Source organism: Corvus moneduloides, chromosome 6 (assembly GCF_009650955.1).
Source record: "Corvus moneduloides isolate bCorMon1 chromosome 6, bCorMon1.pri, whole genome shotgun sequence".
NCBI lineage: Eukaryota > Metazoa > Chordata > Aves > Passeriformes > Corvidae > Corvus > Corvus moneduloides.
The window spans coordinates 27606683-27741376 of record NC_045481.1 but is presented as its reverse complement, the minus strand read 5'-3'; the positions used below and the strand labels follow the sequence as shown (position 1 = coordinate 27741376).

The window sequence follows — 134694 nt, the reverse complement described above, 5'->3', positions numbered from 1 at the left end:
CATTTGTCCCCACACAAAGTATGAAGTATTTCTGCTAGTACTCAAAAAGGCAGCAGTGACATAGCTCTGCATGTCAAGCAGTTTCAAGCACTACTGAATTTTCATTTTCTAGTGGATTTTGAAACTAAGTGTTCTGTATCCCCAATCATAATGTTGTATTCTTACTTTGCCACACTAATATTTTGCGTTTCTAGAGTGCTTGTATCAGATGATCTAAATGTAGCATGAAGGTCCATTTGGACTTTATTTCTGTTTTCCTCATATCCAGACTTACTATGACTTACAATTATGATGTAGAGTAGGAAGCAAAGTATATCTTTTGTTTGGCCAAAGTGCATAAAAACTGTGACAATTAAGTTAACAGTACCCAGTCCACAGCTATGAAAGGAATCAGAGAACTGGCACACCACCCAACAGGTAGCACTGCTCTGAACAAGCTGGAATAGGCTGACACACCAGCGGCGGCATCCAGCTGATAACACGTGCCTTGACAAGCCAGAACAGAGGCTGATCCTTGACAGGAGAAAACAATCCTTTGGACCGGGCAGATCCTGACCCACAGATCTGTGATATGCTGTGCAGCTTGGGAAAGTTTAAAGCTTTCCTTGGAGGAAAGCTCTTGAGCCTAGCGATCTCAGTCTCAGAGGGAAGAATCACCAAAACTCTCAGAGCCACTGATGTCACATCAGGCTTGCATCATCGTATACTTAAGGACTGATTAATAAATGGATTCGTGTCTGGGGTTTAGTAGAGAATAGAAAAATATGCCTTTTATCTGAGGATAAGTGAATGTCTGAAGATTCGTGGTTTTGCCTGGTTTGTGGGTCTCTCTGAGTACTCCCATCATGCTGGTCCCAAATTCACAAATAATAACAGCAGCAACACGTACATGCACTGCTGTCTTACAGCAACCTCACCAAAAAAAGACCTAATATCCCTATTTTAGATATGAGAAAATGGGATATAGGGACGTAGTAGCTGACTTTTTCCCAAAACCACCAAAGCCGGTAGCCCATCCTTGATCTCCTCAGAGCAGACTGAGTGGTTCAGCAGAGACAACCGATGCAAGCTTTGCAAGAGATCAAGGCCAACAAGAGTAGAGGCTTCTACAGTGCCAATGAGGATCTACGCTGCCAGTCCAGACCCCAGATCCATCTGGCCCTCTCAGAAATCCTAGTTTGTCCTAAGGATCATAAAAACCACAGAAACTAGTAATTTTCAGTATCGTGCAAATAAATTGTTTCATCTCTTACTTTGTACCTCTCACCAATGCATGCGAAGTAAACTGTTGACCTATCATGCTCTAAAATTCTGTGAAAGATTTCTAATTTCTGTGGTGGAATCTGTCTACATTGTAAGTCAAGACTTTCTTAGTAAAATATCATAAACTTCCAAGTACCACTTTTTTCCAGGCCACAGAGTAACATGATGGCAGAATGTTCTGTAAACCTATATGTATCTGTGTACATATGTCTTTTCTGCCAAGCCTTGTAGCTGTTGGACAAAATTCTGGCAGTTTGGCAGACATGAGGCTCTAGGATTAGTTACAAGAGGACATTTGCATATAAATCTGTCTCTATTTATGAAGAGAAATGTCACTGGATTTTACTTTTGAAAATGAACCATGAAAATCTTCATATAAGTTGAGAAAATTGAACCTCTTTCTCTTAAGTTTAAAGTCTCTATACAGTTTGAGTTATGTCTCTAGGTATATAGACTATTTCCTTATTTTTAATGACTTCGCATCGTTGTTCAGATTGTTTCTATGGACAGGAGGACAGCCATGTGTGTGAACAGTGTGCAGTTTGAACTAGACCCATTCTGTTCCCCTTCTTCCTTTGCCCCTGATGGATTTTCACTGCTTACTGATCCAGCTGGCTTGCTATGGGCTGCAAGTCAGCTTGCATGTAGTGGGTAGTTTGGATTTGGCTACAAGCATCTAGATACACTTATAGTCATCTATTTTTACACTTAGTCACCACTTTACAGGCAGGAAACTGGAGCAAGAGAGGTACATGCAACTAATGAAGATGGGCCACAAGTTTTAGCAAAGTAAGGTGAAATGTAATGTTGACATTTGGAGTATAATTACTCATGGTGATACTATACCTGTGCTGCATTAAAGTCAGTTTTCCTTATGTGAACAGAAAGTCCACAACTCTGCTGAATCACCCCTACACTACATGCTCTCGGACATCAGGAGTGTAATTTTTTATAAAAAACCCGATATGTTTTAAACTTATATTCAGTATCATCTCCTACCATTGCAGGAAATTGCCTCAGAACTCAATATTTCTGATTTCTAGCATTCCATTGGTGAAGTTTTATTAATTTTAGAAGCTAAATTCAAAGCTTCTTCCAAGTAATGCTCAATATCAGAAAATATCTCAGATGGGCTTAGCATCTTCTGCTGGTTTGGATGAACAGAGCAGTGTTAAATGTGGTTTTAGAAGCAGTATTTTATAACTGATTATTGGCTTCTTTCTGTTCATTTTTGTGAGTGTCTGTTGACAGATTATTTTTGCAGGGATTACTGGCACTGTCACGGCCTCATTAAAATGGCAACACCATAGATCTCTTGCTTCAACAGTATTTTTAAGACAGTTAACTTTCCACTGTTGGCCCGCTATCCTCCCTTAAAAAACATAAAATCCTTCTATTAACATATACTTAAAAGCCTATGGAAATGCAGCTTCCTGTAACTATGTTCCCTCCATGAAGTAGCATTTGCACTAAGACAAGTAGCAAGCTGTCCCACTGCTGAAGCTGTATCTATCCTAGCACCAATAATGACAAAACAGCAAAATGAACCCCATTTTCACTGGATTCTGTAGTTATTTTTCCAGGTATAATAAAACACATCAACTACACCTTTAAATATTTATCAGCAATTTTTTGTTTGAATTTGCCTTTAGTATAGCCTTAATTTTTAATGTTCTCATTAAATATTGCTGAAGTGCAATGGAAGCACCACAGAAATTATTTTAATACCCACTCAGATGCCCACTCAGTTTTGTAGCATAAGGATCAGTTCTCTATCATCATCTCAACTTCTCTGCACACAACAGACTTTACAGACCAGTCTCTGTGTGCATGGGGAATTCGCATCTGACAACTCATTTTACAAATTGCTCTTCTTATTCCTGGGCCAAATCCCATAAAGTTTGTTAACTCCCATGGCACTTGATGGGAGAGACAGGTGGTCAGAGGACTGGAAACTCATCCCTGTGTAGGCTGACACCTATTAAACACAAAACCCACTGGTTTTAATCCGCAGGATCAGTTTCTGACTGCTCTATACATATCGTCAGGATACGGCTGTTGCAGACCTGAAAGAGCAGACAGGATCAACCTGATGCCAATAAAGGGATACAATGGAATTTGTCTTTCCATGGAGAAGAGGCTGCTGTGCAAAAAAGATGAAACAAGTCAATATGGAGGAGACAGCTGATGCAGCCACAAGGAGGCAATTTTATCTCCTTGGATGCAAGTTCTGGGTGTGCCTGTGAATGACCAGCCTCCTCCACCACAGCAGATAAAGGGCAGAGGGTAGAGGAAGGGGTTTGATGATTCCAAATTATTCAGAAGGGTCTTCTGAATTGAAGATCATGAATTAATACAGTTGAGGTTCAGAAGAGAAAGTGTAACCAGATCTTGTAACCATAATACTATGAGACTGGGAAGAGTTGGAAATTATGGCAGTTCTTAATTTATAACAAGATTGATTCAAGCAGTATTTTCATTCTAATAACAAATTCTAATTCTAAATAATTGAGAAGGGAAGAATTAAAAGACTACATCTTTTTTACTGCTCATAATGACATGAAATGCATCTTCCTCTGCTGTTTTTCCTTTGGGCCCAAATATTTTGATTTGTGCAGCAGCTTCTAAGTGTGCCCTGCTGGTCAGGTTGGAGAGCAGTCATTGCTCACCAAGGGCCCACTGGGTGAACTCATGTTTCTTGGTCTTGCACATCTTCACAAGCCTTCTATTCCCAGCCAAGTGGACTATCTATAAATATTCCCAAATTTAATATTATAAAAATAAACTGTCCTGTGGCACTTAAGCAACATGCAAGCCAAAAGACACAGTTTAAGTGAAAAAACTATAAGAGAATATACCAGATCCAGTTAATTTAATAGTGACCAAGTGAATATGCCCAAAAGCTCTATTTTTAAAATTTGAAATTTAAAAATTTTATATTAAAAACTATTTTTAAAAATAATTTTATAAATTATTTTTATCTAGTCAATTTTATGATTCAGAAACAGGAAAAAAATTTTGACATAGAAAACCCATCCAGCTATTTCAAATATCTTGAAAACATCCAAAACCATTTTGACCACATATCCTTTAGATATGTACCCAAATCAGAAGTGAATTTTGTGTTGGTTTATGGAATATTAAATATTGGTGTTGGAATATTCTCAGTTGCTAATTTTTGACTTCAGATATCTAATTTTATGTGCAGATATGCAATTGACAAAACAATCCAATACACAAACACAGAAAGGAATGGTCCATGTAAGACAGTTGTAGAACTATTAATAATTATTAATTAACTAGTTGTAGAACTATTAATACAGCAAAGGATTCTCAGAGAGTACAAGCAACCAATAAACAACCTTGCAGTTCTAGGGACTTGAGATGAGAAGACCACCTCCTTCATGCCCCCAGTTAACCCTATTGTTTTCAGCAAGAGCAGGATCACACCCATAGCTCCAAAGGTGTTAATGGCAGCAGAGCCCATCCTGCCACAGGAAGTTGGCATCTGCTTCTCCTCCCACCTCCGGCTGCGTGGTCCTGCTCTTCCGCTGCAGCTTCCCCTCTCCAGCTATGCCACAGCAACTGCTTGCAGGAGCACAGGGTAAAATGGATTGCTGAAAATAACCCTTTAGCAGAGTTATTTTTAACCTGGATCCCTTCAGATTTTGTCAGGGTGGCATCACGAGGCATTGTGCGCATGGGCAGTTGTAGAAGTGCAGGATAATGAGTGGCCGAGAGCATGGCCGGGGGTGGAAGATAGAGAGGACCCTTTAATCTGGCTTTCCACCTGAAGGCAGCAAACTGTGAAACTACATCCAGGGTTAACAATTGCATATACAATATACACTGCAGAAAAAATACTGGTCTTTGTGTCATAGACATGAGAGAACAATGACTTTCCAAAATGCTCAAAAATCATCAGAATATTTTTCCTTTCTTTTTCTGTCCCCAAAGCTAAATATACACACAGAGATGTCTTGCAGTATTAAATAACCATTTCCTCACTTTTTTTTTATCCTCTCAGTGTAATTAATTAACTGCCTCTTCTAAAGGACTCCATCAAATCTGAGTCCAGGGATGTCAGAGACATTCACAAGCAAAATCTCTGCTAATAAACTGCATGGCCACGATTCACAGCAGAAGCACTTAATTCCAGTGATAGTGACACAGCACCTTCTAGACCACTTTTCTAATTATGATGTCACAGAGAGGAAGTAGTAGTACCTTTCTGATAAAAGTAAAAATTTGTGCACACTGATAAAAATATGACATTTTCAATCAGGAATGAAGAGGGACGCTGCACTGAAAAAATGGAAGCATAGAGGTGTACTTGAGATTTGTCAGTGCTTTCTTGTCCACGGAGACCAAGAAGGTGGTCATGTACTTACATATAAGCACTGAGAAAACACTAGAAGGAAGAAGATAAATCTTTTTCCTAAGAAGTTCTCTCTCCTTTGTTTGTTGTTTGATGAGTCCTACCCTTCGTTCTCAGTAGCAACTCTCTTGTCCAGGTTTCTGGGAACCAGCTGCTAGGAGGAATTTTTTTAATAAGGAGGACATTTCCTAGCTCAGAGAGCAGCAGCAAATGAAAAACTCACTCCCTGGACTCAGCACTTTCATGTGTTCTTTAATAGTCATTTGGCTCCTAGTTGCCTATTGGAAGGACTGGCTGCATAAACAAACTGTCTTTCAGTTGATTCAATTGGTGCTTCTGTACCCAAACAGGACACCAATATTAGCTATTTTAGTCTTTACTTTAGGTTATTTTTTATAGTTTCACAACTCTTGCACTCTGAGACTGATCTGGGATTGATATTGCAGCCAAAGAGGATTTGGGGTTTTATTTAATCCTGTTTCTTTGCCATGTAGCTAAAAAGGCATTTCCTTTGTTATCAATATTATACTCCAGTTAAGTCAATAAATATTCACCATGTCTGCTTACTTCTTGTAACTCCTGGTTGGACAAAAGCCTCAAAACGTTTGAGGAAAGTACAATAAAATTAGTGCTTCAAATGGTAAGCAGGGAAAAAGAACAAGAAATACAGCTATCCAGTCAGATCTCTTTTTCCTGTCTTTTATCACCTTCTGTATCCCACCTGTCATCTTTTTTCAACACCTCATTCCCTGTCTCTTCCTTTTTCTGGGCTTTTCTCACTTGGTATCACCCTCATTTTCAACAGTTTGTTGCTTCTTTTTCTGAACTCCAGCTGACATCTTGTTGCCACAGCAATATCAGATAAATAAAAAATCACTTCTGCAACCAACTGCTGTTCCAGCAGAAGATTGTAGCAATACAACTCATTTACAATGCTCATACTTGTAAATTTGCCCCTAAAATTTTCAGTGCTAACATTTTCACTGCATGCTATTTTCTGTTATCCTTAACATGCTAAACCCTTCTGCTAACCCATCATGTTTACCCTTGCAGTTTCAGACTTTATAAATACGTCTATATATGATATGTAGATACATATATTTATATAAATACAAATATCAGGTTTTTAACACCCCCCAAAAGAGCCCATCCATGTATATACACTGACATGTACAGACTACTCCCTCCAGTCCGCTGTTACCCTGCGACACCTGTAGATTCATCTCTAATTTTCCTGACTGCTCCTCTACCCACTAATATCCAATCTACCCCTAGCATATGAAAACTATCATCTGGCTGCTGCTACACCACCACCCTGATTTCGTCTTTCAATGCAAAATCAGGTCTCACATTCAACAGCCTTTTCCATAACTTTCATCAGCACTGGTATGTCTCCCTTCAGGCAGTTGTAGAGAAGGATAAGGTCACCCCTGCAGCTCCTTTTCTCCAGGCTAAACACTCCCAGTTCCCTCAGCTGCTCCTTGTATAACTTGTGCTCCAGACCCTTCACCAACTTCGTTGCCCTTCTCTTAACAAGCTCCAGCACCTCAACATCTTGCTTGTAATGAAGGACCCAGAGCAGAGGATTTGAGGTGTGACCTCACCAGTGTCCACTACAGGGGGGCAATCACTGCCCTGGTCCTGCTGGCCACACTATTGCTGGTACAGGCTGGGATGCCATTGACCTTCTTGGCCACTTGGGCACATGCTGGCTCATGTTCAGCAGCTGTTGGCCAGCACTCCTAGATCCTTTTCCATCAGGCAGCTTTCCAGCCGCTCTGGCCCCAGCCTGTATTGCTGCCTGGGGTTGCTGTGACCCAAGGGCAGGACCTGGCACTGGGCCTTGTTGGACCTCATATTATTCGTACTATACATCCCTCTGTCAGACATCAGTCACACTAGGGAGGGGTCCCCACATTAAAAGAAAAGTAGGCTCTATTTTTTCCCTCTGTTTTCAGTGAAGCACATCTGAATGAAATTACTCTTGTCTTTTGTAGTATCTGCAGAGAAAGTCAAAGGCAATTAACTTCCAAATTATCAGATGAGCTTGGAGTCCAAAATAAGGGGGTAACGAATATTTCCCAGAGAGTAATACCCAACATTCCCATTACAATTTCTACTTGTCAACAGCATGCATGTTCATCCCATTTAACACGGCTGGACGTCATTAGGGCATCATCTTGTATTTGAAGTATGTGACAAAACTTATACTATGAAATACACTCTATACATTCTATTTTATTCAAAATTTTATTCAAAAACCTGAAGAAGTGTGTCTTATGCGTTTCCCAATGAGAAAATTAATATATCTAATTCAGTACTATGTATTGTCCCCATGAAATTATACAGTTTGAATTTTGAATTTTTACTGATGGTTGAATCGCAAAATTAAAAATTTTTATGTCATTAAACTTTAATGTCATTAAACTTGTAGATATTTTCAAATAAACTAATAGATTTGCATTATAAAAATGCATAAAATGTGTATCTAATAATTGCTCACAATGAAAAGACAGCATTATCTCCAACAACAAAGGACAGAATGGGGAAACTCAGGAAGAGAGAGAGGAGCTGCAGCACAATATATTTTTTGTAGCTGGGGTTGTGAGGGGAGGTGGTTTGTTTGGGTTTTTCTGCATTTGGTCTTTTTTCTCCTGGAAGTAAAGGAAAAAACCAAAACAGTTACATGTGGCTTTGCATATGCCAGATGTGACAATGAGTTCAAATCCCTTTCTGGGGAAAGAATTGCTTCATGGAGTGTTTGATTTTGAAAGAGCAAGGATTCATTGTCTCTAAATTTTGCTGGATACCAATAAATGCTGGCATTAGTGTGACATTTCCCTTTGAAAGTTAGAGTACAGAATTAATCCTAATAAACAGTGCAAATCTGCAGCCCTCGCTAAGACAGAACAGTGCTCACTGTCACAGACTTCAGAATGACTCATGTGAACACGACTATGGGCTGCATCCCCTGGGTCTTTTACCAGCCACAGTTTCATTTGCTACCTAGCAGATGGAATTGGGTTTTTCTCGTATTTGGATTATCCTTCAAGCACCTAATGCATTATTAAAATCTTCTGATGAAGTACAACATTCATAGTGGTAACTTGCACATATTTAATCAGTTCAGCTTAGCATTCGTGTGTAGCATTTGCTAAATGATTAAACATTTCTTCAGACACATATTGCAAAGTAACATCATAAATTTAGACATTTATTTCTTCCATTCTATCAACAGCTTCACTTACAAAACTTCTTTAAAAATTAATATATTTCTCTACAATGTGGCATAATAGGTTATTTTTTACATCGCTTGGATTGGACATATTTGTAAAACACCATTTTCTCTCCAGCTCTATGGTAAATTAAAATCTACAGATAAAACTGTCTAAACATATTTGCAATGACTCTCAGGCACATGAAAGAAATGTTCATGTGTGATCTATTTGTTGGTGGTCTTCTTCAAACTGTTTTCCCTGGATTTTTCATACACACGCATTTCATAGATGCATTTATATTGGCCTCAAGTCCTGCACATGTATCAGCCAACTTGTATTTGGTCTACATTGGCCTTATCCCAGGTCTTGCGGGCCTTAGTGAGGCACAGAAATGTTTATAAAACTGAAGAATGGACCTCCTACTAGTGTTCTTTTAAGAAATTGTCTGTATTTGGATCAGAAACATTAAAAAGTGTATTTAAGCATTCCTGTAGCATAATTTCATTCTTAATTTTAATGCAACTAATTAATGTTAATTAAATGTCTGCAGTACAAGCAAACAAATAAATTGAGAATTTAATCTTCCCCTGTAAATATTAAAAATAGGTATACTACCAAAAAATAAAAACAATCTTTCCCAGCAAGAAGCACTTGCAATAAATCAACTTCTGAGGGTTGCAGAAGCCCTTTTTGTGACAGTGTGTGACATAAACAAAAAATCTGAACATGGAGTACCATTCTTGGGAAGGAATTTAACAAAGCTGTAATGTGGTCACCTCATTAGAGAGAGATCAAATGCTGCTAATAAAAGCAGATATCTTGGAGAGACAAATCCATGGGAAGAAAAAAAGTGAGACTGCCTTATCTGCCTCTGGCAAGAAGTACCAAAAAGGACTTGGCGTTGAGGACACTTGAGTCCCACGAGTGTTAACTATGGATTAACCTATTTGTACTGACCATTAATTTAGCTTCCAAATAAGGATCCAGCATTACTCAAAGGCCCCCAGACCCACTTTCCAGTGGAGAAGCAGAGTTTGGTTTCTCCAGCACAGGTGTAGAGACAGCCCTCCTGGCAGACTGAGCACACTGAGAGAGTCCCAGCTCTCCCGGCAGCCTGAGCTGTCCGGCAGGACAGGGCTGTAGGTGTCCAGGGAGGGACCACCCTCTGCAGGCTGTACAGGTACCCCAGCAAATGTCCACCCACTGCATGGGGCTGGAGATGGCTTGGAAAGGCAAAGTGAAGGGGCACCTTAAGTCTAAGTGACTGCCCCTTTCTGTTTATTGTTTTATCCCTATGCCTTTCATATTTTGTTGATTTTTCTTGTCTTCCCCCTTTATCTTCACGTCTGTGAGACCCTTAATATATAAATACAGTTTGTGGTAGTTTTTACTTTCCTGTTAATTACTTCTCCAGTTTTGAAAAACGAAATTTTCCTTAATGATTTAAATTTTCCATCTTTACAGATACTGACTACTTCACACACAGTGAGTTTGAAAATTCAGCATGTCTGTTTTATTTTGTGCATTAAAACCACCTACTCTATCAAGTGATATATGTAAATATTTCTTACAGAATTGTTTCATAGACACAAGCAAATGCATAAAACTGAAAAAAACCCTGAAGAACTATATTTTTTATGAATAGTGAATTATTCAGAAAACGGAACTGCAGAGAGACGTTCTGCAAAATAAGATTAAATGTGGTGAAAAAAGATCTGATTTTTTTATCTTTAACTAGTTGCAATATTAGAATATTCTAATACATCAAAATCAGATGTGTCATTTCAGAAAAGCGGGGGTTTTACAATGTTTTAAAAATAAAACTGCTCACGTTTTCAATCAAAATTCCATTATTTTAAATTGAAACCCTGATATGAAAAAAAAACCCCAATAATTATTTTGTGATTAAATTGAAATAAAATGCTTTAATTTTTGGTTCAGATATAAATTTTAAAATCCAATTTTTACTCTTCTAACAACAAACAAATTGTGTCACAATTGTTACTACAAAAAGAAATTACTTACATCACAGTAGCAAAAGTCATGTTATGTACAAATAAATATGCAATTCAGAGACAGTGAATAGTGATGATACTTGAGGTAACAAATTAAGAACTTCAAATCCTATGCCACACTCCCATTTTAAGAATTAACCAATCCCCCTGCCAAGCTGGACAATACAAGAACACACTTCCTCTCTTTTGATATCATGATCTGAGTAAGATTTTAAGAGCCAGCACAGACAGCGGTGTCAAAAGAAAGGAAATAAATATCAGTAAAACTAGAAGGAATTAAAACAAAAATCTGAGAACAAAGCGTACGAGTTTATGGCCTTTAAATCCTTTACTGGGTGTGAGTCTCAGAGACATCAAAGTAAACATTGTCATCCTGAACAGTTCCAGCAATTCTATCATAACCCAACTTACTCTTAATATTTTTCCAAGCAGTTCTGAACTGAGGGGCTCAGATAGATCCTAGTCCTACAAAACTACACTAGCTATATGTGAATAAAATATCTTGAATTTCTATTGTGAAGGGTTACAGCAATGCCTGTTTTTAAAAATTCTCTCCATGGGAAAAAAAAAGGAATGGCCACTAATTTCTGTACCGCTTCTTTATTTCAAAATATTTTATATCTCTTTCAAACTGGCAATAGTTGACAGGGGAAAAAAATAGTTTTGCACCAAAGTGAAAATCTGTATTCATCATTCAGCATGACTTTTCAAAATAAAAGAAGCATTGTTTTTTTCTATCTTTTAGTCTCTGCTGTTCTTGAGGGGAAAATATTTCCTCTCTTTGAATTCATGATCTGAATAAGTTTTTAAGACCCATTTAACAAGACAGAATACAGTGTTAAAAGACAGGAATAAAAAATCAATAAAACCCGAAGGAATTAATCCAGAAACCTCTGGTAGCTCCAAACTACCATTCACTTGAACAAGTTTTAAAGAAATTAATTATTCACTCCAACACTGTGCTGAATAGTCTTTGCACAATGAATCATCTCTCTGAATTGACTGGAACTGGCAGAGCTAAAGGCCAATATACTGTTTGCTTTCTCTTCTCAAACTTGTGCTCTTTCAAAAGAAACTAGGCTTTTCTCTTCCCATACCAATGCTTACACTGAAATGGCTTGAAGAACAGCCTCACAAAAGGACAAACATACATGCTCATAGAGCTTAAAAAATAAAAAGCCTTCAGCACATCCTTAGAGGACCTTAAAACCATCTACCCTGAGTATTAGGCATTCCTCTGAAAAGTAAGGTTTCACCACCAAAGGTATTTCACCGCCAGAGGCAGGCTGTGGCTGTGATACTCAGCCAGCCAAAATTAAGACTGCTACACTTCAAGGAAGCCATCACTCTGCACATCCCTGTGTGGGTGGCATCTTTGCTCTCTTACCCATGGCTGCCCTCTAATTATATGCCCAAGCAGAGATGAATGATGAACCTGGCTAAGGATGTGTTTCAGAATACTTCTAGTTTTAAAGCATCATTTTTGTTGCAAAGGAAATGCACAGGGTGAAGTCTTCTTTTTGCCTTATTCAAGAAGAGTTAAACAATATTACCAAGCACCCCTTCACCCTTACACAAAACCAGCCACTGGACAAACACAGGCATCCTCAGCCACCATCCTCTGATGCCACAAACTGTCTACAGCTCCTTACTTCCGCAGGAAGGAAAAGGTTGACACTGGCCATTGCCTTCAGAGGAAGAAAAATGCAAGCCATTTGCTCTCACCCTTTCCATATCTTGGATGCGGATACTTTAGAAGTTGTGTTTTCAGAAGTACATAACTTGGAGTTAGAGGTAAATTCGTGTTGTGGTAAATAATTCCCATTTAAAGAAAATATATTCAAATTACTACTGAAGGGGTGAAAAAAAAGAACAATGAAGGACTAAGAGAGAGAAAAATACCTACAGCTCCATCTGTTGCTGGAGATGGGTAGTAATTCAACCACAAAAATGTCAAAAGCCAAGTCTATGATTTCTGGCTAAAGGAGCTGAGTTCTGGAGAATAAATCAAGCTCCAAGTGTAAAAACTAGTGATTTAACAACAACTGTCAGATTTTTCTTTTAATCATCAAAATAGAAACTCTAAAAATATTTTAAAACCCGCATAAATGCTTACAATACATGCCAAAGTGAAATCTGAACTGCAGTTTCATCCCTCTAAGTGACAGATGATAGTGCCCTTGATTTTTAAAAAGAGACATTTAATCTCTAGAGACTATAAGCAGCCCTGGATCAACAATTATTCTCCTACAAACCTATATTGCATTGAACACAACAGAAACACAATTATTTCTGAAATCTGAGTGTTATCAGAATCTCAGTATTAAATAAAGATACAATGGTATCTTAATAGATGTCATAAATCTGTTTACTTTGCTGTCATTAGAATTCTGAAAAAAATATTTTAAACAGGTGATTATAATAATGCAGAGGTATAGGCATCATAATATCTGTTCTTTCTAGAAACTGAAAAGTGGCTCTTTTCAACCGTCTGTGTAGATGATTAAATCATGCTCAGCAAAACCATGGGTTTTCTCATTCAGTTAATGAAATACATCTAGGTTTCACTTCCATTAGTTCATGATACTCAAAAGTCCAATGAAATAAAAGAGTTACAAATGGGTTTGCATAATCCTGATTTCGGGCAATCCACCAGTGACATTATTTCTGCTTGTCAAAATGGCCAAGTGCTGGCTAGTTTTGGCAATATGTACTTTTCTGGACTAGCAGTAAAAGCACGTTACAGAGGGTCTTTACGTGTTATGCACATTTACAAATATTTCTCAATTATCTCTTTTTCCTGGATGTTTCACAGCAATCAAGAGAGAAGGTACCAATTCAAATTCCAACCCACAGATACTGCTTGTCCCAGTCTACTCCAATTATTAAGGGGTTAAAGTAGGTAAGCTGAGTTCACCGTATCTTCACTTTACAAGGTTAGACAGAAAATGTCTTTTTCGTTTATGATGATTTGCAAACACTGTGTGCAAATGTAAGCGTGCATGAAGGAAAGACGAAGAATTCGTCATTTTAAGAATGGCTACAGTGTGTGTGTGTGTGTGTGTGTGTGGTGCCCTGGATTACCCTCAAAATGTGCAGATGACTGTTACCGAAGGAAGTGGAAGGAACAGCATGTTCACCAACTACAGAGCCAGGAATAACAGAAGCCACACATTCAACAACAGCCATATGACTACAGGCAGGCTCTGATCAGGCACTTCCATTCAGGATTAACATAATGTTTATATGAAGCAGAAAAATGCACCTTGCTTACAGAAAGAGACCTATTTCTCCAAGAAATGTGTGCCCGTGGAACAGGAAGCAGCCTGTTTGACTGAACAGGTGGATGAACCCTCAGACTACAGGTGCTGGCTACAGAAACAGGAACTGAAATTATGTTTCCAGAAAGCACACACCTTGGCTTTCACCACAGAGATCAGTGTCCCCAGTTCTCAGTGTACAAAAGAGATTTTCTGACTGGCAGTTTACTCCTGTACATGATGGCATTGCTGCATCAAGTAAAACAGAAGAGTGAATGGGCAGCAAATGAAAGCAGGGCAACATCCTTGTATTTATTAATTATTTAAGCGTCCTCAATGTTTTAACACAAAAAAATTTCAAAATGTTAATAAAAATACACCTCCAGGCTAAAAAAGCTCTTCATAATATCCCAAGCTAAGTATCCAAGGATGAATCCAGAGCCATTAACTACTTTTGAAATAATCATCACAATTTTACTTGTGTTTTTAAAATTCATATGTGAAGTAAATCTAATCTGTTTACCCTTACCTATGTTATTTTGTCCCCAGGCTTCATTTTTATCCTCATGGCAATGAAACGTGTAAGATAATTATTTGAATTAATACAGTAATGGAACCCACAGAATCAAACATAGTTAAAATTTTATCTTGAAAAAGAAAATTTTTTCAGACATCATGGTAAGGACCAACCTTCGTATTACTCTGGAGAGTACACAACAGGACAGGACAGAGGTGAGATCACTACTGATCATGGGTGAGAGATGGGCGGTCTTCTCCCTTTTCATGGGGAAAGCCCTGATAGGAGAGGAGGCAGATTCACACCTAGTCCCTCCTAACAGAGCTCTGCAGTTACTGTATAAAAAAAAATGCTAATTTAAAAGGTATAAACTGCAGGTAGATGAGGGTTTGCTGCCCATCAGGAACTTTTTGCTAGCAGTCATGCTTGAATTCTTGAAAGGGGAGGCCTGCATGCAGCCACCTGTCCTCCTCAGTGCTCAGGCTGCCAGGCCGGTGTGTTGGAGGGTGGTTCCACACTGCTCCTGGCCATGGTAAAGAGCCCACCCCAGAAGAGCCATCCTGGAGAGGACTCCAGGCTGTGCAATGCCAGGCACGGTGTCTTCTGTCTCTGTAGCCCCTGCTGAGGTGTCCCCATGGGCCTTGGCCACCTGCCATGGCCTGGTGCCTGTCCGTGCATATGAGCACTCTCTGCCTCCAAAAGAAGGAGGCAACGTTAGATTCCTGGAGGGAGTAACCCCTGTGCTGGGAGCCCAGAGGGTGCCAGGGAACAAAGGCTGCCAAGGAGCATTTCAGCAGTGGGACAGGAAGAGTGGCAGAGCTCCAATGCTCCAGCCTCCACCCATGTGCTGCTTAATGCTAAATATCTGTATGCATGCACTTATATTTACATAAACTAGTGCTTCCCCTGCCACCCAGCACAGAGGGTATCAAAAAATCCCGTGTTACAGTCTTTGCTTTAAGTGCTTCTTCCACAGTCATTTGCTTCCTTCTTCTGGCTTGAATGTTTATATTTATTCAATGTGTTTTTCCTAAGTGGATATGATTCTGTTTGTTTTACTATCAAGACAGTTATTTGGGAACAAAACAAAACTAATGTTTCATAAAGGAGCCTAACTAAGGTGATGGTGTGAATTAACAAATTGAGCCCCATAATGTAAGGAAAAGGGCTCTGTCCACAGGCAGTGTAACATCTGCATGTACCCCTTTGAAGTCCCTTCAAATCACCAGTCTATAAGGCATCAAACAGCCTTGCTACAGATGGATGCCCAGCAGCAGGCACGTGTGTGCTCCATCAGCCTGGCATCAGTTTGCCTGTCTCATACCAGCATTCCTGACAATTCCTTAATGCCCTTCCCAGGACAGCATGGTTTCAAACCAAAAAATTCAAGCACAGCTCAGAACCTCTTGAACATAAAATTGAATGTGACACGCACAAGTCAATGCCAAACAGTTTGGAGGATAATTCAAGCAGCTTTTGAGAAGAAGGTGTCAAGCAAAGCACTGTAGGTCTGAAAGGAATGCAGGGACAAGCCAGAAACACAATCCCCCAGAAAACAAAGGGAATTAGAGGAAAGAAAATGTAGAAAGGAGGTAACGGAGGGCTGCAATGAGGATGAGAGAATGTATTTTCCCAGCGAGTGAACTGCAAGGCACAGGAAGGGTCCTTCCTACCCAAGTGGAATATAGGGCTTAAAATTTAATTAGTGCTTTCTTCTGTACTTTTTGATCTTTGCACAAAGCCTTTCTTCACACAAAGGACAGAGAGGTTTCTGTGGGGCTGTGTGGCAGGGCAGCCAATCTCCCTCGGTTCAGGCATTTCCCGTATTTCCCGGCATAAATGGGATGTCTCTCCCTGTTCTTCCTGCCTGTCCCTCGACCTCCGGAGGAAGGTATTCCCGGGACATTTCACTGTGGCAAACACCCCAGCGAATCAGAGGGAGGAGGGGAAAGCAGAGGTTAAATGATTTGCTAAGAAGCTGTTTGTTAAAAACAATGCATACAGCTTGCTCAACATTTATTGTGCCTACCAAAGCAGAGTGAGAAGATATAAGACTATTGATAAAGAGAAGGAATCTTGACCAAAGATCCTGTTTTCGAACCTAAAACTAACTTAAACCAGCCTTGAAGTTTGGACTTGGGCCAGGGACATAAAGAGCATGTGGGGGAAAGCAAAGCGAAAAGTTCAGAATGAGGAAGACTCTACTTCATCTGAGAAGGACTCTTACTTCATCCCGGAGACCCCTGCCCATGACCACCAGATGACACTGCGCAAGCGCAACGTGGATGTAAATGATTTGGGGTTCATTGCAATACGAGGCGAGGCTAGGCGGGGCTAGGCAATGAATATGTATAGGCGTACTGGGAAACTTAATGAATATGGAACTTGTAACCCGATATATACCAAGCTGAATGCAGCTGTCGGCACCCATGACTTCGGAGGAATTATCCCCCGTGCATCCCAGCGCTGGAATAAACATACCTACTTTACTACTTATTCCAGTAGTGGAGTCTTTTCCGTATATCATCAGCCCGTGTGACAAAACTTTCTGTGGAGCAATTTGCTCTCTCCACCGGAAAAGTTGAAACATTAGCCCAGGACCAGCCAACACTGTCTCCCCCACCCCGGCCGGGCTTGAGCTTCGCTTTTGTGCCGCCTCCGTGAGCCCGGCTGGAGCGGGGCTGGCGGCGGAGCCGGCGGCGGGAGCTGCGGGGCGGGAGCTGCGGGGCGGGAGCTGCGGGGCGGGCGCGGGCGCCGGGAAGGGAGCGGGGATTGCCCCGTTGGCTTGCAGGGAGGCGGGACGCCAGAGCTGCCAGCCCCACGGCTGCCATAGCCCCCTGCGCGCCCTTTGCCTGCCCAGACTTTTTCGTTAAAAATAAAAATTGAGCAAATGTCGCTTCTCTCTTAAATACCTCAGCTCTAAGGAAATGGGATCGAGAGTTGTCACAAAAATTGTGCCGAGTAGACTGCACCTGCGGGGGACCCCGCACGGGAGGAAAGCTCAGGGACGCACCTTTTGGCGGCCATTGTCACGGAGCGAAAGGTGACGGACCCACTCGAGGGCACCTCTTGCTGAGGAGACATCTTGCTGACGAGCAGGAATTTCTTTACAAGATCTCGGGATCCTGAAAAGCTGAAAGAAATGTCAGCAGAAGTTCCTGACATCTGCATCATTCGCCTTGCATAATTTTGTATTTGAGATGCTCCCGTAGGAGAAGACCATATCATGAGGGGAGCACCGCCACCTTTATCCTGTGTGGGAAGCATAAAAATGTGCTTCTGGGATGATCAAAGCTGTGGGGGAAAGGGGTATCGTGTTCTCACCAGTTCTGTGCTTTGCTTGAATTAAACTCCGGAAAAAGCAATCAGTTACGAATAACTTACACGGTCATGTTTCCTATCTTGCTTTTACGGGCGACATATTCCTGAACGGATCGCAGAGTTCTCAAATATATTTCTTTTCAATCATATGAAGAGATATTTCACAAAGGGCATTTTTATGCCACCTTAAAAAAAAAAACAAACCAAAACAAAACAAAACAAAACCAGCAACAACAAACCCACACAACTAAAGCGAGTTGCCCTGAGCAGCTGTCTCCTAAAGCCGGTCTCTCTCAGGGCTGGCTGCAACACCCGCCCGCACTTAATTTTCTGCCCCGGCAAATCCTAATTCCTATGAAGTCTGAAAGCTTATTTATATTTAAAAGTTCATTTCGGGAACAGCTGTCTCAGCAGAAGTCAAACAGCGTAAGCGTCATAGAACGCGATTTTAAGGCATTCGTTAAAATACACGCACCTCTGCCCACGATTCCCAAATGACCTGTCCAGTGCACATCAGCGCCAGCCGGTCCTTCACAGCACACGTGCGTGTGTGCATTGAGTTGCGGAAACGGATTAGGCTGTGAAGTGGAGGGTTTGGTTTGGTTAATTGGGTTTGGTTTTCGTTTGGTTGGTTGGTTTTTAGGGGGGTGGTCGTTTTGGTTTTGCTGCATTTTTTTCTTTAATTTAATTTAAGCAAAGTTTTACTTAAATGAAAGGTAGGCACCTGTATTATTTGCGCTAACATTTTAGACCAGACAGAAACGATACCCGAAACGTCGGTTCGGGTATTTCCATCTCTTCGAATGATTCAGTTAGGCTTAAATCCCCCGCTTCTCCCCGCTGCAGCGCCCAGCGGGACCAGGTAAGGCTCCCGCACGGCGGCGGCTGCGGCCGGCGGGCCCGGGGCGGGCGGGGGGAGCTTGGCAGCCCCTCGCGGCGCCTCGCAGCGCTCATGACAGCTTTGTCCCTCCGCTCAGCTTAGAGGAAGGGGTAGATGTTGCGGGGAAGTAGCTAACACCTCGCTCGCATTTCCCAAGGTATCTGGAGTAAAGACACCTGACATGAACCGTGGCGGGGGGGGATATCGAGGGATGCGCGGGCAGGGCCGGGAAGGCAAACCGCAAAGGTGCTTCGCCGGGTACGGGAACGTCCTCGCACCTCCACTGCCCGTCCGGAACGGGCGAGTTAGCGGGCAGGGAGGAGAACTGCTGCACCCGAATGCTCAGGGAAGAGTTGGGCCGCCGGTGCCGGCGGAAGAAGCCGGCGGGGGGCGCGGCGGGGGAGGGACGGCAGCACCTGCCGGGCCAGCGGCGGGGCTGCCCAGCCCCGTGCCCGCGCCCTCCTTCGCTCCCGCCCGCCCCAGTGCTCATGCGCCCGCCGGAGGTTTAAAGCGGGAGCGGCGGCTGCCGGCGGCCGTACCGCTCGGCGGAGGTGCGGGCAGCGCGCAGGGACGGTGCAGTGACCCGGCCGGCACGCCGCTCTCCGCCGCTCTCCTGCGCTCAGCTCTGCGCTGCCCCGCGGTGCGGCCGCGCCCCGCCGCCATGTGGCTCTCGGCCCTGCTCCTCGGTGGGTACCGCGGGGAGCGGCGGGGGCCGGCGGGGCGGGCGCGGAGCAGCGCCCCGACCCGCTCCCTCTCTGTTCGCAGGTGCCTTCCTGCTCTCCGGCCCGGTGCGCGGCAGCGACGGCTCGGGTGAGTTGGCCGCTGTCCCCCCGTCGCACCCCGTAGCGGTTTCCCCCTCGGAGCGTCTCTGCCCGGCCTGTCCCCCCCCGCCGGGAGGTGGCGGCGCCCGGGGGGCGCTTGGCCGCGGATACCGGCTCGGCCCTTCCCGGCGCGCCCGGCTGCGGCTGCCTGTCGCCGGGATGCGCGGGGAGCGCCCGCCGAGCCCCGCCGGGGAGGGTTGCGCGAAGCCGGCCGGTGGGAAGCTGCAGAGGGGCACGGAGGATGTCTGGGAACGCTTCCAGCCGGGGGTGAAAACTCCTTCCTGGCGCAGGCTGAAGCAGCGCCGTGGTAACAAGTGCCCCCATCGAGGGGTGTGCCGGTGGCAGCAGCAGTGAGTGGGGTTGTGTTTGTGTGTTATAAAGGCACTCACTCGTACAGTGCTTGGCAATTTGAGGATCTCTGGCATATTTTAGACCATTAAAAACATTTTAAACCTGCCCTGCCATTGTTTTGACCTGGAAACTAAAAGAACACACTTAGGATACCTAGCAGCGTATGGCAGGGGCTGCCTGTTGGACTGCATCCTTGCTGCTGGAGAGCAGGCTCTCCTGGAACCAGAATAAATCCATGGGAAGGAGTTGGAGAAATATTGTTACAGGAGGACGCAAGCCGTTTGTCTGCCCCTTTCAGTGGAACCTTTCTCCAAGGGAGGATAGGAGCCTCTAGAAGAACATGCTTCCAGATGCAGGCCTGGCCTGCAGAAGGTGAGTGACCCCAAGCTTTTCTGAATGGTTGTTAACGATTTCACAGTTATTAGGAAGCAGAATTTGCTGCTCACTTTGTGTTGAATCAAAGATTTGGAAAATTCTTTTGTGCAAAACTGATAAAAGCTATCTGTGACAGGAGTGCTATGGTTAAAAAAGGAAAAAATGCACAGAAATAGAAAAGCTACTCTAACGTCAGTTCTTTTCCCTTTTTTATTTTACAGGTGCATTATAGATGAAGTGATGGCAGTCTGGCAGGAAACAAATGAAAAGTTTTCTGGGATACTTCCTTCAGGGCTGGAGAAGCCGCTGTAACCTGAAGGTATCTGGAACCAGCTCAAATAGCATTAATGTGAACAGTTTCTGTAAGATATTGCCTCTTACCTTTAGTCTGAACCTAAATTCAGCAGCATTTGGTTATTGAACTAGAAACTTGCAGGAGCATTTATAAAAACGCCTAAGTTCTGTTGTTGAAAAGTAATCAAAGAACATTAGTTTCCTCAAAAATCTACTGTATTTAGGCTCGTAATGTTTGGGAAGATCTCAGAGGATCTTAAAACTTTCTTTATACTCCCACTGGAATGGACACAAGTGCTGCCAAGCTCAACAGTTCTGGTTGCCAGACACGAGGGTGTGCAGGCGGGTGAACGCTGCCATGTGATGGCAAGTGGCCTTAAGTTGATGAGAAAAGGGCAGGTCTCAGACTGAAATGAACGACATAGCCCTGACCAGATTTCTTTAAATCCCGTTGCCCTTGTCCAGATTGGGATATGTACTAAAGATTTACATGAATTAGTATGCAATCTGTGAACATGTTTTCCAAAATATGAATAAGTGTAGGTTTACTAGTATGTCTTTTTTGGGATGCTCCTTGCATGAGATAGAAAAAGCAGGCTTGTTTGAAGCCTCAAGATAAAAAAGGACCTAAAATGTTTCTATTTTGAAAAAAAAATAAATACTAATAGGAAGCATAATAGGGATATACTTCTCTATGTTACAACCCATAAAGTTACCTTTCTTTAAAAAAATTAATTTAAAAAAAAATTTTTAAATTCTTTAAAACAAAATAGGAACCCCTATTTTTTTTTTTTGCCATGATGTACATAGGATTTTTTTTCCTTTGTATAAACAAACTGTTTTCCCAAAGCAACATATGGAAACTTCAAGATTAGAAAATATCAGATTTTGCATACGGATTTTATTTCCCTAGAATAACTTAAAGCAGTGGCTTCTGCTAAAAATTAAGTGTGAACTTTTATAGATTGATATAAGAGGCAACTGTTCACAGCAAGATCAGAGTACATGGGAAGAGGTACCAAAAAGATGGAAATTGATGGAATGATTGAAAACATGGTTGTTTTAAGAGAGAAGTGAGTCTTTGCTTTTCTTTTTTTTTTTTAGGTCAACAATGATGGAAGACATTCATCCCTACCCTTTAAATATGGCTTAAATGAGGAAGAATTACAGTTTCTTTTCTTTGTACTTTGTTTTGTAGGATACTCTGATGTAGTGTGTTTCTGTGAAGCTTGAAGGGTGTGTGTGTCTTGACAGGACAGGATGATAGTCATTTTATTGTGGTTCTAAAGGCCTGATTTAATGTAACAAAACTCATGCCTTCGACAGAGTCCAGAATGGGTAGGAGTCTAGAACTGAATCCTTCCCTGTAAATTGTAAGCTTATATTTATTTCTTCCAAAAATACTTGGATTTAGAATATTGCATCACATAAGTATTGAAAGAAATGCCTCCAGTGCTACTGTTCTTGCATTCTTCAATTACAGTGATTAAAACATACGGGTTTTATCCCAGTTACTTTATACATAGATATAGCTCTTCGGCACTTTTTGCCATGTTGAAGTATCATGGATAGACTAACAAAAACAAGCACTTCTTCAATTTCAATAGTAACATCATATGTAAAATTTGTGAGAATGATGAGAATGTAAGCTGTCAAAGAACAATTGTATATATTCTAGTATTCAGACCTCATTAATACATTTTCATGTTTGCAATGAAATGGTTGAAGTTTTATGGGTTGGATGGCCAATGATGCGTTAACAAATAGGGAAGAACAAAAAACACTGCAGAGCTGATATTGTAAGCCTTAATTTTGGTAGTCAGCAAAAAAACTGGCTTTCGTTTTGATACTTCACCAAATATTTCTGATGTTAGTCTCTATTTTAGAGTTATGGCTTAGAGAAAACTGTGTCTACCTACATAGAAAACTAAAATGAAATTGTTGCTTTTAATTAACAGCATCATTTACTTCAAAGTGTGTGTTTCTACCTCAGTGCTGATCCAGCTGAGGTATAAACTGCTAAATCCCCTAGCTTCAGCATGTCAGCTCTTCAGTTCACACAACAGCAATGTGCACACTTCACTTGGAAGCCTGCCTCTCGTGTAGGAAAGGATCATGACAGTCTTTAGGCTGCCAGTACAGAAAAATCTTGCAGCTGGGCTACAATGGATTTCTGTGTTTTCATTGCCAGGGAAAACACAGATTATTTTTCCCCCCATCTTCTGTGCTATGCAAAAGCCTGCCACATGATGGTAATTAGTAGGTACTTGGTGATGGGGGAAATACAGATCTCCAAGCGATACAGGGTTTGTTAACTAGACATGTCTAATTACTGTCTTTGTATGCGCAGCCGGCCAAGGAATTCAGTCAAGTACATTACATTAGAAATGACAGGAATTAAAACTTCCTGTGGTGTCTTGCAGTCTTAGAGGCTTGAAAAATGTTGCAGGGTGAGAGGAACAAGCAGTGCTGTGAGAGCAGGGATTACCAGTGGTGCTTATTGCAGTGACTCCTCCAAGGATTTCCAGTCTTCCAGCTGCTGTTTGATTTTGATGGTCTTGCTAGGTGTCATTTGTTGGATACTACTTGATCAGGGTCCAGTAATTAGCAAACACACTTGTAGAACTTCCATGAAAAGATTAGGGGACTCAAACAGCAAAGCAAATCGACTTCTTTTAGCACACCAATAATAAAACACTTTTGACAATGAAAATAGGGAGCTTCTAGGTATAAGCATTGGTAATTCTGCTTGATTTCTCTTTTGTTTTTAAGGCAATTAAATAAGACTAAGCATGGAGAGGATGTGAGTAGGTAAGACTAAGTCCTAAAAGAAACTTCTTTATTTCTCAGAATACTTGAGAATTAGATTAAATCACTTTACAGTGTCTTGCTAGGTAGATAACTTCTATTATCTTGAAAAGGGAAAAATAAAGAAATGCTTACTGCTTTCTTTTGTTCTTACTCAGGACTATATAGATAGACTTAGCATATGCAAGTCCCATATTTGTGCTAACAAATAGCAACGAAGATTTTTCAGGAAGATGTGATTAGGTAATTTAACAGTATTGGCATAGCATTAATGACTGTTGTATGTAATTAAAACTACATGCATAGTTGATGAATGTGCGTGTTCAATTTATGCAGTCAGAACGAACAGACATGCTTTCCTCTGCATCTCTGTCTGCAACTGTTCTGCTTTCCAGCTCTAAAGGCAGTGAGATTAGCTGGAGGTATCATCTTTTCCATCCCCTGATGAAGAACAGCATATGCTCCCAGTGCTTTCATTTATAAGCAGCATATGTTGGAGTCAGGAAACACCCCAGGGTAAGAATTAAAAGAGTGGGCGGAAAAGCAGGAGAGAGACAGATCACTCACTGCTCCCTGAAACATACAGTCCTTGGCATATAATGCTGTGATGTGTGCACTGATACCTTGGCTAGCCTCTGCCAGCTTTCATCTTAATACTGTGCAAAGGTAGTGTTCTAAGTGCATTTAGAAAAAGTTCTTGCACCTTCTAGGTGTAAGGGTAAGATGTGCCTTCAGAAATTCAGAATAAAGAGCCAGGCATGGGTTGGATTTAGGCTGCTGAATTGATAATGATCTCAGCGAAATCTCTAATTTGCTGTGCAACAGACCAGCTGATTGTCCTATCTCATGTAGCAGAAGGATGGTGGTTACCATGCAAGATAAAGACCTCTGTGTTTTCAAAAGAAAAAACATCAGTTTGCCAAGCAAAATTGTGTATTGATGTTAATCTGAGTCTGCATACCTTCGTTGCACACAGGCAAGCACAATGAAAGCTTAATGATGATAACTTGAGGAGCAACTTTTGAAAAAAGGCAGAATTCTATGTAAAAAATGCATGTGCCTCAGTTGAATAAATAACTTTTGTACCACTGTGTGAATCTGACAGTCCTCTGCACAATGATAGTGATGTAAACTTCACTGTAATGAATTGATACCAATGTTTGAGATGTTACTGTGTTACTGGAGCAAGGAGATGGGTATTCCCCTTTTTTTTTTTTTTTTTTTTTTTTTTTTTTAATTACACTGGGCTCAGTAGGATTTATTGCAGAGGCTAAGGGAAATGCTGCTGCCAACCTGCTTCATGAATGCCACTGGAGAGAAGTTTCAAAATTTCCCAAGTGACTCATAGATATCTTATGGCTGGAGATTACTGTGGGGATGTCAGAGTGATTTAATTTCTTCCTTGGAAAGTGCCACCTGCATCTGTGGTCCATCAGCCCTCAAAGGTCCTCCCCTTTCCCTTCTGCCTCTGCAGTAAACTTACAGATGTGAATTGCTTTTCCTTGTGTAATGTTCCTTGGATATTATTTTAATGTTGTGTGTTCATGTTTTGGGGGGTTTTTTTACCTTTTCACCTTTTTCTGCAACTTTTTCCCCATAAGTAATTTTGAAGTATGTGTTTCCTTGTCATAACTGTACATTTGTAAGCTCCAAAGACATCTTTGTAGTCATTGTACCTAATTTCAAATTCAGATATTGCTTTAAACTTAGAAACTGTATAGACTTAAAAAAAAAAAAAAAAAAATAACAAACCCTTAAGATTTTCAGGTCAAAAGTTCTTCTTTTCTCTTTAGCTTCTACTGCTATCACATGCTTTACAAGAGGACTTGACCTTAGAAAGGGGACAGAAGATGTCCTTTGCCCAGCAAACTGTCCTCTGTGGCAATTTTATGTCTTTGGGGATGGAGTTTATGCCTCTCTTTCAAGTGTCTGTGGAGCTGCCATACACAGGTAAGTCAGATGATTGTTAATCCATGTGCTAAGCAAGTTTATATAGTCTTTGCCACACTTACAAATCTTAGCCTTTTGATGCCATTGTAGTAAAAATCTGTCTGGACTTTGTATCCTATTAACTCAATAGGAATGTCATTGGGAGAAAACAAGGAAAAAAGAATGCAGCTCTGTGCAGCTCACAAGTTATCTGAGTTGTGTTTAAGTGTTCCTGAAAACCACTTTAACTTTCTCTGAAATGGCCCAGCATTGTCCACAGATGAACTTTCACTGTAAAATCACTTGTGTCACTAGTGGATATGGAAGGGTACAGTATAAATAGCAACTAATTGAAGAATAGAAGCAGATTCTCTTTCTGACTTTCTTATAAGCCTGAGTCAAGCAAACTGTTTAAAAGAAATGGAGGAGTGGTTTCCATTTTTTTTTAACATCAAGCAACAGAAGAAAGCTTTCAGAATATATTGATGTGATGCTGCAGCTATCAGAGTATTTTTTATGTTAAAATACCCACAGCTATAAAATTAAAATTTTACAGAAATATAAATGGCTAGAAGATAAGTGAGGAAAATAAAACTTTCTTGAGTTAGTATTCATTGCTTGACACTTTAAATGCCATAAAAGACCATGCTAAGTAAGCATTTTAAATAATATTTAGGGGGCTGTCATTACTGGCTACAATCTTATTTAAAGTGTCAACTAAAATTCTATAAATTTTAACAAGACTTCCACAATTTGTTAAACTCCTCAGTAAACTAAAATGAACTTTTTAAAAAAAAAAATTGACTTAAGGAGGAGTTTTGAGTAGAAACTGTGGAATTTCTCAAATGCTGTAAAAGAATCTCAGGGCTAAGGTACTGCCGGAGGAATTAGAAGGAGCTTGGGAGGTATTATGGGGTCTGTTTCTATTTGTTTTTAAAGCTGAAGATTTCGTCTCATATTTACATGTGTCCATGTGTATTTTATTGTTCGACAGACTTCCTTCTGATGCTTCTGTAAAAAGAATTAAAGTCTCCACTTAGTCTCCATTTAGTGTGTTTTAAGTGTCTTCACAAGTGTTTAAAAAAAACCTACACTCTGGTTCTTCACTCTTCCTAGTTAAGGTATATAAAAAAAGTTTCTGAAAGAATGCCTAGATCAAGTGCAGGTATTTCATGCTTTGAATTTGCTTTTTTTATTGTTTTTTCTTTTTTGGTCTGAGGAATACTGAGATTTCTTTCCATTGTCATTTTTTTTTCCTGAGGCAATGTTTCTATTTAGTGATGTAGCCATGTATTTTAACATTGCATTTATTTTAACATTCCATTTCTTGCCAAAGATATCTTTAAAGAGGAAAAAGCTTTTGCTGTCAAGACCTTTTTCTAAAGAGATTAAAAACTTGAACATTTTGAAAAGACACAGAAGTTCCTAACCAGTTCAACTAGGCAGAGTTCTTGAACCTCCCGTGCCAGGGCTGTCTGTGACTGACTGTTAGGAAAGTCCCACCATGAAAGCTGCTGGGGTTTAGTTCTGTCACAGCTGGGAAATACTTCTACAAAAGAAAGAGGTGCAAGAAGTGGCAGATGCATATTTCTTTCCATTATTTGCATAGTCTTCCCCTAGATGGTAAAGCACAAGCTCTATTTTCTTATATATCACTTAGCTCTTCAGTGAAGTCTGTACCTTATAAACTACTTGTACTATTGTTCTCCAGCCCAGAAGCGTGAGACTATAGAAAAATCCATACTTTTCCATTGTAAGAGTAATATAAATTGTACTACTTGTGAAATATGCAGCCCTTTTTGTAAAACCTGCATTTAACAATCCCTCTCCACAGACATTGTGAGAATAATGAGGGCTCTGTTAGCAACAAAGGGATTAAAATATACTCACCTTTCTAATCTGTGTCTTCCAGAATGGATGTAAGTTAATCTTGTTCAAGTCTTCTGAGTATGGTAGACTGTAGTAAGGTATTTGAAAAGTAGACTAAAGGTGAAAAATTATCTGTTTAGGAGAACTGCTTTTTTGAAGACTGCCTTTAAACTGGGGGCTATTAGCACTGTTGGCCTCTCATATTCAAACAGAATTTGCTACATGAGATCATTTTGGTGGCTTTGCTGCAACTGTTAACAGCCATAACTAGTGTTGGCAAAAAAGGATTGATGTATGGAGGAGGGGCAATAGCTGTCTAGTTCTCATATACTTGCAGGTCAGGCTGCAAAATCCAACAAAAACATAGCAAATACTTGCTCCTTCTTGCTCTGTGTTGCAATGTCTAAACTCCATATTGGCGTGAAAGAAACTTCAAGAAGATATTCCCAGCAGGTGATTGGAGTTTGCCATTATTGTGACATAAGTAGATTTGTGCTTTGAAAATTTTGTACATTTCTTCCAAATAACCACACTAACCACTAGTTTCAAACTAGGTGTACCCTCCATTTCACTGCCTGGTGAGTGCAGATAACTCTGTGTGTACCTTTGGCACTGTTGGGTACTGGCCCTGTGTCACCTGCCATGGCTGTTGCTGTTATCTCACAGAAAGCACAGTCAGACACCTATCCAGAATTTCAGGAAACATCAGTCATGGGAGCAGGGCTTGTTTAGTTTTTTTTAAACTGAAAATGGTTGTGTGAGCATGGGTTTTCCCCCCTTCCACATACACTTCAGTCTGCGTGCTGGGTCTATATGGAGGCTGGATTCCTTAATTTTTTATAAATCAAATAATACTTAGTCCTATGAGTAGTTCCATTACTGTGAGGCAGTAGTGCAGGAAAATACTATGTAATACATGAAAATAATTTAGCAGAATTCAGCTACAAATAATTCTGTGTACTACAGATGAATAAGCTTTCTGCCTGTTTTAGCTTGTTATATTTGGCTTTTTCTTTCATTTTATGTGTAATTACTCTTAGGAAACAAAATATTTATTTAATATCATGCTTTTTCTGGGCAGAAGAATAAAATATTTATTTGTTGAGGGAAGAATGGAGAACCTCCTACCAGGCTGACACTATGTAGGCATGAAGAACTGAGTTAAATCTACCACTAAGTGATTGATTGGATTAATAATCAGAAGGTAAAATGAAGGACTAGGTTCTCAGCTTGTGCAGTTCTGTTCTAGTGCCAATTCCACTAAATGGAGACCTAGCCCAATGTGGTAGTATTTAGATGTTAAATAGGCATGCAGATTTTTTCATAACCTTCCTCACTCGTCACAGGGTGAAACCATTCCTCATTAAGCATTGGGGTCCCAGAACTCAAGTCTAACAAAAGCATATCATGGTATTACCAAGCTGGCCACAAAGTGCCCATAAACACAAAAGGCACCTGAGCTGCCCTAATGTTTACTAGAAGGATATTGACAAAAACGTTGTCTGGCCAAAGGGATTTCTGAGGAATTTTCTGAGGATTTCTGAGCTGTAGATCCCTGGGAAATTTTGGTATCGTGCCTCCTTCTGCTGCTGAACTTCTTTCCTGCCAAAAGCAGTAGGGGTGCAGAGAAGACAGAAAGAAAGGAAGAACACAGGTTAGGGGTCCAGAGGATACTGGCATGAAATCCTGAGCAGCTCCATATCGGTGATTGATGGCAATCAGGCAGCAGCAGAAGTCCAGTTTGGAGATGAGGAGGATACTTCTTAGAGTGATGGAGAAAGGCTGACTATTTGGACAGGGTTTGCAGATGGTGATAGTAGGAAGGAAAGATGGGAATTCAGGTAATTCAGCTTTCTTGTCTAAAGTCCCCGAGTGTAAACTGACTGCAGTTACATCTGTAAGGCTCATCTCCCATGGCCAGAAGACTTACTTTGTGGTCTAGGCATCAGTTTTGATGTGTAGACTCCTTGAAAAATTAGTTCAAAATTCAGCAACACCCTGTACCTTTCTCCAAGAGTGCAAATAAACTGTTCTTGCACACTGAGGAAGTGCACGGGGATCTTAAAAAGTTTCCGTTTAATCTTGTGATTTATCTCAATTCAGTTCAGTCTTTTAAGTATATTTTAGCTGAAATTCCTGTATTTTATAAGACCTTTCTGCTACCCTTGGCTGGTATACTTTCTTTCATGAGCTGTTGTGCAGTGAGGTACTGGATTACTGCCTCGTGTATCTGCTTTTCTGTTTGTGTCCCTTTTTGAGAGAAAAATACAATTTAGATATAAATTTCAGGTTGTTATTAACAAGCTAGACAAGAGAATGGACTGACAGCTTTTGCATAAAGTCCTTGTCAAGGAGCACTGGCAGCAGCATCTAGCATAATAAGTAGGGAGATGAAAGCTGTTCCTGGAAAATCTGCTGAGTTCCAGTTTAATCAAAACAGCCCTGGCATGCAAGTCAGTCACACAGGAGCAAAGCACAGCAGCGAAAATCAGAGCAGATTGCAGTGACATAAGTCATTCTGAGGAATGCACAGGCACTTCTTCACTCTTTAAAAACCATTGCAGACCCACACAGGATGAATCTTGCTTTAAAAGTAAATCATAAATGATTGCAGAAAGGAATTTGCCAATCTGGTTCAGAAAACAAAGGTAAACTGGCAATGTATGGTTTGTTCCACATCAGCATCTATAAGCATGCACTCTGAGTAGACTTGCGTGAGGAAATATCCCAGGTAAAACTGATGAGATTGTAAAAGATGGCCTTGAACTGTTAACTCACCTACAGAACAAAAGGGCAAGAAAGAAGGAATAACTTCCACGAGGCTGCAGGTCATGTTACATTCACATCTAATATCAGCCCCCACTTGCACTAAAAATAGCAGAGCTGTTGTATGGATAGCGGTGTTCAAATACAGAATCAAATGTTTTCAACAAATAGATAAAGAGTAAATAAGTCTACTCCAGCTTTGCTGTAAAGCTTCCAAATTCAGTGGAGACTAGGTAGATGATTACTTTTCCTCTAAAATTATTAATTAAATTTAATTAATTATTATTGTTGCAATTAAAATGTCAAGACCAATAGACAAAATGGAACTAATATAGACAACACTGATCACAGTGTGCCTAAAATAAGCTGAAATAATTTTTTCCAGGCTTACTTCTTAGGCTGAGCTTTTAATCTGAATGTTTTCTTGAGCTCAAATCAGCCAGCCCTCAAAGTTGTGAGTCCACAACCAAGAAAGTGGGAAAAGATACTGAGCTCTTCTTAGGAGCTAACTTGGGCATGGATCAGGTTTGCTGATGTAGCCCAAAGTAGCTTCACTAAAATTACAAGTACAAACTTAAAATAGAAATTGTTCCAATTAAACACATTCTATTTGACACATTTCCTTATCCATTAAGACTGAGACATTAGTGAAGGCTTGAATGCCTGAGACAACCAGGTACTGGAGAAGAAATTTATATTCTAAGTAGACTAAAATATTCTAAGTGCATTTATGTGTCATTTTTCTCAAAGATAATTTTGACTTACTGGATTTTCCTGTCATTTAAAACTAACCAGTTAATGGCTCAGGTCAGATTTTTCTCTCACTGTTTTTTTAAAGAACTATAAAGTGCTGTTTGTATTTGCCAACTTTATAATCTGATTTTAAAGTCATTCAGGGTAACCTTACTAAAACTCCTTTGTTTATATACTCCATAAAGTATTCCTATATGAGAATATATCCGTATATTTTGAAACTGTTACCATGATTTTCCAAGCTGCAAGAATTAAACGTATATAATCACAGTTCACTTTAGAAATGCAAATTACATCCATGAAGAATGAATGTCTTTTAACAGCAATCCACATAGAATTTTATGTGGAAGTTGCCTTTGCCACAGATATCCAGATCTCATATTATCAGAAACATATGCAAAGTTTTCTGTACTGTGATCTTGATTATTCTACTTCCACAATGTTTTAAATCAGATTAGGCCAGGACATCTTTTCACACAGGAAGCTAAACAGAATCAAAAAGTAAACACAAAGGCACACATTGCTGTGTTTAAATAGTCTTGAAATGATTGCTTGTCTCCCACAGAACTGTACTCGTCTATGTACTACAAAGCATCAAGATTTTGCTCCCTCTTAGAGAAGTCCAACTTTGACTTTTGGTCTCTAAAAATAATAACTGTTCCTTCAGTAACACATAAAGAGAGATCTGACAGTTCTGATACTTCTTATTGTCACTTAGGAATTGCATACAGCCTGAAGCATCACTGTTCTGCATTAGCCTAAACACTGCCAGCATTTTAGGCTTTTCTGACTTTTTTTTTTTTTTTTAAAATAAATCTGTGTGATGCTCTGTGGAATAATTTCTTCTAAAGTCTTTTCAGCAGCTTACAGATTGTTCTAGCCTGAACACAGCTGCCTGCCTATATTGCATCTTTTTGAGAAGGCTGATGACAAAAATTCTAGTGATGGTATACCTGTATTGCATTTTCTTGTGGCTAAAATATCTGATTTATACCAACTCTTTTTGAATCTTAGAGGAGTGATTACCAATGCAGGAGGAGCTGTAAGGGTACAGACTCTTCCAGGACAGGAAAACTACCCTGCTGTAAATGCCAATGGGATCCAGTCTCAGGTGCTCTCTAGATGGGCTTCATCTTTCTCAGTGACTGGTAGGTAGATCACACAGTTTTGCAAACTGTATTTCAAGCACTGACAGAACTGTAGGACACTTCCTCAGTGCTTCTATATGTATAAAGTAATTGTTATCTGATGTGTAGCAACAGAAGTTTTCACTTCTAATTCATTATTTTAATTTCATTTTTCCTCAATTATCTAAAGAAAAACTATTCTAGCTAGAGTAGCTAGTCTGTAACAGAAGCTGATACATAAAAATGGATCAGTTATTTAGAATATAATGACATGATAGCAGGCAGTTGACAGTTCCATGACAGTTTAAGCTGATTGAAGTCAATGCTTTGATCCTGCCATTTCAGTCCAGTCCTCCTGCCACTTCCAGCCACTTAGTTTTATCCCTTCTCTCCCTCTACCTGCATTTGTGCAGGCAACAGCACTTTGTCAGGCCCTTCAAATACCTTGTGCTGCATTCCATGCAGAGAGAACACTGACCCTCCAAAAATAGCAATAGCGTCAACTTGTCTGATGTGGTCATTAAGCTAAGATGCAATGTGGTGGTTTTGTCCAGAAGTTTTTGTCCCCATCATTGAGGTAATTGTTAATTATTAGTTGCCTAATTGCAACCAGTTGGCATGCCTTGCCACTTGGGTGAGGTTAAACCGCCCTCATGAAATCATATGCAGAAGCATATTGGTTGTATATGTTGTTGCAGCTTCAAAAATATTGAAGCGTGTGTGTTTGCTGGTATAGAAAGTTTGTGAACTTTCTGATGTGTTCTTACTGTTTACACAGCTAAAAGTTAGCCTACTATCTCTAAGATACTGGTGTTCCTTGTGTAGTGCCCATTGCAAGTTGCTAGCTAAGAACTTGGAATTACAGGTGCTTTTGGTGAGCATGAAGGTGAAATCCAGTTCTCCAGATCAAGCCCTCACTTTATCTGCAGCTCAAAACCTCTCATCAGATAAATATGGTGTAATTACTCATCAGCTGCTGTTGTTTCAAATGTAGAAATTAATTACCTGTAAAACAAGGACTGCAATATTGGATTGCACCAAAGGTTTGTCTAGGCTCGTATCCTACTCCCAGAGTAGCTAATGGCAGGTGACAAAGAAAGGTTATTGGAAATACAGTAATTCTTTTAGCACTTGTAACTTCATCTAAATACTCTAAAATCCAGTGCAAGTATTCTTATTTTAGCAGGCACCAAGAACACAGCACTTGAATCTGTTGGACGATCGGTGTCAACAGCACGTCCTTCTACAGGTACGCGATCTCCGCAGCAAGGGAAGCTATGATGCGCTGCAGTGTGTGAGTCCCTGGCTAAAAGAACATGTTCCATATGATTCATTTATTTTTGAAGAAGAAAACATATGCAGTAGCTGGTTTTGGAGTGTAACTTTCACCAGAAAAAAAGAGGAATCATGTGTGATCTTGGAGATTGATTCTGATCTCACTAATGTTCATGCAAATTAAAATAAACTTGAATGATTTTGGGAAAGTAATATAGATAAGACAAAGGAAGGTAAGGGTTCATGAGCTCATGAGATATTAATTCTTTTTAAGTGATGGAGAAGACAGAGTTTATGCATTCCTTCTTATGGAACTACTGAATAGCTGGGTGCTGTCAGGACATGAATAGCAGAAATTTAGTTGTTATGTGAATTTCACCACAGGAAATGCTGCATTAGACCCTTTTTATGAAGGTTAGTGCTCTATAAATACTGGACTTGGATGTTGTTCCTGAACAGACCACTTGGTTTACAGTTTAAGTCATGGTTTGCTTCCAAACTATTAAAATTGCCTTGTACAGCAGTGTTGCTAACTGAGAAACAGTAGGGAAGGTGAGGTACAGAAATCCACCTGGCTTTGTACGACTCAGTAATCAGTCAGACAGGTGTAGAAAGTAAGGTTAAGCTGTTCTGTTTGAAAAAAGACCATTCTCCAAGGAGCAAAGCAGTAGTAGCAAAAGTTTAATTATTAAACTGATTGACAGTTCCTACTGCAGATAGATTGCACTGTAATTTTTGGAGTCAGAGCTTTTTCTTGTCTTGAGCCATTCATTGTCTTGTTCTTAAGTGATCCATGCTGTTTTCTTCACTGAAGGTAAAAGACCTAAGAAGACTCTTGATAAAAAGGCTGGAAACAAAGGTAAGAACACTCAGATTTAACTTATGCAAAGCAGAATCCTAACATTTATTTGGTGTTAATAAGTCTAATTATTTTGAATGTTCACAGACTGTAAAGCTGATATTGCATTTCTCATTGATGGAAGCTACAACATCGGCCAACGTAGGTTTAACTTGCAGAAAAACTTTGTTGGAAAAGTAGCTGTAATGCTGGGAATTGGAACAGAAGGGCCTCATGTTGGAGTTGTACAGGCCAGGTAAGGACAGATCTACACAAAATACAATGGAGTAATTGATAAGAGAAATCAATTAATATATCACTTTTCATTTTGCAGAACAATATCATTCAATTATGGCTGATGAATAGCAAGGGAAAGCAAACCCTTCAGCTGTAGCACTGTTTGCTCTGTGCTATACTGAGACGTGCATGTGAGAGGACACAGCAAATGTGAACATCTTTTGTCTCTGATATTTGATATTTAGATAGAGAGCAGCTGGACTTTTCACAGCCCCTCTGCTGCCGACAGCTTTGCATCTCATCTTAGTAGAACAGCAGGAAACACTCTGTGAGGGAGAGATGCCAGTTTCTAAAAATTGTAGAGAGAGAATAGTCCCTAATGGCTATGTACATGTACAAAACAAAAACCTCCTCTTACCAACTGATAAAATATTACAGGTGATATTTTTCAAATTGGAACTGGTCACTTCTTTTTGCTTTCTACTGTAAATTAAAAGTGAAATCTGGACACAGCATACTTGAAGTCTTTAATTTCTTAGTCAGTAGCTAACATACCTTGAACTTCTCAAATCAAAAGCTCAAACTGCATTTTGCAGGAATTTTTAATAAGGAAGGTATTTCTCATACAAATAGTACAAAACCTGCCAATCTTTAACTACACAGATACATTTAGTTTAACATTTGTCATGTTCATTTTTTTTCCTTTATGTATTTTCAACCTAATGTTTTCAGCTGTTTGATAAACATGAGAGTCAGGCTGTCTTTAATTTACCCATTCAGATAGATAATTCCTCTTGCTAAGGATTGTGAGACTTACTAAGTGAGGAGCAAACTTCTATTTTAATATTAAAATCCAGAGAAGAATATGTATTATCAAGAGCAAAATTATTCCAAGTGTGTTTTAGCTTGCTAATGCCAATGTGAAAAGTGAACCTTATTACTTTGTTTCATTTTTCCACAGTGAACATCCAAAAATTGAATTCTATCTGAAAAACTTTACTGCTGCAAAAGAAGTTTTGTTTGCCATAAAGGAGTTAGGGTTCAGAGGAGGCAATTCTAATACAGGTGAGTTCATACTCCCCCTTAAATTAAAATTACTTCTTTATGTATTTTTTAATATGGGGGGGGGGGGGGGGTGGGGGGTGGTGCGTAAATGTTGAAGTTCTTATAATTTACATAGGTAAGAAAGTGTTTTAGATGTCACACTTACCTTAACCAGGTTCAGTGTTTTTCCACAAGAACATTGCCACATCTCAGATTTAATTTCTAGAAGGTAGGGGTGCTTATTACACATTTTGTTAGAGTACAAGTATTTATCCTTGTATAAATGCTTCCTGTATTTCAACAGTAATTGACTTTTCACTAGTAATAGAATGGTATCTTGAGACAAATTCATAAAAGGATTAGTGTTTCTTTCTTGTTGTGTGGCTAATCAAAGCGTTAGATGAGGAGTAAGTAGTAAGTGCTTGTGAAAAGATATTTACCTGTCATGGTTTAGCCCCAGCCAGCAACCAAGCCCCATACAGCTGCTGGCTCACTTTCCCCTAGTGGGATGGGGGGAGAATTGGGAAAAGGAGAATGAGAAAATTTGTAGATTGAGATAAAGACAATTTATTAGGGAAAGCAGAAGCTTCTCAGACAAGCAAACAAAACAAGGAATTTATTCACCACGTCCCATGGGTAGGTAGGTGTTCAGCCACCCCCAGGAAAGCAGGGCTCCAGCTCACATAACAGTTCATGCCATCACTCCAAGTGTCCCCTCACCCTCATTCTTCTTCCCACAGCTTTATATGCTGACCATGACACCCTATGGTGTGGAATATGCCTGTGGTCAGTTGGGGTCAGCTGTCCTGGCTGTGTCCCTCTGTGCACCCCCAGTCTTCTCACTGGCAGGGTGACACAAGAAGCAGAAAAGACCTTGGCACTGTGCAAGAGCTGCTCAGCAGTAACAAAAGCTTCCCTCTATTATCAATGCATTTTTCCACACAAATCCAAAACACAGTCCCATACTAGCTACTCTGAAGAAAATTAATTATCATAGACAAAACCAGCCAAACCAAGCATCTAGTGATGTTGCATTTCACAAGCTAAATTTAGGTAGCTCCTGAGCTTTCTTCCTTTCAATCCATTTGGTAGGTACTAATATATCTGCTTCCTAGTAGAATACTAGACCCATGAACAAAAATAAAATTACCAGGGAATTCTACCTCAGCTTTATCTGTGGGGTTTTTTTGGTGGGGAGGGGTGTTGTTTGGGGTGGTTGGTTTTTAACTTAGAGGTTGCCCAAGCTTCATTATTATCAAATTTCCTGGGGCACCAATTCAATGCTACACTGGCTTAGTCCTGTAGTCATAACATAAATCCTGCACAAGTTCAGATGGGAGACTGATCCCAGCATGTACCATCATTGTATGCATTATTTCTTCATATTCTTTTTCTGTTCAAAACAAGGGAAAGCTTTGAAGCACACAGCTCAGAAATTCTTCTCTGTGGAAAATGGAGCACGGAAAGGAATTCCCAAGATCATTGTAGTGTTTCTGGATGGCTGGCCCTCAGATGATCTAGAAGAAGCCGGCATAGTAGCCAGAGAATTTGGAGTCAACGTGTTCATTGTGTCTGTAGCAAAACCCACAACAGAGGAGCTGGGAATGGTACAAGACATTGGTTTTGTTGACAAAGTAAGAAAGAATGTCATTATTTGGTTTTCAGTCATGAATATCATTCTGGAGAATTTACAGTAAAATTCTAATGAACTAATATATGTATATACAATAACTCATATAGATGTAGAGATATAAAAATATTCTCTCAAACCAGCTGATTAAATTATCCCTGCTCATAAGTGATTTAAAAGACTAGCAGAAGGAAGGTTAAAGAAACACTGGAGATTTTTCCCTGCTAAAGGGGCCACACAAAGGTACCATTGTCCTTCCAGTTCAGAAGCTTGGCCAAGTTGTAGCTCCTGGAATTTGTAATTGCATGAAGACTCAGTGCAGGAAATTCCCCTATCTCTGGTATGGTTGAATGTGCCAAAGCAATGAAATGCTGATACAATGTATTTTCTCTCCCCAAAGGGCAGACAGGGCGGAGCTTATTTCTTACCTGCTCTGTGGATAATTATTTACTTACTTTCACTACAAAGAGGACAGAAAATATGGAAAAACATATCCTAGCAAGTTTGTGTACAAGACTTTGATCTTGCATGCAGTTTTGGATCTTGTTCCTTTAGAGCAGGAATTCAAACACTGATCACCTACCCTCACATGAGCTTTGCTGAGTCTTTACTTACTCTGCAGTGAGAAAACCACTCATTTTCCACAGGGAGGTTGTAGATGTCTAAATTCAGCAGAAATGGCAGGAACAGAATGAAGCTCTGCTCCTTCTAGGGATAAGATACCTAGCTGCTGATCCTTACGCACTTCCAGAAGCACCATAGAGTGGTTGGGGTTGGAAAGGATCTTAAATATCATCTGGGCAGGGATGCTGCCCAATAGACCAGGTAGCTCAGGCTTGACCTTGAATGCTCTTGGGGATGGGGCATCCACAACTACTCTGAGTAAACTGTTTCAGTGCCTCACAATCCTCACAGTAAAGGATTTTCTCCTAATATCTAATCTAGATCTCTCCTCTTTTACTTTAAAACTCTTCCCCCTTGTACTATCACTGTCTGTCCCTGTAGAGGCACAGAAAAACATGACCTTAAGTGGTTGAGGCCTGTCCTCCCCTTCTGCATTTTGATGTTAGCCAGATTACTTATCACATCTTGGAGAGCTGATTTTAAATTTAACCCCTTTCTCAGTTGCCTTGTACTTTACGTGTATCTGATGGAAGCTAGGGGAAAAGAAATTTTACTTATATTTCTACCCAAATCTGTCTGTGTTTATGACATATTATAGATTAAAAAAACAAAGGTCTTATCAAGTTCAAAGGGAAAACACAGAGGCTAATTTTCAGTGTATAGGCAAAAATACAGAACTTTGGCTATTTAGTTCATGACAGTTCACGTACACAAAACACAATTGCAATTTTCAGTTGTTGCACTTCTTGTGAATAAAGCTAAATTATTTGAAAACTTTCAGAGCCTGGGGAGCAGGTTTGGCTTTATTACTGGATAAAATAAGCTATATTACAGCTTTCACTGACTTCAAGTGCAGATGTTTCAATTTCTTTAAAGACAAGTACCCTGAGCTCCCACCATGAGGCTTCATTTCTAACCTGCCTTTGGAAGAAAAATCATAGGTGTCTGAGTATTATCCATTCAACTGCTCTGACAAGATGCACCCATTTGTTTTTGTTTTCAAACAGGCTGTCTGTCGAAACAATGGTTTCTTCTCTTACCAAATGCCCACCTGGTTTGGTACTACCAAATATGTAAAACCTCTTGTCCAAAAACTGTGTTCACACGAGCAGATGTTGTGTAGCAAGACTTGCTACAACTCCGTCAACATTGGTTTCCTGATAGACGGTTCCAGCAGCGTTGGAGAGAGCAACTTCCGCCTCATACTTGAATTTGTGAGCAACGTGGCAAAGGCTTTCGAGATCTCTGACATCGGCTCCAAGGTGGCAGCCGTGCAGTTCACCTACGACCAGAGAACCGAGTTCAGCTTCACAGACCACGTCACTAAAGAAAAGGTCCTCTCGGCCATCCGCAACATCCGCTACATGAGCGGCGGCACTGCTACTGGCGATGCCATTTCTTTCACAACCAGGAATGTGTTTGGGCCAGTGAAAGATGGACCTAACAAGAATTTCCTCATTGTTCTGACTGATGGTCAATCTTATGATGATGTTAGAGGACCTGCTGCAGCTGCACAAAAAGCAGGTAAATTACATATTTTGAAAAGCAGTGGAAGTCGATCCGTCCTATTTCTGCTGCACTGCAAACGTTAAGATTTTAAAGTCTGCAAAGTATCATACTTGCTTTGAATTCAGAAAAATGTAAGCCCCTAGGAACTGTTTCCCATTAGGATGAAAAAACCCCAGCAACCAGTATTACAGAGCCAGGTATGACTAGACTCACTTATAGCAGCTTAAGGATGAACCAACACAGTCTCATTTCCCTAAACAGTAAAGTATGCTCCATCATCATCTAGGAAGGGAATAAGCAGTTCTGGCCAAAAAGCCCATTGGGCTGATAATGCTTGAAGTATAAGTATATAAGGCACTACGTATACACAAAGGAACCAAACTTACTTTCAAAATCATTTTACACAGTGTTACTTGTGTTTTAAGACTGACATTGTAACTGCTACCATCCTCTGTGTCACTACAAGAACAATTCAGACATTAGCTCTTATGATACCTCATATTTCCTTCAGGATTTTTCCTGAGACAAATCTAATTGCTGGTATTTAGTGGCAAAATCTAATTATCTTTGACTGACTGTGGGTGTTGAAACATGCTTTTCAAATCACCATTAATCCATTAATGTCAAAATGGATGGTTTTCTTGTATCCAGGCAAAATGGTCTCTTTTTTATTTCCTTTTTGTAGGAATAACAGTCTTCTCTGTTGGTGTTGCCTGGGCACCTCTGGATGATCTGAAAGACATGGCTTCTGAACCAAGAGAATCTCATACTTTCTTCACCAGGGAGTTCACAGGATTGGAGCAGATGGTTCCTGATATAATTAGAGGCATCTGTAAAGATTTTTTGGACTCTAAACAATAAAGCAAAAAAATCTGCTGTTCACTATTACTATTTGAAACTAAAAATCATGAAATTGAAATGGTCCCTCTAAAGTACAGATGTTTTATTCTTATATATGCTATCATAATACAGAGAAAGAAGAAGGGCTACTTTTTGTTTCTGTAATCAAAGATTCTTTTGAGCTTGTTAGAGGTTGTACTTGGTACTGAAGTGCAGAATTTGGCCAACAGTTAATATTTTCAACAAGCATAGAGCATCCCAAAGTTAAAAGCTTTGCATATTGTGCACTTAAGAATAGCAGATACTCAGAGGAAATAATACAGCTCTGACATTTTTTCTGCCACTTGCTAGATACCTTCTTATGAGTTAAAAATAATATAACTTCAAATACAAGGTACTATGTTCTATAAGCTTTCTGTAGTTTACAATTCTGTATCTTTTCAAAGAGTTCTGCTGCTAACATGAAGTACTTTCAGCGCTCCTGTTGTGCAACATCCACTATTGCCAGGCAGCTTAAGAAAAGTTATGACAGATTGTAGCTGAAAGAGTCTATTTTTACTAGTTGGTGTTTTGCTATTGTGAAGGATATTGCCATCTGGTTGGCAAAATTTACATCAAAAGTCATTTAACTTCTACCCACAGATTTCTGTGGATCTATTTGGTTGGTTCTTTTGGCACAGACTTTGAAATGTATTTAAGGCACAGTAGTTCTTTGAGGATATGGATCCTAACATATTAGCTACTACTACTGCTTTCTGCACTACTGAAGTCAACAGTGATATTCCAAATATAACTGACAACCGGATATTTCCTGTCTGCTGCCTTGTACTGTCTTGATTTGACAAAGTTGTTATTGGCCAGACAGTTGGAGACAGGAATCTTGGGCCAAGAGATTAAATTAGACCACACACTGGGAACTGAAACATTCAAATTCAAGTCCAGAGGTATCTCAAACCTTGAAGCCTAACTGATCTATATCAGATTACATGGTTAGAAAAGAAGAGACTAGGCAGACACATTAAGTGGGATTTAGTAGTTCACAGAATAACAACTTCATAATGGTAGTAAAAACATCTTTATAGATGTGTGAGGTTTTCTGAAGATGAAACAATCATTTTCTTGAAAAAGGCTTTTATTTGATTTACATACCTAGTAATGTTGATATATTTATATGCACACACGTGGTTAAAATGACATGATATTCACCAAGTTATTCCAGAGTCCTGGTGTGAATAACATACTCCAAATATTCTTTAGAAAATAAAGGGGGTTTTCAAGTAAAATGAATAGTAGAAAACAAAATGGCATTTTCCGTATCAATCTGGGGTTTCCCTTTTTTCCTCTCCCACACTATTGATTGTAAAATTTCTAGTAGTTATGCAGTGGCACAGAAGGGATTGTATTCACTGGGCTTTTGCTGTGCACTTTTTAATAACTTATAACTGGCTATATATTACTCTAAACATAAATGGCAAAGATGCCTTGTATTTTTCTAGTAATTGTTATTCTTAATTTTGTGTTTTATCTATAGATAAGAGTATTAAGCTTTTGCTGTATAAATTCATATGCTGTATCAAATTTGTGCAAAAATTTAGTTTGTAAACTTTTTATAGAAATACATATTGCAAGAAAACTGGGACTGCTGCTATATGTTTTAATAGCTCATAATATAGTATTTTTATGATGAACCTCATGTAGTATAGCTTGAGTAAGTTGTATGTGATGCTTCCTAACTGTATTATCTTAAATCCCAAATCATCCACAAATAATAAGGGTATTATTTTTACAAATACTTTAATTTGAATGAGTGAATATCAAAGTTTTAGTCATTGTTCATATTAGGTATGATGCTAGTTAAATCTTCTGAGTATAAATTGTGTGCTGGCTGATAGAATCAGATTTTGGCTCCTACTTTGTTTTTAGTATTGCAAAGAAATAGGCAGCTTTAACTCATGTCATTCATTCATCAAATTCATTCATTCATCAGACAAAAAGCAGGCTTGCATCCCCAGGACACTGAAAGTTGCAGAGCTAAGTGTCCACATATTTCCATTTCACAGGAATGGTGATGCCATGTTACCTGCCACCCTTCATACATTCCTATTACACTCAGGGAGTACAGAAAACACTTATTTAAAGACACAATGTTTATGTGCCAGCAAGCATTTGTGAGCACAGTTTCAATCTGGGAAAAACATCGGTGGGATAAGGATAGAAGGATTGAGACCTGGTGAGACAGAGAGGCAGGGTGGAAAGGATGTGGACTGTGCTGTAAGTAGAAGGGATATTTGGAGGAGGAACAGCATGGTGAAGGGTAGCAGACATGGTGTGAAGCTCTGGTTTGTTTAACACGGTAAGTAAAGCCACAGACAAGGATTCTTACGCTGCTGGACCAAGCAATACAAAGAACGTGAAGAGAGCTGCAGCTACCATCGGTTGTGCAAACTACAGTGGGAAACACTGGTGCAGATTTAGGGCGGTCAGTCAAAAATATGGTCTGCAGGGGATCAATTCTGTTCTCTTGTGGGAGTGATGAAAACCATTGTAAAGGGGGTGGACTACGTGATTTTTTAAAAGGTCCCTTCCAACTGAAACCACTTTGTGATTTTCAATGTCCCATTTCCCTGAACAGTACTCAGACTCAGGGGGGCCTCAGATTTGCAATCCCAGTCCTGATGACATATCACATCAACACACACAAAAAAAAAAAAAAAAAAAAAGATTTCTTCATTTAGAAAAGAGTAGAAAACTCTGAGGTTAGGGATTTAGGTACTTAGCTGTAACTCCCATTCAGCTGTTTTGAATTTTACATGAAATAGTAGTTAACACAGTTCAAAACTCATCCTTCCCACTTAGAGCAACCTAAATTTACAAAGTTTTATTAATTTGCTGTCCTAAATAAATTGAAATCCCTTTTTGTACCATGATAACTCCCAGGAAGAGCTACAACCCACAGTCATGCTTTGGTTAGGACATAAGCCTGACCACTGGAAGCATTCCCTGCCACAAGATCTTTCCTGGGTAAATTCTCCACTCACAGGCTATTTTGTAACAGAAAGGGGCATGACTTCCTTTGTCAGTGTCAGTGGGAGTATGTCTTTCTCAGTCTTAGAAGGAAACTCAGGCCAGTGTCTCTGATTCTGATTACAAATATTCTGCACCTCCAATTTTGCACCTTGCACAAATCTTAGGCATTTAGGTCCTCTCTTTACCATGAATCACTTTGTATATACATCTCATGGTAGCATGGCTATTTCTAGCTCAGATAAGTGTAGTATATATGAAAAGCAGATATACAGTCTAGGCCTGAAGGTCAGTAAACTGCAGAGAAATCTTGATACAGCCAGACCTGCAACCTGGTAGCAAAAGTCTTCTAGATTATATCCTCAAGCAGAATGCAAAACAGGTCTCAGAAGTTGACCAACCTTTATTATCACTGTGAAACTATTAACACTGAATCAGCAAGGAACGAGAAAGACCCAAAAGAAAGACCATCCTGAAATTCCTAAGAGAAAACAGTCACTTTAAATGTACTTTGCTTTTAATATCAATGACAATAAAGAGCTATGCAGAAACGAGCCAAAATCATTTGCATCAAAAGCCAACAATTAGAATTCTCTACAACTTATAAAGCAATTTTGAAGTGGGAAGGAAAAAAGAAAGAAGAACAGGGTTGGGGTTTTGGCACATTAGGATAGTCTCATCAGAACAGTAGATCCTCCCATAAATATTTTAATTACTTCCGTTTGCATTTCATATTAATGTTGTCATGTAAGCTTTCCCTCCTATGAGGCATGGCCCCATAAATTATGGATATTTTCACCTTCCCTGTTCTGAAGAAGAAAAATGGAGACAACTTCTTATGTCTTGCTTTTAAGTCTTTTTTCTTATGGGACAACTCTCAACCTAGCTCCACCAATTTTGTCCGCACTTTCCCTCCTTTCATTAGGCTGAAGGATGTCAGCTCCAGAAAGCATCAAAGCCACAAAGATGACAGAAAATTTCTCTGTTCCATGCAAGTGTCACACAAGGCCTGAGCACACCATCAAGGACAATCAACTTTATTCTTAAACAAACTGCCTGGAAACTGAGGACTTAAATCCCCAGTCTAATAAAATTAATGCTTTTGGTTTGGTCCTGGGACAGTAAATGTAAGTGGTACTCTTGAGAAGTGGAAGCAGAACTTGGCCGAATATCTTGTGATCACCTATCATCCAAATAGAGACACCAAACACAAGGAAACTTCCAGTGAACAGTTTAGAACTGAAGTATGAGCAACTTTTCAGTTATATATGTCTACCAACTGGAGCACACATTCTTTTCCCCTCATTGACCTCAAGAATTTTGCCTCTAGCTCCAGCTGAAGAAAGAATAGGTCCTGAAAATTTGCTGTCTATGACTAAATCCCAGGTCTTAATCTCTGAAGCAAATGACCACTTTAAATTTAATCTCATTAGGATCAAAATTTCCTTTCCTTTCAAACAATCAAGTCTGGTTAGGGAAGTGTCCTTGATCATAAGCCGCTTTCATGAAATGAAGGGTATTTATTGTTTTATTACTCTGTAATTTGTTTACATTAATCTGCATCTATGTACGAACAAATACTGTGTCCTATTTGTCTCTGCATCCACACCCAGAGCAGTTGCCTGTAAACAGCAGCAGGGTCAGCTGATCCCTAGCCAGCCCAGGATGATGAAGGGAAGGAGCCTGCTCTGGCTGTTTGTTTGCTGCAGCCAGAAGGAGCAGGTAGCATCGCTCCCTGCTGCCAAGAAGCCGAGGCTCACGCTGAGGGCACTCTCCTGGGAGCCCAGCGCTGTCAGCTTGAATAGACCCTCAGCCTTGGGGTAGAACTGAACCTACAGCTGAACTTCATACTGGACCAGTTCCTAAGACACCAGCATGGGAATCCTGCACTGCTGTTTTTGTTAGCAAATGTTAACTAAACTTTTCCAACCTTTGCTGAAGTCAGATACGGCCTTTACTACTTAACGGCAATTGGAGTATGGCAGAACATAAGCAAAGGGATATAAAACTGTTTTTCTACCCTGGTGGATGTGATCAGATTACAAGTATGATAAACCATTATCTGCCAAAGAATACAAGCTAGAGACAACAAGAAGTCAAAAGATTGAGAAAAAGACTGGCAAGATTTAGGAAAATACTTTAAATTAGATGGGAAAATCACAAAAATTACTAACTTAGCACTACTTTCAAATTTTTGGTAAGTTCCAAGTCAAACAAACGATATAATTAAAATAGTCATTTTTTCAAATGAAAAGCAAACTCACAGTTATGTAGTTTCTGACATTCTCTTGACACCCTTGGGTACTTTAAGAATATACTACTTGCTCAGAAAAGGCAGATGGGAAAACAGCTTTCTCTCATCTAAACATTCTAAATTAGGTGAGGTACACAAATTTTTTGAACTAATTCTGGTGAGGACTAGGAGCCAGTTTAGAAAAAAAAACAGACCTGTCTGGCACAGCATGTTGGTAGCAAATATATCAACAAGGAATTTACTCCCCAATAGTCAGATTTGCTCAAATCTAAACAGAGACTAGACTGACACCAACAATTAGGAGAAAGTGACCATAATCAGTTGCTTCTGTTAAGCCCAAGTATCTGCCAAAAAAAGGTATCTGACAGAATACAATGCATGTGCACCATGGAAACTGCTGGGTGTTAAATCAGTCAAACTGGGGAAAATATTTCCAGCCTCTAAGAAATTCTGTACAGCATCTGTCAGGTAAATCTTAACAGAAAACCATGTTTACTAAGATTAGCAGAGTCACCTGGGTTATCTCAAGCAAGGGAGTCATATCAGTAATTCAGGAAACCAACACACAGCTCCTGTTTTTGCAAACATCTACCCTAGAAATGAGGATGCAAGACTTGCTGTCATTAAGGTGCAATAGTATTTCTAAGTAACACCACAAAACTCCAGCAGAGGGAATCCAGGGAAAACCTCTGGCTACCAGACAGTCCACCAAAAGCACCAGGCATGTAAGACAGAGCCATGATTCAGACTCCAGCAGCACCAGTGCACGCAGAGCAGCTGCAGGCCGTTCCAAGAGCTTCTGCTTCTGAGCTCCTGCCCCCAGCTGCCCACTGCCCTTCACCCAGAAGCCTGATACTTCCTAACAGCTGAGCTGCAGCAGCCTGCTCTGCACACCCAGCACCCTCCTCCCTGCCTGCTGCACACAGGTTATTTCCCCAACAGAGCTATAGGGTCTGATTGTTTTTCTCCCAGCCATTGCTGAGATTTCCCAGAAGGAAGATACTACTTCTGCATGAAGCAAGAGCTCTTTATTCCCACTGCATTGTAAGTTTCACAAGAGCTTAGATGCAAGATGCCCCTAATCAAATAAGCAGCTCTTTCTCTAGAAAAAAAAGCCCCATATATTAATTAAGATACAATAAAAAAACCAGATATCCACCCATTTCAAGGTTCAAAAGACCAACTGGAAAGACACCTGAAATAATAGAAAAAAAGGTGCTTAAAAAAGCCAACAAGGCCAGTCACCACAAAGTCACCCAAGAATATCATCACCTTAGGCAGCCCTCCTTTCACTAAGGAAAACCACCTCCTCATGGCCAGCTGCTGTGCTCGAGCAAAAGCCCAGCAGCCATCAGGCATGGTCTGAGAAGTGCCCAGATGAAACCAGTCACTCCAGGTTCACCAGGATCAATGACAGCTTCCCAACAGCCATACGGCAAGCCATGGTGAGGTGGAGACAAGTCTCAGGAAACACCTCAAGGATACGTGACCAACAATGGTCAACACGAACAGCTCTCCTTCTCCACCAACACCACGATGTCTGAAGGCATGGAGGGTAAAACCCCTCCTGCTCTGCGTCCTCACAGCTTGTTGTGGGACTCCTGCAGCCTTGCTCTGTTCCAGGCCAGAAGTGGCCATTACAGCCCAGCCAGCCCCAGCAGCTCCCTCCACCCACGGGGGGTGGGCCAAAAGACTGCACAGAGCTTATGAAGTCATCCTCTCAACTCGAGTTCAAATGGACGTTCTGTAGATCACACAGAGATTCACAACCTAACATTTATACAAGCCACTCTTTACTCCCCTCGGAGCCTCTGAAGCTTTCAAAAAAAGCTGAAAGATAAAAGCAGATGGAAGAAGGAAGCTGGCAAGTCAGCTGGCACTAATGAATGCTTAAGACTGAACAGAGTTATGAATCTTTCAAATATTATAACAAATGTTCAACTCCAAAATGCTCCTCTTGTGAAAATTGCTTTTCAAAAATGATCACACAGCCTATTCCATTTGTCAGAAAGGAAGCTGAGGATAGAGCCGCAAATCATTGTCTTATGGTGGTGTTCTTCCTTCAGGTTAAGGGGTCTCCAATACATCCAAGTCAAAGATATCCCAAAAGCAAATACTCCGTGATCACCAAGTGAAATACTTAACTCTAACTGACGCAGAACTGAGCATTTCATCTATAGAGGTTATAAAACTCAAACCTATCTTTTGTAATAGCAATAAACAATTCTACAAGCCACGTTAACAATTAAACTACCATTATCTTCATTTTTATTTGAAAGACCCTATCTTTTCATAGAATTAATGCCATTTGTAAAGAATGGGTCAATATGAATACTTTATGACTTTGCTAAGACAAATACAGCTCCCCGTAATACTCCATTTTGAAGAGGCAGCCTTTAATCCACACAACTAGTACAAGATCACTTGTATTAAAATCCTACCTGTAGTCTTAGTTTTATAAATATATATATAAATTCACAGCACAATTCTTTAGTTTAGGAAGATTTTAATTCGAATCAATTTTAAATAAGAGTATGAAAAGCTTTCCAGCACTGGTAAGATTTAAGTAACACAACCCTACAGGTATTCTCCATGTAACTGAAGACAACTGTTACAATATTCACAGATTAAGCTATTAAATGGGTAAACTGCTATTTGTTAGCAGTCAATAGCTAACAACCAGCAACAGCTTAGCCTAAGAGAATGTAAAGCAAATTTAAAAAAAGGCAAAACATAATGTGATGTAAAGCAAATCAAAGCAAAATTTTTGCTACTACCAAGTTAAAACACCCCAGCACTGCTCCCAGACACACTCAGGGCACTAGGAGGGCTGAGGGTTGGCCAATGCCTGGCTTCCCCAGTGACTTTGCTCCAGGAAAACCAGACCGAGTCAGCTGGAACACGACATGACCTTTCAGGAGGAAGAGCTAAAAGGGAGAACTAAAAATAAAGCATGTTTTACATTATCAACTTGAAGTTTGTTTCTATATTAAAAATTAGAAAACAAACCAATACATTTTTATGACATTTTAAAGTCCGTGTAGCTTGAACTATTTCTTAAAAAAAAATCTGTTAATAATTCAATCTGCCTATAACTCAAGGGTGTACATTCTCAAAGTATCAACAGAGCAAGTATGAAAATGGAATTTAAAACATTCCTTGCTCATCTCAGAAGTAGCATTTCAAAACAATTCTGAAGCCGCCTTTTTTTTTTTTAAGAAGTTCTTAAAGGCAGAACATAAATATATGCATGTGTATATAATACACACACACACTGTAGTGATAAGCTGAGTGGTGTGGTTGACACAACTGAAGGATGGGATGCAATCCAGGGGGACCTGGACAAGCTCCAGGAGCAGGTCCATGGGAATCTCCTGAGTTTTAACAAGACCGAGTGCTGGTGCTGCAGCTGGGTCAGGACAATCCCACGTATCAGCACAGGCTGGGGATGAACAGATGGAGACCAGCCCTGCCCAGAAGGACTTGGGGGTGCTGCTGGGTGAGAGGCTGGACATGACCCAGCCATGAGCACTGGCAGCCCAGAGAGCCAAGTGTGTCCTGGGCTGCATCCAGAGCAGCGTGGGCAGCAGGGAGAGGGAGGGGATTCTGCCTCTCTGCTCTGCTCTGGTGAGACCCCACCTGCATTGCTGCATCCAGCTCTGAGGTCTCAGCACAGGAAGGACATGGACCTGCTGCAGTGAGCCCAGAAGAGAGACCACCAAGATGATCAGAGAGATGGAGCACCTCTCCTGTGGGGAAAGGCTCAGAGTGTCAGGGCTGGCCAACCTGGAGAAGAGAAGGCTTTGGGCTGACCTAATTATGGCCTTCCAGTAGCTGAAGGGAGCCTGTAAGAAAGCTGGAGAGGGGCTTTTTACACAATCATGTGGTGACAGAACAAGGGGAAATGGCTTCAAACTGAAAGAGAACAGGTTAAATTCAATACCAGGAAAAAATTCTGTACTGTGAGGGTGGTGAGTGACTGGCACACAGGTTGCCCAGAGAAGCTGCGGATGCCCCACCCCTGGAAGTGCTGAAGGTCAGGTTGGATGCGGCAATAACCTATTTAGTGGAAGCTGCCCCTGTCCATGGTGGGGGTACAGGCTTGGAATTAGGTGATCTTTAATGTCCCTTCCATCCCAGGCCTTTCTATGAGTCTATGAAACCAAACAAACAAAAATGCAAGCAGTCAGCACTGTGTGACCAAGGGGCTTTCCACTGATGTGAGATGGGAAGCGCTAGAGCAGAGTGCTATCAGTTTTTAAAGTAAATTAAAGCACATAACAATAAGAGCATGCCTGGACAAAGTGTGCTATCAGTTTCAAAATAAATTAGCATACAATATGCAAAATGGCCTCTGATACCAATTTTCTCCGGGCAAATAAATTGTCCTTAGTATTTCTAAATTGGGGAGGGTTCTTAACCAAGGCTTGTTACACTCTTTTTCATGTGTATTTACTATTTATGTGGACTGCATACCACTATTTATGCTATAGTGGACTACAGTCACCACTGACCTGCTTAAAACAGCAGATCCAACAACAAAAAGCAAGATGGAGACTAAGTCTGTTAACATCAATCACACCCTAAATGCTAAATGTATTATTAAACACATTCAGGTATCTTTCCATTCAGGTTCTGAGCACTGGTCCTTTGGGTCTCACAAAAGAGAAGTAAGTAAGTCCTTTCAAAAGTTGAGGTGTTTTTCTAAAAACCATTTCATTCAGCACTATCATTTTCCCCATCACCAGTACTATAGCTCTTCTGTTCTAAAAAACTCAAAACCAACAAATAAAGGTTTTAGCATGTTATACCCCACAGAAAATAAACTAAGACTCTATTAGAAATTTTTGGTAATATTCAATAAATGATTCCTCACAATAGCATTTGATCCACTATGCATTAGTGAACTAAGATGACCATTAATATTTCAATTAAGGAAAATAAGCAAATATTTTTGGTTTTATCATTTCAATTTTAATACAATTTAAAAAAAAAGGTAAATGTTATGCACGGTAATGTTTATTAAACAATCACATTTTATTTAAGCATTAAAATGCAGCAGTCTGGAAAAGCTGCCAGAAACAATGTTTGGCTTCAGAAAAGGCGATTATGAAATTACTTCCAATAAAATTCAAATACTCTCTTGTCTGTTGATTAGATGAATGCTTTAGACTGGAAAGAACAAAAAGTGCAAATCAGCTGAATGTTACTTTCAAAAGTAAAGTCTTAGTGTCCTACAAGCAATTACTGAAAGGCCTCACCTCAATCTTCATGATAAAGGACAAAATCCTCCAATTCCTACACAATTATAATTTACTGTAACATTTCAAGCAATGCAACATTATTACTAAAACAAAATTAATTCCAAAATATAACTGCAGTATTCTGCCTACCATGAGCACCTCTTTCCTTTTTTTTTTTTTTTTTTTTTAATTCTAATTTGCTTGACATGAGATGGCATGAAATACAATCTTACTGGAAAACTGGAAACTTACATGGAACAATGCAGTTAAACCACTTATAGGAACATGTTCTAGCTTTAGTTAACTTATACCTAAACATACTACTTTACATGAAAGTATTCATATTGTGGTATTCTGTTTCTGCTGATACACTTTGAGCAAAGTGACTCGTCACAGAATAGGTAAATGTTGACCTTCAGTTTAGTTTTTTGTGCGTCTTTATGGGAGGACTTGGGAAGAAATGGACAAAGGTAAGATAGATGGGCATATTTTAGGCATTTAGAAATTTTACTTCTTTTTAAATTCAACATAACAATTCAGTGGCAGTTTGAAATAAAAACAGAGTACCTTTCTGGCTCCTAAATCACTTCAGAATCGCATCATATGCAAAGATAATGAAAAACGCTGTAATTATCATCTTATAAGGGCTGTAAGAATACACTAGCAATTTTCAATTTGTTCTTGTAAAAATCTTTTAAAACACTGTGGAAACATGTTCTTATATGTGGGTACTGCTGCTTGAAACTGAACAGTTGGTCAACATCCAGACAACTATCAACAATCTTGCAAAAGCAAAGCAGCTTATAAGCATAATAAACAAATGGTCATTTTGCTAAAATTGAGACCTAATTTAGTAATTTGTAGAATGACTCTTTCAAACTGTGCAACACAAAATAATGTAGCCAACAGTAACATACAGGTACACCATTTAATATTTATTATATGCATTTTATATACATTATTTTTCAACAGCTGTACTTTTGCTATGTGGTACAATCTTAAAAATTTGCTGATTCATAGTTTGTAAAACAGAAACCTTACAAAACTCATCAAAACTCGCAAACTGATCAGAAAAGTTTTGTGGAAGACTAGAAAAAATACTTTTTTGTATTAATCATGCATTACACAAACAAAATTTTTAGTTACATCATAAACTGAAGCACATCTGAAAAATAAAATAAAAGCAGGGAATAACTAGTCAAAACACAGCAGATTTATGAATCTTGAATTAACTACGTTTGTATTCTATTTGAAATGCAAATAAAAATAATTCTCACTCCAAAGGTTTTGAAACAAGATTGGTTTTTTGGAATCAATTCCACTCCAGGTACTTAACCAGAGGAAAAAGAATTTCTTGGTTTGCAACTTTAGAATTATCAAATGTCCCATTTTCTCATTATTTTAGACTGTTCAAAGAGTGCCATAACAGATATACAGGGCCCTTTAACACACTACATAAAAGGATATAAAGACCAACAAAAAGTGAAATAAATAACAATAGGCCATTAGCAAGATGGGTAATCCTTGATAAATAAACTCGTAAATACAGTAAGATGTACAAAATATCACATAGTGATAGGATGCCAAGATTAATTTTTTTTTAAGAGTTCATTCAGGGGTGTTAACCCCTCTGTGTTTCATTAGAACACATTTTACAGTCCTTTATTTATGAAGACAGTTATGCGATGATGATGAATTAGCATCCTTAAGCAAGGACTTAGCTGAGCTGTATTAGGCAAAAGAAGGGAAGATTGTGGTTACACGGCAGCGGGTCAGTGAGATCTCTGTGTTTTAGGGTTCTATAATGCAGAAAAACATTATCAATACAATCTTGAGCACTGTTGTGACAGGCTAAATATATAAAAAGACTTATAAAAACTAGAATTTTATCCAAACATTTTGTGCAACTAATGCTAAAATATTTTAAGTTAAATTTCCTTTTCTTTAAAGCAAAATAAAAGTTTAAAAGGGGAATCTGTGGCATTCAACTGATAAACAGAAGATTACTAAGAGATGAAAAGAAAGCTATTCTTGGAGCTCACTTCCCCCCACAAGAGCACCACATTCCTAACCCTAAGGCAGCACACAGAGTCCAAAATAAAAGTCTTTTGTAAGATCAGACTCCACGTTTGCTTAAAGACACCTAAAGAACAGACATACGCTCAGTTCATATCCAGTCAAGGCTACAAATACTGGTTTTCTTTTTTGTATTTGTCCCCACCCCCCCAAATACAGTAATTACAGTTAAATGAATGAGCCTGACATTGTTCAGGATGTGGTGACTTTTCACCAACTTACACCTGCCCCAATTAAGAGCCTTCACCCAGGCAGATCAGATGTAGTGTCTTATTGGTAACCTTACAATTGATGGCAGTGACGCATTCCCTCTTTTTTGTCCAAACAGACCTGCTGTTATGATGCAGGTTTGTTCTGCTATGTCACACAAATACTTTGGCAAGGGCATCAGCTCCTGCACTGGCAATATATGCTTTTGAAGGATGAAATGCTACATCATAAATTGATTCATCCAGCTTTTTCCTATGAGCTGTTATTTCTTGCACACAGGTCTTGCTGTCCAAATTCCACAACCTAATGGAACAATCATGGCCTGTTTAGGAAAGAAAGAAAGGAAAAAGACAAAAGATAAGGTTATATTTGTCAGAAATTCAGTTCATCATAAATGCAAAATTTATACAGAACATAGAGAATATGAAAAAACCCCTTACTTCCAGACATTAAATAGATTCCATTAGGATCTACAGCTAGACTTGTGACAGCATCCAAGTGAGCAACCATAGAATGGATCATTTTACCTAAAAGAAAAATAAACAGTAAATTTCCTGTGAAGTATTGATTATTTGAAAAAAACCAACCCATCCCTATTAAATGCAATATAAGATAACATGCTTATTTAGATTCCGGTAATATTTGAATGGTCCTTCTCCATTAGAAATCACGAAGTTTCAACTGCAGACTCTTATATAAACATAAGGGTAAACGACATACGACTCTCAAAAAAGTATTGTCATTGTAAGCAATCTTTTTATCCACTTGACATCTTTATTGGCAGCAACAACAATGAAGACCTAAAATGACTGGGTGAGAACCTCAATTTTTAGTCCCTGAAATGTCCTAATAACTGCCCCAGTAGGAGAGAGTGTTGATGAAGCTTATGAAACAAGACTTACTTAGCCATATCAATGGTCCATCTATCTCTGTCACTGCTAAGAGAGAAAAATAAGGCAACTATAGGCAATACTTGCCCAAAATACTCTCCAGCTTCTAACAATTAACTGTTTGGTTATGCCACAAACCAGAAGGGTTAACTCTGCATTCGACTACTCTTAATGCATTTCTTTTCGCTGACCTCTGTTCCCGGACACTTAATAACATCTTTTAGCACCTCATTATGCTTTTTGGAAGGTGTTCTGGAATGTTTAACTGCACAGAAGAACCACCACCTCCTTTCTGTTTTGAGCCTATCACCTGTTGGGGATTAGCAACTGAACCTCAGTTCACATGTTGAAAAAGAGAGCAAATAAATCCCTGTAAGACCACGACCAACAAGAAGTATATCAGCTTTGTTCAGTTGTTCGTCTTCCTGAAGAATCTCAGTCTATTTAGTTTCTAAGATTCTTACTGAAGAAGCTCAAAGCTACTGAAGATCTTCAATCACCTTTTTAATCATTGTCTGAAACATATTAATTTGGCTATATCCCTTTTGAGACAAGGAAGACTTCATACAAAGTATTCATACAAAGGTATTAAAAATGTTCCCTTTTGCTTTCGATTCCTTTCCCCCCTTCTAATATGGATTTTGCTATTGTGACTGCTAAGCAACAAACTGGTATTTTTATCCAACCTCTTATTATAACTCCAAAGTTCTACTTTGAATAAGAACAGTCAGCCCAGTGATTATTATTTTTTATTACAATGTTTATTTTTCCTTACATGTATCATCTCACATTTATCCACATGGAATTTAATTTGCCTGCTTTTATGTCTATTAAGATCTCCAGTTCTTCCTTGTCAGCCTTCATGTTTAATAACCTAAATTAATGAATGTCAGTTAACTGCCAATATACTGTTCTCTGTTCAGATGGCTCATTACGTTGAACTACTGCTGATCTCTCCAGACCCACCAATATTTTATTCCACAAAAAGACCATTTACTTCTACCCTCTGTTTCCTGTCTTTGACCCAATTATTTTTTCATGCAGATTTTTTCCTTATTCTTTGTTTCTTGAAGTAATAAATATTAATTTCAGCAACATCAACACAATGCATTTAATGACCACAATTCAAATACATATGTCATGGCAGGTGCAAAGAGGAAAAAACGTCCAGCTTTTTGCTTTCAAAAACAAAAACCCCAGGAACACCATCCCCTACTGGGCCCCAAATCAAACACACTTTAAATGGGGGTTTTGCACGTGCTTACTTTAAGTGAGCCTGATTTTTTTTTTTTTTTTCTTCCAACTTCGATAGGATAACATGTAGGAAGTGACAGGTAATTTCACAAACCGGAAGTTTAATTTTGCTCTTACAATTATTCCAACATTTTTGTCATGACAGACAGTGCAGTTTTCCCCTACAGCCTTCTTTACCTTCGTTTTTCCAGATCCTTTTCTGTTTTATAAACTTAATCAACAACTTAAGTATAACACAGGATTTCATTACCACAATGAATTCCGGGTTATTTCTTGCCCTAACAGGTACTAAGCCATCTTTTTTAGTACTTTCAACTACCAGTTGCAAAACGTAACTGACACATGCTTAGAGTTAAAAGCATGGAAATGATGAAAAAAGGAACAAAGCAAACGTACTCTACAATTAAAGACCATTTTCTTGTCCCTCACAACTCTCTCTGCCTGTTTTGAGAGTGTTTTCTGACTTTTGAAGTCGCAATTGCAACACATATCACTATTTCACAGAGAAGGTACTGAAAAGGTTTAATCTTAGAAATACCAGAAGTTCTGTTTTGTGTAAGACTACATGACTAGTAAGTTTTCTACAAATGGATTGCCCCCATCTCATCCAGATTTCTTTAAACATATTCATATGCACAGCTTAGGTTCTCTTTATCCTTACCCGTTTTGTTGTCAAAAAATTTGATGTGTCTATCTTCATGTGCTGTGATAGTTACAGGAAGTGTGGGATGACTTACTACCTTGTTAATATGATTATTTGATTGTACACCTGAAAATAAAATAAAAGAATATTCATTTGCCTTAAAGAAAATGTTAAAGTGACAGTATTTTAGCATTACACTTTACCATATTAACTAATATTAGGTAAACAACATTTTAGGACCAACGGATCTCCTAAGAAATAAAGCTTCTTGCTTTACAGGATGGGGCAAAGTGAGGCAGACTCTAGCCAAAGTACTGTAAGGTTAAAGCTTACAAGTAGTTTACACCCATGAAAGACTCTTGAGAGATAAAACCGAGCAAGTACGGCAGGGCAGCACTAGCCAAGTAGAAACAAACTGTAGCATGTGTAATATATGTTCAGCACACAGCTCTTACACCTCCACATCAAAAAATATTTAGCGGGGGGGGAGAAAAAAAGACAGAGTCACAGAATGGTTTGGGTTGGAACGGACACCTTCTACTAGATCAGAGAATCCAAATAACCGAAGTCAACCTAACCTCTTAGATTCTATCAGATATATGTGTGTCTTCAATTTCAACTTAAACAATGAATGGTTTAAAATCTCTTTAGCAGTCTACAAGATACCCTTTAAAAAAAAAAACTTTCTCATCTTGGTATCCCAATTGCTGTGCCTTATTTTTCTTGATTCCATTTAAAAGTTTCTCTTCAGACTAGAAAAGGTATTTCTCCAAATTGTGATGTTCCTTCTCACTTCAATGTCAGGCTTTGCACGAGGTATCTGTAAGATAGCTTTTACACAGTTTTGCAACCTGTGGCGAAGTCTGTAAGTTCAATTATTAAGTAAACTAGACTAATTAGAGGGGAGAAGCAAATTCTCCCGTTGCACTATTCTTTTAGATCACATTTTATAGAAAGGAATGAGCAGGAACTGGAGGCTTTCCTTACGAACCACTTTAGGAGGTTCACGAAAAGTCTCATCTATCTAGAGTTTCATCAGACACATGCAATTAATTCTTAATGAGCTACCTCTCTGTAACACTTTATTTGTAGCAACAAGATTTCTAAAGAGTTCCACAAGAAACTGTGCTTAATCCCAACATGAGCAGAATTCTACCCTAAACTAAATACTCTGTTTAATACACCTATTATTCACCTACTTGTCTTAATATCCTCCATGTCAAGGCTATATGATGAAAAATGTGGTTTAATGAACAAAGCAGACAATTGAATCTTAAAAAATCTTAGAGAACAGTAACTGTCACTTTCACTATCTCTAACTACTTTCAAATCCTGTTAATAGTCATAAAATGGCTTGGGTGGAAGGGATCTTAAATATCATCTAGTTCCAATTTCCCCTGCAACAGGGCACCATTCACTAAACCAGACTGTTTAAAGCCACATTCAACCTGGCCTAGAACACTTCCCAGAGACAGAGCATCCACAATTTCTCTGAGCAACCTCTGCCAGCGCCTCACCACTCTCACAGTAAAGAACTTGTTCCTAATAACTAATCTAAACCTACTCTCTTTCAGTTTGAAGCCATTCCCCCTTGTCTTGTCACCATATGCCCTTGTATCAACAAGTTCCTCTCCAAGTTTCTTGTAGGCTCCTTTAGGTACTGAAAGATCACGATAATGTCTCCCAAGAACCTTCTCCAGACTGAACAACCCCGACCCTTTCAGCCTGTCTTCACAGGAGAGGTGTTCCAGCTCTGGAATCACCCTCACGGCCTTGCTCTGGACTCAGTCCAACAGCTGGGACCCCAGGGATGGACGCAGCACTCCAGGCAGGGTCTCACAAGACCAGAATAGAGGGGCTGAAACACCTTTCCACAGTGTTTGTTCCAAGCATCTTTAAGCATCTAACCATCTTTCAAACTGAATGATGCAGAAGAAGAGTAAAATTTTTTTTATTTACTACACCATACAATGAGGTACCATATAATATAACAGGTACCTCATCCAAGATGGCTATTTATTATGGAAGAGCTCTACTTACCAGATTCTACTTGTGATGAAAACATTACCACTGACTGGGATGTTTCTAAATCATAGATGACTGTGCTGCCAGTGTTAAAAGATGCCACCATATGAGCAGGGTCACAACCTATGAAGTCGACTGATGTGGGTATTCCATGCTCTAGAAAGAGCGAAAAATATCTTTAGAAAGATCAAAACACTTTAAAAATTCCTGACAGTTTAAACATTTAAGCTCATACTTCAAAGAAGAAATTTGCACCTTTCTTTAAAGTAATGCTACAGCACCATGATTATTTTATTACAAGTTCCTCCTTTAGCTCTGTTACCCAGTTTGGATAAATGGAGATAATGAGCCTGGATGCATCATCAGCTGCCTCATAACAGATTTTCAAGACCATTGCAAAAAGTTACCTTTTTCTCCGTTGTAAGTGCAAATACAGGGAATTTTTTCCGGTGGGTTCCATAACCTAATAGTGCCATCTGCTGAACAAGAGAGTAAGTGATTCTTTACACCACTGTAAGCAAGACCCCAGACTGCATCTGTGTGAGCAATTAATGTGCCAGCTAGAACGTTTGGCTCTGGAAAAAAAAGTTCAGAAATGAAATCTTTTTAGTGAAGAAACATTAAGTATTTCTTGTACCTCAACAAATATTAAATTCCACATAAAACAGTGTATGTTGCCCCTGCCCCTCCTGTCTAAGCAACAGCTAGAATATGACACAAGTCATTTTGCACAACCACTGTCATCCTTCTCAAAAAAACCAACCAACCAGGAAAACAAACAAACAAAAACTCAAACAAAAAAAACCCTACAAAACCAAACCAGCCAACAAAAAAACCCCACAAACAACTGAAGCAACATTTATCTTAGTTTTCTGGTAAATTTCCATCAGAAGAAATAAATAACCATTAAGAAGTTGTAATTCTGGTTCAAAATTTTTTGCTTCTCAAAAATATAAGTTATGATTAATTTTTTCTTTACTGCATAAATCTCATGAATTCCTAAGTCTCCCTATTACAGTTCTACACAAAGTACATCACCAGTGCAAGTGGGAATAAATAACTAATATTTGCCACACATAAGTAGTTGAAAACACACAGTGTAGCTGATAAATGGCAGTAATATTTCAAAAAAGCTCTAATAAACATATTAACATCAAGTGGAAAAATAATGTTCAAGACAATAAGTTGTTTATCTTTTAAAAGGTACTTACCATAGGTATCATATGGATCCACATTAGGGCTAGGCATGTTCCACCACTGGATGGTTGCATCAATACCACCACTGAAACACTGTTCTCCATTGGAACTAATTGCCAATGACAATACAGGTCCACTATTCAGAGACAGAGAAAAAAGCTGATTGGTAATTGCCTATGGGAGAGAAGTGAAAATCTGGCTATCTGCTTTCAAAAAAACATCTGGATTGGCTTAAGCAGTTACAAACCTCTTCATAGAAACAATTCTATTAAAACATTTTTTAAGTCTCAACAAGTGATATCAACATCTATTAAAATAATGATAAGTAATTAACTAAAACTATGCAAATTGAAGCAATTCAAAGAACACCACCTGATTTCTCAGTGTACCTACACTACAAATGGTGAGTTTCTACAGCGTGTCTATGCCAATCTAATAGCTAGCTGTGCAGAAAGAGGTGGCTGCAGCCCCCCTCCTCTCTGGCAACGATCTTCTCATCCTACTTTAAGGAACAGATAATAACCTATGCTCCAGGAAACTGGTTCAGAAAAACAAACCTAGAAATTGTACCTTTTGGCCAAATTTAGACTCCTACTGGTTTAACTTCTTCAACCTGCTTGCTGTGATACCACACAAGCACAGGTTGTAGCCCAGGGAGAAAGAGGTATACTACTTTGGACACACTACTACCACAAGTTTAACTGTACTGTAAAACCACATCCCCAAACTAGGTGTCTGGGTCATTTGACAGCCATGCTCATGATAAAAATGAGTGCAGATAAACAAACTAGAATTACATATTTGAAGATGTTGAAAAGGAAGACTACTGGCTGAATCCACCTATATATTTGGTAAAGCGAAGAATGAAGATGGGCAGAAGGGCAATGTTGCTCAATAATTGCCTGAGGGGAAAAACAGTAAAATTACTTTGCTATATCACACTAGAAGTCATAGGGTGGGGATTAGTTCTGTATCGGAACTTTCCCAAACCTTACTTTGAATATTCACTAACAAATACACAAGTAACAGCTTAAATTTAGACAGAGATCTGGAGAATTCAATTGGTCAGTGACCCCCTGTATTACTTACAAGAACTTATATTTCAACATGAAGACAAACTGGTAACCCAATCCTGGGGAAGAGTGTTTTATGCTTTAGCTAGTAAGTGCAGAAGTAAGACATCATGTTCTATCATGTGGCGTAAGGGAAGAGGAAGCATGTGTAATTTCCTAATACAAACTATGAATTCGTTTTCTTTTTTGTTGTTTTTGAGGCCAGCACAAGAAGTGCCATCCACTTCCATGCTTATCAAGGAACTCTCTTGAAGCTTACCTGCTAACTGGGTCGGAGAGTGGATCTTTACTTATATAAGCAAAGTACTACTCTGGCTATCAACTGTGTGTTTTTATCTTGCCCTCTTATTGAAAGAAAGCAGAATTCAAAATTTGGAAGTGAAACTCAGGCAGTAATAAAGCAGTTAACACAAGCTGAAAAATCACTAAGACACAGACCTGCATCTGAAGACAGTAGCCAAGACTAGCCTCTACCTTACTCATCTTTTCCACGTATTACATATAAAATCCACAGTCCAAGACAAGTCTTAGGTGATTACATTATCATCATCTATAATCTCTCCTTTCCACTGCAGCTAAACAAATTTGCCACTTTCTTCTTGTGTTATCATTGACTCTGCAATTCATGACAGGGGCTTGCTTGGTATTAAGCTGCTTTACAAAGTATAATGGGCCTTGTCTAAACAATGTAAAAATAGTATCATTTGTGGCTTTTACACTGAAGTTTTTTATGAATACATGAGATAACAACAATATATTTATCAGCCATGAATAATGTCACTTACATGTGGGCCCTAAATGTGTAGATGGGTTCTACATCTAAAGAGGCACTCCTGAAAGAGAAAGAAGAGTTATTACACTACATGAAATCTTTACTGAAAAATTCTGAAAACATAAGAGTTTAATCAATTTCAAAGGCATGTAAAACACCAGTGATGTTTTATAAAAACCCATATACTTGCTTTTTGGCAGGAACCGTTTTCTGCAAATTCCAAAGTTTTAGAGTATGGTCCTCAGAGGCTGTAACCAGCACAGGCTCTACAGGATGAAAAGCTAATGCTCGCACTCCATCAAAATGACTGCGTAGCGTATACTTAGGGTTCCATGTCTTTCGGAAGGCATCTTTATTGGCTGGCAACTTAAAAGAAGAAAAGCAAAGGTGTAATTTTATCTTGGATTTTAAAATACATCCTTTATATATATATCCCCCCATTTTTTTTGGAAAACAGCCTATGCTTGACTCAGCTAATATATATTCAATCTTAAGTTTGCATTTACCTACTGATTTGTATATATATATATATATATATCTCTATATATATATCTATCTATAACCCCATCTGGCCATCTAGGCAGTCTGCAACAGTTTCCTTTGACCCAGGCTGGAACGATATATAATGTTAAATACACAGAAGACTTGATTTTCAAAACTGATTTTAATCCTTTCGTGCAATGACACTAATTCTTCTTCCTTGAAGAAAGAGAAATGTGTCATTGCGTATCACGTTGTCTGTACCCCAGGAAGAGATTATAGCTATCAAAAGCTCATTCATCACCTTAACACAATAAAAATCAACTTGAGGTGCTTAGTGAGTGATCTTCCTCAGATGAGTAACTTGACTGAGATTGAAAAGAAACATACATAATTCTTGAATGCTTCTACAGGCAAAGGTATGTACACAGAAATAGCTAATCGAAATTTCAATACACATTTGTCATGATTTTAAACGTAACATTACACAAATATTTTTTAAGTCTTTAATGAATTTTAAATATATTTGTGAGACAATAACCTAGCTGCTTTGTGAAGCAATATATGCGAACTATACACTTATATACTGGGAACATCCAATTCATACTCTTAACCTATAGACTGTTAGGCTAAAATACAATAATTACAGCTGCTTAGTATTAATTATAGGTAACTCAGAAGAGTTACCATAAAACTTCAAGCCCTTCTAGATTGCAAGAGACTAATTTACATCTTTTAATACAATTTATATTTATGTAGCAAGCAGATCCTTAGAAGACTACATCCCATCCTAAGCCTCCATCGTAAAGAGGCAACATGTCCAGGTACTTCTCTCTTTTTATAAAGGCAGTTTAGAAAACTGACTTGAATTAGATGAACAAAATAAGCAAACTAAGAATGAATGGCAACTAATTGTATCCTTCTCCTTACAAATTATCTATTCAGCATGTAATTGTCAAAGTATGTTTCTTGACTGTAGGCCACAATATCTTGACATCTCAAGCTAATTTCAGCAACACTAATAAGAAATTAAATCTGCCGTCGCTAATAAAATCTTACTACCTTATATCTGTCAGGACTGAAAATAATCGGATAGTAGTGTAACAAGTACTGTAGTAAGTATTCCTGGACCAAATCTATAACCTGGATTGAATCATCACTACTCACTCAAACCAAATTCAATTCTATCCAACAAAACAAACAGGCTCAGTTAATAAAATTTACTGTTCTGAGTCACAGATGGGCAGACATTTGCTTTTCCATTATATTACTGTAAATTTCAGTCCTAAGTGCAAACTTTACCTAATTCTGATCAAGTCACAGAAACTTGTTATACCAGACATGTAACCTGAATTTTTAGGGTTTTTTTAATACCAACCAAGAAATACATATAAGAACAAAGCATTTTGTTTACAATCTTCCTACTTCAGAGTGCACTGAAGACTGCAATACTTTTACTGAGATTTAAGTTAATTAGCACTACACTGCATATTATATACAAGCTTTTTAAAAAGAATAATCTTCTGTTTCGGGAAGCAGAGCAGAGTGGAATTCTGGAGTTCTGCATTAAACATAACAGATCTTGGACCAAACTGTTGATTTATTTGCCTCCCCAAATAGATAAGAGAAGGGGGGGGGAAAAGAGAAAAAAAAAAAAAAAAAGGTATTTTCCTAGCAAATAGAGTTCCTTGATATTTGAAATCCTCATTATGTAACATATTCACCTACCTAGCTAACTTATGCTGCCTCATGTACTTGTGGTGATCCGGGGCTTAGAGAAATTAAAGCCAAATTTTGAAATACCAATCCTTAATTTTAGCACATGATACATCCCAGATTACACAGAAAACTTTCAATTTTTTGGGTGCAATATGCATCCACATGACAATAATTTCTATTACAGTTGTGATGAAAAGTCATTCAAGAAAATCGGAACTGGATACAGTAATCCTTATTTTTCAAAATATGAAAAGGGTTAATTATATCTTTTTTGGTTTCTTTCTTAAAAGGGCTGCTGCAAGGGTAATTTTGTTTTCAGCAGTACAGAGAAATCTGCTAAAATGCAAGGTACAGAATTTACACAAGTTATGAAAAGTAAGGTATATTTCTTATTTAAAGTATAGATTTGAAGCCTTAATTTTTTTAAAACAGACTGGAACATCTTGTTTCTTTTAAGAAGACGCCACATACACTTTATCAGAAATCTAGTTATATATAAACCAATTCTTAAAAATTCTTTTCCTTATCCATGTTTCTAATGGATCCTGATATCCTTACTGCAAAAGTAGGAGAACAACTGATACATCTTTAAAGAGGTCCTTGCAATCTCTAAGAAAAACAGCTAACCAGTAATGTAGTTCCAAAAAACCAAATAAAAAACTCAACCCCACCTCAGAAAAACACAGTCAAGGGACTTGGAAAAGGGATTTGATGATTACAAAGGATAAATGGGAGATTATTCCACAAAATGGGCCAGAGGAATAATGGAAAAGTAGTAAAATGCGACAGTGTATATCAATGTTCTAAAGTGTGACATCTCAAAAGCCTCTCAAAATATAAGGCATAGATGGACACACTGCCCTCCTGAGTCTTGATGCCCTACTCTGTGTGTGTGTATATATATATATACACACACACATACATACACATACACACAGTCAACATAACCAATGTCATGACAAGACAGACTATGGAACCATACAACTTCACTAGCTGGTCCTCCCTTTTTCCATGAACTTTAGTGTACTTTACTATAGACCAAGAAGGATCAGCTGAATCCTTGATTCTCATCCTCTGTTGACAAACACAGAAAATAGTACATTCTACAAAAAAAAAAAAAAAAGTAGTTGTCCCCCTGCCCAAATCCACCCAACACTCAGACAAAAACTCTGCCTAGGTCAGGAGACACAAAACACCTTACATGTCCTAAAAACCTTTACTGCAAAATCCCCTTAAGCCTGGATCAAAATGAAAAAAAAAACATACAAACCATACACCACAAGAAATTGCTAAACAGATGCAATCAGAATTGGAAACGCCTGCTTTATTATTCTTGCTCAATCTAACCTAATAAAAATCTCTTTTTGTCTTTGTATTTTTTGTCTGTATAGGATTACAAACAACCCATTCATTCTGCCTTGTAAAGCACAGGCAAACCAGACTGAAACTACACCTTAGCTAAACAAACACAAACCAAAACCAGCTCCTTCCCACCAAAAAAAAAGGCACCAGGGAATGAAGATCTTCCCTGCTCCTGCTGTCAACAGAATCCTAACACATAGTAAGGAGACATGCATTTCCCTGTCTCAAACAAGTACTCCCCAACAGCAAACAGAAAATTTAGAAAACAATAATTAATAACTGCAGCCAGTGTCTTTTTATGTTTTAATGTTACTTTTTCTTCATAATGTTGTAACTTATTGGAGTTTTCCAAGTTTACATGCTCTGATAAAGGAAAGCTTTCCATTTTTCAGTCAGTCCTACTGCAGAAAAACACCATTCTCTGCTGCTATGGAATCCAAAAATATACAAATGGGAGCATTTGATTTGGCAACATTATTCCCTCAACATAAAAACAACTACATGCACTGAGGTCAACGTAAATAGCCAGATAATGAGAAAGACATGACTTGAGATGACTGTACAGTTTAACAGATGACCAGTCTCGGAGACAACCTGTGCATTTAATCAAACATACAGAAATCTTTTGAGCTACAGTTGAAATTCCTAAGATTTATACTTAACCCCCATCCGGCATTCATATCCTCTCCTTTTCAAAATACAACACTTATCAAGGAGTGATACATAAAAGCTAGTGGAAGCCTGTCGTGACTTTATTTATTCATGCACTCTAATGGCTCACAAAAGCTATTTGAAGAACATGAACCTATTGGGAGCAAATGCATTAAATGTTCTGGTTTGAGGTTTTTTTATTGTTGCTGCTTTACTTACACATTAACTCCTTGTCTGAAGATATACTGGAAAAGGAGGTGACTTCAGCTAAGCTTAAAAAGGCATTAGACTAAGATGCCCTACAAGTACTGGATTACAGGTACAGGGTAAGACATGGTCTTATTGTGCTGCAAATCCATAGCTATGAGGAAACAACTTCAGAAATTAAGAACTATCAAGGAATTTTTAACCTGAAGAAACACTGTGATGAAGAACTAATAGCACCTGAATTTCAGTCTCTTCAGATTCATGACAGGACAGTGTCTTCTTAAATATAAAAAAATTCTTGCCACCTGTGTTATTTTTGTTTTTTCTGACACATGAAGTCAGAAGCCACCGTGCATTTTTCAGCTATGCTTTAAAAGGAAGAAAATATCCTAAGAGTACTGAGAAAGGAGGACTGGACAAGAAACAGGGAAACCAAGTGACAATTATGGCCAATCACACCTCATATGCGGTGAATGGTCCGGTAAGAAAACAAAACCCTACTTCTATCTTTTGTCTTCTGTATATATCACATATAAGAGCATGAAATAGCCTCTTCCCACTCACCTCCCAAACCAAGCTGAAATTAAAGAACTTCTAATTAAGTGAGAAAACTTTGAAAATTCAACTACATTGAAAAAGTACAATCAACTTCACCTACAGGATAACTAACACCTTCCAGCCTTCAACAAATGTGCGAAGTACCGCCTTCTACTGCGAATTTCTTTTTAGCTCAGGCAGCACTTCATATTTGTGTATTTATCAGTTACTCTCTAAGTTTCCCAACAGCAAAGGTTAACTTTTATTCTGCATCACTCTTCACACCACAGAAACCATTTTGTCAGGTTTGTCACAAGTAGCACAGAGTCTCGTGTAACAGTTTGATCAGCTGGTATCAATTATATTCATTGTAATGCTTTCTGACTTTAGTCCTGGCTCACCTGTAAATATCCCTCCATCTCAGAATAAGCAAAATGGCTACACACTGTTTTATAAAGAAGTTATACCTCACAAAAGACAGGAATACACTGCAAAGTTGCAATCTGCAGTCAAGCCAATATTACAAGACATTTTAAATACAATACTGCATGCAAAACTTACCTGAACACTTCCCTAACCAGCCATCCAATGTTAATAGCCAATGAAAAAGTCATTTAACACTACTGGTAGAAGCTTAATGCATATGGTCAAAGGAATATCAGAACACTCTAGATTATAATAAAAATACCCCCTAAAAGCTTACATCTGAAATACACTACTATATGTAGTCTATGCTGTTAACACTACTTACTCATCAAAAGGACAGCAAATAAATAAGTTAATATCAATATTTGTGTTCCATGCCATGTCTACTCAATACTCCATTTCAGTGTGTAACTATTGTTTTTGTCATGGTAAGACATTAATATGTATTTTATGTCATAACACATTCCCCACCCAGTGACAAAATCTGAATTAAATTATTAACATAGAAAAACCCCAAGTCATCTCACTTAACTCTGGTTACCCAAATTACTTAGCTCATTCACAAGGAGCACGCTCTCTCCTTTCAAGTAACAGCTTTTACTAATGAAGTGCATCAGTAATATTCAGGGTGGAGGAGAGGGGACCCAACTATTATTGGTTAAGCTGTGTAAAGAATTTTAAAATAAAATTGCACTTACATCATAACTATAGTCTGCATCATTTGTAACTGTCAAGTCTGCAAGGTCTCCAAGGCCCAGAACACTTAACAACACATCATCAGAACCCATAATAAATGACTTGCCTCCTCCAGGTGGAAACGTTATTGGCTCAGCTACAAAGAACAAAACAGTTTCTTTAAGTCTCAATATAATAATTCAAACTGATGAAAAGCTGTATTATTCATCACTTAATAGCAATGCAGAGCTTAGAACTGAACTTATATGTACTACATACAGCCCCAACTAAAAAAAAAAGTATGAAGACACGCACACATGTGCAAACACACACACATTATACACACAATTCTTGCATCACGCTTTGTAATTTGATTTCAACTTACTTTACAGAGGTGTTAATACTGACAAGTGACTTGACTGACATTAATTTACACTGCAATATCAAATGTACATCCCAGGTCCCCAGATTCTCAGCTGAGTTTTTCATTCATTGCACCATGCTTCCTGCCTTCTATCCACTTGCAAGTAAGTCTTTGTGTTTTATACTAGTCGAATATTTCTACTTGCATACTGAAGTATTTTTTAATCGCTCAAGCAAAAGACTCCTGCAAAACATCTCTTCTACTCTGAGATTTTTCAGACAACTGAAAAAAAATCTATTATTTATTTCCTGTGTTAGTTTCTTGTCATGATTTTGGATTCTAATTTTAAAGTATACTCAACTGATACGTTGTCTAGCTATGCCTTCCTCAAATTAAAATTTAACATTTCTGTTAATTATCATTTAGAATGAAAAGAAGTTATATATAGCTATTCACTATGAATTCCCATCTGAATAATAAAGTTATATATATTCACCCATATTCTTTACACTCTTCAACAATTCTGTAAATCTCCCTCAACCCACAAATATCAATTTAGCAGTAAGGAACAGCAACGAAGGCTTAAACATTGTAACACTTTAGCACATTTTAGAAGCTACTTTTACTTCTCAGTTTTCCACTTAGAAATAGCAACGCTTGTTAAGTAGCGTATGTAAAAAAAAGGTATGTGTGAACTTTAACTAAGTATAATCATCTGCAAAATATGTTAAATGATATTTGACATCTTGAAAAATTAAACTTGCTTGACTTTTGAATTTCACTGATTTGGCAGAGAGAGTTATGGCCTCAGTTTAATGCCACTCCTAATTTCTGATCCTCCTAGAAAACCCTTCAATCTCTGAGAATATAGTTCCCAGTTTCTTGGGATTTTGTCTCACAAAAGAAGTTCCAAACAGGAGCACTAATAATTAACTCATTCCTGTTTAGAACACACATCTCTATTATTCCATATTGCCACTATCTGAATGGTAACCTAGGTCTGTTCCACTCCTGCTGGAAGTGACTGAAACCAGGCGTAAATTTATAGATGTCTGGCACCACTGCTAGGGCTATGCAAAGAGGAGCCAGTCCAGCTAGATCAAAATACATCACTTCTCAAGAATAAAACAGGTTCTAATGCTTCAGAACTATTCTACTATTAAGAAATGTAACCTCATTAGCACAGTCAACATAATCATTTGTGAGAATCTAAGAATATAATCTATATAAGAACACAGACTGCTGTTCCTATAATTGCATAAAAAGAGCTAACAATATTTTAACTATACACAATCACCTGTTTTAAAAATATTCACAATCCATACAGAGGTTTAACTTGTAAGAATGTAACATTACATTAACAGCCCAAAATGGCTTACCATGCCCTTACATGAATAAGCTTTTCATTTCCATTAGTAATTTACTAAAACTCTACATTTGACAGTCTACTACAAACATTTATAATTCATAAAAAGCCATATTCCTACAAAACACCTATTTACTTTCCTGTTACTCCTATTTGATCTTTAGGACAGGCCCATAAGGTTTACGTAAGCCCCGTAACTTGTGATACTAATTCTTTGTGAAATTAATGTCACCTGACCTTAACAGATCAACCTTCCTATGCTTTATACTAAAAATTAAGGACTACCACATTAGGAACTTATACTACAAATTCATCAAGCTTTGTTTGCATGGGTGACTATCTCTTTACTTAAAGCTTCAAAATTAATGCTACTTGAAATTCAGAAGACTATTTCTCAATACTAAAGTTGCCAGTATGTGCATACAGTGTGTTCTACAATTCATTTGCACATTTTATATTTTAAAGTGAGGCATATCTGAGAAGTTTAAAAAATGGTTGCAAACTGCTTTTGTAAAAAGGAAAAGGCAGAATAGTAACACAATGAAAAATACATGATGTTACAGCTACTAAAAATAAAGACCCACATCTTCACATATCAAAAACAATGCATCAATTGATATATGCAAATGGTAGTTAAATATATGACTTTTTAATGCTTTTCATCTAGAAAAAAAATCCAAGTATGCTAACACACAGTACAATATTATTCTCATAGCATAATATAAATGTTTAACTGAGTTTGCAATCAATAAAGTAAAAATGTGGTAGTACAAGTTCCTTTGTAGGTGAAACTAGGTGAAATAAATACTGAAATACAAAATCGTATTATTGAATATTTGCTTAGCCAATCCTAACCAGCACTTCTTACCTTCAAGCTCTTGACATCATACATAATTAAGTCAAAATCAAGCTGTAATATTTGTACAAACTACTTTAATCTCTGATCAGATATGTACGTTCATATAGGCTGTTGTTGTCTGCTGTACGACAGGACATCTTTACCTTGTTTTCCACAAAGTTAATATGTGGTACACCAAAAGCAGCTATTCATACCCAAGCAATTATCTATTACTGCTTTTTTCTGTCAATCTGTAGATTGACACCTCTGCAATCTGTAGATATTAAAACTGAAAAACAACCAGTGAAGAAAGTAATTCTCTGTACACTGGATGGAAAATCATGTTGATAGCATTTCTGAAAGTCATACAATATGTTGAAATGGAAACTCCAATTTCTCATGGCCAAAATTATCAAGTGAAATTATGGCATAACATCGTATTTAGCCAGGCAGTTGAGAGTGAAAAAAAAAACCCCAACAAAAACCTAACTCTCACACCTTTAGAGGTATGAAAGGTGTATTCCAAGCCAGTTAGAGCCAGTTACTCCCTGAACTCCCCTTCAAGAAAAAATCATCAACCACTGCCTCAGAACTGTAACACTTCAAATTGTAACATAAAACTTCCATCCAGTCACAAGAAAATCATGGTTTGATAAAATCCATCAGCATAAGCTAATGCGTCCCAGGAAGAAAGCCTAAAATTATCTGCAAAATCTTAGCTTTTAAAATACAGCTGAATAAATAATTGAGTAAAACTTGTATTTGTACCGCATGGTGCAAAATCTGTATTTTATGATAATGAAGTATTTGGCCTTTTAACACACACATGAGGAATTCAAATACAACACTGCCTGTTTGTTTGCAGCTTTGCACCTTATGATACAGACAAAAGGTCAAAAAGCCACCTAGCATTCAGGATAGAAATAGCAGAATTTACGCTCTAATAATCAAGTTTAAAAACAACGCAGAAACCACAATGAGCAGGTAAGATGATAGACATTAATATTACTACTCTTAATGAATAAAGCCCAAACTACACCAACAAGTTAAAAACATATGGACACATTAAACAGTGTGAAAATATAAACATTAAAGCAGTTTATTTGAACAGTGTGAACAATCTTTACTTGAAGGGTAACACAGTGTTTGTGCTACAAGAATGAGGCACTGAAAGTAAGTCCCTATCAAATTCAAATTTAGCATCTATTTCTTCAAAAAGATTGCTTTGTCCAGTATTATTTTAGATGTAAAGCCTCTACCTGAGACAACGGCCCTGTCCATAACAAGGTCTGTGTCTGTGTTCCCTTGCACAACATGTATGGCCTAAGAAAAACAGCCGAAGACAGACCTAGAAAATTGTAACTGTAGGATCACATGGCCTTAATATCTAAACATGGCTAAAAGGCAACCTAAAGCCTGTAAACACTAAACCTAAATACAACCTAATTGTATATCTACAAGTTTTAGCAAGTGTATTTTCACCTGTAGATTTTTCAGTTGCATTCCACAAGTAAATTTAATACTGGTTCATCTTGAACTTGGAAATAAAAACAAAGATGAAAAGGAAGGCAGTAAAAAAGACAACTTTGGTAAAATGACAGTTTGGGAGAGCAGCAAAAAAACCTCCTTGAACCATGGTTTTGGTTTTTTTTTCTGCTTGCCTGGTGACAGGCATTCGTGAGGCCAAGGGTGAAGAAGAACAGGTGAACCAACAGATTACTGGAATTAGTAGTAATGCAAATTCCATTTCTGCTATAGCTGATACCATACCAGGTCTTATGGGTCGAAGATCATTCTCAAAGAGCCAAATCTGAATACATCTGAGTATTTTGAATGAATATGTTCTATGTAGAGGACAATTTAGAAATTAGAATGGTATTCTAATTTCAAAGCTAATACAGGAAAATCATTCCTTTAAAACAAAAAACTTACAAGCCAAATACAAGGTTTTTGACTTTAGATATAATAGCTTGCCACTAATTTCCACTGTCAAAGATAAACCTGAAACTGAAACAAATACTTTGTAAAGAAATAGCGTCTTTGTAAATTTGTGTATGTAGACCAAGGGAATTTTATAAAAGAGAACATTAAATTTGAGGAAAAGAGACCTAATTAGTCCCATAACTAAAATCACCACTTTTCATTTTAAAATCCAAACTGTGCATCAAATGTTAATACTCACCTTTTTTCCCCTCAAAAAATAACAACCTATTTGTGAAAGGTTTTGCTAATGGGAGAGGGAGGGTCTGCAAAGAGGGATTTAATAGTGAATAGTGTCAGAACACACTGCTGTACATTAAGTTATTTAAAAATACTTACGAAATAATGGTGAGTTATGATAAGCCACAAAAACTCAAGCCATATTCTCACAAAACCATTTGAGAAGAATCGCAAATAAAATAATGTGGCAATCTGCAACTGCATTAAGCTCTATAGAGGGGAAAATAAAATGACAGCGTGTGCTCTCTAAAAGAAATCTCCTGAAATATAGTAAGTAGCTGAATTTTTTGTACCTTCCTCTGCTCTTGCACCTTCATGATCAGTCATTCTAGAAGAGGGTGACCTAGATTGATTAATGATTCCTGAAGGGATGTGGGGTATCTCATCATCGCCCAGATCAGCTATCATGTCGTGAAGTTTTGTCCTGTTGACTCCTGTAAATTAATGTCAGCAGCAAAAATTCATTTGATTGCTACCGCTTGACTTGACTGAAGTCTAAAAATCCATTAAATAAGAATAATTACTGACGGGACCTCCTTAAAATAAATAGTGCTTTGCTTTTGTTTAGTAATATTTTGGAAATCAAAAGCAGGAGTTAATACATCAAATCTGAAAACTACATGCAAACATTTTTAATTCACTAAATCAAAGAATAACTCCTTTGTTTTCTGCAGAACTATTCTACAGTTTCCTGTAGGAAAGAGAAAAAAAAAATCATCTTACAGCCCTACTGAAAAGTCAAGCCAAATATTAAAAGAACATTCACTATTAAACATAAAACGTATTAATTAAACATTTTCTAATAATATTACACAACTTTACTAAACAATTTAACATTAAAAAACAGAGTGAAAATTAAAAATAAGCTTAAAAATGAGAGCAAAACTACAGACAACTCATAATGGGGGTGCAACGAACAATTAACTTTCCCTGCTTTGAATGGTACTTAAATTGTATGAAGTGTTTGTTAAACACAAGAGCAAGAATGCTTCCACCACTGTATGAAACTGTAGATGTGTATTATATTACAATTATAAAAGCATGCCTCTAGAAGCAAAGCGTTCTGAATTATATGTGCATTTAATTATGTAGACATCAGCAAACAAAAATAGTATAATTTGAAATATTTTAAAAATAGTAAATCCATTCCTGCTTTCACCTTTATAGCTTCCATGTCAAAAAGTCAAGCTTCAATCAAAGTGTATTTCAGTGAGAGAACCTCTTTAAAGAAAACAATCCACAATGATGAAAGACATAACCAAATTTTAACCAATAAAACAGCCCTTCCTGGGACTGCAAACAGAGATAATGAGGACCATTTAGTAAGGAAGCATTGGTGAACAAGTTCTTATACTGAGGTGACATGTATCACATTTATTAAAAAGGAAAATGAAACTAAACCAAAGCCTTTATTGTCAAAAAGGTAAAATGTAAACACTATGATTACAGGTGACTTGTCAAAATCAGAACTGTTCATTCAAACAGTTAAACACCAAAATACACTCTTTCAAAAAGTATCTGATCATTTCAGATCTTACTGGTTTAAATTAATGTGTTCAAAAATAAGTATCCATGAATAACAGACTTCTCTAAAGATAATGGAGAATTCCCTGCAGAGAGGGATGACAACAAAAAATATTTTTTGAAGCAGAATTATAGCAAGTATACCTCATGTACCCCTAGAAGGATGCTATATAACTATTCTAATTAATATTTGCAAAACATTCTCATTTTGCCAAGTAATAAGACTCCCTATATTTATATTTTTTCTGCTTTTGGTATTTTTTTTCTTTCTTTTATGGAACACTTAGTATTCTAGTTAAATATACAAAGACTGCTACCCAGAAGCAACTGAGAAGAAAACTGGCTTCCAAAAGTTTTCCTCACACAACAGGTCACTTGAGCAGTTAAGTTTCATTTTACTCTCGTGTAGAAGTATGTCTAGAAACCTGTGATCTCAGCTAAAGAAGTGAGTGAAAAATAATAATGAGAAATCTCTTTTGAATCAACATTCTTTCTTTCTAACAGGCACTATACTGAAAGGATTTAATTTCAAAAGTATAATACTTAATATTGCAGTCAGCAGGTGAGATCTCATATAAGAAAAGTCACTCTTAAAATGGCCAGATCACTACACCATACAGACTACAAAGCTTGTCTTTGTCTTTATTCCAGTCGGCCATCAGCCAGGCACCTACTGTGACCAGCAGCAGATATATTCTTGAAGATATTATAGAGAAATCAATAAAATGAGGATAAAAGTCATGACTGGGACCCTAAACTGTTTACTTTAACAAACCCTTTGCTTTTCAGAAGAAAACACCACTTGTCTTCTCCATGTTGATACACATGAACTGTTCAATACCTTGATGGAAAATGCCAAAAATGGCTTATAAACTCTCACTCTATCCAAACTGAAACCATCTTCTCAAGGTGCTTTCATGCCAAACATATGAGCATGAGAAGTTTGTCTCAAAGCATACTCAGAAGTAACTAGAAGTAGCCCCTCTGCTCTGCTACCTTTAAGCAGGCGTTCATTACATTTGTCACTAATTAGGGGACCTGACAGCCCTGCCTTTTAGTGTTTTTCAGTATGTTTGGGCACTTCTTTTCCTTCAGGCAGGCATAATGTCAGAACAGTCCTCAATCCATCATACAATATAGAGAGAAGTTTATAAAGGAGCAGCTGTTGTTCCAAACAACTTCTGTCTATTTCATGCTGAAAAATATGTCAATATTCAAGACTGTGCCAACACTATAGAAGACTGCACAAGTTTCTGCTTTCAAGTAAGTGCAAGTGTAACTTCATATAACTGTTCAAGTATTGTAAATGCTACAAAGAGATTTTTTAAAGAATGTGCCGTCCCTGCATACGCAACTATGTTCAAGGCGCGAATGGGACGACTGACCCTTTACCCTCAAAAAAAGCCAATGACAAAAAAAAATTATAGACCTGGTACGAACAGAAGCAAAAGTTACAGTACCATCTCAGTGTACTGTCCTTCAGAGATCAAAAGTGAAAAAGATTACTGAATATTCAGTGATGAAAAGTTTTAGTCTGAGAAGCCTTAAGCAGAGTTCTATTAGGTGCAAGATATATTAGCCCAAGCCCAAATACAACAGAGATCCTTATATGTCAAGAACAGGTGACAGTAATGAAGATAGTAAAATTCAGATCTGTTTTCACTCCTATCAACTATTACACTATTTGCAGAAATCAAGGCTAGGAAAATGAATGGGATGGGTACTGTTTTGTAAGTACAGAACAATTACACTGAAGGAAAAGAGCGGGAAAGTAAAAAAGTGCAAAAAGCTTCAAGTAAATTAAGGAAAAACAGTAAAAGTATCTTCATTTCAACAGTGATATACACATATATATATATATAAGATGTGAAAACCATTTTTCAAATTGCTGAGAACACATTAACCTGATAGTGTGAAATGAGATATACAAGACCTCCACTATTACATCCTCCAAAGGTGACAGACTATATCTGAAAAACAGCCATCCCCTGACTTACCTGCCAAAATTGATCTTATCAAAGTTGGGCAAGAAGCAGGCCTTAAATCCAGCATATTACTGAAAAAGGAAGCCTGTTTTTGGAGAAATCAAACCTAATTCTTTATCTATGTATCACGGTAAGTCCAGTATAGGTGTGGTTTGTTTCTCTGCTTCTGGGGTTTTTTAACACAAAAACTCTTCAATAAACAGATTTTGCATTATTTGACAGCTAACATTGTAAAGAAACTGAAAGCATGGGTGGTGGATTTTTATTGTTGTTTTGGTGGGGTATTTTTAAAGATCCTTTCATAAAGAGGTAGTATTTTCACGTAACATGGTGACTACCTGGACAGACACCCTCTTTCTCCCTAGCAAACAAGAGTATTACTTAATGAAAACATATGTGCTGACAGAAGATGACTTTAATTAAAGTGTTCTACCCAAAAGAAAACAGGGATACAGACTAGAGAAGTATCAACACAGAATCAGATCTACTTCTGTTCACTTATTTATGTCTACACGTGGAAAGAAAGTTTCCATACCTGGGGCCAGGGCTGTGACTGACTGATTATGTCACAGTGTAAATACAGATTGTGGCAGCTACCAGATGCATATCCAACAAAAGAACCCATCAGAATGTCTGTCCTATTATGCTGTCTTCAAAGTATTGCAAGAGATGACAGTTAATGCACATTTGTTTGATTTTTATGATGATATATACTACCATGCAGATAAGTTCTGATAGTGCTCAAAACAAATTTGGTAGAAGTCAAAACACTGAAGAGCAAAAGAAGAGATATGTATTCAGAATGAAGCTCCCAAATGATCAGACATGAGCAGCAGGAATAAAGGTCTTCAACATTATTTTCAGTCTCAGAATGTTAAAAAGCTGAGGAAAAAAAAGTCTACAAAATCAAATTTAAGTAAATCTGCCCAACCTCGAACGCATACTTTTACTCTGTGTGTGGAGTTCTCTCATTCAATTAGCTCAGTAATTTAGAGGCCAATTTTTAATCAGAAACCATCATGATTATGACCAGCAAACCACCTTGTGACACTATATGTTTTCAGGGTTTCCCAAAGGAGAATTTAAACTTAAAACTCAAAATGCTAAACAATGACTTATGTCACTTCTCAGCACCATGACATACAGTTGAATCCTAAATACTGTCTTCTGTGAACAAAATATTTCAAAATTACTTTAGATTAAGAAAACTTTCTGTTATTTTGCAGCCACTATGGTCCAAAATATCTAAAATGTGAAGAATTTAGTAAGAAAATTTCAAATAAAAGAAGTCCATTTCGGTACTAAAAATCAATTTCTAATCCTACCAAATACTTCATGCAAATTTGGTGTCAACTGCTGATTTACATGTTAAATGCTGATATGCATTAGCATGCAGATGACTACACTGTAGGCTCTCACTAAAGCAAAAACTAGGTGAAAATCTTTGCTTTGTCAAAGCTTTTACATGTGTGTACATGTCATGCAAAAATGCTGAAAAAACAACCAACATGCACTAACTGACCTGTAATTGTTAGGTGTTACAAATTAAATTCAAATCTTAATAATTACAGAATTCTTCATGAAGTGTTATATTTTAAATATCATGTAATTTAGTGTATACCAAATTTTTCAAATTGAGGAAAATATTTTTTTACTAGGCATCTCCAGAAAACTATTATAAAATATTTAAAATAAAAGCATGGCAATCATGGGAGCTGCTCTAAAGTGACATGGGATACCATCCAGAGGGACCTGGACAAGGAGTGGGTCCATAGCAATCTCATGAGTTGTAACACAACCAAGTGCTGGTGCTGCACCTGGGTCAGGACAACCCCACGTATCAGCACAGGCTGGGGATGAGCAGATGGAGAGCAGCCCTGCCCAGAAGGACTTGGGGGTGCTGCTGGGTGAGAGGCTGGACATGACCCAGCCATGGGCACTGGCAGCCCAGAGAGCCAAGTGTGTCCTGGGCTGCATCCAGAGCAGCGTGGGCAGCAGGGAGAGGGAGGGGATTCTGCCCCTCTGCTCTGCTCTGGTGAGACCCCACCTGCAGTGCTGCATCCAGCTCTGGGGTCCCAGCACAGGAAGGATATGGAACTGTTGCAGTGAGTCCAGAAGTATGGATAAGATTTAAACTAAAAGAGAGTAGGTTTAGGCTGGCTATTAGGAAGAAATTCTTTACTGTAATAGTAGTGAGGCACTGGAACAGGAGTCCAGAGAAGCTGTGGGTGCTCCATCTCTGGAAGTGTTCAAGGACAGGTTGGATGGGGCTCTGAGCAACCTGGTCTGGTGGAAGGTGTCCCCACCCCTGGCAGGGGGGTTGGAACTAGATGGTCTTTAATGTCCCTTCCAACCCAAACCATTCTATGGTGACATAGATTTAATACCACTTTATGCACTAAGAACTTTGTGCAGTTGATAACATAATTTCCAAAAGCATTCTTACCAGGTAGTTCAACACTGAAGTTTGGTTTAAATTACACAGTTAAAATAGGTCAACTGGTCAGAAAACTCAGAGAGTAAAGGAATTTCAAATAAAATGTTGGTAAATGCACAGAAAAGCGAAGGGCACCATGAGATAAAGATTATCTCCTAAACAAAGCTACCAAAAAGTTAATATTTACATTACAGGCATTTTCTAATTCTCTATGCCTGGGCCTGTAAAAATAATTACAAGCCCATAAATAGCAATTACAGATTGATTCAAACTCACATTAAAAAAAACCTCCAAAAACCACAAAAAAAACCTCACCACCCCTGAAAAAAGCTGCAACAACCACCACTCCCAGAACAGTATCACAATATTATACTTAAGAAAGCAGATAAAGTTTAAACCTTTCAGAAAACTTCTCAGAGTAGGAATATCCCCAAAATGCAAGTTGTTCATTATTTTTACACTAACATTCCTAAGCATTTAGTTTGCTTAACCTCTTTAATCTTGAATTTTAGTCTTTTCAACATTTCTCATTTATGAAATGGCTGTCAAAGGTTTTGACATATTCACATTCAACAGGTAGAAAGTTAAAGTTGGTTGCCCCCATTACAGAAAATGATGTTTAATGAAAAAAAAACAAACCAACAAACAGAACTTGTGAAAAAAAATGTCGTCTATATAGATAGGCAAAAAAGTGTTGCATTACAAGATTCAGAATCTTCACTTACTCTTTACCCCTTTCTTCCCCTTTCGTTCCTTCTTGTACTGTTCCTTCAGTTTACTTATTAGTCCCTGGTCTACATCCCAAACCTCAGCAGTTGGGGACAGGTCATCTTTGTCTACATGCAGCATATTATTAAAAGAAAAAAAATCAGCAATTGGCAATGCAAGCTGTTGGTGATTCACTATCGTAGCTGTATAAGAGTATTAATAAAAGTTATTAATAAATCTTTATTTTAAAGGTGCAGTCTCAGTTTTAAGTTTATAAAAGACAAAGTCTCATTTCATACAGTTTTCCAAGGCACTGTATATTATCAGTTACATATTTGAAAATTGTACGTTAATTTGTTACTAAGGAGCAAACAAATTAAGCTTCATAAGTAACTGTTTACGTTAGATACTTCAAAATACACAAAAGATCATTGGTGTTCAGAAACAATTACTGCATCTTTAGAAAGACAGCATTAAGAAATTATTCAGCCAGTGTTGAATAAGCAAATAAAAGAATTCATGCTATATCTCTCATGAAAATGCAAGCTAAGTCAGTGCCAGTTTATTCATGAAGACCACCATGCATCCTTTCGCATTCATTCTACATGCACAAGAAAGAAACCTTGGTCCTACATATAATCAGAGACAAGTCTAAAAATACAGTGTTTCACATAGAGATGAAGAAAAGTAATTTGCACGGGTGAACATCCCACTGCATTCCAGAAATTAAATCATAACTAGCAGAAATACAACATTCCACAGTAGTTTCAGAAGACCTATCTTTTTCTGTTTGACAAATATTGCAGAGTTAATTATTCTTTATGAAAAGTTAAGTCTCCACTTCTCTAAACTATCCATCTCAATCATTTCTGGAAACTTAGATTAGTAAAAAGAGAAACCTGTTTCTAAGACAAAGCAAACAACATTTGCAGAAGCACTTTTGCTAGTAGACAACCAGGCAGCAACCAAACTTGGTTTGTGTGCCAGTTCAGCTTTATGCTCACAAATTCTTTAGGCACAGAAATCACAAGACTTAGTTCCCCAGTTCCCAACTTCCAATCATACTTACAATATGATTGTACCCATTTTTGAACTTATAACATATATTATAACCATAGAAGTGCATAAGAGGAGTCAAACACAGCAGAAACAAAGCAACATGCATTTAGGATAAAAACAATAGGAGTTACTCCAAGTACATGTTTCATGACGAAACATGACAACGAATGAGCAGACAGATATCCTAGGATACTGATGCATCTACCATCATTCAATGACAAACAATCTTCATCTAAGAGGTAGAATACAGAAATGGCAAGGGCAGTGAAACACAAAACAGGCAGCACAATGGCAGAGTACCCTGAGCTGTGCACAAAGAACTCTGGCGACAAGAAGGGAACAATGACATCCTACACCAAACTACAGCTACATCTACCAAACTGCAAACACAAAGACCTCAATCTTCATGAGCACTGGGCCTAAACTGACAGAGAGTAATAGTGATTACCCAGGAAACATAAGAGGCACAGAAAGAGAAGTCAGAGGATATGCCCAATCAAAAGAAATATAAATAAAACCCCCTAAAACTCAATTAAAAGAAAATTCAGTTAAAAACTAATTAAAACTAATAAAAAAAAATTCCAAAGCACCATTAATAAAATGAAAATAATTAGCTAGGTTGCAGTATTACAAAGAAGGATTAAGGAATTAAACTGAACCAGAAAATGACCACATGTAACATCAATGTAATGCTGTTCTAAGAAAAGTCATTTTGGTACATTTTAGAAGGTGCAGTGCATTAAACCAGGACAGCGCAGGTGACGACAAAATTTAAGTAACATGTTCAGTCTGTGTTCTACATTGGAAGTTTAGAAAATGTCTGTAGAGTGCAAAACAAATAGGGCATTAAATATCAAGACAAAGAATTTGAAGGAACTGGGCTCATTCAGTCAACAGAAAACAGGAAAAGTGCAAGCCTGCAAACATAAATATTCAAAACCAATACTGTTGGCTGCAGAAATGTAGGTTAGAAATAGAAAACTAGATAAAAGACTAACTTGCATTATCTGGGTAGGCTGTGAAATGAATTTCAAATAAGATTTTTAGGAAAACCCAAGAGTGTTTCTCTCCAGCATGCCTAAATAAATTAGGCTGTTTCAGAACAGAGCCATGTAACTACAAGATCTCTGCAACTCCCCCCAACAATGATCTTCCCTGCACTAAACTACACCAGGACAGCACAGAGGACCCAGGAAGTCCACTGACCAGTATAACTGGGTGGAGAAAGGCTGGCTTTAAATTTTTCTATTTTTTAAAAGCGTTTTGAAGATGACATAGAGACTGAATTTCAGTCACACTCTGCCACCCAGAATTCTGGGCACAGTCAGTCATTCTCTAAATCATGGTCCATCTGTAAACAGAACTTTTGTGTTTCATGGAAAAGAGAAACCCAATGATGAACACACAGTTAGTCACTGAAACCATAAGCAGAAAAAGAGACTATGTAATATGTTAAATCTGTGATATGTAGCACAATATATAACAATATGTATATATTCCTGTTTGCTTAAACAAACTGAAGTTACATATGCATTTTTTCTTGATACTAAATGACCACAAGAAATTTATTATTTTTTTAATCTAAACCTGTATATTCTTTTTTTAGCATGTCACATACTTCAACTCTTCATTTAATGCTGCTTGAACTTCCTCATCTTTCACTATTTTGAAGATAAGCTGTTCCTAAGTAAAAAACGTTGCATGACAGGACACTTTAAATCCCAATGTTTGGAATTAATTTAACATTCAATGTTAACTGAGGCACTTATAAAAAAAGAATGTGTTCATACAAAGCCATAATATAGAAGAAAAGCAATCCAAACTTCACAACACTCAGTGGCTGGTTTGAAGGAGTCTCCAACAGCAAAAATGTAACTATCAAATTTGGTGCTGAAATATTTTAGGATATTGGAAGCTGGACCTACAGATAATACTTCGCAGTTAAATATTGTAAATATTAATAAAGCAAGACTAGGCAATATGTTCAGAGCCTAAACATCAGATGTTTGTTTTCCAGATACTAAATAAAAGCATTATAACTAATTAGAGATGTAAATATTTACATATTTTTCAGAATGCTTAAATGTTTGCAAGAGTAAGAAGTGATAGAAGGAGGCTAATGACAGGAAAATTAAAACAGGAAGAAAGAAAAAACTATGAAAACAGAACAGAGCAACTACCACATTATGAAGAAAAATTTGAATTTTAACTGAAATATTTAAGTTCATGGTGATGCCATTGTTTAGGAAGTAATGGTATGTATTAATTTAAGTTTCTCCTTAAAATAAATAACTAAGTGGATGGACCTGGATATTTGAAGAAACAACAGTTTCATAGAGTTCAAAATAACATGACAGGCTGAAATAAATTGGTTGAGGTAGTGTATTATTTTATTTTAGAAAGCATTTAAGTGGGACAGTATTTAAAATGTTACTTGTGATAGTTAACAAAGAAACCTTGTCATATTTACACTGATCTTTAAAAAAGTAACACAACCCCAAGATCTGATGGACTGTATCCTTAAATGCCCACTTAAGGAAAGAACATCTGTACTAAAATCAGTGACATACTGTGAAAAAAATACTGCTACTACAGTTGTGAGCATCTTTGACTGATTTAAGTTACAAAACATACAAAATATACAAAAAACTTATGAAAGTTGTCTTCATATGGCAAAACTCAGAACATACTTTGAAAGATGAAACTAGGATTATGTTTTATTTCGTCCTTCCCACTTCCTCATCTGAGACATGAGTTTCTGGTAGCAATGGGATTGCTGCAGTTAAACCAGCTGTCACAAGTGCGTACAAACTCCTAAAATGCTCTGCCTCACTTTGCTATGGGTTCATTTAAACTGTAATAAAAAACATTCAAACTGCTCTATGAAAAGTGTGGTGGGTCAATTTGATTTTTAAAATAGACCTTAAAACTGGGTAACTACTTGAGAAAGTGCCAGAGATAGAACACCCGGGAAAGTAATCTTTGGAAACAATGACTTGGAATTTCAGTGGAAGAGCCAGTTCAACGCAGTAGGTTTCAGTAGTCCGCCATGGGTAAATCTTTGACTGCATGAATTACCGTATCAAACTATCTTGCCTTTTATATACAATAGTAAGACTGATACTAGAACCAGAACTTTCTACATCACTATGTATTTGAAGGGATGTTGCAAATGAAGTCAAAAACTCCGCTTCAGGTTCTATGAGACATCTTACACCAAGAGATCTGCCTGTGTGCCTAAATGAAAAGATGATCAAGAAACTGATCAAATAACAACAACTTCAAAGGGGAACAACACCAAGCAACTAAAATGGTACTAAAAATAGACAGTTGTTACAAAAAATAAAAGTAACAGCTTGTTCGGCTTCAACTTCCAACAAGAAATAAGACTGAGTTTTAAAAATAAAGGTGACTAATCCTTTGATATTAGTTTTTAGGAAATAATGCTTTCTAACCCTTGGTACCTTCAAAATCAAGACTGGATTATTTTCCTGGAAGATGTACCATTACTTTAATTTCTGTAAATCTTTATATGCTCTTTGCTCACTAAGATGTATGACTTCATTGTCACAATGACATAAAATGCTCAAAAAACATGATCTAATGGCAGTTTGGGGCTTACAATTTAAGACTTACAGTATGTAACTACAAAATTGCCCTTATCACAGTTCAGAAATTAAGACAGTCAATTTCCCATTCTAAGGCAGATATTGATTACTTGAGTCACTATTCTTTTTCCTCTAAAAATTTTCTCCTTCTTTCAATCTCCTCTTTCGAAACATGCAGGTTGCAGAAGTTTCTGACTTAACATATTCTGTTTCACATCAAATTACTAATAAGAAGTTGGGCTATTAGAAAATATCTCAGGGTTTTTTTTTATTTTACTAATGCAAACCATATTAGCAACAACATCTAAAAATCTCAGTCAGAAAAATAAAAGTACTAATTGTCCATTTTTCAAGTACACTGAAGAAATTAATTTAACTTAGGTACAAAAAGTTTGAAGGTCTTAATAAGAAACAAATAGGAAAAAAGAATCTGTATTTGAAAGCAAATTTAATCCAGGTATAGAAACATTCAGAATCCTAGCCTTTCTTATCTAAGAAAGAAAATATTCTCCTCTTAGTTTTGAAATCAAAAACAAAACCTGAAACAAATATAACTACAATTGTACTTGAAAGCTTCACCATACAATAGATCATTTTCTAAGCATCAATGTTTGATCATCACATTCATCCACACATCCACACCATTTTAGTAGGCAATTACAAAACCCTTAGGTACTATCATGAGCAAGAATTCCCTTATTTCTAAATGCTTTTTTTAGTGTCTTACCCCACTCTGTTCCATCTCCTGAACTTCGAGCTTCTCCAGCTCCCTCACCATCTTCAGCTGTTACTAAAAAGTCAAATTCTTTCAAAGCTTCTTCAGTATCAGGGTCATCTGTAAGGTCAGCAGCTAAACCTTCATTACCAATCTGCAAGAAGATAAATATTTTCCTGCATTTGAATCATAAACAGATTTTATAGTTATTCAGGTTAGAAAATATATATGCTATTCTCACTGAGTAATTTGTTGCAAGGGAAAAACATTTTTCAATTTAAAATGCAGAAAAAGAAACTTAGAGCTTATCAAAACAAAAAAGAGAGCAGTGCAGGCTAGTGAACACTAGGAAATAAGAAGAACATTGACACTAGCTTTAGCAACAAAAATCCCATACACTCTAGTCTTCATTATTTTAACATATAACAATTAGAAAACTTTGTTGATTTTCTTGCACTATCAACAGCTCTGGAGAGAAGGCTTACAAATTATGCTTTCTACTGGTCCAGAAGCCTTTCTTTCTTTTTGCTTTCCAGTTCTACTTCAGTGTCAAGCATAAATTTGGAATATAGAGCATTTTAGGAAAACTGTCTTTTTACTATTTCTAACCACACCTTCACTTTAAACAAAACAAAAAAACCCACTAGCAAGGCATCAGTGAAAAATTTTATTTCATTCTTCAGGTGAAGAAAATTTCCACATGAGGTTATCTGCACAATGTTCTTACTTTTGCAGAAAGAGAGAATTTTTATAGAGATAAGTATAAATGATGCTTTTGCTTCCTATAAAAAAACCCCCAAGCTTTGTCAAAAGACAAAAAATGAGTGTAAGATCTTCATGTATGCTTACAGATTTATTTGATAATCGTTTTATCAGACTACCTGATGCCTTAGAAAAAAAGGGATTCAACTCAATGCTTGACTAATCTGTTTACCAGAAGTCCAAGGTATGGTGGAAACCCCTTCCTGACAAATTAGTTTGGGAGATTTAACACTTGCATCAAGCCAAGCTAATGCTGTCAGCTAGTCAAGAAAATCCAATGCAACCAGAGGGTCATCATGCAACAGAATATTGTTCTGAGCAGAAAGTAACAAAACTGTTAGTACAATATTCATAAATCAGTATCTCTAAATAAAGAAACCCCAAATATGAGGATTCAGTACAGGAGAAAGAACTAAAATGGGACAGGTAAACACTGTCTATCCTACCTAGAAAGCTGCCCACAGAATGGAAAACTAAAAGACACAAACAGAACACAACTTAAAAGAACCTTAAACAAAAGGTTATTTGAGACAAGTCTCTGCTACGTTCTTTATATATTTAGTAATAAACTGCCCAAAAGGAAGAATTGAACATGTATTTGATACGGAAGCAATTTTTTTTTCACATTACATAACTTCATTTCCCCTAAGGAATTGCTCCTACCTTGTTCAAAATTCAGGAAGGATGCACGTTGTACTGTGCTAAATTTGCCTAGGACTCAAATTATGCAGAGAAGATGAGATGGCCAATTTATCAATAAATTCATATTTGTAAACAGCTTGGTTGGTTGTTTTGAAGTTTGCAATGTAATGTATTAAGTATACCACCAAATTTATGAGTAATGCATCTGCTTATTATCCATTCAGATAACAAAAGTGCAACAAACACTTTAACATTACAAATTTATATCGTCTCCAGAGAAAAAATTCCCTTTTTAAAGGGAATTTCAGATCTATTAAAAAAAAAAATTTTAAAGATCCTCTACCTTGTGTTTCTTATTTATCCGATGCTTTTCTTTTCCTTCTGCAATATCTTCTATCATGTCATTCTCCTCCTCTTCATCACTATCATCCGCATTTTCTAAGAAATTGAATGTTTCAAGAACATCACCAGAATTCCTACATAGATAAAAACATTAAGAGAGAATCCATTTTACTTGCTGAAGAGATTTAGAAGATTAACCAGATTAAACAAAAATTGCTAGCTGACAGCTTAAGAGCTTTAAAACTAGTAAAACAAGAAAACACTGAATGAAGAAGTTTCTACATGTAAGTCCTTATTAGAAAAGCACCACCCAACAGACTCTTTCCTAAAAATAACAACTCCAAAGTGATTATATTACATAATTCAACACCAACACACCATTTTCCTATATATAATGTTAGTATAACATACATACATGTATGTAATAGGTGCATATGTTCTTATGCATAATCAATTTCTGTTAAGTTCATAATCATTTGATGTCAGCTACATTCACAGGTGTTCAGACACTCTCCAGCTGGAAGTTCAATTTGAACTGACCAGTACATATCAATGACTAAGCAAAAGAAACCTTAGGCATTTCTTATGTCTTCACTTACCTTTTGATTTCCTGTCCCTTTTGTTTTGATGAAGGAGATTCACCCCCATTCAGGATCTGTTCTAAGTTCTTTGTCTCTACTGAACCATTTGGTTCTGAATTGGAGAGCCCAAGCAAAGACCTTACCCGCTGGGAGCGTACATCCAATATTGTATCTGTATAACCTACTTCCTGAAGATACCTGGATGTGTTAAGAGAAGAAAGAAAGAGGAAAGGATACTTGATGAAAAAGGAAACTTAGTATTCACTGTTAAAAATTAATACCATTGTTGTATCACTTATGGAAAAATAAGCTTTGCTATCCATCTCACATGGAAAACCTTATTCTACACTGCTTAAAGCTCAGGACTACAAAGTCCTGAAAAACAAATCACTATTTGCCCACCTCAGTGACTCTTGTTTCATAGAGCTCCTCAAACTGCAGGGAAAAGTATGAATACACCAATATCCAACAATGCCACTTACTGTCGCAGTAACTGTCTGCCTTGCTTCCAGGTCAATTGGCTATTCTGAGGTACTGCAGGAACCTCTGTATCTTTGGTATCTTCTGAAAGACATGGTGTCATAGTTAACATCTAACTTATACTGCTTTTAGACACAAACAGAAACTCCCATCAAGTCAGAAATATGCATCATGATCACTAGTTTCAACCGGGTATAAATGTACCCAAAATGTGGTACTTGTAAAACAGAAGGTGGGGGAAAAAAGGGAGGGGGTGGCATATGTACCTGTTGACCACAATTTTAAGGCACACCATACAAATACAGGCCCAAAGACTTCCCAAATACCAACATTTCAAAAGAAGCCAAATGCAATTCTTCTTATTAAAGAGCACAGCATTGTTAGGAGAAATGCTTTCTTTTATCTGCAATACTTTGAAGAGCAAAACTGGTATTATCAACTTGATATTTACGACAGCAAAATCAGATGCACTCCAGAAAAACAGTAAGGATAGCCTATTTTTTACTTCCTTGGAGTTTTTCCCTTGATTTAAGACAAAAACATTCAGAGCTCCTTAAAAAAAAAAAAACCAAGTCAATTAATTTTGATTTTCAGATTTAAAAATATTTACCCCATGCCAAAACTTTCCTACATATATTCCCTACAACACACCTAAGAGAGGGGTGGGGAGAAGATGGAAAGCTGCAATGAATTAAACAGACAAAAATCTATTGCAAAAGTTACCTGATTCAAAAGTTGGCATTTTCAAGTCACCTTGGTTCAGTTCTGTGCCATATTTTAATTTATGATATTTTGCCCTGAAAAAATATGCAGATGTTTATCAAATTAGCATACCAAACTTCAATAAACTCAAAATAGTCCACTATTCCCATTTAAAGCAACCATGCCAACGTAGTACAATTAATCCATCAAAAACTGTTGTGATAATTATTGCATCAAACAATTATTTCTAGTCTTTCAAGAACAGTTTTGAGACAGTATTTTGACAATTATCCACAATTAACAAGTAACTTACAGACAAGAGTTTAGTATGTTCTCCAAGAATGTGCGTTTTTTCCTGTGTATCAGCTAGTAAGAGAACCTTTCAAAAACTAGCAGGTTCAAGAATTTAGCAGAAATAATTTTTCCAGTTGTACCACTGCCATAGGTAGCCAATCACACTACAACAAATGAACCTCTTATTTGGGGTTCCTGCCTATCTGCCACTTTCGATTTCCACTTTGATTTGTCTCCTGCTCTGTTTTTGCTTATGACACATATCCCTCTGAAGAACCACGTGAGAGTGGTAGTTTCTTTCATCACCTGTATTCTCTTATAGATTTTCTCCTCCTATTGACTGGAGGCTTAGCTTTCAATTTCTACTTGGTCCACCTATGCAAATGTGCCTCAGTCCTTCCCATCTTTTGACCTCTGATACCCTAACTCTAATCTCTCCTTCTCCCTCTGATATCCTAAGGCCTGAACAGCAGGCCTAAGCCTGAGCTGACTTACAGGATGAACCTTGAGCATGATGCAATTAATACCATCAAGGTTCTTTATTTAAAAATAGATGATCAAAATATTTATATCAGTTGTTCTTAATGCCAAACTTGCTGTTGTAGAGATGTTTGTATAATCTTGTGTAATGTATATTAAGAGATTCTCCCAACTAATATCCCTAAAGGCTTGTTAGTAAGAGAAATCCTCCCAACCCTTATCTCTAGAGACTTGTTAGTGGAATATTTTAGGCAAAAACCCTCCCAGCCATGGCCTGGGCTCTGGCCCTGGCCGGACAGGAAGTGCGCCATGAGAACCAGATGTTTTCTGCACAAAAGGTTAACAAGTCATTTGGACCTGTTGATTTGGCCCTTTAAAAGCTGGACCCCTTTCTGAGTGAAGCTGAGACCTCACCTACGAGTGGATGCACCGGGTAGGATTTTCCCAGTTACCAGGAAGGGTTCTCCAGGTCCTCGCTGTGAAACAGAGCTCCCCAGCACTTGCAGACTCTGGATGATGGTGAAATATTTAAGCAATTTGTGATGTATCTTTCTCAATCACTATTCTTTCTCTCGTTTAGTAATGATTACATGTATTACCTTGCTTATTTTTGTTTGTTGCTAAAGTCGAATGAGTAATAATATCAAATGTATGCTCTTCCTTCTGTGTTGCCTCAGTATCAATAGTAAAACAAGATCATTCTTTCCTTTGGTGTCTGTGTCCATTCTATCATCCCCATTGATTGTCAAAACATCATCACTTTCTAAAATATCTGTCTTGTTGTTACTATTTCCATGGAAGTATGCATGAGCCCTCAGAATCTTATTCTTTATCCAAGTTGGCTATCAAAATACCTTCAGCTTCCTTTACAACCAGGAACCTCATCTGAACTACCTATTACTAGGTCCTGGAGTTCTAAAATTTTATCATTGATCTGTCAGAGTTTGACTTTTGCCCCATAGATCCTTTGCAAAAAATACTCGAAATCTCAAGGTAAAGAACTCTAGGTGTTCTGCAGTAGAGCCAAGGTGAAAAAATCTGTAAAAACATTACCAGCCATATTTTAAAGAAGCCTCTAAGAAATACAGTTGTCTATTTTTGTAAATGAAACATTTGATCAAAGGCTTAAGAATAACTGAACAACACCTAGCTCCCATCAATGGTAAAGACTGTTCCTGAATATGAAACTCCTCAAGTAAAGACACATAATGGAACATGTGCTGGGCAAAATCAAGGATTTTAAAAAAAACCTTCTCAAATGCCTGAGCCACTATTGCAAGTGTTTTCAAATTGAAAGTACAGGTACATCTCAAATAGTGCCTTATATATTTGATGGCAAGGATTTTCTTCTAGATTACACACATTTCTGCTAAAATTGCAATTAGGAAGTCTCATTAACAAACTGTCAGTAGATGGCACTATTGACCCTTTTTAGTAAGATAAAATCCCTCATTTCATGGCAATCACATTGCAACTGAAAAATTATAAAGCTCCTGTCGACTTTTGTGTGACCTGAATCTGACTGCCAACTAAACAGAATCGTATTTTTTAACTATTTATGAATTATGTTCATAGCTCATCCATGCACTAGTAAGACTGTCTACCTCAGGTGCTCTCTTTAAACTGAGAGACGAGGCTCCGTGCCACATTGTAATAGGGCAATGCTCCACCAAGCTTTCCAGATATGAAAAGTACAGTGAGAGACTGGAGAAAATTATTATTGGCTCAAGACAACTGAAGTGTGTCTGGTTAACTTGAAGTTGGACGTGTTTGAGTTTGCTAAGTCAATGCCTTGTGAAATGCTTTGATTGCATGTTTGGTTTAAAATTTGTCCTTACTTTCTAAATTTTGCCAGTAAAAGTTTGTTGTTTAATCTCCTGAGAACATCATCACGTTTTCCCATGGACTGGCCTCAGGGTATAAATAAACCTAAACCCCTTTAAGAAACTTGTCAAGCTAGTGTGGGGCTGGAAGTACATACTACAATTTATATGCCCTATAAAGTACTGTCCATTTGGGGGGGTAAAAAACCCCAACCAAACCTGAACAACCAAAATGAAAATAATTCAAGTTAAACAAAGTTGACAAAATATTTTTTGCTCAATTCGTAAGTGAAGCCAATAGACCACTATAATTGAAAAGCCAACCTAAATTTGTTCAATTTAGAGCTGTGACATACTATTTAGGAGCAGTTGTTCCATTTTGGAGTTACAATTTCAAAACATTTAATTAAAATTCTCCTTTAATTGTTCATTAGAGCAGATAATGATGTATCTGATCTAGAATTATACCAATGACTAGCCACTACAAATAAGCCAAAATATTGCTGCATGCAATGAGACCAGTTGTCTTTCACATCACAACTTCAATTTCACAGCAAAAATTAATCTTACTAAATTCCAATCAACTACATATTCGCACATCTATTTCTTTCCCTGTTGGGGTAATTACTATATATCTTAAAAAACACTAACAAGCTACAGTGTTGCTGACAAGTCAGTGACAATACTCCTCCACATCTCAGAGTAATTGAATTCTACAAGGGGCAACTTTTCAATCGTTGGAGTATTGACTTATCTAAGGCTAGGTTTCTGAGAGTGAAAAAGAGTAGAAGCAACAACACCCTAACTTGATTTAGCTTCTTCCTGCTTTTTAACCAATGAATGCCACCGCTCAGTTGCAACGGTGTAAGTTAGCTCCAGTCCAAAGCCCATGAAGCTAAAATATAGCCACAGCTTCATGATTTCAGCAAGTCTCATTAATTTAAGCCCAACGCTATAGTAATGAAGCTTGGAGAGTAGAGTGGCTCAGAGTACACAACCGACAGCATCTGGCTGGGTCTGCAAAGCACCATAAAACAATACACACTAGATACAAAGAAAGCCTGTGCATATAACTGCATAGGACCTAATCTTATTACTGAAAAAAGTATCCAGAACTATCAAAGCATTTAAGGACACTAAAATAATAACATTTTACTTGTCTAAAAAGTTATTACACATACTTACAGATAAATACTAGAAATATTAAACTACTTTGTAACAACTACTGCATTTTATTTAATCTTACATGCTGATGTTCTGCTTCATAACCTTTTTCTGAGAAATCACAACAGTTGTTGTCTGAGTGAGTTTGTTCCTGACTCCTTCTAATTGGTATTGCACTGCATGAAACTTTTTGATGGCACAAGGGAGTTAGCAACAAGAAAAGGAGAAAGAGGGTGGGGGGAATCAGATGCAGCACTGAAATTTGCAGTCAACAATCTTCAGGTCTGATATTCTCAGAACTTATTTTGCTTTGGAGCTGGTGTATTTTCTTTAGTTGTGATTCTTCACTCAGGGGAACAATGACAAAAAAATAACAACACGCATTATCCTGAACACTGAGTGCAACAAGCAAGAAACCAACATAGTATCATTCTTGGATGATTTACTGGCAAGTCAGTACCTGCTTGCTTTCAATTACTCAATCCATCATACTTTCACAGTTAGATCCCCTCAAACTACTGGGCATTCGTAGCTTCCTTGTTGCCTCCCACACACTCACCAGTCAACTCAAGTTTCAGTTCCCACTTCTAGCAATCTTCATGAGAATTGTGACTGGAACTTAAGCCAGGATCTTCGTCTTGAAAACTATGCAGTGTTGGATCGTACCCACTAGCCATAAGAACTAATGCAAACGGTATGTTCCTCCTGTTATTCGTCTAGTGTACGTGTCTACAAGTTTCTTGCCCATCAGATGAATTTTAGAATTTCATAGGGAGACTATAAAGACAGCTTCATTTTGTGAAAGGAATGAGGTTTCACCAAAGCCATTCAACTTCAAACATCCTGTTATAGGATGGCTTCACACTCCAGCTGAAATTAAGTGCCTCTGATTTATCTCAATAAGCAGGGAATTCTCATTGCCTTATGGTGTACATTTGCAAAAAGTCCCCGTGCAGCACACAGTTCATTACTGCCAAAATAAGCAAAATCTTTTCCTCCAGAAAGTTACTTACATGCAAGACACCTGCATCTGCCATAATAGCGTATTATTTCTTTGATATGCTCAATGTTCTTTACACCCCAAGACCCTGCATACATTTCATCTGCCTTGAACCCACAGTGACTTCTACATTACCTCTAGGATATGACAATGAAACTTAGTCTTACACTGGCTGGAAAACTTGAGTTACTTTCCATTAAAAGGACAGGGCTGAATGAAGCAATAGATCCTTTCTGCCTATTATTTCACCAGAAAACATATGATGTGCTGATATGGTTTTCTGTATGAATATACACTGTTTTCTGAAGCACCTCTGTACTGGACACTTCACACAGAAGAACAAAGCCATCTTACCAAAACATTAGGTTTTAATATGAAAACAACTGAAACGTATTTCTGTAGTCCCTTACTCATAAGACTGATTCATAGCGTAAAATATATTTAGACATACTTACACCGGACAACTAACTTAAAAATATCCACGTGAAACCTCATTACATTTTGCTACAAAATTTTAAGTTTACTCTGGCAGGAATGGTCCCCCAAAATCAAAACAAACAAAGACTACATATTTTGTTGCCTGATTGTCAAGATGTTTCACCATTGGACTCAGCTACCTTTTAAGAGCAAGATAAAATTAAAAATAAGAACTGAGAGCACTGAAAGTATAGGGACATGACAAGGTAATTTCCCAAGTGATTTTACAAAATTAACTACCAGTTTTGGTTAAATGGAATAACCAGGCAACAAAAGAACACGGAGGTTTGAAGGGCATTAGTCTGTACAGACTGAATAGAATTTTAATTTTTTTATACAGTAAATTAATGCAACAGAAAATGTACCTAGTGAGGCTAAACATGCAAGCATCTACCACATGAAAAAAAAAAACCCAAACAACTTCAAAATGCAAAAGCAATTTTTAAAGGATTTTGTTCTGTCACAAAACATAGTTTTCATCATGCAACACATACAAAATAGTTGAAAGGAGAAAAGAGAGCAGTATTTTTCATCCTTTCAAGTTTAATACAACTGAAGCACAGATAAAGGTACAGCAATAAGGCAAGAACCCTTTAGGTATGTTCATTCTTACTCAGTATACCATAACTCGAACTCAGAAAAGGTAAACAGTCCCATTTGTCCATTTAAGACAAAAATCCAAACATTTTGAAAATTATGCAACATTTTATTATAGAAAACACTAAGGTTTGTCAGAAAACACAAGGTGAAGAGGACCAACCTTAATGACACTTTACACAAAATAACACAATCATCTAAAAAGGACAGTTCACTTAATGTGAGTGAGTTCATCTTAGTCTGTTAAGTTTTCCAGGTCAGAAAAAAACAAAACAATTTGTATACCCACCTTTCTTGTTTTAATGCATATTCTAACATTTTTATTCTTCTCACTAAATCTTTCTTCAAATTTTCTTGGCCCTTTCTTTCACCTTGTAAAAACGCTATCCGAGCCTGAAAACACACACACAAAAAAAGCAAAAACATATTTTATTCCATTCTGTACCCAAAACAAAGCAACAAAGTATGTCTCAGAAGGAAAAAAAGAAAAAAGAAGAAAGAAAAAGAAAACGAAAAAAACCTGGTTTGCATTAATTATTTCAGCGAGTCATTAACAACAAAAGTATTCCTGCCCTAGACAGAGTATTATTTTCTGTTCAAGATGAACAGGTATTAAAGTCTGTATAGTAACTCTACAAGAAGGCACAAACAGCAATCATATGAAACATTTTCATATATGCACACATTTTTGTCTTTACAGTGTTGTTAGCATAAGGTCTATTATACATTTTCTTCCAAACCCAAAGCCATATTAAATTAGGTACACTGCAATCAGCAATTCAGCGTCTAATGCCACCATACTGAACAGAAATGATTACATAAATTCAGACACAGAATCCACAAATCCATTATACAGGAAGCAACTATTTTATGGCTTCACATTTTACTTACTACTGAAAACAGCTGAATGTTAGAATATCAAGGGACAATTGGGTTTAGCATGCTGTTCAATATGGAGAAAAATAATGCTATTTTTTTAAAGCACCAGTCATACTACCTTAATTTAGAAAGAAGCAAGGAAGATTGCCTGCTAACCTAGTAGATGATAATAAATTCAGCAGAACATATAAGCCATCTCAACTAGCACAAAAAATTTATAGTTGAAAAATAAAGGTAGTAAGTTTGTTGAGGAAAAAAGTGGTCTCTTCACTACAAAGTGAAAGGACTTGTGTTTTGACTTTTGCAAGCTGAAATTCTAGGAAAGACAAGGGAATTTGCAGATGTGAATAGAAAATTTAAACAATTAATGACATTAGTGGATTCGCCATCATTACAGGAACATCAGTATACAAAATCATTTGTCCTCTCTATGACTTTAAATTGACTGAAATAATTGAATAGCCAATGCAGTACTAGGTTCAATATAAAATTTCTTGGAAGAGGAATTTAAAAAAATAGAATAAGGAAAGTAATGTAGGGACCACATTGCTCTACTGAGCTCAAGAGCAACACCACCATTTCAGTACTAAAGGAGGCATGGGGGGGGGGAGGGAGGGAGGAAGTGCTATACTCGGCACCTAATCTATCCTAGAAGATTTTTGTAAAGGGTGTGGTCGCACATTCTCATTGCTCAGTGGTTACAGCCTGAAACAGTCTAACCAGGGTGGTAACATTCTTGCATCGGTCCTTTCTTGAGTCCAAGTGGTATCACAGTGTAAAGACTTCACACATCAGCCCTCATTTTAGCCACTCTGGCCTTGTGCTCAATGGTGAACCAAATTAAATTATGTTCCTTTACCTTGCATAAGCTAACTACTGATTCAATTAAAATCCTACTGAGAACAAGGCAGTTACGAGTATTTCAGCTAAAAGTCTGTCATGAAAGCACAGTCAACTAACCACTGTCACTTGGTGAGAAACAGTAAGGAACCAAAGTGCACGGTAAGAAAGGAGGGGCTGGTGGGTGGGGAGGAAACACCACCAACTCGGCACCAAAAAAACCCAAACATACCCAAACAGACTCTGTACTGATTGCACAGATATGTCAAAATAAAAGGTAGAGAACAAGATCCAGAATCAGCAAACCCAACAACACCAACCATACTCAACTGCAATTATGCTAGATTCTAAAAACCACTCCAAAACTGACTAATCAAATAGAAAGTTAACAGCCTTCTGCAGAAAATTACAACTGCATGCAATTTCCACTCCTCTGGTACCTAGGGCAGCAACTGATCAACTTCACAAGACTAACACGCTATCCCAACTTTCCACAGTACACATAAATACCACAGTACACATGAAAGAGTTACAAATGTAGGTTTTTAAAAAATATATTACCTGCACATATGCACAACAGCATACTACAAACATTTGGAAGTTACCAGCTGCCCACAGAGTCTATTTACAAAAATAAACTCAGAACTACTTTGGTAGTTATCTAATGAACGTCAGGAAAGCTCCAATGCCCTTTGAACTGAAGCCAGTTCTCAACTCTTACCAAAAACAAGGTCTTCTGGAAGTGATGGTCTCCCCTTTACTTTTCTTCCACTGGCCAGCAACCTTTTATAACTATTTGACAAATCTTAGCTGCAACTGTTGAGCTTTATTTCAACGAGAGGAAAACAATGTAATTGTAACCAACACAGAGCGAGGCATCCACTTACTAAATGCTCACAGCCAAACTTTTCACTTACGGAAATGCTTCTGGAGTACTTGGCCAAGCAGAATCAATTCTCCATACTTAAAAGGTATTGCCTGGCTCTCATACTTTTCAACCAGACAATTTAATGAGCTATGTAATCTTGAGAATTAATATACTACAGAAATAATGGTATAAAACAAACAAACAAACAAACAAAAAACCCCAAGAATTTGCTTTACAAAAAGAGCTTAAAAAACCCCTTTTATATACAATAGTATTTATAACAATCTTTACAGGATCCAATAGGTTGAACAGAAGGGTTAGCACACAAGAGCACACTTTGTAGTTGAGGCTCTGGCATTTTTGTCAATATTAGCAGACTTCTTTTAGAATTGCTTTCTGTAATTGCTTTATACATGTTTATTACTTTTTTCTCATTGTAACCATCATATGGCTAAAACATAACAGAAGTTAGCTATGCAGAAGTTAAGAGCTCAATCTTTAGAAACACAGAAAATCAATTTAGACTTGAGGAATACTTAGTCATCAAGACTTTCAATACAAAACCAAGAATCAGATCACCAAAAATCTGCTCTATATATTAATCAGCTTGCTTCCTTCAGTCAAAATGATCTCATAACCTGCACATCCCGAGCTTCCTTCAGTCAAAAATATCCTCTGATGTACTGCATGACCATGAGCCCTATGAATTAACACACCTCCTTTTTTGAAAAGCAGAAAATCTCAGGGTCAATAAAAACAAAGTAAACAGATCGCCCTCAGGGGTGCTGAACTTGGGTTCCATACACAAAGACAAATGCTCAAAAAATATGCTCTACATAATACAACTTTCACAATTCTTACATATTCATTTCCTTTGATCTCAGGAGAGATAGATTTGATACGATTTGTAAATATACTGATGATTTAAGACTGTCTAGCACAAAAACTGGGAAACAAAATGGCACACAATTTCGTACTCTACCTTTCAACCCCACATCCAATCCTCCCCAGTTACAACAGAATTCTTTCCACTGTCTTAAACCAATTTCTAAGTCCCCAGGCTGATACTAAGAGGACCAATCCTCCTCCTCCTATTTCTGTTCCTTCTACTGTGCTGACTTAGCTTCTTGTGTTGACACACATCAAGTCTACCAAGGAAACCATTCTATTTATTTTTTACTCGGTTCTGAATTACATTAGTTTCCTGATCCTGCTCTGTCTGTACAGCCACGGGAGTAACTCAGGCTGGCACAAGGGATGTAAACAAGATACTGAAGTAACAGCCCCTTTCAATGACAACATGGTCTTAGATCAGCCTAAACTGACCATGATATCATAACCTGCACATCCAGAGCTCAAGAGTTTCAGAAACATGAGCAGAGACACTAAGAAAGTCAAATAAACTATAAGTCCTAACTCTCCTGAATTGAAAATTCAATCAAAATGCATTTTTAAAAATGTATTAGCAAGAACATTTCTTAAGGGGGAGAAAAACACATTCTTTTACAAAACATGTAGCAGCTCTGTAAGTAAAAATATGGCCACTCATGGCTTAAAAAATCCAGCTGAATTTAGCTGTGCACAGATTCTGTTAGAAGATTTTTCAAAACGGGTAAGGACGAATTATTTCAAATTATTCAAAGCCTAAACAAGGCTTTCATTTTCAGTGCAGGTTCCTTCTCTTCTACCAGCCTGTAAATTTTCATATTTTCAGTATTTTCACAAATCCCTGAGATCCACTGTGTGTCTACAAAACTGACATTTAAATAACTCTGGGATCTCTCTACACCTTGGCCCTCAGCTGCAAGTAAGAGTACCACCACACCAACTTGCTCAGCTTTATTATGAAAGTGAATTCAGGAAGCTTTGAGAAGTAGTTAGAGCGACAGATACTTTGTATTTGTGCAAGGATGCATTAAATAATGCCTGAAACTAGGCAAGATGGAATTCAAGGATAAAAAGAATTACTGAATAGCTACTTGAACAGTATGGATCCCAGGACAAAGAATGGTCTGGGGTTAAAAAACTACAGAACGCATGTAAAGAAAGGAACAAATAAAAATTCTAACATGTAATATTCTAGACTTTGTAAACTTAGTGTTGTTTTAATAGCACGTTGCATTCCAGACATACATGCATTTTGTAGTTGAAAGGGGTTTTATCTTTTAAATAGGAAGTCTGACCATACTCAAAACAGTCAACAGTCTTTCATCGAAATGCTAAGACCTCAAACAAGAAACTGAACTTTCCCTTAAATTATACAAATAATTAAAATCACTTATTACACTGATACTCCACATCCCTAGTATACAATTATACTGTTTGATGAAAGTGTAACAGAAGACTTAGTTTACTAAATTACTTGCACATAACTTTAAATTATTAAAAATACTGTATTTCACATATAAACTCACATATCCCAGTTTAAAGAAAAAGTTTCCTGGGAAGAAAATGAGGATTTTTTCCACCCTCCTTATTTTGAAAGAAACTCTTAAAACTTCAGAATTATTACCTACATTTCATATAGCACCACCCATAGCAGCATTCACATTAAAACTACACTTTATTGCTTTAAGTGCCCAGAAAAGTCTGACAATCTTCACGCCAATCAAACATATTTCTCTTAGCCATTGAGGAAAAAGAAGGGAAATCATTACAGCTTTTTGGGCAGGTAAAATTGCATGTGTAAACTAAAGGTTATATAATAATTAGGCTATCCATATAGGATTTGATAGTCTTATCTTATTAATAACTCCTGAAATGCAGTATTTTAAATACTCATTCGGCATCTCAAACATAGTGAAACATATTAAAGGTAAAAAGAGGCATGAAAGAAACCTGGATGGTAAAGCATAGAAGACTGATTTAAAGCCTTCTCTTCCACTGTTGAAACAGTAACATTTTCTTGTACAATTCAAACAATCAAATTCTAATGAGTTTACCAATACAGGACCACACTCAGAAAATACTTTCTTTCCATTGCAGTTCTAAACATTGTTAACTCTTAGTCTCTAGAAGATTATTTTGAAAAAATTCTACTACATGTAAAGTAATGCCAGCTATGCACTGCTTGTATTTTGTTTTCCTAAAGTTTATTCAGACTTCTAGAAGGAAGGCAAGAAAGGCCTCCAGTAATTTTGAAAGAAGTGCCATACACTGAAACTACTCAGTGCACACATTAAGCATACGCTTATCCTAGTAGGACACGTCACAGAACTCAAAACAACAGGAACATTTTATCTCACAATAATATTAATCTAATCTTGACTTTTAGATGTTTATTATGCTGAAGGTGAAGTACAACCGTTTTGGAAAACTAAAAAATACTGGGAGGTGGAAGATTTGACTCCTAACAATCACTTAAGAGTGAACACACCTGTGCAGCTATTAATGTTCCAGTTCCCATTCACAAAAGGGAAACTCAACATAAGAGAAGCCTTCACCTTCAGTTTCCAACAAATACAGTCTGAAACCTCATCTCCTTCAGAACAACTAAAAGCTGACTTAGTGCACTTTTATAGACCTGATTATGTTTATGTATTTATTGTGATTGGAATTAATCCCTAAACTGTCAACTGAGGACTAAAAGAAGAGGCTTTGACTACTGTAAATAAAAATAAATCTTTATTTTGTAAATTAAAGTCTTGAGATTCTCTAGCAAGTTGTGCAGTACAATAGATGTCACTGGCAACATCAGGATCATACGTGTTTCAAAGATATATTAGAGACCCTGTAGAACAGAAGGTAATTGGAAGACAAAAAAAAAATATAGAAACAGCATGTCATACATTAACAGAAAATCTTTATTTCATAAAATAAGCGCAGGTTAAAGATGTGGAGAAAAAAAAAATTTAACAACTAGTTAATACCAGTGTACATTTGAACAACATTTGCAAATAAAGAAGGTAATTTTCTGCACAATCTTATGAACAGGCAGTTAACTATGGGGATAGTTAACTAGAACACTGAGAGTAGCAAAGCTACTCTGACGTTTCCCAAAGGTTACATTTTTACAGATATTCATTTGCGCTGATGATCATTTCTTGCTCCCCAATTTATACTTTTTTCAAAGACTCAAGTGATTGCTTTCTGATAGCTTGTTAAAGCAAATCCTAAGCACTAGAAAAGTGACATACTTGAGCAACTGTTGGATAAGAGTAGCAGAAACAAGAAACCCAGCTAGCTCTAAGGAGGTTAATGACACAACTGACATATAAGAGGATTTACTCATCCGTAAGTCCCCATCAGTCCTGCAGTGGGTATGGGAAAGACCAGGCTTGTAAAACTTTCTCCTTTCCTTAATCTGTCCTTCCTCTTTCCAACTCTCACCACATCATTCACATTCAAAGGTTTCCCTCTTCACTACAGGGCCAAGTACTGTCAAGTTTAATCAGCTTCTTTGACCAACTTACAGAAAATCCAGCCTTCAATTCCATCCTCTTCTGTGCTACAGGGTCAAACTTCTAAGTTACAACTTAAATCCAGCATACAACTGCCTTCATTCTGTCACTCCTCCTTAGAATTTTTTCGTGGAATAATTTTTTTTCTAGGATTTTTGTAGCCACTCTCTTAGCCAACGTATTTAGAACAGTACAGTAACAAAACTCATACAATTCATAATTGTGTTTTCAAAGTCTAACAACCCTCTAAACATCATGGATTGTAAACAAAGTAAACCAACTGTCTGTCCATAAATTTGATATCCAGTACAGAGAAGCTAGTGGAAGGGGGGGAGGGGAGCGGGGGGAAGACAGACTACATGTCCAGACACAGATGAAGGCACTAAAAACAATGGATTCACACTCTGGTAGCATTCTCCTCAAGGACTAAAACGTACAAGTCTAAAAACTGGAAACTATAAAACCTTCTTTTTTTAATAATAAATGCAAGTGCCTTAGGAGTTTAACATTCATTGACCACTCTTGTAGCAAAGTGCTCTTCATGCACGAACAGACTTCTAAAATTTTGTTTCAGTTAAAAACTTACCAAACACTGAGCACAGTTTAATTTATAAATTAGTTTTCCTTTTCAATTTCAGTCCCAGAGACACTTCTTCAGAAAAGTAGGTTTCTGCCTAGGAATGTGTAAAAGAACTTTCATTTTCCTGAAAGAGCATTCTATTCTGTAACACTGAAATATAATACTAACTTCAGGAAACATCACTATCATCAACAGATGGTAAAAGAACTACCAAAATGCTCCATGCCACAATGTCAAAGTATCATTCACTGTTTCTATATACCAGCTCTCCTTCTCCCCACAATCAGACATCAGACCCAAGATCCAGCAAATTTTATCTGAAGGCCATTCAACAGGCATTATTTCTTTATTCAACTGACAGTTAACAGGAATGCTTGGAGCCACTACATTACCTAACTAGACACAAATGCTCATTTTGACTTCAAAAAATACTCACTCGTTTTTATCTCCAAGTTATTTTCTTCACCAGTATCAATATAATTCTACTGAGGAATTACAATCTTTCCATTCAAATATCAAATGCCATCACTCAAGATAATCAGACAAGTAAAACATAAGCAGCAAAACTAATTCTTACTAATTGTAAACACTTACTATTCTATGAAGTGTCTGAACACTGTATTTCAACTGCCTTTCTTAAGCAGGTTGAATAATCCATGAAACATGTCTGCAAACAAGCTCCAAAGACTTTAAGGCAGTCATGCTCTTAACAATAATTTAAGAAAGCGATGCAAACAAACATAAATTAAACTAATTCTCTTTACAATTCAGACTGACAATGTAATTATCTTTCCTCAAAGAACTTTCTGAAGATCGAGTTACGAAGTAAAACTAATAATCCTAGATCTATTTTCTTAACAGACTTTCTATGGAAATTTTATTTGTTTCACATCAATTTTTCCAATAAAAAAATAACAATATAAGTGTTCATATGCCTTTTACAGAAAAAAGTTTATACAAGATGTTAGGTGACCACCCATCCCATGATGTGCTTATCCAGCTGTGTGCTGGACATTTTGTCCAGAAGGATCCTGTGAGAGACAGTATCAAAAACTTAACTGAAATCCAAAAAGATTACATCAACTGGCTGCCCTTGATCAACAAGGTGGGTTACCTAGTCATAAAAGGAAATCAGGCGTGACAAGCAGGACTTTCCTCTCATGAAGCCGTGCTGGCTGTGACCAGTGACTGTGTTGTCTTTCAGTTATTTTTCAATGGCTCCCAGGATAATCTTCTCCATGATTTTACAGTTACTGATGAGAGATTGACAGGCCTGTTGTGACCAGGGTCATCTTTCTTGAAAACTGGGATGTTAGTCAGCTTCCAGTCAACTGGCATCTCTCCAAATGTCAGCCAAAAATCAGTATTTTTTTCACATATGAAAAGAATTTTTTATTGGACTATCATTTGGTGAGAAATTACTGCAGTTTTGCACTTCTAAAATCCGTTAAGTCATGGTACTTTCCAAATGTCTTTGCTGGAAAAAACTCACAACACAGCTTCAACACCAGTGACAAAAGCTGATTCTTGCCAAAAATATCAGCTATCAACACTAAGTATTCCCTCCGTCAATTAACAAGACTGTACACAGCATTTCCTATACAAATTTTCTATTTTGAAACGTTTTGTACATTATTCCAGAACTGCTTGAGAGATTCAAAGCTTGTGAGCAATACCTTCTCTGCAGAACAGCTAATGAAAACAGACACAGACAAGCTTGAGGACAAGTATGACTCAAGCCACCAGGTGTGACAACCAACAGCAAAATACCCTGTAACCACAGATTAGATAGTGTTTCAAACACTTAAGAAATGTTCTTGGCTATCACAGGCTATGACACTACAGGGCAGCATGTATTGTGAAAACACTTAGTATCATCACCGATGTCATTTAATAATGAAATGTTCTACATAAAATAATGCTAAAATAATGCCTAAAGAAATTTCACTTGACTTTGAAGCCTCCAAAGTCTGTCCAGATCCAAACTCTCATATTTAACCATGCCACAATAATCAGAGATTCAAAAGAAACCATTGAATATGCTTTTATCTTCTCTCTACATTACTGAAATACAGATAATAAGGGTACTCAAGACAGGTCTGCAATTTTCACGTAATGCTACGGAATGGTCCCAACTTACAGCACAGACTGATTGCAAAACACAGACTGAAGTGTAGTGGAACCAGAACAACTGTAAGGGAAATTCTTCAAGAAAGGTCAGGATTACTTTGCAACTGTTGAGTCTCATAATTTACACTGCAAGGGTTCTTGTACATTTTCTTCTGACTTCAATTTTTCAAGAACAGCTTCCAGCCCTGGACAGGCATATTCAACAACCCACCAACAAACTATCGAACTACTTGTACTTCGATACCTACTATCAATAACCTGCTTAGGTGTCTGCTTCAGTTATTAAACAAAAAGGTCCTTGCCTTTCTTAGTAGATACTAGCTATGTTGACTACATTCTACCTTTTACAGTAGAGATAGCATTGGCTTCCTTCTCATTTAACACAGTCATTCTTAAGAATCCCTTACTAAGAACCAAGAAATCCCTTAGTTCCCTCAGTTTCAAGGGTCCAGTTCTTCATTTAAGTCTGACGCCTTAAGAAAAACCATGGGAAGAACATACAAACTTAATAGCATTAGATTAGACTACAGAGTAATAGATAGCTTCTTGTGAATCCATTTCTATTTTCTCTATGTAGAAAAGATTCATAAATTTTCATTTTATAAAAATTATTTCAGTACGTTTTACACTTGTTGCCTGATTATTTCTTTAGCTGTTGTACCAAAAGAGAAAAGAGAAACTCCAAAAAACAAACCACAAAAACACCCCAAAAAATACCCACACAAAGAAAACAAGAAACAACAAAAATCATTTACCCAACTTCATACATATATCTATCACACTATTTACACACCTCACTTGCACTTTTTTTTAAGGTGAAGTTCCAATCTGCTGTGTCATACCCCTTAAACAAAACTATTTTTTGCTGCAAATTAAAAAACCTGAATAAGTCTGAAACCCAGTGAGGCACCTAATAAGGCTACCTCACAGATTGCTTTTTGGTTTAGCAAGACTGAATTCTAAATGGATCAGTCCTCAAGATGTTATTTCCAGACCTCAAACTGGTTTTATGTCAAATGTTCAGCATTCTTTTCAAAACTGTTACTAAACAATGGGACATTGTATTGCAATGTTGATTCTGCCAGTTCTGCACAGATCATAAGACAGAAATCACTTCCCAATTTCTGTATTTATAGCTCCCTTACAGCACTTAAAAAGCTAAGGATCATTCAGGGGTTTTATTCATTTCTTTTAGCAGGAAATTCACAGAAGTCATGGAAGAAAACAACTCAGCATGACCATTTCAAAAGTTTACCCTGAGTTGCCATTGCTCATTCTATCATTATCATCTCTATTTTCTGCATTCCTCCTAAATGCATGAATCTTGCAAGTAACATCTCTGAAACAAAACCCAAAAGTAGTTACACACCTTGGACCATTTCTATCTAAAACTATTCACACACAGTCTTTTAAACTGCTTGACATTTTTGAGAATAAATTTTGCTTGTAAAAGAAATTTCTTTCCAATAAAGTCACTACTACAACCAGTAAGACTAATTATATATACATACCAAAAGACAGTATTTGAATTTAGTAGAGATTAAAAACACCTTTACTGTCAGCATCACTGTATTAGTACATTATTCCATTAACATGAAGCTACTTTAAACAAAGTTAAAGCTTTGTTAGATATTTAACACTAAACACAGAGCAGAATATTAAGCTCATTCTCTTTACTATTACTAGTATTTGTAGTACAAGAGCACATAAATAAGAGCGAAGTTGTATACTTTTGTAGTGGGGCAGGTTCTTACAATCACTATCGAGTTGGAAAGGGAAGGGAGGAATTGCAGTGCGACAAACATCCTCAAGAATGTTCACTTCCTTTCCAAAACCAGGAATACCTATTTATTATTTAGGGATAAAGAGGACCGTATAATCCACAGCAGACTGTGAACACAGTGATCTGAACTGACCTACGCTGTTCTAATGATGAACACTCATGTCAGTGTTCATCAGCTGTAGGTCAGTAGCACACACTCCTAAGGGACCGTAGAATGCAAGACCTAAAATATAGGTCTTGAATATAGGAAGCCATACATATAAAAATATATATACACATACACGTATATAAAATAATACAATCTTACACAGTGTAGAGAGCTTCGCATTAAGGCAATGGCAACACTAAGAGTAACAAAATTTAATATAATCAAGTTCATGGAATTAGAAGTGATGGAAGAGTAAGACAGCTAAAATGAAAGTGTATAATGCACTGTTTGCAGTGAGGCATCACAGAAAGTTGACAAAGAGCTGGTATTTTGCACCTCCTAAATGTTAATCTGGCTTCCTGGCACAGAACATGGCCAGCACTGTCTAATTTACACCACTTCACCAGGGAGTTCACAGCCAGTGGTCCTGCCTTCTACCAACTGTACTAATCTTGCTAAAGATATGAAACAGAATAGGTATTATGAAATCTGTAAACATATTTAAATGCTCTTCTTGAACTTTCTTCTGAGAGTTCTGTTTGCCAAAGCAGGATCTTTTCTTTTCCCAAGGTCTCAAAGTGTATTGCAGTATTCTGTTCCTGCACCCTGGGGTCTCTTCCTCAAAGAATGCAAATCACCACAGTTTCAAGTTAAATACTAGAGTCAAGCATTCTCCAGCTTCTTATAGTGGTCACTGGCATAAAGTCAAGGGACTCTCTTTGGATTTCTGTCTTCTAGGAGGAGTATTATAGTATCACCAACCTCAAATTTGGTAGCAGTTAAGGAGTAACCATATCTTGGGTGAAAAGAAAACAAGGTGAGCAAACATAAAAAAATTTAGAGCAATCAACCCATTAAAAAAAAAAAAAATATATATATATATATAATCAGAAAGACCTTCAGGTATATGGACTTACTGAAGTTCATTCTCTATTTCAGGATCATTTCAATCAGCATTCAGAGAAGTACACTTTTTTTCAGAATGTTACAGCCAACACATGTAGGATTTTTCCATGCACAATAACTTCAAATTAACCCAGGAATGTACTTCATCTCTCATTAAGTGGAATTTTTTCTGGAATCATAAAAACGTATTTTTACCTTTAATTGCCAACAGCAGACTACCTATAATCAGACAGTTTTATAAAGATACTATAGTGGATACTGTAGAAGATACTGTAGAAAAATGTACAGACTGCTTAAATTCATGCTGTACCTTCAGGACTAGTCCTGAAGAACAGCCAACTTCATAATTGGCTCTTAATACCTGTTGGAGTTGCACTGATGAAGGCATAAGATATTAAACTAAGTATCCCGCTGAGCATGGCTTAGGATAATTCAAGAACAGTCTGAGTGACAAAAAGGAACCATCGGATAGGCAAACAAAGCTCTTGCAAGTTATGCATTTGTCCTGAAGATACATCACATCACTGGAAGACCCAACTTCCCTAGCCACTCTCTTCATCAGTTAGGAAAAATAAATCCATCATCACTTTCTCCTAACTTCTTAAATGACAAGAAGGATCAAGAACACCCATCACTACCTCAAAACCTACTTTCAGCATGAAATAAGTAATTATACCAACAGATACTTAAACCCTCACAAAAAATTCTCCAAGTGAGATTTCCTAAAGAGCTATTAAATATGCATAGGTGTAATTGCAATGAAACTAAGAAATAAAATGCATGCCCAGTGTTCAAAAAAAGAAGTAATTCTTCACCAGGAAGTGTTACATAACTCATCTGCCACACACTTCTACACTGTGCCTAAAAGAAAACCTCACCAGAGTAACTGTTATAACAGTTCTGTGCACTGATTCTAAGTGAGAGCATTACTATTGCAAATAATCATTTATGAAAAGGCAATTATTACACAGTAAAAAACACTCTTATACCAAGTGTTGCTAGAACGGAATTATTCAGAAACAATATTCCAGATAAAGTTACACAATTACGACACTGAACCAGTATTCCATACATAAACTTCACAGCTATCCAGGTATTTCCTGTTCCTGTTTTTACATGGAGCTTAATGTCACTCCATGTCCTAAACTCTTTTATTGTTTTGCCTTTATGAGCTGAATACTGCAAGAAAATTTTACAGAAATGTTAAAGATCTAAATCAACTGTTTCAAAAATAAAATTGGAAGAATGAGGTCATCCATATACATAAAGGAAGCATCTCTGCACATTTTAATTTAGAAGTCTTGTCAAGAAGCCTATGAAGAAAGATTTACCCAGACACATAGAACAGACTTCTAACCTTCAGTAAACAAGCACCTGAAGTTCTACCAGAGGTGGTGCGCCTGTTAATGCAGTTGACTAAACAGCTATGGAAGCCACAGTAAGGAAACCCTTGATGACGTCTAATTGCCCTCTACCCAAAATACACAGAACTCTCAATTCAGTGCTTTAAACTTAAAAGGGACTTAACACTACAAAATAAGTAGCTGTTTTCATCATTACCTTAGAAAAATGATTAATGAACAGAAATTTCCGGGTTTTAACTTCTTATACATACGCTATTTTATACAGAAAAAAGTTTCATTATAAAAAAAAAATACTAAATATTCAAATATTTTATTATGTGAATAAACATTAGTTATTTGGACCACAAAGTACTCCTGCATGCCCGCGACAGCAAGAACCTTAACAGTTTGCACAAACAGAAGTTAGCCAGTTCAGATGAGTGTATTACCCACACACCTCGTGGCATTTACACGTACCACAAACAAGAATGCTGTTCAACTCTTTACAACCTACTTCATTTTATTTTCAGTCAGTGTTGATCAAGTATCCCTTGGGGTTTTTTAAGGATTGATTTAGATTTAGTTAAGCTAATTTCATAATAAATACAGAGATTCACCTGTAAGATCCAATGAAATAGCAGTTTATCAGTTAATCGTATTTCCAACTTCAACTATCTAGAATGCAATCGATTAACAATCATGTGGTTAAAATACACTGTGCATTTCCCAACAGCAGCATCTGAATTTCCTGCCTTAACCTTGCATATTATATCAAATTAATGTCCCTGATATCAATCAGGGTTTGTTTTTTAAGAAAAAACAGTATTGAAACAGCATCAAAACAGCACTAGATATATCGTCAAACAATCAAATTAAAGCATTTTCCTGCCTATGGCAGAGAAGTTAGAACTAGATGATCTTTAAGGTTCCTTCAAGCTCAAACTGTTATGTGACTTCATTTCAATCATTCATTGGCCATGAGAATATAAGAACAGCTTGCCTGGTCAGACCAATAGACCACCAGCCTCAGTACACCTCTCCTAACCACGGGCTAACAGGCAGTTCCACAGGACTAGCATAAAAACAAAAGAATAAACCTCAAAAAACATTTCAAATCTCAGAAAACTTAAAAAACAAAAAGACTGTATCTTTGAATTTAGACACCCACAGGAAATTTTATTCCATTAACTTATCCAAACACTTTTTGACCCAAGAAAACGTTAAAAAAAAAGCATTTACAATAGTCCCCTGCACAAAATGCCACTAATTCCCGAAAAGTCAGGGGTTTTTTAAATACTTATTTTTACTGTATGCTCCCTAGCTGCTGAGACACAGATTGTTTCCAACAATCTAATGACCATTCTACAACCCTCACAACCACTTCCACTTGCAATCTATCATGAAAACAAATTATTTGCATGCCAAAAGCAAAGCAAAGTCTGTTACGAAAATAATTAATTGTTTCTTCAAGTTTAAGAGAGAAACAGTCCCAACATTATCCCCACCCCCCCTTCAAACCTGCAACAAAGTAAAACAAGAAACATACAGGTAAGTATCTCAGCAATTGATTCTTGCTACACTTTGGAAATGCTGAAAGGCAGCATGACTGTATATACACTCTGAACGTAATCTCATTTTGTTCACGAGATCAACACTTTCACATATGTTATCTAAAGATACATTTCTTTTTTAAAGAATGTCCTGTATAAAATTCCTTCAATAAGTCTGCTCCGCCATCCCCAGCGGAAAGGGAAGCGAGGAGGCATGCAAGTAAAATCTGAAATCTATGAGTTTTGGTGGTTTGGACTTTTTAAATGCCTAAATAAAGACTATTAGAAAATGTTAGAAAACATGCTTCCATAACGTCTCCAAATATTTGGGAAAAAGAGTATTTGTAAAATAAGATAAACTAGGAACTTTAGTTGTGTGCCACCAAAGATGTCATTTTATAGGACAGAAAACGTTATTAACAATCACAGTAATCTTTATGCACACTTAAGTTACTTGAGAGGCTGTATAATGTTTAAACCAAAATTGCATATATTTTGTTCCAAATGTTTATGTTTATTAATTATTCTTCCTATTCATTAAAGCATTTGGAAGTAGCATCTACTGGTAATTTTCTCCCAATATATCCTTGTGTGATTCTGAAATATCAGAGAATATTCAATCTGGTTTCTACCTCGTTCAGAAAACCTGAATAAACTGCACAATTTAGAATTTTATGCCAGACAAGCATTATCAGCCTGCAAACCCTGTAAGAAAGTGGATCTCTCGATTTTCCCTGCAAAGTTGCAAGCTTTCCTATGATACTCCTTTCTGACACAACTTTATCTTCCTTAAGTTTCTGTAGCGCATCTCTACAGTGTTTTCCCATCCAAGTTTCTTTTTCTTTTAGGATACCACAGAGCCACTTACCACCTTGAACAGTTATTTCTAACAAATATATAACATTCAATATGAACTTGCTGTAATTCCTCTAAAGTGCATAAACGTCTTAGAAAAGACCATTTATCTCAGCATAACAGCTGGTCATTACTGACCAACATCAAGGCCATTCGACTGGCAGATCAAAGTTACATTGCTACAGTGAAAATCTTTCAGTTCACTAAATAGTGAACAGATCATGTCCATTACTTGAAGTGAACAAGACACTATGCAAGGCCAGACAGCTTATTTTCAACACAGCAACCAGTGAACGCTTAAGAAGTCACTGCAGCAGCCAGTGTTACAAGTGAAAGGAAAGAAGTGTACTATGTTTCAAGTACTGCACTCCTGATATTTGACATTTCTGTACTTGATACTGGTTTGCACACACAGATTTGTCCAATGATTATGCTGCTTCCCTTCTCCACACAAGCAGAACAGCATGCACCTGAGGAGGTAGAAAGACAGCGTAAAATTATTAACATTTTAGATTTGAAGTCTGATGTAAATGTAGACTTAAATCTACCAGTACAAGACTTCAGATCCAAAAGGCTTGAGACCCTCTGTCAGTCATTACAGCCATGGCAAAACCCTCTACACAGTGAAATAATATGTACTTTAATTTATTTATGAAAGTCTGTCCCATAGGTAGAACAGGAAAAAAAAGTCATTACAAGATCCCAGAAAGAATAAACTGTTACTGCAGATCCTTTCCCCCTTCACCATCACCCTCTACACAAAGAGCATTCTTACTAGGGGTGCCAATTCTCCCATCTCTTGAACTACATAGTTAAAAGAAAGGAGTTGGGTGGATAAACCACACAGGAATCCCATTGATTCATACCATGGATAAGTATCTTCTTTGGAATAATAAATTCTTTGATTCAGAACACATAAATAAAATCACACATATTGCTAAGTCATTTGGTTTTCCACATACTTTTTATAAAGCATCGTTAGCAAAGTCATAAAGAACTTGCAATTGCCAGGACTGAGAAGCAACGTTTACAGTGTTTACTGTCATCTTGAAAGAATGAAGACGTAAGAAGAATGACATTACCTGCACCAGGAGAGTTGCAGCTAAATCATCTAACACCCCCTTCCATATAAATTACCTCCTGTCATGCTATGGAATTTTCCTTTCAGCCCAGGAGGCCTCAATCATCAGAATACTCACACCTGTACCTAGCATCACATAGATGATTAACACTCTCACTAGTTTCAGTGGACAAAATTGTTGTTTGGGGTCCAAACTGTTACAGTTTTATTAGCCACAAAATATGCTGTGACTTGACAAGTTGCGGAACCAACAAAAAAACCCCACAGGCCTGGTAAACATCTATCTTCAAAAATATTCTCAACACATTCCTGTATCACTCTTCACCATTGTATAGGCTAAGACCTAAAATCCAAAGGTAATGTCCTCCCCCCTTCTATCCTGGGCTTCCAAAGTTATAAAATAACCAAACCAAAACACCCTCGTGCACAGGCACTGTGCAGCAAGTCTGCTATCTCAGTCCCATGACATATGCAGACCTACGTGAATCAACACATACATAATCAGGGTCAGAACTGCCACCATACCTCCACAGACACGCAACTGCAATGGTATGGCCATGGACAACGAACAGCAACCACAGACAAAAAGCAGCAGAGTTGGCTAGAGTGCATCAGAGAGTCTAGAGGCCATGTGAGTTCAGAGAAGCACTTTATCAGTCAGATACAACTTTCCAAGTCCCTGAACTGCTCTTCATGTTAGGGTACAGCTGTACCTCGTTTTAAAGTAACAAGCCCATACCTAAAACTACTATTTCAAGATGGTTTTGTTTGGTAATGAATAGCATTAAACGACATATTTATAAACATAATGCTACATCACTAAGACACTAGAGAAAACAGGAGAAACAGTCAATTGCTCTCTGCTAAAAACACCCATCCATGTCCACCACAGATTTTAAATCCAGCCATTCCACAAGGTTTAAAATGGGAAGACTGGCAATAAGTGAAGGAAACAGTGAAACCTCTTCATTTGTTTCCCTTTTTTTAAAATTCTTTCTTAATTATAGTTGTAACCAAAATAGTGCAAATTACATGCTTATTATAGAGCCAAGAAGTTGCTAAAGAATTGCCCAGGCTCAGGTATACTTCTTGGTTCTGAAATCTGAAAGTAAATGCCTTCCAAATATCGGCTGCTGTTGCAGTGCAATTTGATGGAATGCTACCTCAAGACCATAAGCATTCACTCAGTACAAGAAATCACCAAAAAATTCTTTGGAAGCAATAAAGTCGGCTAACATTTTTTTACATTGGTATTATATACATTTCTGTCCTATAAAAAGATAACGGCTCCTATGTGGATACCCCATGTTCCGTGGATTTTGTAATCTGTTCATAAACTTGTAATACTCTATGCATGATTATATTTTTACTTGCAAAAATAATTGGTAAAATTATCCTATTACTAAAAGCAAACATTAGTGGCAGGAAATGCATATTGCAACTCCAACACTTGCTCTCTGTCCTGAGAAGTTATTCAATTTCCGTTCCCGAGACGAAGCTGGTATTTTTTTGTATATTGAAATGACCACGCTGCACACTTATCGATTCCTCACTCTTCTCCGATGTGAAATCTCCAAAGAAGCGAGTCCGAAAGAGAGAACACATTCGACCTCCCCCAAATTGCATGCCGGGCTAAGTTCTTTACTTAAGATTTACCTGAATTCCTTTTCCTCGTCCGGCCCTTGCTCGGGAGGCAGGCACTCCTGCCTACTCCTAACTCCCTCTTTTCCCTCCAAAGCCAGAGCTCGCTGAGCTTCAGGGAGGCGCCAGTCCTCCCTCCCAGGCCCGGAGGCTCTTGCTGTCGGTAACCCGCACGGGGCCGAGGAGCCCCGGAGTCATTGTGCTGCGGGAGCCGAGCACAGCTGTCAAGGCGCAGCGCAGCTCGCCCCGCCGGCGGGGAGGAGGGGAGGAGGGTCACAGCCCCGCGCCGCGGCAGCACCCGCCCGCCCTTCCCCGGCCGCGCTCCGGGCGAGCGGCCTGCGGGGCCGGGGCCGCTCCGGAGCCGGGCGGGCGCCATGCTACAAACCAAAATGGCTGCCCCGGGAGGGAGCCCGGCTCGGGCCTCCGCCGGTACCGCCGCTCCGCCCGCCGGACCTCGCCCAGGTACCATCCCCGGGCCACGGCGACCGGCGCGACCTCGGGGGCCCCGCGGACCCCGCTCGCCCGGACAGCGCTGCCCCCGCACTCCGCGCGCAGCCCGGCCCCCGGAGCCAGCCGGGCCAGTCCCAGATCGCCCTCGCCCCCGGTACCTGGAGCTCGGCCCGCTCCACCTCCCAGTGCGCCCTCTCCATCTCGAAGCGAGCCCACTCGTGCTGGATGTAGTGCAGGATCCCCGGGATGGTGTAGTGCTGGGGCCGGGACAGCTCGGCGGGGCCCGCCGCCTCCTGACCGGCCGGGGCCGCGGGGCCCTGGGGCTGCGGCTGTTGCCCTCCTCCTCCGCCGGCTCCAGTCCCCACGCAGCCCCCACCCGACTGCAGGTTCATGCTCCCACCCGCCTGCGGCGGTGGCTGCTGCGGTCTTGGGGCGGCCGCCATCCCACCGCCTCCTCCGGCTCCAGGGTGCTCGTCCATTGTCTGCGGGGAGCCCTCCTCCTCGTCCCGCGGCGGGGGCCGGGAGCAGGGGCCGGGGAGGGGGCGAGCGGCGCTGGCTGGGGCGGGGAGGAGGGGGCGGGCCGGGCGGGGGGGCTGCGCCGAGCGGGTCCGGGTGTTAGCGCAGCGCGGAGCCGCCGCCAGCCGCCATTACAGCCCCGCGGCCCTCCCACCCGGCCGGGCGGGGAGCGAGCGGCGCCTGCCGGGAAACCGCGGCCTGGCCTCCGCCGCCGCCTGCGGCCCGACGCGCCTGCGCGGGAGGGAGGTGAGCGCCGCGCGCGGGGGGAGCGGGACGGCCCTGGGGCTGGCGGTCGGTTCTCGCGGCGGGGCGGCCTCGCCCCCGCCTGGGCCGGCCCCGGGTCGGTCGGTCGGTGGGTGATGGGGCTGGCGGCCTGGGGCTCGGCCGGGCGGCTCCCGTCTGCTCCGGGTGACAGTCGGAAGTGGCGGCGAGGCTCGGTTCGCCCCGCGCCTCGGGAGTGCCGAACGCCCGGGGAAGAGTCGGCGGGAGTGCGGCCAGGCCGGGGCCTGTGACCTACAGTGGCGCGCAGCGCGCGTCAAACACTGCAGTTTTTGAGACTCTGCGCGGTTCAATGGTGCGCTGAGTTTGCCCTACAAGGAGGTGGTTTAGAACAGATGTATTAAATTTATGGTATGTTTCTGGAAGCTGGCTAATCTCTGGTCATTTTCATGGTATCTCGGTTGTGATGTGTGTAATGTATTCCCCGCTTGATGAGGTTTTGCAAGAAATTACTGGTCGATTTTATCTGGCTCAGTTTTCTCAGTGATAGCAATGCAGCGTTTGATGCTGTAGTTTGAATATGCTGCAATTACCTCGGTTGCAAAATACTGCTTTAAAATGTAATACTTAAAAATTATCGTCACATCCTACTTCAAATGATCTGTAGGTCACCCATTTTAAGTAAGGTAGGTCTTTGGTTTTGCCTCTCTTCAAAGTTTTTGCACGCTGTAAAAATTCACTACATGGATAGTTTCCTAAAAAAGGTCCATTCTTGAAAGACCTAGAATTCTGTTAATTACTGGGAAAAAATACTGTTTGTCTTACTACTGGTGTTTCCTTTCTTTACTAATCTTTCCTTAGGTGTGTTGCTTCAGTTAGTTCATCCAGTCCTTCCTTTCTTCTCCATTAAATCATTTCCTACTAAAATGTCATTGTACATTCTTCCTGATTCCATACCCATTAGGCAATCTAAATCCAACTCCTTTCCACCTCAGCTGATTTGTTTTCATTGTCTACTGACAGTACTTAATCATTATTAAAAACTGAGACTTAGCTCATAACCAGTTTAATCTTTTGTTTAGCTCCAATTGTCCAGGACTTTCCTCATTCCTGAGTATATGGGAGTTATTGCAGTTTAATTCCGTTACTACATTCAGCCAGCATTTTGTCAACAGCAAAGGAAAACTTTTTTATTCTTTCCTTCCTCCCTTGACTTCCCTAGATAATTAAGGCTGCTTTTTAAAAAAATCCCTGTCCTGAAATTGAACACAGTGTTTTATTTTGAAGCCACACAGACATACTTGTTTCATCTTTTTGATGAATTGTTATGGCACCAAATTTAACCAGAATGCAAAAATGACTTTCACTGATAAATTTAAAATTGTATGTGGTTTTATTAAAGCCTTGTTCACAGTCAGAACAAAAGTAGCAAGACGAAGGGTTCTGATTATGTGTGTGGTCTTCATTTGTTACATGGTTTTGGGCAATAAATCTATAGGAAGCTCAATAAACAACAATTTTAAAATACTTGTTCCTGTGCTACACCTGCCTGTGCTTCATGCCTTTATCATTTAGCCATTTAAACATTTTCATTACTGTTTTAATTCCAGTTTAACCCATTTTGTTCTACATTTGGTGAAGGGCCTAGAGGAGAAGCCATATGGGGAGGAGCTGAGGTCACTTGGTCTGTTCAGCCTGGAGGAGACTGAGGGGAGACCTCATCACAGTCAAGTTTCCTCGTGAGGGGAAGAGGAGGGGCAGACACTGATCTCTCCTCTGTGGGGACCAGTGACAGGACCCGAGGGAATGGCCTGAAGCTGTGTCAGGGGAGGCTTAGGTGAGATATCAGGAAAAGGTTCTTCACCCAGAGGGTTGTTGGGCACTGGAACAGCTCCCCAGGGAAGCGGTCACAGCGCTAAGCTGAGTGAGTGACAGAGTTCAAGAAGCGTTTGGACAACACTTTGGGGCATAGGGTGTGACTCTTGGGGTTTTCTGTGCAGGCCAGGAGTTGGACTCAGTGGGTTCCTTCTTTGTGGGTTCCTTCTAACTCAGAATATTCTATGATTCTATATTTCATGCACACATAAAGTGCCATTAGAACTCTGCATCCAGAAAATCAACTTGTTTAGAGTTGGACAGTGTGGTACGTTGTTTACCTATAGTCCTATCTAACATTTATTTTTAATTCTTGGTGAAGCAGTTCTGTAAATATGCAGTCATGCCATTTCTTCTTTGCAAGATTTTATCTCTTATTTACATTCTAGCTGAGAGCCCTAGAATGTTGCAAACCTTTCTTAGAGTGCAATAACTAAAATACTTCTAAATCTGTAGACATTGACTGGAGTGGTTTTAATTTGAGAGACACGTGTCTGAATTACAGCTCTACAGCAAGTACAATTCAAACTTAGGTTGGGTTTCTTTTTTTATAATTTATGTCCCAGCGTATCTATAAATACTAGTGAAATCTGTGACAAACTAAATTCAGTGCTTGTATCTATACCAGAGAAGTAATTAAAATTAGGCGTAAAATATGCTTTATATTACTGCGTGTAGAATCAGCTGGGTTAGCCTCGCTGGAGACTTAAGATCTTTTTATCTCCAGAACAGGTACTGCAGGCTTTGCCTCTCTGTGAGGTCTCAGCTGTTATCTGAAAAGGAGTGTCACTCAAACAGGGACAAGTTACTTTGAGGTGTCTCACGTGGTTATGCAGCCTGCAGAGCTGACATGTCCTGGAAGCAGCTCCTGAACCATCAGCCTGGCAGTGTGAGTCACACAGGCCAATCACGATAGGAGTTTTCTCTCATAGATATTTATCTGTGAGAGGTATTTTAATGAGGGTGAGATCTAATACACTGGAAAAGCTCATATTTAAATCACAGCAGATAAACTGTATGTTATCTGTATGCATGCCAAATTATCCTTACAGAAGAAGTATTTTGTAAGGGAAGTAAAGGAGAGTGCTACTTAGTCACTCCAGAGGGTAATTTCTTTTGAAGGAAAGTTTGCAATTTCCAGACTTTTTGCATCTTCCCCAAGTGATACCTTCTGAGGTTTTTGTCTATAAGGATTCTTCATTCAGTGATAGAGTTTCATAGGTGTTTTGTAGATTGGGTATGCAGGACATGCAGGAAGCATATACCATAGGCTGCTCTGGACAAAATTTCTAATGCATGGTTGACTGGGATGGAGAGAGTAGGACTTGATAGTCCATGAGGATCTCGATAGTCTCTTCCAGAATTCGGTTCCTAAGCATATTTGTGATGCAGATAGTTGTCCAGTGACCTGGAATGAGACAGCCTATTCATTTCTGACAAACAGCCTTCAGATAGTAATGTCTTTTCATTACTAAAATGAGCAAAATAATGGCAGAGATCTGAAAGGCTTGCATCTTGTCACCAATTCCCTTGAACCATTTGATTCTGCATGCATAAAAGCATCATAATCCATGTGTATGTGCATGGATACACGCAGGCATGTGCATGAGAATGCTCAGAAAAGCATGTAAGAGTTGTATCAGAAAAAGTGTAGCTGGCTTTGTAAGTAGAGTACTGATTATTGATCAAAAATGGTAGCTTCTCAAATACAAAGAACTTGAAGGAATGGGGTTTCTTTACCCATCAACATGCAAAGATACGCTTTTTGTTTGTTTATTATACTTCACAGGTTTCTTAACATCCTACATAGGCAAAACTCATTTTAACATGTTTTCTATATCTGAAAGCCAAGATGAAAAGAGAATAAATAAATTTTGTTTGTTAGAAACAAAACTCAGTCATTTCCCTTTTTTGCCTAAATTGTGCAAGCAAATGCTTTTACTACTACAAATGATTTTTTTCAGAATTAGTTCTAAAGGAAATAAAGAAACCCCTTAAGATATTTTTAACACTAGCATTATTCTCAAAGTCAGCTATGCCTGCATGCTTTTTGTAAATTTTTACAAAATTATTATTTGAATTTGTTAATTTATTCCAATTTTTCTGTATAAAACTGTGTGCTTGTGCTGCCATTTATATGAACAAAATTTCTGGTTAAAATTCTGAAAGCTATCTTTGGGGCTGGTGGGAAAATACAGAAATGGCTACAGAAAGAGTGGACTTCTTTCCTACAGACTGATTACCTGTTGATTATGTTTTCCATTCCTATCAATAATAATTGTCTCATAAATTACAGATAACATCTTTGAGTGCTATTGTGGTTCTACCTCTGTTACCACATTTTTTATTTTTTTTTATCTATTCTGGATAAGAGCATTTGTGCAGATTAAAAAGAGAAAACAATCTGGTCTAAATATTTTCATCTGTAAAACAATCCAGGCTATTCATAAGGATAAATGCAGTTAAAATAGTCATAACATCAGAAAGGGATAAAGGGATTAACCGTGTACAAAGATTTGGTTAATAAAAGAATAATTAGGATTAGGGGCCAATCCTGCAATAGGATCATATGTATCAATTTGTTGTATGTTTTGCTGTTATCTATTGCTTAACAGTAACTCAAAGTACAACAGTTCTGTCAGTGCTCCTGGGGTAGTTGTATTGTCCTCCCTGTCCTCCTGTTCTCAAGCCCTTGGTACCATTTGTGACTAAATTATTAAAATACCTTGGATCAAAACAGAGAACCATTAATTGTTGTTTCAGCAGTGCCAAACACAAAGATGAAGTGTAAAACTCAGATGAAAAAAGAAAAGCTCTCTATGCTGCTGTTATCTGTTACGCAATTGGTCTCCTGTGTCTGAGCTTGCTTAAAACAATGGGCACCATTTCTTAGATTGTTTCTCTTTCATGCCACAGCTCCTTCTTAAGTAGATTTAAAGCTTCAGGTTCCTTCTTTTGTGAGGTTAGCCCTTGCTAGGGGTCCTCATTCTGAGCTGGAAGGAGTCGTTCATTCTTGTCCTTCCTGGAAGGTTTGTATCAAAATCTGACTATGTCATCTCACTGTTTCAACTTTATGCTTAAAAATATTAAGACATCTTATTGCAACTCTTACTTCCAGCAGCAATTCAAAGTAGAATGTGGGGGGCAAAAAAGAGTCACATACTAAACACAGCAAAGATCGTATAGATGGTAGTATCCCATTTAGTCATCAATGTCAGCCTACTTGCCATCCAACAGTGAAGATCCCATCATACATTTCTATCTGGGCCCTTTTTAATCTTAATGACCTGGTTCATTCTTTCTCAGAGATGAACTTATGCTGATGCAGAAACTGTGGGTGCAGTTCACAAGCTGCATGCACACCACGGCAGCAGCACTGACCAGATCCACAACTCTTCTGTCAGAGTGACACAACAGAAGTGCGTTCCTGAAGAGGTTTTGTATGCCTGGAGGAGGTGAGAAAGCTCTGAGACTGTCATGATTCCAAACAGATTCTGTTGTCCTGAGGATTGATCCTGAACTAACTGTGTGTCACTTAACTAAGAATGAATTCTCAGTATCAAGTCAAATTAGTAAAACTACATTTGAAATTACATACAGAAGTCTAAACTTCTTTGTAGATGGAGTAAACCACAGTATGCTGAGAAAAAGAGGGTCACTTTCTTGAGGTCCAAGTGGTGGTAAAAGAGGTGACTTCTTTTAGAAAAAAGTGACCACTGTGAATCAGAAGTAAGCAATAATTAGTGTCAGCACAATATATGGGACTTTTTGCATCACTGTCATGAAAGATTTGTATGGTATCACCCATGGATGGTATATAGCCAGCTTATTCAAGTTGCTAATAATATGATGCAGCAGCCATGCAGCTTGCCTTTTTTTTTGTCCCCTTTTGCTTTTCTGCTTTAAGATACACTGTTTTTACACAAAGAGCTACACTGTGTTGTTTTGTGGATTGCTGATACATTTTTTCTATTTAGACTTCCTCACAGAAGCTGTGAGATTTTAGGTGCACCAGGTAAGGACCAACTCTTCAGAACTGGAATAGAAGGAATAACTTTTGCAGTAGTTGCTGTATTTTCAGTGCACAAACCTCAAGACTATTTGGGCCAGTAAGTCTGGGATCCAAATAGGGAGTCAGATGGAAAACATTACAGTGATTGTTCTCAGGCATTAAAGAAAATAATCCAGAACTTCTATTTCAAAAAATTACATTTGCTTCTTACCCTATTTTCATGCTTTTCAAAACATCAGAGATGTCAACTGTTTAGCAAGCAGATTCTGGTATGTGCTGTGCTCTTTTTAATGCCCTCTTTCACTGTATTTTGCATGAGGTATATTTATATTCTACAGGTATGTTTCAGTGGTGTTGGTGGATTGATGCTTATTTAGATTGAGGTAAAGCTCTCTTGAGTAATTAATGTGAACAGATTTCTCTTTACTTGTTGAAGACCCACACTTAGTTTTCATTGAGTGCAGAATTTACCTTTTGCATAAGTGTGGGAAATCAGACAGGAGAAGACGGATTTGAGTAGCTCCTGGTCCAGCTCAAGATGTGTGTTGATGCTGCAAATACCCAAATATTTAGGAATCTCTCATTCTGCATTAAGAAATGATCGTGTTGTGGCCCATGCATTTCCCTTTGTCATCTCTCCATTCAATTTGATATGACAATGGCATGAATGTAATTGTTAAATACAAGTCAGGGGGAAAAAAAGTGCTTATAGGCAAATTTTGCTCTTAGGAGCTGTATTAGTGTGGCTCGGTATCAGGCAAATTTCTGATAATGTTCTCAAACCAGCTAGCATGCAGGAAGAAAATGATGAATAGATTTATGAACAAGTAATTGTTGACTCCTCCAATTTCCCAAATCCTATAAGGAAATTAATTTGATTGAAATGTGAAAATTTCAAATGTGAAAGCTGTTATTACATAGTTTGTGATTAGTTGTGTGGGGGGAAAAAGGGAGTTTTTCCATGGGATGCGTGCAAAAGATTCAAGTTTTTTTTCAATGTTCTATGTTTTGGCAATAAACTTAGTTATAAATATATGCATACCTGGGCTGGCTAGCTTTTAGGAAGTGTTTACTCCTATGCATTACCACTCTTTTTTTTTTCCCCCCCCTCCCAGAAATACTCTTCTTCATTCCTGCACCCAAAATTGAAATCCACCACTGAAATCAACAAAAAAGAAATGATAAAATTTTTTCTTATGGTTAACAAACAAGGTCAAACAAGATTGTCCAGGTATTATGAGCATGTAGAAATTAATAAACGGACAATGCTGGAAGCTGAAGTAATCAAAAACTGTCTCTCCCGTTCAAAGGATGAGGTAAGTTTTGTAGTTTTTGTTTTGTGCATATCTCACACCTTTCCTATTGATAATTCTGAAGTCTATCAGTGTCCATTGCAGGTCATTATTTCGTTTGTACCCATGACAAAAAAGATTGACATTCTAGATTATGGGTTCAGCTGGTTGATCTGTTATTCTGTATTGAATAAATATGTTTTTCTCAGGCTTACAGAGATTTTGGAGTAGTGTGTATCACTGTCATGAAGATTCCTCTAGTTTGTTTGAAGAAGCTCAGAAGTCCAGGAAAAACTAATTTTATCCTTGTATTTCTTGTCTGGTAGAGACGGATGGAGAGATACTACTGTTGTTTTGCCAGAAGGTAGACAGCAGAGTACTGACAGCTCCAAATTTAAACAAAGAACTTAGGATAGAGGATTCCAAATTTTGAAAACATTATCTAAAGCACAGGGGGGGTTGGAAACACAAATTTTTAGGCCTCTGTATTAGAGACCTAAAATTATTTTTTATTCAAAAAAAGTGTTCATGTGTTCCACAAGAAAGTCAGAAAACCCAGAAGTTGGAAAATTTCTTGGATGAAGGTCGAGATTTTCAGGACTCACTTAATTGAACCATTGGTTCTTCAAGAAAAGCACCAAACTTTTGCACATTTACTTGAATTAGAGGAGAAAGATGTGACTTGGACAGTGAACGAAGTGTTTTGGTTTGTATTCTGAAGTCAGCTTCTTTAATTTTCATTAATGATGTGTGTTCTTGCACAGCACTCCTCACATACTTCATTCTAGGAAACCTCAATAAAAATAGCAGTTCTTATAAAGTCCCTTCGTTCGCAGCTTTGACAGTGGCTAGAGAAATGAACCTCTTGGTGCAGCTCTGCGAGGGCATTTCCGAGCACAAGCTCCAGCGCAGGCGCTGCCGCTGCCATTTCGGGCACCGAGCAAAATGACAGAGAGAAAAGGCGGCGGCATCTCCTCTAGCGCCGTGTAACGGCGCCACCTCCTGGCTGCCTCCTGTTGGGAAAGATGTACATTCCCCTCTGGGTCTGGAAGTCTAATATTCTTAATTTTTACATTAAAATAGTCATAATTTTTTAAATAGGGAAATTACCTTTAGGTCTCTTTTTGAAAGGGCTTGCAAGTGAAAATTATGGGGAAGTATTGGGTGCCTTTATAACACCAAACAAGTCACTTCAGTTCTGCATGTTTCAGTTTTTCCATTTAAAAAGTGGTGGCATATTTTCTGCCAGCAGATGAAAAGCGTGGTGTAACAGTTACCGTACTAAATTTCTTTCAAGTCAAAATTTATGAATCGGGAAATCCATTGTTCTCTGTGCGTCTTACAAACCTGAAAGCTCAGGCTCTTTGAGCAATGTGCTTTATACTGTTGTATGCTTAAATGGCAGCTGCTATATTTGGCTCATTTTTCTTCTGCCTAGTGCTCTTTCATTGAGTATAAGGATTTCAAGCTGGTGTACCGACAGTATGCAGCCCTTTTCATCGTTGTTGGCATCGACCAGACAGAGGTGAGAAATTATATACCCTCTTGCAATGAACGTTTATAGTGATTATCAAAGGCTAGAGCTCAAGTTTTCATCCAGTATGGAATTTTTCAATAGCAATTAGAGAATTTCAAGGAGTCATTGTAAAAAAATTTTAAAAACCCCCAAGCCAAACAAACATACCCCACACCTCCCCCAATTTTTATTTCTGTGAAGTAAGAGAGGTATAAAAACAAGTGTGCTATGTTTGACTTCGGTCTTTAGCGGCAGAATGAACTGTTACCATGAGGTAGTCTTCCTGAGCCTTGTACCGATTCTGCACTAATTTATGTGGGGTGGGGTTTCTCAACAAATGTTAGCATTACAGCCAGATCAGCTGTCTCATCTGTGGTGACTTCTCGCTGTTTTTAATGTCCTTGGCCAAAGAAAAAATTCCTATACTGTCAGCTACAAAGATGCCATTTTATTTTGCTTTTCAAAAAGGGGAAAAAGAAAAAGGTATCTGAAAGGTGACAAGTACTGTTATTTCATTTGTTCAGGTTGCACCTGGGAGGCCTTAGTGTTTGCATTGGTTCCTGGTTCTCAGAAATTAATTCAGCACTTACTACTGGAGACCTTAACAGGGTGGTGTGGAAGGTAGTTGCTGCCTACCACGGTGTCTTCAAGTCAGGGTTATCGTGGCAGGCAATTTGGGACAAATTATTTTAGCTTTGCTACAGAAATCGCCCAGCAGAGGCTGGCTCTGTGCTACAGCTGGCTGGTGTGACTGCAGCATGGGGAAGCTTAACCTAGTTAGCTGTGTCTGTCCACAGAGCTGAGCTGGGGGGCTGGAACAAAGGATGCAGTGGGATGGCAGCAGCCCGGGTGAGAGAAATCCATTGGCTGTTGCAGAGCTGCTCTGTGTGGCCAGCCTGGAGCTGCTGCCCTGAGCACTGCCCAGCTCTCAGCACCTCTGCTGGGTAACCACACACCTGAGCAGAGTGCTTACTCCATTATCTAGTGGCTTTCCACTCACCACAAACTGAATTAACACAAAGAATACGATTACATTTTTTAGCTATTGATTTAATATTCACTTGGTTTTAATTTCAGAATGAGATGGCAGTGTATGAATTAATTCATAATTTTGTGGAAGTTTTGGACAAATACTTCAGCAGAGTGGTGAGTGAGACATTGAATCTATTATGAAACATTTTTTCTTTCAAAATTTTGATGAAAGTGTCATTTCAGAGAATAAGTCAAAAAAGAAAAATATTTAATATTTTAGAATTTTGATAAATATTATCACTGTGGGGAAAAGCAGTATGAGTTGATTTTTCAGAGAAGTAAAAGTATACATGGGTTGTAAATCATCAGACAAGGAATACCAGAAATATTTCTGTTAGAAAAGCATGGTTTTATATGCTATAGGATTTCTTTGGGTCATGTACTCTTAAATTAATCATGGGAATTTTATATGTTTTAAAGAAATAAAGAGGTTTTACTTTGCAGTTCTTATGAAGTTTTTAGCATTACATTCCCCAAATGAACTTCATTCATTATTAAGATGGTGTAAGCATGAAGCAGGGAACTGACATCACTCTCACTGAACAAGATCAGAGGGATGGTGCAAAAGAAACCTCAAAAACCAGTCTGTACTTGTACTCCCCATATTGTTGTCAGGCAACAGTGGATATCTGATAAAATAGCTATTATAGAGATAGTAATTTTGTTAAGGATTCAACATCAGACATGGCTCCACTTAAAATGACACCGTTCCTTTTGGTGGGCCATTTTTTTGCTTGCTTGTCTTTACAAAGTTTGAAAATGCAGCATTGTAATTCTGGTTAGAACATTTGCCATTTAATATAGGGTTTGTAATAATCTTTTTACAAAAAAGAATTGACTGAAATCATACTTTGATGTGTTCAGTTTTAGTTAACCTTTGCTGAAACGTGTTGGATCCCTCTCAGAAAAGAGGACTGGATAGTTTCCTCTGTAGTCCATGTACCTGAGGGTATTACATTGGTAACTGTACATACAAGGTATCAGTATGCAGGGTCTGTAACTGCTTTCCCAGTTCTAGTACCATAGCAGGTGTGGCAGAGAATTCATGCTTGAAAAAGTCATCTGCACCCTTCACTGTTTAGATGCCTGGCAAATCTTTTAGGCTGTTATCTCAAGTGACATTGCCCCAGCCCATTGAAACTGCTGGTACTAAGTATATCACTTTCTGACTGTACTGAGTTCAGAATTTGTCTCTTAAAATTGCTGATTGTAGTCCCAACCTAAGCAGTGATAACTAGGAACGGAATTAGATCTCGGCAGCACAGGAATGCACAATAAAATTTAGTCACATCTTATTTGTCTGATTGAGCTAATAGTTGCCAACCATGTCTCAAGTTTTATTCAATTAAAGCAGACAAAAATAGATGTAGTTCTTATAAATGTAGTGTATATATTATTTTTTGACCACACATATAAACCAACCACTGATAGCTGTTAGAAATTTGCTGAGTTCATCATACCAGAGGGTTTTTTTTTATTTTCCATAGCATTTAAGGTTTGAGACTAGAGGAACCTAAAAGGGGGGTGGGTGGTAAAGGAAATCTCATGCTATTCAGTGGTTCTGGTTTTAATATCATATAACACGATAAATGGCAGAGCACTAAGACAAGGGCTGTAATTCTAGCTGAGGTTTCTGACAGTAACCACAGAGCAAGAAAGTATAAATCTCTACTTTTACAGATTAGTGTTTAGGATTTGTAGAATTTTAGAAGAATCCCAAATTATGATGATGGCAATGGAGACAGAACACTGGGAAAGGAGAGAACATTCGCCCCACTCCAGAAGGACTTTTTGTCATCTATTATTTTTAGACTTGAGAGCTTTAAACATTCTCATGTACTCTATTTTTATCTAATGGAGTTTACAGAGCTTGAATTCAGATATGAGAACAAACATTAATGGAATTAGGGGGAAAGCTTTCAAAGTTGCTTGTGAGATGTAATCCTGAGTCCCCTTCACTTTTATACAGCTACCCGGAGAAAATTCTGCATACTGTTCAGAATTCCAATTCAGAACTCCACCTACTTTTTAATGCTGAGAAAACTTAAACTGATCAGGCCCTTAAAATGCAATTTTTGTGATGCATTAAAAACTTCTAATTGAAGCATGGCAGAGTCACTCAGCAGAGGCCTGTAGACTAAAACTAGTCCAGTTTAGATCATCTTTAGACCACAGAAGTAGTAGCAATTTTACCAGTAAAACCTTACCAGCTTTACTCTGTCTTAAAACCAGGTTTAGATCATGAATGAACACCACATTATCAAGCTACATTCTCAGGTAGCAGATAAAGATTCCCTCTTTTAGTAGAGACTGGGGAATCTCTACCCAACTGTGCAAGATCTTAAGTGCTAAGGCTGTTATTAATTGTTTCTAAGTTTAGATATTTAACTGAGGCACCTAAGTTAGAAATTTGGTCATCCTAAGCTCCCATTACTGGCAGTGGAGACCAATGAGTATCTCGAGAAAGTGAGTCATGCCTCAGGTGTGCCGAGTCATCTGGTGAAGATTCCCATCTCTTCTGCTGACTGCAGAGACCACAAGGGCTTCTAACTCAGACATTTTGGTTAAATGAGTAATATACTGCTTGGGGTAAATACAAAAATAGAAGTGAAATGATGACTATATGAAGAATTGTGTTGCTGGGGCTGGAGAATACTTAGAAATGCTAAGGGTCCAAGGCTTGGAATTGCCTTGTCTTTCCTAATATATGCAGCCACTACCACAGCCATGGGTATATACAGTGTCTAGATTTTGCTGTTGAATGATATGCAGCAACAACTTTAACTGTGTAAACTTGGCATTAAGATCCTGGTTTTGCAGAAGGAGGAAGAGAGAATATAGGGCTGGAACTGCTGTGATTAGAGTTGCTGGTTTTCCACCCACTCACTCAGATGGCACTGCCCTATATTCAGATTGTTACTTGTGGGTGACTTCACTGGTTTTTTCTAAGTAAAGCAATAGCTTTGATTACGGAGACAGGTAACACACGTAAAGCAAAGCAGTGTTGCAGAAAAGAGCATGTAATTGTCCAGTCCAGAACAGAAATCTGAATCACTCTAAAATTTTCTCTTGTTATTTTGAAGACTTTCTTTATCGTTTGAAGGAATGTGTAATGTTTAATGATAATGAGATGAGATCATCTGAGATAAGAGATCAAACTGTAACTAATGGCTGCCTATCTCTTTTCCTTGCAGAGTGAATTAGATGTATCCTTTTCAGTATCAGAAATCCATTTGTTATCACTTTTTGGTGTATGTTCCAGTTCATACTGTCTTCATAGCACTGACTGTCAGTCAAGTCAATGCAGAGGTTCACCAGTTTTGCACTTGGAGTAAGTAGCACCCTTTTGGCACCTTTCTGAAAGCATAGCTGATGTTCACATGGGTCACCTATTTAAATCCCCCATCATTAAGATAAGCCTGGTTCCATTTGAAGTAAGATACAGAGAACTTGCTTTGAGAGAACTAAGTACATGAAAAGTTAAATTCATGGGGGAACTTTCAGGCTTAACTAATTACTACTTTAAGTTTCGCTTTGAGTTTACAATGAAATAGATATTGAAATTACTGTAATAACAACTGAATGTTACAGCTGTGTCTTGAGCCAAATAGCAGCACTATTTTTAAGATTATTTGCAGTTTGATCTTCTTTCGTGAAAGCAAGAAGTGAGTTTTACTTTCTGTATCCTTGGAAAGAGGGAAAAACCTGAGAGGAGAATATTTAGGAAACCAGGTGTTAACTTTTTTTCCCATTCCTCCCCTTACACTGCTGTATTTTCATGTGTATGTTTTGCAGGATATTAATTAATATATGATTTAAAACTTCACCCAAATACAAATACTAAAATACAGTCCTGAACAATTACGCACGAATAGCAAATAAATAAAACACAATACTGGAAAAATTAAACCAGGAGAATGTAGCACAGTCTTCCTTCTCAGTTCTCCCAATTCCACTGCATGTTCACTCTACTCCAGCAATTCTTATGCTTATATTTGTTGTTGGTTAAATGCAGATCTGCTGGTACAAAGACTTTCAGTTATACACCTGAAATACAGTTACCATCTTGCAATTAAGTCCTGTCAAGTAATTTATTTACTTTAAGAATTACCACTTATGAAGAACATAGGAAAAGTCTGTAATTTTTCTTGTTCTTACCTCTTTACTGAAAAAGGAAAAAACAAATCAACAGGAAAGAATTAATTTCACTTTTGAAAATATTTTACAACTTGCTACATGCTGATATTCTGTCTTATTTGCTGACTACACACACACACACACACACAGAGTCTGTGTTTTCTTCCTGAAATTTAGAAAATGCTGTGGTGTTAGTAAAACACTTTTAAATTCACTGATACTATGAAAGAGCAATAATGACATTCCAGTGTGCAGGGACTCTTAAGGTGTGTGAGCGATTATAGTAATACTTTTTTTGTATTCAGTTAGTTCTAATCCTTAACTGTGTGTTCATGTATATGAGCTTTGCTGAATTAGAGACTAACCTGACCTATTCAGTAATTACACATGAAAAGTATCGCCTGTGTTTCCAATAGTGTACTTTGAGCATGCAGTTGCCTGATTATCTGAGTCATTTGGTACACTGATGATTCTAAATTCTGCTGCCTCTGCTCAGCAATTTCCTACCAAGAGCTCTACACCTTGAGCTACTTCCAATAGCCCATTTAATAGCTGAGAAAGGCTGCTGCATATCATAGAATGGTTTGGTTCAGGAACAATTTTACAATAAAACATTTTACTTCTATATATGTACAAAATAATTCTCCCATTTAGGAAGAAGACCTTAATTCTTAAGTTTGAAAGACTACTTAAAATAGTCAAAATGAAGTGAGATACCCTCCCTATTAAATGTAAAGCAGAGGTGTAACTATGAGGATGTGGGTTGTTCAGGACTGTATTTATTTTTGACAACAGCTTGAATAGCTGACCCAGAAGAACAATCTGGACAAGTGCCTTAGCTATTATTGCAGGGCAAGAAATAAACCATCAATCTGCCTTTCATAATGTGTAAGAAAATATCATCCCCTGACATTAAACCACTGCCTTTGCCAAAGGGTCTCATGCTAACTCTTGTGCTCAGTACAGTTAGCTTGGATGCAAAGTATCTGCTGGAGAAGGTATTGTCTGAGGGTCTGCAACAGTGAACACCAAGTAGTATTTACACAATCTTTGTTTACAGAGTATCTTGCAGGAGACTCTCATAATTTCCTGACTCTCTGTTATTATTTTTGTGTACAAATCCATAGGAAGTTTATTTTAAATGTGATAGTGACTATTCTATATAGCCAGTAGTGTTTACTAACATGAAAAAAATAGCAGGAAATTACATGAAATCAAAACTGATTTAAAATAGACCATAATTACTAAGGCTATTCAGCTATGCACAGTGCAAATCCAGTTAAATCCAAAGGCTGAGACCATCACACAGTGGGGATGTCCCTGGAGCCCACACCAAGCCTGCAGCACATGCACTGGGGTTCTTGCAGCTCCCAAACATAGTGCATTACCCCAGTATTCCTGGCAATGCTGCTCCAGCTGAGACAGAACTCCAGCTCTCACTTAGCTCCACACCCAAATCCATCCAGGGCATCCACACTGTAGCTCATGTCATGGTCTGTCTGGAGTCAGATGTCGAGAAGGGTGCCTTGGGCACAAGGCAGGGACTGTGTCCAATCTGAATCCTTCCCAGGAGGATTTATACATCGTGTTGGTGTGTGACATAGGCATGTATGACACTAAACAATGCATGAACAATTGCACAGTTTTCTCATGTATACTGCAAAAATGAACATGGATTAGCTATTGGCTAAGTACTTGAGAATAGCCAGCTTTTTATAGAAGCTTTCATGTGTGAATTGTGAACCACTTAGCCATGATATGATGTCCACTTTCATTTTGAAAGTCGGTTACACACTTAAGAATACCTATGCTGGAATGACATAACATTCCTAAAGTTGTTTGGATTGTTTTTAAAATATCAGTAAGCAGTGTTGTTGGGCCAGCTGAACGAACAAGGACTGAAATTGTCCCTCGGGGTGTTGTGCCCTAATGTGTTCATAACACTGAATAAGCCTCACTTTGCCTATAAAATAAGTGGGCAGGGTTTTCTGTAGAACTAAAACTCCAGCTTGGGTGGTGTAGGAACTACTTTCTTGCTATGATGAGGACAAAAGAGACTATGAAAACACAAGTGTTAGGACAGCAGGTTTATAGGGAACAAAATGCTGGTGAGTGTGACAGTTTCTAAAATTACTAAAGGTAACTTTTCTATTGCTTGAACTGGTGAAGCAAAGCTTACTTGAAGATACATTATTAACTTCCAGAAGAAACAGATACTTATGCTCCCCTTGTGGGAAGGGAGGGGGTGACAGAGTGCTCTAGGACTAAGCATCTGAAGAATGTTGTCTTGATCCAAAAAAGCCACTACATTCCATTGCAACTAGCTGCTGCTGCTCCTCCTAGGATAGATAAGAAGCTTTGATACAGGGAATACTTCATGCGAATCAACTGTATTCTTCAGTCCCCAGTGGGATAACACTGAGAATACAGTGCATTTAGGGAGTGAGAAAATTGAATGATGAATTTAGTCTGAGAATCCGTAAGGATACACTTCAGTTTGCACTGTAACACAAGTGGAAGAAATGGAAACTTAAAAGGACTAGCTTAAAAGTAGCTTAGTTGTTCTAGAGTTTCACAGAACCTGAAGGCACCTTTGTCTCCTATTTAATGTCAGCATAGTCATTTGAGGAAGAAAGGGTCAGAAAGCATTTCATGGGTTTCAGTGCCTTAAACGTGCCTGCCATTAGATAGGCTAGAAGTTATGGAAAGTGAATGTTATCAAAGATGAGGCAGAATGTGTGAGTCTAGACTACATAAAGAAGCAACTCCAACTCAGCTCTAGTTGAAGATGAATGTACAGGATAGAAATTAAGGGTTTGTAGTGCTGTATATTCAGTAGCAAACCATCTGCCCCCTATGTACCTGCACTGTAATCTACAAAGCCTTTGTTTGTGCTCCTGGGTGTGTTCTGTGATCATAGGGTGCACTTCATCATCTCTTAAGCCTGGATACATCCTTGAATTACTTGCCTGGAAAACCCTGAGATGTCTTAAAATGCCTCCATATGAAGAAGTTATTTATTACATACAAATCCTAACTGTGCCTTTTCCTCTTCTTTTCTTCCCCTCTCCCCTGCTCAACTGTCTATATAATGTTTTGGGAAAGGAGACACAATACTTGTGTCACATTTACCTCCTCTTAGTATGCATGTGGCATAAAAACACTGGAAAAGTAGAAAGTACCATTGATGTCTTTAAGAACAGGAGCTCTTAAAGTTACCAAAAGCCAGCATAACATTTAAAATGCCAATTGTGTAGGTACCATTTACTTCTGCTGCTTGGTATGCAGCTGCTGCAGGATTGCCAGAAATTGGGAAGCCAAAGCCGGGGGGGCTCACCTTTGCCCAGGCTGGCATGCAGAGATTAACACGTCTGCTTCTGCACACTTGTTTAAAAAGTCCTGTTAGCCTCTGCATGGATCTAGTGAAAGTCCCTTGATCTTCTTTGTGGGCAGCCAGGATTCTTACTGGAAGCAAGACCTTAAATGACAGCTCTGGGTGGAGCACATGGCAGTGCAAACACCAAATACAGCTTTTTCCTGTTGCCAGCTGCTCAAACTGGTTTGCTTTGCTGCTTTCAGTTGGGTGTGGATCTATGACTTCAGGGCTTTAAACCCTGAAATTTGGGGTTACTTGCCAAACAAGTAGTAACAGGTGGGGAGGATGAGCCTTGCTAAGGATCAAATACATACCCTTCCCTGGGCAGGGCATTCAGACATAATAGCTGAGCTGTGTTGGCAGGATGCGATAGAGCATAGGTGAAACTTATAGGAAGGGGAAAAGAGCCAGGGTTGCTCCCTGTACAACCCAATTGTTTGCCAAGAACAGTGTGGTGAAGGGAGGTACGATGGTAGGTTGAGGGTAGAGATTAAAGAATGCTTTGGGACCTTCCAAAATCAAGTTGATAGATCTTTCCAGAATGGTATTAGTATCCCCACTCAAACTGCAGATGAAATTACTGTTTCTGGAATGATGACTGTGAGATTACCACATTAGAGATGGACAGAAATCATACCACTTCTCTGCAATGGAGTAGGCCTGTTTGGAAATAACCTGGAATGGCCTGCAGGGGAATTTACATCTCATTGAACCACACTGGGTCTGAGTGGAACAGCTCCAAGATTCTTACTGGTGTGGGTGCAGTTTTCCCTTGACATGGTATTGGCTCTTCTGGAAATACATCAGGGGAAAAACAGTACTAGATGTGATTTAAATGTCTTCTTAAACAGGATGACGCAGAAAAATAAGATGGGAGTGTCAGGTTGCTGCATCATCACTGATCCTAGCTGAGTAAGTTGTCTGAGTTTTAGATTCTAGGAACTGTTAAAGGAAGAGGAAGGTCTGGACTCTGCCATGGGAACTGGAGCAGTGTGAATCAGTGGTAGAATGTAAAAACTAAAAGCCAGGTAGGGGCTGGCTTTCCCACTTGTTGAAACCTGAATGGAATGTTATCTAATTTCCTTAGTAGATCCTGTAGCCCAGTGCAGAGCAGTGCCAGAGATGAACTAAGCAGCAAAACCGCTGTCTTTCTAAAAATTCTCACATTACTGGAATAAAGAAATCCTAACTTCTCAGATTAAAATATTTCTGTAAAGGCTGCTTTACTCAGTAAGTTTATCATAGCAAGAAATTTGTCTTCAATCTTTCAACTGCCAAGCCAAGTAAAGCTACCGCCTTTGTCTCTGGCACCACAGAAATGGTGACTTTGCAGTTTTAAGGACAGCACTGCTCTTCAGTATTAAAAGGCATGAGTCTGATTTTTAGAAACAATGCAGGCCTATGCTCAGATCCAGGAAGAAGTCCAGTATTTGAAATATAATTTAGAATTAAATTAGGTGGTTAAGTTTAGGTCACCAAATTAGAAGCCATCTGATGAACCATGGGCATCCCCAAGACCCTGTTGACAGCTATAGTTTCTCACCTAGCAGTAACATGTAGAAAAGTTATCTGGGTACCTGAATTGTGCTACTACACATCCCTAGACATGCTGTGCTCTTGGTAAAGCAGAACACTTCTGCTGGAGCAGTGATACAATTGCTTCCCGTTCTGCACAAATACACAGTAGCACTGAGTTCAGCCCAGAGCATTCAGAGCAAGGAGGAACAAATATACACAGATACGTGGCTCCTGAGCTGTTGTCATTTGCAGTTCAGTACTCACACTGCTCCTGCTCTTTGGCAGAGCAGTACAGCTGACTGCCTAAGTCAGATTCACTGGCACTCAGGAGTCAGAGCAGTCTTCTTCAATGCCTGAGTCATGTGCAAAAAATAAGACTGAATTATCACACTGAGCAGAGGAAAATGTTCAAAAACCTGATTCTTGTGACTCCACTGATTAGCAGGGAAGTCCACTAACATAAATACAAGGACTAGAGCAAAACCAGGCTGTCTTCCTGAGTTCAATCCATAGTGTCAATAAATAGCATAATGGGCAGAGAAGGCACTCAAGAGACTCATATCAAACTGGGGGAAATGTATTGAGAGATGTATTTAGAAGTTACTGTACAAAGTCTTGCTAGCTCCACTGTAGTAGTCCTCAAAACATGGGCAAGATTTAGAAGGTACAAAATGCAGGCAATGCAGATCTGTTGTGCTCAGTATAGAACATGTAAAGAGCAGCAACAGGTGGAGAGTAGGGCAGATAAAGGGTTATTCATGCTCTGTATATGTACGTCAGTGAGGCATAACAGATGCGTCCAGCAGGCTGCTTTGCTGTGCCCATTTCCATTTCAGGTTCTGGTGATAAATGGCAACATCCGACTCTTTTCACAGCACAACCCTTGGCAGTTGTTCAGTGGACGCACTGGACACTCATGTCTGCATGTATGCACTTGTGTAATGAATGCCAGCCACATCATACCCCAGTAAGGCCTGTCATCGGGTTTTTTTGAGACAGATGCTGTTAGATAACGTTAAAGAAAGATCAGTTATGGACAAATTTTGTATATCACAACTACGAATTTGTATTGCTCCAGATTATCTTCCTACGGGTGAATATTAGAGATTATAAATACATTTTAGAAAGTATTTAAAATATGACCATTTATTTACTTCTGCTCCTTTGTGAGATTTACTGCTAGATCAATGACTCAACTTTATGTATCAGCACACTCCTCTTAAGCTATTTCCAAGCAGATCAAATACAGTTAAGCTATTTCCAAGCAAATTTCAAGCAAGGAAATTTTGAGAATCTAGTGTTTAAGAACTTGGTAATTACTTTTCTTGGAAGAATGCAGAATTTTTATATCTTCACATTCAAGGTTGTTAGCCCTTGATAACATTTTATATACAAACAATACATACGGTACTCATGCAGAGTAGAATTAACCACCTACCTCTAGTTTACCTGGCTTTTGCCACTGTGTCCTACTACTATATTCTAGGACAGGATACTGTTGGGGCTTCAACATCTCTACTTTTGACCACTCTGTGATCAGAAAAAAAGTGTCAGTCAAACCACTTCCCTAGCTTTATTAAAATAATGGCAAATAAACTAGAATAAATTAAGAAATACCTATTTCTGTAATTTTTTATTAAAGACTTAGGTGCCCAAGATTTTTTCTGAATTATCCTCACATTGTTCAAAATACACTTAACTTGAAACGTTTCTAGATCATGTTCAATTTGGACAGAGTACACATCATTTTGGATGAAATGGTGCTAAATGGTTGCATTGTGGAAACGAACCGGAACAGAATTCTTGCCCCTCTGTTTGTGCTGGACAAAATGGCAGAAGGCTAGGAAGATGGAAGAGTGACTAAGGCATTTTACAAAAGATGGCAAAAGCATCAAGAATGTGCCCATAGCACTTTTCTGATGTTGCAAGACTGACTCACGCAACATTCAAATTAGTTAGAAAATATTTTTCATTTCTCTTATACTCTGTGTACCCAATGGGAAAGATACATGTGGATGCATTCAGATGCAGCTTTACTGACCCAGCAGAAATCTTCCTAGAATGGCCAATAATTTTAAAACATTTCGAGGATGAAGAAATGGAAACTTACCATGACTGACTAGATATCACTTTGAATTATGTCGTATCATGCCAGACCTAGAAGACAAAAACCATGGAAATATAAATTCAAGCTGAGTTTCAGTCCTTCCCTTAAGCACCAACTTGATTTATTTTCATACAAATTTACTGTTAATAATAGTTCTGTGGTTTTTATGGCCACTTTTAAACTATATTCATCCTTCATCAAAAAGCTGTTTTCCCTCCCTTTGCCATGCAAGTCATGGACACAAAAAGAAAAGTACGTATGTATTAAGTATTTCTGCATATTTTTCAAGTTGTAACTGGAATTATTTAGCTCTTAAATATTATAATATTAATAAAAGATAATTAAAATCAGAAGTTTAATACTCTTTTGTCATGTTGGCTTCATGAATTACACAAAACCTTTTCCATTTTGGCACACCAGTGATCTTGCATGTGCTATCCATGCACCAAGATTAAAACTGTTGCAGAAGATGAGGAATAAAAGGTACCCAAGTTCTCAGTACCAGGTAGGTACCAAATGGTCTCCCTTCTTGAGCAGGAAGCCATAGATACCCTACGTTGCATTCCCAGGCATCCAGCATGCTGACTCACACCTGCACACTGCTCTCTAAGCCAGGGGACAGTTAGCAATCTCAGCTTACTTCCAACTTACCTTTCTAGAACTCTTATCTGGCTCCTTCATAACCTCCAGCCCAATCCTAGATATAACCTGGTACTGAACAAGCATATTCTGCATCAAAGCACGTACTGGTCACATAAATACCACCCAGAAAGCAGGGTCTAAGGAGCAAAGAGTGTTGTGTGTGACAATAA

At 38.2% G+C, this 134694-nt stretch overlaps 3 protein-coding genes across 11 annotated transcripts; 2 read left to right on the top strand and 1 right to left on the bottom strand.

The window, feature by feature from the left end:
- Positions 1–19048: 19048 nt before the first annotated feature.
- Positions 19049–41635, top strand: COCH (cochlin). Of its 2 annotated transcripts, none has more exons than XM_032112695.1 (11): positions 19049–19538; positions 19618–19662; positions 25295–25451; positions 31833–31966; positions 33132–33194; positions 34035–34079; positions 34167–34314; positions 35257–35360; positions 36747–36973; positions 38601–39117; positions 39788–41635. In XM_032112695.1, exons 1-11 carry the CDS (start codon positions 19064–19066, stop codon positions 39961–39963), a joined length of 2091 nt encoding a protein of 696 aa, XP_031968586.1. In that variant the 5' UTR covers positions 19049–19063; the 3' UTR covers positions 39964–41635. The 2 variants fall into 2 exon arrangements, with proteins under 2 accessions (XP_031968586.1, XP_031968585.1); XM_032112694.1 differs by having other exon boundaries at positions 33129–33194.
- Positions 41636–50608: 8973 nt separating this feature from the next.
- STRN3 (striatin 3) lies at positions 50609–112943 on the bottom strand. 5 transcript variants are annotated; one of them, XM_032111391.1, is made up of 18 exons: positions 112441–112943; positions 93118–93221; positions 87015–87088; positions 86294–86375; positions 85830–86009; positions 85232–85364; positions 83497–83638; positions 78120–78230; positions 71742–71882; positions 66684–66817; positions 60794–60969; positions 60617–60664; positions 58773–58894; positions 57969–58136; positions 57577–57717; positions 55555–55662; positions 53190–53276; positions 50609–53071 (listed from the first exon to the last, which is right to left on the bottom strand). In XM_032111391.1, exons 1-18 carry the CDS (start codon positions 112759–112761, stop codon positions 52902–52904), a joined length of 2442 nt encoding a protein of 813 aa, XP_031967282.1. In that variant the 5' UTR covers positions 112762–112943; the 3' UTR covers positions 50609–52901. The 5 variants fall into 5 exon arrangements, with proteins under 5 accessions (XP_031967282.1, XP_031967283.1, XP_031967285.1 ...); XM_032111392.1 differs by having other exon boundaries at positions 86294–86372; XM_032111394.1 differs by lacking the exon at positions 71742–71882.
- On the top strand, positions 112196–134246 carry AP4S1 (adaptor related protein complex 4 subunit sigma 1). Of its 4 annotated transcripts, none has more exons than XM_032111399.1 (6): positions 112196–112294; positions 120020–120220; positions 121635–121721; positions 122790–122858; positions 125939–125950; positions 133491–134246. In XM_032111399.1, exons 2-6 carry the CDS (start codon positions 120083–120085, stop codon positions 133617–133619), a joined length of 435 nt encoding a protein of 144 aa, XP_031967290.1. In that variant the 5' UTR covers positions 112196–112294; positions 120020–120082; the 3' UTR covers positions 133620–134246. The 4 variants fall into 4 exon arrangements, with proteins under 4 accessions (XP_031967290.1, XP_031967287.1, XP_031967288.1 ...); XM_032111396.1 differs by lacking the exon at positions 112196–112294 and adding an exon at positions 112948–113044; XM_032111397.1 differs by lacking the exon at positions 112196–112294 and adding an exon at positions 113068–113428.
- The last annotated feature ends 448 nt before the right edge of the window (positions 134247–134694 follow it).

What these genes read in the sequence shown, in the direction of transcription:
- AP4S1 (XM_032111397.1), top strand. An exon ending in TCTCCCGTTCAAAGGATGAG is followed by an intron (nt 120,221 to 121,634) that starts GTAAGTTTTGTA and finishes TCTTCTGCCTAG; the next exon opens with TGCTCTTTCATTGAGTATAA. An exon ending in TTGGCATCGACCAGACAGAG is followed by an intron (nt 121,722 to 122,789) that starts GTGAGAAATTAT and finishes TTTTAATTTCAG; the next exon opens with AATGAGATGGCAGTGTATGA.
- COCH (XM_032112694.1), top strand. Translation starts at nt 19,064, where the DNA reads ATGCGCGGGCAGGGCCGGGAAGGCAAACCGCAAAGGTGCTTCGCCGGG. An exon ending in GCTCTCGGCCCTGCTCCTCG is followed by an intron (nt 19,539 to 19,617) that starts GTGGGTACCGCG and finishes CTCTGTTCGCAG; the next exon opens with GTGCCTTCCTGCTCTCCGGC. An exon ending in AGGAGGCAATTCTAATACAG is followed by an intron (nt 35,361 to 36,746) that starts GTGAGTTCATAC and finishes GTTCAAAACAAG; the next exon opens with GGAAAGCTTTGAAGCACACA.
- STRN3 (XM_032111391.1), bottom strand. Translation starts at nt 112,761, where the DNA reads ATGGACGAGCACCCTGGAGCCGGAGGAGGCGGTGGGATGGCGGCCGCC. An exon ending in TATGCATTAAAACAAGAAAG is followed by an intron (nt 87,089 to 93,117) that starts GTGGGTATACAA and finishes ATATTTTTTCAG; the next exon opens with GGCAAAATATCATAAATTAA. An exon ending in AAAACGGTTCCTGCCAAAAA is followed by an intron (nt 60,665 to 60,793) that starts GCAAGTATATGG and finishes TTTCTCTTTCAG; the next exon opens with GAGTGCCTCTTTAGATGTAG.